Source organism: Ursus americanus, chromosome 3 (assembly GCF_024610735.1).
Source record: "Ursus americanus isolate L20-20 chromosome 3, mUrsAme1.1.p, whole genome shotgun sequence".
Classification (NCBI taxonomy): domain Eukaryota; kingdom Metazoa; phylum Chordata; class Mammalia; order Carnivora; family Ursidae; genus Ursus; species Ursus americanus.
Window position 1 is genome coordinate 5,379,003 of NC_142129.1, and position 119,172 is coordinate 5,498,174.

A 119,172-nucleotide genomic window follows, 5' to 3' on the forward strand; every position below is an offset into this window, starting at 1 on the left:
GGCCAGGTGCGGGGAGGGGCCTCCCTGAGGAGTGAAGGGGACCGCGGGGGGGTACAAAGGCCTGGCCCTCCTGACTTGTGCAGGGCCCCGGGGATTGAGAGGCTGAGGTGGGAAGCCGAGGCAAGGAAGCTGGAATGCTGGGTGGCAGGACACGAGGTCAGAGCAGGGCCGAGTGGTGAGGTCCCGATGTGCAGGGGCAGTGGGGCCGCTGGAGGCAGTGCCGTGACCCTGACTGCACCAGAGGTGAGCTCATGCTCTGTGCGGCGGGGGCTGAGCGTGGGAGCCCAGCTGGCAGGAAGGCCAAGGCCCTGCGCCAGTCCAGGGAGAGCCGGCGGCGCCCCAGGAGGCGGGGGGGGGGGGGGTGTGTGTGATGGAGGAGAATTGCACACAATCCTGCTGCTTTGCACAAAGACTTCAGCTCTTCCTCCGTGTCCCACCCTGGCCCCTCCTATCCTTCCACCCTGGCCCCTCCTATCCTTCCTCATTAACACTGTCATCTGGCGGCTGCACCGTCCTCCCTCCGGTCACCAGGCAGACACCCTTCATCTGGTCACGTGCTACCAAAGGCAGCAGGTGTGTTTCGGGCCCAGGAGAGTTTCTTGTCCTGGGGGACACTGTTGACCACTGTCTCTCTGAAACCCTAACCCTTGTTTGTGGCCCTCCACCCTCTCATGGTTTTTTTTTTCTGCTTTAAAAAGGGACCTGTTCTCCATCTGAAAAACAGCTCCTGAAAGATCTTGTCTTCCAGGAAAGCCCAGCTGTGCGGAGGCCCTCAGGCTCTCTGCTGTGCGAGCCGGGAGTAGCCCGGGTACCAGCGCCCTCACACCGGCCTGAGCTCAGCTTTTCACGCTCCGCAAGCCAGACCCACAGCTGCCAGCGAACACCAGGGAGAGAGAAGTGCAAGGTCACGGACGGGGGTCACGGACGGGGAGTGGACCCATGTGCCCGGGCATGGGAGTCCTGTGGCATGGAGAGTCCCGGCATCCCAGGAGCTCTGCAGAGCAGGCAGCTGGACTCCCTGTGGCCCGGAGTGACAGGCGCAGCCCGCGGTCACCGTGTAAGAGGAAAAGAGGCCCAGTTTCCTTCCAGCAACACGCGGCCACTACAGGAGACCAGGGATCCCGAGAGACACCTTTGCCAACAGCCAGCCGGGCTGCCAGCGCCTGCCGCCAGGTTTCCAGGAGCCACACCACGGCCTCCTGGTGACGCAGAAGGGCTGTTGGCCACATGCTGAGGAAGCTGGGTCACTTTTTCTATCCCGGGGTCCAGTCGGGGACCCCTCATCATGTTTCCTCGGTCCGAGGTGTGTGACAGTAACTCAGGTTTGCCTTGTTTGCGTGACCTTGACAGTTTTGGTTTCACAGCTCCATTCCTTGTACTAAAATTGTCCTTTGGAAGTTTTAGCGCACCGAGCCCATGTATGATAGCTGTTTTTAGTATCACTGTTTGCTAATTCTAGCATCTCTTTTATTTCTGGGCCCATATTACTGGTGGATCTTTACTCCTGGTGACAGGTGACATTTTCCTGCCTTTTCTGTGTCTGGTTAATTTTTCTTGGATTCCGGAATTTGTGCTTATGTGTTACTGGGGCTGGATTGTGTTGTGTTGGACTTTATTCTGCCAGCAGCGGAATCTGTTTCCTCCTTTCAAAGCTTGCTCTTTATACATTTCTAGGATGAGCCTAATTTATTTATCAAAAGATTTTATTTATTTAAGAGAGAGGGTGTGGGAGCACACCTGGGGGGAGGGGAAGAGGGAGAGAATCTCCAGCAGACCCCCTGCTGAGTGCAGAGCCTGACACGAGGCTCGATCTCACGGCCCTGAGATCACGACCTGAGCTGAAACCAAGAGGAGTCGGATGCTCCATCGACAGCCACCCAGGCACCCCAGATGAGCTGATTCAGCCCCAGCACTGCAGTATGGCCCTTTGGGGAACAGACTGGATGCCCTGGATGTTCCGTTCCTAAAGCATCCCCAGCCCCAGCCAATCTGCTTCCCTGGGATTTGCTCTTTCCCAGAACTTGTTCTCGGCAGGGCCTCGTGGCGTCGCTGCGCCTGTGGGCAGACAGGTGCGCAGCCAGACCCCGTACCTGGCGGAGACCCTGTGCAGATTTTTGGGCCCTTCCCGTGTCGCTTCCTCCTCTCCTACACTGTGTGTGCCACATGCCGCCGCTCTGGCTTCCCCGCACGCTGTCTCAGTTCGCTGCCACCGCCAGCCTCTTTCGGAGGCCGGCCTCCTCCCCTGCTCCTCCACGGTGGTCTAGAAACATTCTCTGGGGTGAGGGGGCAGCTGGGATGAGTCCAGGCTCACCGTGTAACTTTGGAGGCCGCCCTGTGGTCCCTCCCAGCCCGGGTTTAAAGAGTCGTGTGTGTGTGTGTTTCTGCTTTTCCAGACACTTAGCCCAGGAGGACAAGCCCAGATCCTGTTACTCCCTCTTGGACAGAAGAACTTTTCTCATTTCTTTTTGATTTAAAATTTTCCTTCCTGTCAAATTCTATTTGCTTATAAGGCATTATGTATCCTGTTTCTTCACCCCATGTTTCTTTTTATTCATTTCTCAACTTACTTTTAAAATTTTTAATGCCTGCTTGAGTCCTGTCTCACTTCTGAGTTGTCAAACTGCTTTAAGTCGTCATTTCCTGTTACTCCGTGTCCTCTGGCTTGTTTTGAGCAGCATGTGACAGTTTTCACCTCTTTGAGCGTCTCTCTGGCGTACTTTCCTTCTGTCTTCCACTTGTTGCCTCGGCTCCTTTTTCTTTCCCTTACTTGGTCGCAGGACGGGAGCCACAAGCACCAGGGCTGGAGGCCCTTCACCCTGTCGGGCAGAATCAGTGCCTGCAGCGGGGTGTGGTGGGCACTGGGCCCGTACAGCTGCCTGCAGCCGGACCAGCACAGCGATCGAACGTCAGGAAGTCTGCGTGTAAACGGAGAGAAGCAATAGTAGCTGCGAGAAAGGGCGTGAGTAAACGGGTTGTCATGAGGGAAACCCAGGGTTACATTGACACCTTGAAAGAGGCTCAGCAGCGAAACGGTCTCGTAGCTCCATCACAGCAGCTGCCTGAAAGGGTGACGTCCTGTGTTGCTGAGAGCACTCCTGCTTCTGGAGCCTGAGCAGATCGAATAGAAACCTGCAAACCTGAGTGGCCTCATCCTGTGAGACATTTTCACAGAATGCGAAGGACTAGATAGTTACAAGGGATGGGATTCTAGTCACGTGCCAGCATCTTTTGACTTCTGTGGTGTTTGGCTGTTAGGAATCTCTGAAGACGAGGGATAAACTCTGATGTTGCCATTTGTAATAAGCAATACAGATTTGGTCTTTATCCCCATTTCTGAGTTCCTGAAACCCTCGGAACTTCCAAATAAGGAGAGGGATCAAGGTGTCTGTTATGTTAATGAGGGACTTAGAGAAAGCGCCTGGGGGGGGGGGCTGGTTGCCAGGGGAGCAGGAGGGAGAGGGAGAGGCAGCTCCCCTGTGGAGCAGGGAGCCCGATATGGGACTCGATCCCAGCACCCTGGGGTCATGACCTGAGCCGAAGGCAGACACCTCACCGACCGAGCCCCCAGGCACCCCTAGAGTTGGAGCTTTCGGTCCCATCCCCATGACCTCCAGGGCGGGGAGGAAATTGGAGGTGGGACTGAATCATTCTCCAGTGGCCAGGTAAGGCAGCCTCCGTGAAGACCTACACGGACGGAAGTGCGCAGCTCCGAGCATGACCGGTGGGGAGGTGCTGGGAGCGCGGGGCCGGGCAGGGCACGGAAGCCCGGCCTTTCCCCATGCCTTGCCCACCGGCTCTTCCACCAGGATGTTCGTCTAGATCCTTTATCGTATCTTTTCAGAAAAAACCAAAACGTAAGTAAAGAAGTGTTTTACTGAGTTCTGGGAGGCATTCTAGCAAACAAATTGACGTGGGGGTGGGGTGTCATGGGCACTTCCAACCTACAGCTGGTAGGTCAGAAGCACAGGTGACCTGGACTAGCGACTGGCCTGCAAAGCGGGTGAGGGCGGTGTTGTGGGACTGAGCCCTTAACCAGTGGGTCTGAAACTACCTCTGGATAGTGTCCGACTTGCGTCTAATTGTAGGACATCCAGCAGGTGCCACAGAATTGCTTGCTGCCAGGAGAAACCTCCACTCGTTTGGTGACCGAACTGTCCAAAGTGCAGCAGGAAAGGAGGTCCACAGGACAGGAAGGGAAGAGCTGGGTTTTCGCTCAGGGAGGTAGACCACAAATGGGGTTTTCCTACTACAGCGTTTCCCCCCTTCCACTAACTCTGTATAGGATGTGACCATGATCCCCTTCCCGTCCTCCTCTGATGAGGATTTAGGTTTTCCCCGACCTTGTAGGAGGAGGTGTGGCTCAGAAGCTTCTCTTCAGAGCCCGGCTTCCAAGGCTGTGCTCCGGCCACACTGATTGCCTGGACCTGCTTCCCTCCTCCACATACCCAGGCTTCATTCCTCCTATCACCCCTACCCTGCTCAGTCTTTATTCCTTCCCAGCGGTTCCTCTGGAGTCTGGGGCCCTGACCTAAGTCCTGGCAGAAGCATCAAGCATCCGAAGGAGCTGCAAAGCCACTACCGAGCAGGGAGATCCTGCCCAGCTCCCTGCTGTTCGGACTCGGCCGCTGTGTTTCGGGTGAGAGCCCATTTCCGTTCTCACTCTAGGTCTGCTCTTTCCTCCTGCTGCCCCGCGGGCGCCAGTTAACAGGTCTTCGGCTGTTTCCCCTACCACGTTATTGTAGAGATCCTGAAGCTACCTTGTTACTTAATTACTGTGAAGCTGCCATCCTTGGGTTTGGTCTCCCTGGTACATGGGCTGTTACCACCTTCCCTGTCACTTCCCCAGGCTCCCCCGGGGTGCTCAGTATTTTAGCCATTTTCATGGGCGGAAGAGGTATCTGTGATTTATTCTGCATTTCCCTCATGACTGCAACACTGAACACCTTTTCATATGCTGAGCCATTTATACCTTTTTGGTGAATGGACTATTCAAGTATTTTGCCCCTTTTAAAAATCAGATTTTTTAAATTGAACTTTAAGCACTATTCATATACTCTGGGTATAGCTGTGTTGCTTACCTTTCCTTTTTTCAATGCTGTCTTGAGCAGAAGCTTTTAATTTTTATGAAGTCCATATCATTAACCCTTCATGACTAGTTCTTTTAATGAGTTAAGAAATATTTGCGTTACCCTAAAGTCGTGAAGATTATCTTCCTTTTCCTCTAAAAGCATTATGGTTTTAGTTTTTCTGTTTAGATCTATGACTCATCGTCAAGTAATTTTTGTGTATGGTGTAAAGTAGGGGTCAGATTTCATTTTTGTCCATAAGCATATGTAATTCTTCCAGCACCATCTCTTATATTTTTCTTTCCCTAATGAATTGTATGGCTACTTTACAGAAAATTGCCCATATTCATGTGGATCTCTCTCTTTTTTTTTTAAGATTTTATTTTAAAGGGGTTGAGGGAGAGAATCTCAAGCAGACTCTGTACTGGGTGCGGGGCCCAACATGGGCCCCATCCCACGACCCTGAGATTACGACCTGAGCTGAAACCAGGAGTCAGACACTCAGCCGATGGAGCCCCCAGATCCCCTCATGTAGATCTATTTTTGTCCCGTCAACTCATTATCCATAAGCCAACATCACAGCGAGTCGTGAATTAGTGCAAGGCCTCCAATCTTATTTTCAAATTTATTCCAGTCGCTCTTAGGTGCATTTCCTGTAAATTTAAAGTTAGATTGTGAACTTCTATGAAAAGCCTACTAGGACTGTAGGCATTTTGTGGATCACACTGTGGGAGAATTAACATCCTAATGATATTTGCTAGTCTGTGACTATAGTATAGTTCTCTATTTCGGTTTTCTTTCAGCGATGTTTTGTACTTTCCATTACACGAGTCTTCTACTTTCATGTTTTCTATGCTGTTGTAAATTGCGATACCATTATTTTCCATTCTAAACTGTTCGTTGTATAGAAGTACAATTCATTTTCATATTTACCTTTTATTTTGTGGTCCTGATAAACTCCCTTACTGTGTCTAGTAGTATTTTTGAAAACTCCCTATAATTTTCTAACCTTGATTATGGTCTGCAAATACACTTCTACTTTTCCAGTGACTATACCTTTTACTTAATTGCCTACTGCACTGGCTACGGCCTTCACCACAAATATTGAAAGGAAGTCACTTAAGTATAGGCATCCTTGCCTTGCTCCAAATCGTCTTTTTTTTTTTTTTTTTTTTTAAATATGAGACTACCTACAGTTTTTCCCTAGATGCCCTTTATCAGGCTGAGGACTTTTCCGGCCATTCCCAGTTTGCTGAGTTCTTTTTGTAGATGGATGTTGAATCCTGTCAAATATTTTTTTTCTGCATGATCATATGCCTTTTCCCCTGTATTAACAACATCATAAACTACACTGATTGTCTAATGTTAAAGGACCCTTGTATTCCTGGGATAAAACCCACTTGTTCATAATGTATCATCCTTTTTACCTATTGGATTTGATTTGCTAATATTTTATAAGGAAATTTTGCTTCTATATTTATGAAGGATATTGGTCTGAAGTCTTCTGGCGTACTGCTTTTAAATGAATAGTTAAAGCTTGCTCATAATATCAAAAATTGACACAAGTTTTCCAGAAGAAGTTGTGTATTATTGGTATAATTTTTCTGCACTGTTTGATTGAATTCATTCGTGAAACCATCTGTGCCTGGAGTTCTCTTTGTGGGAAGGTTTATAAACTACAAATTCAATGTATTTAATAGCTACAGGACTACTCAGGTTGTCTATTTCTTCAGAGAATTTGGATAATTTGTTTCTGGTAATCTGTCCATTTTACGTAGGCTATCAGATTTACTGGCATAAACTTGGTCATAATCGTCCCCTATCTGCAAAACCGATTAGGAAGTACTGCACACACAAACCCACCACCAACCTCCCACGTCAGAGCGGTGCCGTTGTTACAATTGATGAAACTATATTGTTATCATTATCACCCAAAGTCCAGAGTTTACATGAAGGTTCACTCTTGGTTTTGTGTATTCTCTGGGTTCTGCTAACATATAATAACTTGTATCCACCATTATAGTGTCATACATAATAGTTTTATTGTCCTAAAAATCCTCTGTGGTCTATTCTTCTCTCCCTCCCCGACCCATGGTAACCATCTTTTACTGTCTCCATAGTTTTGCCTTTTCCAGAATGTCAGAGTTGGAATCATGTAGTACGTAGCTTTTTCACATTAGCTTCTTTCATTGAGTAATATGCATTTAAGTTTCCTCCATGCCTTTTTACGGCTTGTTCTTTTCAGCACTAAAAAACATGGTTGCATGTACCACGGTTTACTACGCGCTCACCTACTGAAGGACGTCTTGACTGCTTCCCTGTTTTGGCAATTAGGACTAAAGCTGCTGTGAACATCCACGTGCAGGTTTTTGTATCAACGCTTAAGTTTCAGCTCTGCTGGGCAAGTATCAAGAAATCTGATCGCTGGATCCTATGGTAACGAATACGTTTGGTTTCATGAGAAGCTGCCAAACTGTCTTCAGAGGTGGCTGCACCATTCTGCATTCGCACCAGCAAGGAGTGATAGTTCCTTTTGCTTCCTAATCTTTTTTAACATCTGCAGACTCTCTAGTGAGGTTACCAGTCTCATTCCTGATGTGGTAATTCGTGTCTTTTTTTTGTTGGTGTTTGATTAGAGGTTTACCAGTTTTATTGATACTTTTATTTTTTAAATTTAAGCATAGTTGACACACAGTGTTATGTTAGTTACAGGTTATAACACAGTGACTCGGACAGGTCTATACAGCATGCTGTGCTCAGCACATGCGCAGCTCCGATCTGTCACCATAAAATGCAATTACAGTACCCCTGGCTATACTCCCTGTGCTGTACCTTTCATCCTTGTGACCCATTCATTCCGTAACTGAAAGCCTGTACCTCCCACACCCCTTCATCCATTTTGTCCCTCCAACCCCCTCCTCTCTAGCAACCACTAGTTCTGTGTTTTTAAATGGGTCTTTTTCTGCTTTGTTTTAGATTCCACATAAAAGTGAAAAACCACGTTATTTCTCTGATTTATTTAACTAAGCATAATACCCTCTAGGACCATCCATGTCACAAATGGAAAGATCTCATTCTTTCTTATGGCTAATATTCTATTGTATATACATACACATCTTCATCCATTCACCTGTTGATGGACACTTGGGCTGCTTCCGTATCTTGGTTATTGTAAATAATACCGCAGTAAACATAGGGGAGAACAGATCTTCTTGAATTGGTATTTTTGTCGTCTTTGGGTAAATACCCAGTAGTGGAATTACTAGATCACATGGTATTCTAATATTCTGAGACACCTCCATACGGTTTTCCATAGTGGCTGCACCGATCCACATTCCACCAACAGTGCACGAGGGATCCTTTTTCATTCCTACCAGCACTTAGTTCTTGTCTGATTCTTGCCATGGACAGGTGTGAGGTGGTGTTTCGATTTGTATGTCCCTCGTGATGACTTATGTTGAGCATCTTTTCATGTGTCAATCACCTGTATGTTTTCAGAAAAATGTCAGTTCAGGGCCTCTGCCCCCGCCCCCAACCTTTGGTAATCTCTACACCCAGTGTGGGGCTCAAACTCCTGATCCCGGGATCAAGAGTAGCATGCTCTTCCAGCGGAGCCAGCCAGGCGCCCCTCTCTGCCCATTTTTAATCAGATTATTTTGTGTGTGTTCAGTTGTATATATTTTCAGTTATTTTTGTTCTGTATTTGGGCATATTTTCGATATTAACTCCTTGTTGGATATATCATTTGCAAATATCTTCTACCATGCAGGTTTGTTTTGTTGGTTTCCTTTTGAAGAAGCTTTCTGATTTTGGTGTAGTCCTAATTGTTCATTTTACTTTGGCTTCCCTTTCCTCAGGAGACATCTGTAAAAATGTTGCTACAGTTGATGTCCAAGAGATAGCTGTGTGCTCTCTTCTACAAGTTTTATGGGCTTTAGGGCTCACATTTAGGTTTTTTTTTTTTTTTCCTTTTTTACATGCTCCTTTTTCTTTTTTTTAAATATTTTTTTATTATGTTAGTCACCATACAGTACAACCCTGGTTTCTGATGCAAGGTTCGATGATTCATTAGTTGCGTATAACACCCAGTGCACATGCAATACGTGCCCTCCTTACTACCCATCACCAGTCTATCCCATTCCCCCACCTCCCCCCTCTGAAGCCCTGTTTCTCATAGTCCATAGTCTCTCATGTTTCATTCCCCCTTCTGATTACCCCCCCTTTCTTTATCCCTTTCTTCCCCTACCGATCTTCCTAGTTCTTATGTTCCATAGATGAGAGAAATCACATGATAGTTGTCTTTCTCTGCTTGACTTATTTCACTTAGCATTATCTCCTCCAGTGCTGTCCATGTTGCAGCAAATGTTGAGAATTCGTTCTTTCTGATGGCTGAGTAATATTCCATTGTATATATGGACCACAGCTTCTTAATCCACTCATCTGTTGAAGGGCATCACATTTTAGGTCTTTTTTAGTTGATTTTTGTGTATGATGGAAGGAAGTGTTTCATTCTTTGGCATGTAGTTCTGGTTTTCCCAACAGGATTTATCTGAATAGACCATCTTCTCCCCCTTGTATATTCTTGTCTTTGTTGTAGATTAATTGGCCACATAAGCATGGGTTTATTTTTGGGCTCTTTTATTCTGTTCCATTGATCTATAAGTTTATTTTTGTGCCATAACCACACTGTTTTGATTACTACAGCTTTGTAATACATCTTGAAATCTGGGATTGTGATACCTTCAGTGTTGTTCTTTCTCAAAATTGCTTTAGCTTTTTGGGGTCTTTCTGGTTCCACATAAATTTTGGTATTCTAGTTCCATAAAAAGTGCTACTGGTATTTTGATAAGGATTGCATCGAATCTATAGATTGCTTTGGATAGTATGGATATTTTAACAATATTCTTCTAATCCCCGAGCATGGAGTATCTTTCCATTTGTTTTATTTCAGTGATGTTCTTAATCTAGCTTTAATTTTTTTCCATTATTTTTGTTATCTATTTCATTTGTGTTCTGACATTTAATATTTATCGTTTCTTTGCTCTTCTAACCTTTTCCTTTTTCTATTTTCTTTTTTTTTATAAAGATTTTATTTATTTATTTGACAGAGACAGCCAGCGAGAGAGGGAACACAAGCAGGGGGAGTGGGAGAGGAAGAAGCAGGCTCATAGTGGAGGAGCCTGATGTGGGGCTCGATCCCATAACGCCGGGATCACACCCTGAGCCGAAGGCAGACGCTTAACCGCTGTGCCACCCAGGCGCCCCAACTCTGCCACCCAGGCGCCCCTCTTTTTCTATTTTCTTAAGGTGGAAGTTTAAGTCCTTGATTTTAAGCTGTTATCCTTTTCTAATAAAGGTGCTTAGTGCTATAAAATTCCAATGACTGCATTAGCTGCATCCTTCAGTCTTTGGTAGGTTGTACTTTCAGTCAGTTCAAAATAGCTTTATAACTCCTTTGACCCACAGGATATTGGGAAGTGTGTTACTGGTAGATTTTCAAATTATTTGAAGATCTTCCAGGTATGATATTATTGACTTGTTGTTTTCTAATATAATTTGCACAAGTTGGATTTGTATAAATTTATTGAGACTTACTATCCCAGGACATGACCTATCTTGGTAGATGTTTCATGTGTAATTGAAAAGGTGGCATATTCTGTCTGGTCTTGTCAGGTAGAATGTTCCATAACTTAATCATGTCAAATTGGTAGTATTGTCAAGTCGTCTATATCCTGATTTTTTTTTTCTGTCTGCTTATTTCCTCAATTACTGAGAGGTATGTTGAAGTTTTACCACAGTTGTAGATTATGTCTTTCCTCGCAGTTCAGTCGGCTTCTGTGGCATGTACTTTGAAGTTCTGTTATTAGGTACTATTGTAATGTTGGGATTATTTCCTCTTAATTAATGGACTCCTGTTTCCTTCCCTAGGAAACAACCCTTTCCATCCCTAGTAATGCTCTTTGCTTTGAAATCTTGTGTAATAATACAGCTGCCTCAGATGTCTTTTAGTGTCCCACGTGCGTATTTTACCATATGTGCCTTCGTATTTAAAGTGAGTTTCTTGGGACACCTGGGGGGCTCAGTCAGTGAAGTGCCTGCCTTCAGTTCGGGTCACGATCCCAGGATTCTGGGATCGAGCCTCACATCAGGCTCCCTGCTCAGCGGGGAATCTATTTCTCCCTCTGTCCCCACCCGTGTCCCCCACTTGTGCACAGTCTCTCACTCAAATAAAATCTTTAAATGCCATCTTGCTGCTTTCTGTATGTACCATCTGGTCTTTGAAATTGAATGACAAAAGACAAAATGAGAAAGGACCCTATAAAACGGTGTCTCCTCTGAGATGCAATTTTGGTGGAAAAAACCGCCCATTATATTTGGACATCTACAGTATGCAAAGATGATTCCTAAATTTGTATTTATTTTTTTCATTATGGTAAATGTACTCTTTAATCCCCCTCACCTATTTCAGCCATCCCCCCACCCACCTCCTCTCTGATAACCACCTGTTTGTTCTCTGTATTAAGAGTCTGCTCCTTGGTTTGTCTTTTTTTTTTTTTTTTTGGCCTTTGCTCATTTGTTTTTAAATTCCACATGAGTGAGATCACGTGATATTTGTCTTTCTGACTTATTTCACTTAGCATTATATTCTCTAGCTCTATAAGTTGTTGCAGATGGCAGGATTTCATTCTTTTTTTATGGATGAATAATAATTCAGTGTGTGTACATACACACCTGTTCATCTCTTGGTGGACAGCTGGGCTGCTTCCATAGTATGGCAACTGTAAATAATGCAGTAAACATGGGGATAACACGTATCCTTTCAATGTAATGTTTGTGTATTCTCTGGTAACCAAGAAGTGGAATTACTGCATCATACGCTAATTCTATTTTTAATTTTCTGAGGAACCTCAATACTGTTTTCCACAGTGGCTGTACCAGTTTGCATTCCCACCAACAGTGCACGAGCACATCTTCACCAACATTTGTTGTTTCCTGTGTTTTTGGTATTAGCTATTCTGTCTCACCGCAGTTTTGATGAGTGATGCTGGGCATCTTTTCATGTGTCTGTGGGCCATCTGCATGTCTTCTTGAGTCTTCCGCCCATTTTTAATTGCATTGTTTTTTGGATGTTGTGTTCCTTATAGATTTTGGATACTAACCCTTTATCGGATATGTCATTTCCAAATATCTTCTCCCATTCAGTACTTTTTCTTTTAGTTTTACTATTTCGCTGTGCAGAAGCCTTTTATTTTGATGTACTCCCAATAATTTATTTTTAATTCCCTTGCCTCAGGAGACTGCATCTGCAAAAATGGTACTATGACCAATGTCAAGGAAATTACTGCCTGTGTTCTCTTCCGAGGATTTTTATGGTTTTAGGTCTCACATTTAGGTCTTTAATCGACTTTGACTTTATTTTTGTATATTGTGAAGAAAGTTGTCCAATTTCATTCTTTTACGTAGCTAACCAGTTTGCCCAACACCATTTGTTGAAGAGACTTTTTCCCCTTTGTTACATGTATTCCTTCTTTGTTGAAGATTAATTTACCATATAACTGGTTTATTTCTACATTTTCTATTCTGTTCCATTGATCTATGTGTCTGTTTTTATGCCAGAACCACACTGTTTTAGTTACTACCACTTTGTACTACAGCTCGGAATCTGGAATTGTGATACCTCCAGTTTTCTCTTTTTCATGACTGTTTTGGCTTTTTGGGGTCCTTTATAGTTCCATACAAATTTTAGGACTGTTTGTTCTAGTTTTGTGAAAAATGCTTTTGTTAGTTTGATAGGGATTGCATTAAATCTGTAGGTTGCTTTCGGTAGTGCAGACATTTTCACAATATTTGTTCTTCCAATCCACGAGCATGGGATATCCTTCCACTTCTTTGGTTAAGTTTATTACTAGGTGTTTTATTGTTTGGGGTGCAATTATAAATGGTATTTTCTTAATTTCACTTTCTGCTGCTTCATTATTAGTGTATAGGAATGCAACAGATTCTGTACATTGACTTCGTATCCTGGGACTTTACTGAATTCATTTATCAGTTCTAATGGTTTTTTGGTAATCTGCTGGGTGTCCTATATATAGTATCGTGTTATCTGGAAGTAGTTTTACTTCTTCCTCACCAATTGGGATGCCTTTTATTTCTTTGTTGTCCAACTGCTGCAGCTAGGACTTCCAGTACTAATGTCGAATAATAGTGAGAGTGGACATCCTTGTCTTGTTCCTGACCGTACGGGAAAAGCTCTGTTTTTTACCACTGAGTATGATGTTAGCTGTGGATTTTTCATATAAGGCCTTTATGAAGCTATGTTCCCTCTAGACCTACTCTGTTGAGGGTTTTTATCATGAATGGATGTTGTACTTTGTCAAATGCTGTTTTCTGCGTCTACTGAAAGGATCCTCTGATTTTTATCCTTTCTCTTACTGCTGTTGTTGTTTTGTGAATACTGAACCCCCTGCATCCCGGGAATAAATCATCCCACTTGATCATGGTGTATGATTTTTCAGTGTACTGTTGGGTTGGGTTTGCTAACATTTTGTTGAGGATTTTTTGCATCTACATTCATCAGAGATATTGGCTTATAGTTAGTTCTTTTTGTGGTGTCTGTCTGGTTTTGGTGTCATGGTGATACTGGCCTCACAGAATGAATTTGGTAGTTCTCCTTTCCCTTCTATTTTTTTTCTGAAATAAAAGAAGTTTGAGAATAGGTGTTAACTCGTCTTTCTTTAAATATTTGGTAGAATTTGCCTGTGAAGCTGTCTCATCTTGGACTTTCATTTTTTGGGAGTTTTTTTGATTACGGATTCAATTTCATGGAGGTTAATTTAAATACATGAAGGTAAATAACATGCTACTAAAGAAATGAATGGGTCAACCAAAAAATCACTGAAGAAATAAAATATTACATGGAAGCAAATGAACACGAAAACACAACAGTCCAAAATCCTTGGGATGCAGCAAAAGTGCTTCTAAGAGGGAAGTATAGCAATACAACCTAACCTTACACCGAAAGGAAGTAGAGAAGAACAAACAAAACCCAAACCCAGCAAAAGGAAGGAATAAAGGATATGGAAACAAAAACACAACAGAAAAGCGCAATGAAACCAGGAACTGGTTCTTTGAAAAGATCAACAAAATTGATAAATCTCTAGTCACACTCATTGGGGGGGGGGGGGGAGACCCAGATTAACAAAGTCACTAATGAAAGAGGAGAAATAACAACCAATACCACAGAAATACAAACAACTCTAACAGATTACAAAAGCCTATATGCCAACAAATTAGACATCTTAGAAGAAATGGATAAATTCCTAGAAACACATACTGAAGCAGGAGTAGAAAATTTGAACAGACCGATTACCTGCAATGAAACTGAATCGGTGATCTAATTTGTATCTCCTAGCTCTGTCTTCTGGGATCCTGACCTTGTACCAGATGCCTATTTAACAAGGCTACCTGGATGATTCATAGGCAGCTTTAGTGGAAACTATCCAAATTCACAGACTTTCAGCACCAAATTCACACAAACTACGGAATGGTGCTGTGACCTAGCTTACTGGCTCATCAGCTGAACCCAGGTATCCTGCTCACCACGTGATACAGCACAGATCAGAGACCCCAACACAGGAAGAGCAGACAAAAAGTCCCACGTAAATCATCAAAAGGACCCTTTATTTGAATGTCGATAGTACCATAATTCATCAAAATAATTTATAATAGTTAACTGCCTCTTAAATATATAATCTTATAACTGAGGCCTTCTGAAGTTAAAAGTAATATGGATTCAGTTTGTTTAAAATTATTTAGGACATAATAGAAGTAAAAAAAATTTGTTTCCTATGAAGTCCTTCTAAAAAAGAAAATCGTGACAAGTTCCTGATCAGACAAATGCCATTCTATTATTAAAGGTATTAAAAAGCATAAAGTTTGAACAGAAATGTCAATTTCCTGGGTTTGTCCTTCTGTGCAAACCTGACCCTCTGCAGAGTTAAAACTGTATTCTAGTTTCTCACCATAAGCAAGAAATTCCTTAGCAGCTCAGAAATGATGTTAATGTCTTGGTAAAACAGATGCCCTCACTTTCGGATGATCACTCTGTGCTCCAGTCTCTAGTGTACCTGCTGTCTCATCCTCTCAGAAATGGTTCTACTCAATCAGGAAATCAGTTCAGGGACTTTCTTGTACCAGCAACTTCCCAAGCCTCACACCTTACAGAGGCGGTGAACGCCGATGAATTACCCTGCCAGGCACAGCGTCCGCTTTAACCTTCCAGATGCCACTGCTGGGAGGAAGAGCCATCACAGATTGCCATCGCAACGTAGCCTTTGTGACTCAGCGGATCGACCACTCTCAGGCACTGTCCAGCTGACACCTGGTACAGCCGATTACTCTTCTGGAAAACAGGTACCAAGAGAAATATACCAGTTAATTGCTTTAACTTAAAAAACCTGCTGCCAGAATGTGGACGAGAGGCTACAGAAACCCAGAAGAGGCGCGGACTAGCTCAGATGTTTTACTTACTCAAGGGGTGCTGCCCGCCCCGAACCACCTGCTCCGAGGTAAACTAGGAGTGCGCCCGCCAGGCTCCACCCTTAGCTCCGCCTGCCTCCTCCCCGACAAGCTCCTCACCCCGAAGGTCCACTGCTGGGATCCTCCTGACCCATGGCACTTCATGAGTCGTGGTGGGTCTGACGAGCGCGTTTCTGACATGTCCAGGCAAAGGAGGTTATTTAAAACCAACTCATGCTCTTCATTGTAAATCCAAATCTAAGGAAGCAAATCAAAAATCAAAACTCCTTAGATTTTGAAATTCAGACTGCACCCCAGTCACGTGTCTGTGGAAGAAGAATGGGGTCCCGGTATGCGGTCTCACAAAGCAGGGAACGACCAGCGGACCTGAGTTACGTGCAGGCAGCATCAGCGCAGCTACCTGAGGATGGAATGAACGAACAGACACAGGAAAATGAAGTGTGATCCCAGGATGAAACCGAAACAGTGGTTAACCTTTGTGCACTGAATTTCACCTGACTGAATAACTGAGCACACCACTGTAGACATTTTCCAGTTCTAGGATTTCACCATCACACAGTGCTCGCCATCCCCAGAAGGCACAACACTGGAGGGGCCCCCCGGGTCTGCGGGCTGGCTTCCTGCGGACAGAAACACACGGGCTGCCCTCATCAGACGTCCTCATCTGCTGGGCAGTGCTGACGTGCAGGATCCTGGGGAAAGTTCTACTCTCCTCCCAGATCATGACAGCATTTGGGCTGAGATGATGATTTCATCTGAGGGCCAAGCAGCAGGGTTTTCTTTAGATGTGATCTTTCAGGCCAGTCTTCTCTACGGTCTCCCAGATTATTTTCAGGAACAAAGGCCTAAAACTGGCTGAACTGGACAAGTGCCAGGAATAACTTACTCTCCAAACTGCACCTTCACTAAATCCACAAGAAATGTACTTTCGTCTCTGAATTATTTTACTCACTAGTATTTCTACCTCCAGGCCCAAAATATGTGTGTGCTATCTCCATTAACGTGAAGAATTCTATAAATAGAACTTTCTGCAACGATGCTAATGTTTTACACCTGTGTTGTCCAACATGAGAGCCACGTGTGGCTAGAATGACTGAGGGAATGGTTCATTTATTTCATTGTAATTAAATTTAAAGAGCTCCATGTGGCTAATGGTTACAGTATTAGTACAAATCTACTTGATCCCAAACAAATGGGAGTGTAACTCCATCTCCTCAAATTTCTTCCATTTTCTGGAACAAATCTCAGTGAGCTCATCCCACTGTGACCGAAACCACCAAAGTGTTCACTACAGTGTCCACGATCCTGATACCTCTCAGACACAGCACAAAACTCCTTTTAAATCCTATTTTCCAGTGCGGACATCTTCCATCCTTTGCAAGCTCCCCTAGAAATAAATGGTCTTCTGTGAAATTTCAGAGGACACACGCGACCTATCCTCTTTAGTCTTGAGTGATGCCATCCCCGGCACTCAAGCAGGAATGAAAATCACCTCCTTGTGCGGTGTGTTCACTGCACAGGCTTGAGGCTGCACAACCAGGGGATTAGACTGCCGCTATCAGATACGAATCCATTTGAAATTACAGTCCCAAACTAAGTTTTTTGCTTATTTTTAGGTCTACTTTAACACCATTGAAAAGATTATGTGAATGAAATGAACTGATACTTTGTTGTGGTTTCTTCTGATGGACTACTAAGGCTCAGAGATTTTGATTTCAGAGAAAACTCTACGAAAGCTGTTAATTCTCTCCCGCAGAGCTAATGTGCTTGCCCAGGACGGCGCACTCCCCTTGCCGCTTCTGACATTCACTGAGCGTTCAGTGCGTGGTAACTGCAGAGTACAAATAATGCTTCTAACGAACAGCAGTATAAAAGGAGACAAGAACAGTTGTATCCCATGATCTCTAGAGTCATTCCCAATTTAAACCGTATCATGTAAGGAAAGTCAGATTAAAATCTTCAGGTCTTCCCTTCCCTTCTCCTCAGGAACCGCCAGCAAGTTCCCTTCCCCGAAGGACACTTTCCAAGGACTGGCTGAGCCCAGAGGCATGACTCACCTGACCTGGGTCACTGTAGTCACACGCCTTAAGCACCACCAGGCCTCCTTTCTGACTTGGACGGCCCTGGGCCACCAGACACTTGTTGGTCTGGAGGTGATAGAGCTGTAAAAGGAGAGATTGCTCTTGTCAGAAGACACCTTAGAATGCCAGGTAATGTGAAAATATTACTCCAAAGCTATGAATTTCAAAGGTCATAAAAATATCAGCATGTTTTTATTCCTAATTCTAGCTTCAGTACATAGGGTATCGTAACACACTTCAAGGTCATAGGCAATTTGAACAATACATGCAAGCAGTGTCAAGTAGAAATTCTACCTAAAGATACAGGTTTACTAATCTACTACCATAGGGGAGGAAGGAAATTAAAACCTCTCCGCCCTGAAGAACCTTAAAAGGAAATGGAGGAAATAAAAGGTACAAACCACAGAGTACATAACCGAATGAAATGTACGTGCGGAACTGGGATGAACACCGATTAGGAACTGCAAAGGTGAGATGCAGAAAAGCGAGAGAGAGTATCTAGTTTGGTAAAGGATTAGTGGGAGTGTTGAAAGAGCTGAGACGTGCGAGGCAAGAATAATGGAAAGGATTTCCACTAGATGGACAAACCATGGTATGCATTTTTACTTAACAAGAAAACACCTTGACTGTTTTTCATCTCGTAAAAAGAAGGGGAAAGCTCTACGGAGGAACAGCTGGCATCCTGAAAGATCCTAAGGAGCGCCGCCTTCTTAAAAGCAGAGAAAACTGGGCAACAATCAGAATATCTACACTTTCAAAAAGCAAATTCTAAGAAATGATTCAGAAAAAAGGTATGATTTTATGACTGGACCCCTAAAATTTAAACATGATACAGAATTGTGAAGAAATTCCTTCAGAAACAAAAGGGAACACCTAGAAAAACGTGGCTGGTCATGGGTTTTCCGGGCAGCCCAGATGACCGCGCGGCCCACCGGGTGTGAGCCGTAAGGCCATGCCACCGTCACTTGCTCTCTGGAGTCGGTTCCCAGGGCGTTGGCCCAACAGCAGAGAGCGGCCCCGTTTCTCCTTCTGTTTTCCTTTTGGGACTGGTCTCTGCCAAACTAGTTTTATACTCACTTATAGTGCCTTTAGTGGTCTGTTCACATTGATATCCACCCTCCTGGAAACTAGAATGTAACTTACAGAAGTCATGCGCTCTTTACTGCAGGCAGGTGAAGGATGTTATTAACAGTTATTAACAGTGAAGATACTAACATTTCTAAGGTCTTAATACTTGAGTGGAGGAAGGTCCCACCAAAACAATGGAAGCAAGCTAAAGTCTATCACTAAAATGATACTTTAAGTCTAAAATGTCATTAACTGTATCATACAACTTTTAATGAAACACTTTGATGACAGTACTTCCTTACCCTTCCACGCTGAAGGACTTTGGGGCGTTTTGGCCCTCGATTGATAAAAATGGGTTGCTGGGGTTTGGCGTTGGGCCCAGATATCTGCATCTCTGGGTAAATATTATCCAGATACCATTTAAATGATTTACAACCCAACTTCCTCCTCAATTCAACACGCTCACTGATATTTCCATAGCTTTTGGTCCTCAGATCGGGTCTTAAGGAAAAATACTGCTCCTGAATTTTAAAAAGAAAAATGAAAAATAAGAGAATAGCTTTTTTGTTTAAAATGATCATCAGCAAAAATATTTTTCATGCCAGTGTTTTCTTGATGTTGTCAAAAAATGTCAACATGAAGTTTTCACACAGGTCCATCATTCACAAGAAGGCATCTTAAACCCCCCCCCATATCACTGTCTCTCAAATAAATACATAAAATCTCTAAAAAGAAAAGAAGAAGAGGGGCGCCTGGGTGGGCTCAGCTGGCTAAGCGTCTGCCTTCAGCTCAGGTCAAGATCCCAGGGTCCTGGGATGGAGTCCCATGTCCGGCTCCCTGCTCAGTGGGGAGCCTGCTTCTTCCTCTCCCTTGGCCCCTTCTCGTGTGCTCTCTTTCCCTTTCTCTCTCTCGATCACTCTGTCTCTCAAATAAATAAATAAAATCTTTAAAGACATCTTAAATTCTAAGATACATCCCAATTTCGGAAATGGCAAAACACGTAAAATGTGATCTCAGAACTGATGACACATGCCACGTTTGAGGCTGGCAGTTCTCGGACTCCATCAGGACTCTGGAATCTCAAAGATTATTGAAGACTCCCAGAAGCTTCTGTTTATGTGAGTTGTATCCACTGATATTTACCATATGAAAAGTTAGAACATTTGTTAATTCGTTAAAAATATCTCATTACCTATCAGCATAAACATGCTTCAAACAACAAGAACGGTGACACTGCTTTATAGTTTCACAAATCTCTTCAATGTCTAGCTAAAAAGAAGTCAGCTGAATTCTCATTTCTGCATTCGACCTGTTACTATTATGTTGTTTGGTTAAATATATTTTTAAAAATATGAGTGTATGAAAATATATAGTTTAAAATGGACGGAACTTTTTTTGGAAGGAATATTTTAATAGCAGTTTCAGAGGATTATGGCTATTCTTTTTTGACATATTTTTTAAAGATTTTATTTTATTATTTATTTGACAAAGTGAGAGAACACAAGCACAGGAGGCAGCAGAGGGAAAGGGAGAAGATGATTCCCCGCTGAGCAGGGAGCCCAATGCAGGACTGGATCCCAGGACCCTGGGACCATGACCTGAGCTGAAGTCAGACACTTAACCACTGAGCCACCCAGGCACCCCTCTTTTTTTGATATTTTACCATAACTCTTATTTTTCATATTCCACACTGTAACTAACCTTTAAATCATATCACTGAGCTTTTTGTACCGATGCATTACAATCTTCTGCTCTATCCTGCTCTTTGAGTGGATCTCTACCCATCCAAGATTCGTGTACCATCATGCATTAGTCATTTGGAAAATACTGCTCCCTGGGTTGTGAAGTTCCAAATACTGACAGATGTCACTACATAATATAAAAAGTTATATTCATAAATATTCCAAATCTCATCACAAAAGCAGTTAAGTACTGGAAGCCATCAAGCTCAAGGAATGGATGCAAGTTTTCCACTTGCAACAAATGCTATCAGTTGAAGTGAGAGGCTCAGTTGGTTCATTTTTAAGAATGTCTGCCAAATATCCAAATATAAATAACCATGGTTTGTGAGCCATTCTTTTATATAAAAAGTGTTCCATGGAGAAAAGTGACCAGTTCAGCTCACAACTCAAACAACGGCACACGCTCTCCCCTGAAACGAGCACTGTATTTCGGTCTACAGTGAATGGTGCTTTCTGCGCACTTAGCGCGTCTCACAGCACTCGGAGCGCATCAAGATTTAACACAATTATTCCTACTACTCAGCTGCTTTCGCAGCATCAGTGCAGAGTCAACATGGTGAAAATGGCAGATACTGTGTTATCCGGACTACGAAAAGAGCTTTGCCCTGGCAAACCTCCTGAAAGAGTGGCAAGGATTGACGTGGGTCTATGAACCACTTTCTGAGAGCTGCTGGGAGACCGTGTGACTCAAAGCTGAGGAACACGGAGAACGAGCCCGGAGTCTACAAGAGGGAGAAGGGAGGAGACCTGCAGTGTGGCAGGAGCATGACCACAAGCCCCCACTCTGCTCCCCGAACAGTGATGTTCTCCCCACAGCACACGGCACACACCTCCACGCCCAGTACCGCACGGTGTGAAGTCGCTGCATCTCCCAAAACCTAACACAGAGCCTGGTATAGACACTCAAATGCTCGTTTAAAAAAATTAATTGTAGGCAAATATTCACACAGCATTTCCCGTAACTCATGAATGGATAAAATGTGTATTCACATAATGGAATATTATTTGGCAATAAAAAAGAATGAAGTAATGCTACATGGTACAATATGGATGAACCTGAAAGCATCATACTTACTGAGATGGTCACAAAAAGACCATGTGTTGTAGGATTCCATTTGTAGGAAATGTCCAGAATAGGCAAATCTAGAGAGTCAGGAGGTAGACTGGTAGTTGTCTAGGGCTGTGGGAGATTAGGGGGTGATGGCTGAAGGATATGGAGTTTCTTTTTGGGGTGATAAAATGCCTTGTGAATTATACCTCAATAAAGATGTTACAAAGGAAATATCAAATTTGGGCACAACAGAAGACAAAGGGGGAAGGAATACTACATGTGCAGAGTTGAACAGCGGAAGAAAGGAGCAAAGAGAAGGAGCCACATTCTGTGGGAGTCAGAGGAACAAAGACCCTGAAGAGAGAATTTCTTCTGATGTTGGCTGTATTTCCTTTTATAGAGTGGTCACCTGGAAATTAAAAGAAGGGTCACAACAAAAAATGAGAGGAAAAAGAAATGTAGAAAGGGATGGCCCTAAAGCATAGGTCCCACGGAAGCGTGCCAGAGTGAAAAGACAGGGAAACAGAGCCATCTGCAAAGGAGCAACAGCCCAGCAGACGTTCCCAACAGAATCACTTCATCTCACCTTATATTCATCCAGCCAAACGTGCGCAAGCCTCAAGGAGTTGTGGGTCATGGTGTCCTGGCCTTCGGGAGAACCGTATGGTCGCCTTTTTCGGAAAATGTGTCCGACTCTAGAGCAAGGGATGATGAAGAGTCTACCTCCACACATCCAAATCTGGTCAGGAGCAAAATAGGTATTAATAGTTGCCTCACACTGCTGTGAAGTCGAAGTATGCATTTTCATGAAATTAATCTTTGTTAATCAAGATTAATCCTCAGGACTTAGGGACAAAGAATGCTTACTGGCTGGTCCTCTAATCTCAGTTTACTGGTACTTTCTTGTAACATGTATATATACAAAAATGATGAAATATACTGAATAACTATAGATTAAGATTCAGAAGATCTTAGTTCTCGTCTAAATTTTGCCCTTGGCCATCTGGGTTACTCTATATGGTTATTTTAGTTTTTGTGGGATTCCATTACCTTATGTCCAAAATAAGACTGAACCAACGATATCTATTATTCTTTCAACTTTAAAATTCTAAAGATTATGTAGGAAAAACTACCTTTTAAAAACATTGTGGTCAATACATTGCAAAAATACCAAATGACACATGCACAACGTACTGTGGTATTGTGTGGATGGGGGTTCTGCTGTGGGGCCCAGGAGCTGGGAGGTGGGGAGTGAGGACATGTGCTAGCATGGAGAAGTCTGAGTTCTTTCCCTTGCCTCGTTCTGTCCTTTGCAAAGACTGTCTTCCACCCCCACAGTTCCCTGAGTCCCAGACCCCACCTACAGCACCATCTTTCCAACATTAGCAGCTGGAGAGAAGGACTGATTATGAAAGATTAATTCCTTCCTCAGGTTGGAGGGACTTGTACACACACACACACACACACACACACACACACACACAAAGGATTCTGCTAGCTACTTCTGAAAGTGAAATGGGGAGCTATTAATAATTTTCCTGGGAGAACAGGTGTGAACCAGGATGGTCTTAACAATCAGGGAAATCTAATCACCCTAAACATGTCTAGGATTAGCAAATAAGATTAATAAACTGACAACAAAACTCCAGATTAAATGCACATTTAGACATCTGAAATTATACCAAACTTTCCTTTTAAATTCTTATAAAATAAGGCTGCTTAAATACTTTCCACACTTTGAATGGATATTATCCACATCAAGGATTATGGTAAAGCAGTATTCATTAAGGGCAATTTATTAACAAAGATAATCAGAGAGAATTTATAGAAAATATGAGATTGTAGATGAATATTATAGTCTACTACACAAAGTTAATTAAACATGAAAAAATTACCCGAAATGATATTTCTAAGTTTTCTCCTCCCCAGATATCCATACCACTGTCGTACTGTCCAAGTTCATTGAAATAGTGTCTGTTCATGGCAAACAATCCTCCAGCCATTGTAGGTGACCTAGAAAAGGAAATAGTTACTGTACCAATTCTATAGGGCAATTATCTACCATCTTCGTTTTAAAAAAAATTCAGTGCACCTTTGGAATATCACTAATAAAAACCAGTATGAAACATTTTACTATTAACTAGCATGAAACATTTTACCTAACATCAGGGATGAGCTGGGCCACATAACGGAATTTTCTAGGTTGCCAATGATATACTACGTATCTGGCAAATGAAGGCTACTTTTCTAAGCATCAAAAGTACTTTTTAAATTATAACACTGTTATCAGAAATGTACCTGATATCAATTAATTCCTTTTGACAGTCTTACAGAACAGTGGAATAAAAACTGGACTCCAGAGCCTACCAAGGGGAGATCAGACAAACTTTGACTTAGACCAGTGGCTCTCAAACAGGATGATTCTGTCCCCAAGCAAACATTTCATTAATGTCCGGAAACATAATTAGCTGTCACAATGGGGTAAGGGGAGGGGGGGTTCCACTGGCAACTGATGGGCTGAAGCCAAGCACGCTACTACATACTCTAAAATGCACAAGAGAGCACCCACAACAGAGAAGTATCTGGCCCATAAGGTCAATGCTGCCAAGACTGAGACTTAAATGAGAGAATCTGAAGGAGACTGGTCCTCAAAGAGAGACAAGCTCAGCTTCCAGCTTCTCACTTCCTGAAACTGAGTTAAGGCGATGGTGGAGTCTAGCATCCCAAGCTCCCTGCCAGAAGTGAAGCAAAATTCCTGTGCAGGGAGAAAACACCATCTCAGGTAGGAATGTGTTTCCATAGTTTTTCAAGACAGTGTCTGCCACCAAACAAAAGTAAATAAGTAACCAAACAAATAAATAACCAGTCAATCAGGAAGATAAATCACATGAAAGAAAAACAAGAGAAACAATCTACAACAGAAACAGATGTGCAGGGGTTTCAGACAACACAGTTATTAGGCAGGGACTTTAAAATAACTGCTCAATATATGCAAGGATAAAAGACAAGATGCAAAATCTGGCAGACAGATAGATCTGATCAAAAAAGAAACCAAATTCATGCATATCTGAAAAACCCTTCTGACAAAGACAAGAAATTCAAGCAGCCGATGAGAGAGGCTGCCTTCAAAAATAAGACTGTTGCTGGCTTCTCCCCACAAACCGAGGAAACCAGCGGTTCTTTCATGATATCAAGAATCTACTTACCAACCTAGAAATGGGTATCAAGTAAAACTGTACTTCAAAGTAATGATATAAGAAAGATTTTTACAAAAAGCCAGAGAGAAGTAATCACCAGAAGGTCCAGCAAAAGGATATACATTTAAAATGTCTTCTTTAGTCAGAATGAAAATAATCCCAGATGGAAGTTTGTAGATTCAGAGAGAATAAAGAATAACATATAAAGGGGAAAATATGTGGGTAAACCTAGATGAATAATGGCCACATAAAAAATGTCTTGTAGGGTTAACACACACACACACACACACACACACACACACAGACACACACTTCAACAATATAATCCGAGGGGAGATAAACTGGAGAATGAACAGTCTCAGATCCCTGCATTGTTTGAAGTACCAAATTATGTTGCAAGAATGTACGCTGTATTCTCTGCGGTAATCACTACAACAGTTTTAAGAACACATAACATCTAATAATGGGGTGGCAGCTGGGAACAGAATAATAAAAAATTTAAACTCAAGACCAAAAGAAATCAAGAGAGGAAGGGGAAAAAAAGAACAGAGAACAGACAGAATACAAACAGTACCACTGTAATCATAAGCACAAAATACAAGTAATAATATAATCAACTAAATTAAAAGGAAGTTTTTCCCACTGGTTTAACAACAAATCATAATGCAGAAGTAACTACATGCTCCTTGCAGGGGACACAGAGACTGACAACAAAAGGAAAGTGACACAATGCAAATATTAAAACAAAGCTAGAATAGCCATATTAATGTCACTATAATGCAAAAGTTTTACTATTCTGAAAGTCCAGAAGAAATGGTTTCATTCATGAGATTTAATAATAATTCCAAATTTTCAGACATCTATGAAGATAGAAGACAGCCTCAAAATATATGAAGAAAATATATAAAGAACTACAAGGAGAAACATAATACACAATCGTAGTGGGAAACTTTTAATATACCATATTTAATAACTGATACAAGGTGGAAATTAAAAAACAAGTGTAACTACACTCGTCACGGTGCGCACTATGGAATGTGCAGAACTGCTGAACTGCTGTCGTGCACCTGAAACTAATGTAACACTACATGTCAACTATACTGCCATGAGTTTTTTTAAAGAATTAAAAGTATGGAATATATGAATAATAAACTTCACTGAACTGATTTAGAATCCCATTTTTAACAATCACAGAAAATACAAATTTTCCAGGCACACAAGGAACATTTACAAAAATTACTCATGTGCTTGGCTATAAAGCAAATCTCACCAATATTCAAAGAATTAAAATCATACAGACTATTTTTTGATCACAGTGTAAATTAAGCTAGGAATACATAATTATAAAATCCTCCTATGTCTGGGAAATAATGTACTGCTAAATAACCTATGGGTCAGAAAAGCCGCCACAGTGAAAATATTTTAAAATAAATGACAAGAAATAGTAGTTCGTGGGATGCAGCTAAAGCCATGATTAGAAGAAAGTTTACCACCTTAAATACATATATTACGAAAAGAAAAAGGATGAAAAATTAAAAAATCTAAACATGCAACTTAAGTTGGCAACCTTGATATCCTAAAAGTGAGAGAGCTCACAGAATAATGGGCAGGAAGGTGGGGGAAAGTGGCAGGGGGAGGAAGGGGCGCTAATGTCCTTGCCACACAAGGAGGAGGGTCAGGTGGTGCTGTCACAGCCCACGAGTGCAGCTTTCTCCAAGTACCACAGTGAACGAATACCACAACAGAAACACCCACACTACACCGCCAGGCCAGAGAGAAGACAACAGTGACATAAAGGAACAAAAACTTCACTTTTCCCACAGAAAGGACCTAAAGCCAGTTTGATATTGAAAAGAATATGTTCATCTAGAGGGAAAGAAGCAATAAACAGAAGACCCAAAGTAAAAATAGTGGTAAGAATTAGCCTCTGGGGAGGACTGAGAATAGGGAGCAAAGAGGGAGTCAGCCACTCCTCATCCAAAGTTCTGTCCTACTTTGTTACTGAATACATGTTTGTGATTAAAAGTCTTAAAAACTAAACGATGAAAACCAACGCCCATGAAGATGGTGAAACAGGCAAGAACTGGCAGGAGCACGAACAGGGACCCGGGGAGCGGCTGGGCCACCATCTTCACCTTCTCACAGAGAATACCGCGAACAGTGAAGAAGACAAAATGGAGGCACTGCTGTCTACTTCCAATCACAGGACATGCGACTGTAGGGACCAGAAACACAGACAGTCCCCGGATATAGCCCTGCTTTCCTGAGAGAGGGGAGGGTGGGTCGTGACCCACCCAGGTTCTGACATTGAACTTAGCAGGAACTGCAACAGATTCTCACACAAAGCCTGAGTGAGCAGAAGACGGCCCCACTCGGCCAGCAGACCGCATCAGACCCCAGGAACTGGCCGAGGTCTCCCCTCCAAGTCTGGGTCAGATGAAAGGAAGCTGGCAAGTCCCCGCAGGCCAGCTGCAGAGCCACCCGAGGTGCTGGGAAAACATCATCTCCTAAAGGTAGAGAGAGGCATGCCCTACAACAAGGCGGTTTCCCTCTTGTCAACTAGAGGCAGGAAGAACCGTGCTGGTGACAGCACCATGTGTGATGCTGAACACACACACCTGAACACCACCCAACCTCCCCGCCAACAGTAAGCTGGATAAATGAGCTATGATATATTATTAGAGCATGATCCTCTCTCACTGCTCTATAAAGTAGAGCCACACACTGTAACACAGATGAATTTTTTAAAGCAATGTTGAGTAAAAGCAACAAGACAAAATGAGTTCAATGGCTTCATTTTATATCAAGTCCAAGAACAGGCAAAACCGAACTATATTGTTTAGAGACGCACGCAGAGATGGTAAAACTACAGGAAGGCGAGGAAATGATCAGCAGGTCAGGGTAATGACAGCTCTAGCGGCAGGGGCCGTGACCAGGAACAGGTGTACGGAAGGCATCTGGGTGCTGTGTCTTGACCTTGGTGGTAGCTGCAAAGGTGTTCATATTATAACCATTTGTTAAATTGTGTGTGCGTGCGTAATACATATATATGCATGTGTACTTTTCACATATGCTATTTTGTCATAAGTAAAAAAAAAAAAAACTATAGATCCAAAAATGTTAAAAAGTAAAAACACACAAACCTCTCTGAAATCCACGAGAAATTTAAAACAAAAAATAAATAATATATAAGCAGATTTGTAATATTGAGAATATGAATGAGAACTGAAAACAATTTCTACACAGTGACTTGTAACTGTATGAGGAGGAATCCACCCTAAAAATCCTAATTCTAGAAAAGGCTTATATAGCTGTGTTCTTCACAGCACCACTCATACTAGCAAAGAACTGAAGGTAAATAAATGACAAAAGCAATAAACCACGATCATCAGCATAAAACACAGCACATGGGGTACTCCGACCATATCCTATGCAACAATTATCCCAAGATACTGCTCTTATTTGTCTGCCTTTCTAAGTGATCCATCCTTGAGGACATGAATAATTCCTAATTCACAAATCTTTTCTTAAGAGTTGGCACAGCATATAAAATTCAGTGAGCACTCAAGAATTTCTAATGGACAAATTAAGCCAACACTTCTGCTCCCTGCAAAGAAGGGATTCTCTTTAAAATATTTTTTCTTTTTTGAAGAAGTACTGATGGGAATTTTTCAAATCTAGAGGAGAAATCTCACTTTATTGGTGCAGTAGCTCCTTCTGGTCCTCCGAGCTCAGAAAGGGGAACAAGATCCCACTTGAAGTGTAGCCCCCAGTTGAAACCTCCCCGCACGACAGGGGACGAGCTGTAGGCGAGCGTGTCCGCGCTGATGATATCGATGACAGGGCACACCACGGTCCGCTGGTCCTGCTGGATGGCAGCCAGCAAGGGCTGCAGCCACATCACATTGACTTCACAGTGGCTGTCCAGGAACACCAGCACTTCTCCTGAGGAGGCAAGCACTCCATTGAGGTATGGCTGCCAGTTCCGTCAGACGATGCGCTCACATGGCATGAAATACAACCGCCGCCCTTCCAGCCCGGTAATTATTCCATTACTCTACTGCCAATCAGGAAGAGAGGACTTTTAGCCAGGAATTCTGCCTCAAGTGTACTGCTATGATTGAGAAACAAGTACAAATAAATTCAGATTCTCCTCAGTGAAAAGATTCAAAGCCTCACAGGAATAATTCTGTTCCAAATTGGACAGAAAGGTATGGAGTGCGGGGCAAAAACAGTGGCCATTTGTGTGTAGATATTTTTATTACACTTACTGCAATCAAAATATTTCTAAATTTAGGGACACCCAGGTAGCGCAGTTGGTTAGGCATCTGACTCTTGGTTTCGCCTCAGGTCATGATCTCAGGGTTGGGAATCACCTCGAGTTGGGCTCTGCATTCAGCATGGAGTCTGCTTGAGATTCTCTCTCCCTCTCCCTCCGCCCCTCCCCCTTCTCTAAAAAAAATTCTAAATTTAGGATACATTTCCCTGCCTTAATAAACAGAGGCTACAGAACATAATTGTTTTCACTGGTGACTCAGAAACATGACCATATTATCAATCATCACTACAACACAGCAGTTCTCTCCATGTACCCCTTTCGCCATGCAGGTGACACGGGCTCCCTTCTCTGAAGTCACCACTCAATGGCCACGTGCTCATTTCTTCTTCTTCCATTTTCCGCCTTTCCTTCCTAATTCCCCAACCTGGTTGGCTGTAGAGGCTCTCATGAGCCAATAGGATATCTTTCCTTCTAGCTAGTAAAATAAAAATCATAATGATTTTACCCTACATTTTTAACTTCTTTTGATAAATGTAAGATGTGCTGGTTTCTTTGATAGTTCCAAATTTCTTTGATAACTTTATGGTGATTCTTAGCAACTGAGAAACTTAGAATCTCATCATCAGGTAGCATTATTATTGTTCTAAAGGTTTATCCATGAAATGCGTCAATACAGATTTTACATGAATTCCTTAAAAGTACCTACTTTAATAAGAGGCATCCTACTTCAACTAATGATAGCAGGAATGCCTCGGGCAAGAAGAGTTCTCCACAGTGACAGGTAAGCTCAGTGCCTATACATGACCTTCAAGGGTGTAAACAGTGCACAGCTCACCAGATGTCCTTTAATACAGAAAGGCAAAACGCCAGCCTATACACTATTCAGTGTGAAGTGAAATCAATTTAATCAAGGTTCCTTTGAGGAGAAAATGTATTCATAGCTTTTCTTAATTCTAAAAATGTTACTTTTTTTGATTTAACTAAAGGAAGTAAGATTACACCTGGTTACGCTGAACCTGAGACTGACTTCCCCAAAACCGGCTTGCTTTTTTTAATTTTTAAAAATTTACTTACATTCAATTAGCCAACATATAGTACATCAGTCTCAGATGTAGTGTTCAATGATTCATCAGTTGCATATAACACCAGTGCTCATCACATCTTGTGCCTTCCCTAATGCCCATCACCCAGTTACCCCATCCTCCCACCTGCCTCCCCTTCCCCAACCCTCAATTGCTTCTGACAAACCTAAACTATATTTGAACAAAGACCAATAGATCATAAAGGAAAAAAACTAAATAACTATGGTTATCTGAAAAATATAAACTTTCAGTAATAATGTATCTTAACAGTACATTTTGAATAGCATCATCTTGCCATTCCCCACGATTTTCTCTTTATCTCAACTCAGCCAAGTCATTATGTACTTCTTTGACTAGAATTCTAAAGAAAAAATCAGAGGCCTTGAATTCATTCTACATATGACTGTAGACCGGATGCTTATGAATTACTTCAGTTCACTGTGGCTTTAAGAGAAAAGAGGGAAGACAGACTAAAAAATGAAGTCCTGGCTACCCTCAGCAAGTAGGACAGTGGGTGTACAGGAGGGTGGTAGAGAGAGCAGTGCCAGCCACCGTAAACCCTCGTGACTGCTTATCTTGATGCAAGGGGCAGACAGGGAAGATGGGAGATGTCACTACAAGCCCCCACACCCCAAGTTCTGTAATTCTCAAATTACCTTCATGATTGTTTTTTGCCATATCCATACACTACCTGCAATATTATATACCTAATATTTTAAAACTGATTCATTAAACTTAAATAAATTTATTTTGAAAGGGAAATTATATCAAGACCATAAATGAAAAATCAGGATCACTAACCTTACAGAGGTAACCATAAAAAGAAATACAATGGATTCAATGTCATGTAACTGAGGACTAACCAGATATATTTTCTGCAAAAGACTAAATTTGATACCTGTTTTTTTTTTTTTTTAAGATTTCATTTATTTATTTGAGAGACAGTGAGAAAGAGAAAGCATGAGGAGGGGTGAGGGGCAGGGGGAGAGGGAGAAGCAGGCTCCCTGCTTACACAGGACTCAATCCCAGGACCCTGGGATCATGACCTGAGCCAAAGGCAGACGCTTAACCGACTGAGCCACCCAGGCGCCACCTGTTCTTTCTTTTTCAAAGGGGAGATGAATATATGCTGGCAATGTTTTAAAGATATATTTGTAATGGAAATTTTGTCTCTGATGGAATCAGAAGGATTGAGAGAGAATTTTAAAGAAAGTACCTTTATAGTTTTATAAATCAATTTTTTTATTTTTTAAATATTTTATTTTTAAAGATTATATTTTTTAAGTAATCTCCACACCCAGCGTGGGGCTTGAACTTAACAACCCCAGAGATCAAGAGTCGCACACTCTACTGACTGAGCCAGCCAGGTGGCCCTATAAGTCAATTTTCAGTATTATGTCCATTTATCCAACAAAAAATCATGATGCATTATCACCAGAGGTATGTATTTGAACTTAAGAATTATTGGCATAATTCAAATCAAACAGTTTGAGTACACGTATTTTAAACTTTGTATTAAAAAATTAGTGGGGCGGGGCGCCTGGCTGGCTCAGTTGTTAAGCGTCTGCCTTCGGCCCAGGGCGTGATCCCAGGTTCTGGGATCGAGCCCCACATCAGGCTCCTCCGCTGCGAGCCTGCTTCTTCTTCTCCCACTCCTCCTGCTTGTGTTCCCCCTCTTGCTGGCTGTGTGTGTGTGTGTGTGTGTGTCTCTCTCTCTCTCTGTCAAATAAATAAATAAATAAATAAAAATTAGAGGGGCACCTGGGTGGCTCAATCTGTTGAGGGGCCATCTGACTCCTGTTTTCAGCTCAGGTCATGATCTCATGGTCATGGGACTAAACCCTGTCGTCAGGCTCTGTGCTCAGTACGGAGTTGGCTACAGATTCTCTCTCCCTTCTCCCTCTGCGCCTTCCCCCTGCACGCTCGCTCACTCTCTTTCAAATAAATAAACCTTTAAAAAAAATTTAAAAGTTAAAGTAAAAAAATTACAGAAGTTCAGTTACATTTTGTTTTACTCTTCTCCTTATATAAGTAAACAAGATACAGACCTACATGAGGAACAGTAATTCACAGTAAGGGCCACTACGAAAACAGACCAACTTGGACTCTAGAGCTCACCTCCTTGGAATCTGAGTTTTGGGACAACAAGGGTGGAGTTATAAAGAAACCCTTCCCGAACTGAACAAGCCTCATCTCTCCTGCTGACAATGCCCATTTAAGACATCACTTTTCACAGATCCCTGCACAATCAGGAAAGGCTCCAAGGACAAAGCCCTTGTCACTCAACTCCCACTGAGAAGAGCAGCAGGAAGTTATACCTGTAGCGTGGGCTGCTCCAATCATCCTTCCTCGAATCAATCCCTCACGCTTTGTGTTTCTTATGACTTTAATTTTTCCAGGGAGATATTTTTGGACATATTCCTCTAGTTCTCCTTTCAAATCATCTGAAAAAAAGAGTCCCATAATAAACCACAGAAGACATATACAAAGACTTTTTCATAGCTACTCTAAGATTGTATCTGGTACTTGCAACAACAAATTACCAAGTAAATATTATAGACTCTTCTGCTGCTTTATTTTTAAAAAATATTATAGCTTATCCTGTAATGAAGAAAAAATAAAGAAATTAAGGGTAAAAGCTGAAACACTAGCCAAGAATACTTACCTCACAGACTTATTCTGTATTTCTACAGCAACTGGCACAATGCTTTGCATAAAGAATGTTTGAAGTGAGTACCTTGAGTGAATGAATGTTCAGCTGACTGCATTAAATCAGATTTAAAACCCAAAAATGAGGTAGGTCTTTTGTTTCAAAGTAATTTACTGTTATGCCATTTCAGAATAGTTGTAACAACTTCTGTTGCTCCTACCAAGAATTATATAATAACAGCAGTAAATATGTCCTTTTAATTTAGTACCTTCCAAGGGCACTAAATATTTTTTATAAGTTCTAGCTCCTTTACCTTTAAATTTCATAACTTCAAAGATCATATAAGTAATTTTTTCCATTGTTAGATAAACCATTGTAAGTTATCATGAATTTTCACTTTAAAAAAAAATAGCTACAAACCGAAAAACAAAATACAGATTAAAAAAAAATTCAACACCATAAATTCTATTATTTAGTACTCAGCCAATCTTCTATTTGATCCAGACTCACAATCTTGGGTTTTTTTTTTATAATTATTCATTTTTGAAATTAAGTTTTGTTTTGTATTAACCCTTCTAAATTTTCTCTTGTGCTTTTTCAGTATGTGCAAAGGTTTAAGCACTTTGTTCCCACTGGGCTAAGTGTACATTTCCTTGCTTTATATATTCAACTGGTAGACCAATTCTGTTGTTGATAACAGGTGCTAATAAACTCTTGAGTAATGAAAAATCTGTAACTGGCATACAATTTATCATGCATACAGTTTATTAATGTACTGCTGCAGCTTGCTGCAATGAAAAGAGCAGAAGGCTTAGAGCTATGTGGATCAGGGGTCTAATTTCAGCTCCACCACTTAACAGCTACAGGACCTCGAGCAAATTACTTAATATTTCCTCCTCTATAAAATGAGGATACAACCTATCTCTCATTTAGCTGAGAGCCAAATGAGTAGCACATATAAAGAGCCTTCCATCCTGTGTGTACATGAAACCATTCTGAGGAAGTCTATGCTACACTGAAGAAAGGTATATAAAGTGCAAATTTCCAGTTATAATGTAAGTAAGTCACAGAGATGAAAAAGTACAGCAGAGGGAATATTGTCAATATACTGCAGTAACACTGTATGGTGACAGATGGGGACTATACTTATTGTAGTGAGCACTAAGTGATGCACAGAACTGCTGAATCAATATGTTGTACAATTAAAACAAATCTAACACTGTGTGTCGATTGTACTTCAATAATAAATTTTTTAAATGTATAATATATATACTGAATCATAAAACACTGGCATTCAGAGATCATCTAAGAGCTATCACAATGCAATCCACTTTTGTTTGGGGAGAGTCAGTGTAACAGACTCATTAGATAAATATAAGCCCGAGGCATTACACCAAGAAAAAAGCCAAGGTCGAAAGGTCACATACTGTAGGACTCCAGTGATGTAACCATTCTTAAAGGTACAAAATCACAGAGATTAAGGCTCTCAGGGACTGGAGATGGCGTGGGTCAGGGGGCGGATGTGAATATTAAATGGTAGCACGAGGGAGATTTTTGCGGTCACGGAGTCGTCTTTATCCTGATCACAGTGGTGATTACGGGAACGTACACACAGGACAAAATGACACAGAACTGTACACACACTGTACCGACGTCAGATTCCCGGTTTTGATGTTGCACTACAATCATGTCAGATACACCAATGGGGAAACTAGGTGAAGGCTAACAGGACCTCTTTGTAACCCACTGTTACTAATCTACAGTTATTTTGAAATAATTTTTTTTTTTAAAAGGTTAAGCCAAGGAAAAACCTCAAAGGCCAAACTTAAATAGCACAGTGTGTAAAAAGATCACAAAGCTAATGCTGTTTCCTCAAAATTATCCTCTCATCAACAAGCAGATACTTGTTGCTGACTCCACTGCAACTGCGTGGACCGGAGTCCTACACCCGCCAGACGTCTGAACTATCAGCTCATGCTGCTGATGGTAATCCTACCGCGACCAACAGCCTGGATCCCACAGTATCAGCTACAACATCCCTTACCGAAGTCACTGTCATCGTCCACAAGGATGATTTCATGAAGGAGCTGGGCTGGCGTGCGGTCTAGGACGCTGTGCACAGTACGGAGCAAGGCAGACAAGGCTTCATTGTAGAAACAGATAACAACACTAGCGACTGGCAGGTTCACAGGGTAAGACTTGTCTTTACATCTGTAAAGACACACGTAAGAAAACGTGACATCTTAAAAGGCTCAAATGTCTTAGGTCATTGTTCACTAAACATTAACTGCCTCCTGCTCAGCCTCTTTCCGACATTGTAACAAAAGTTTCTTAAAAAGCATTTAAGAATACACTGTGGTGTCATACTCAAGAGTTTTACAGTTTGTTAATAACTTCTCTCTCCAATACCTGCTACTCTGCTTATTTTTAGATTAACATTTAAAAAATGATTTTTTTTCTCTCTTTGGTACAGAGGTTACATAAAAATGTGTTATTTGTATGAAATCACCAGAAGTTTTTAATGCAGTATTCATAAGCTAATGTTTAGCTTCTTCACAATGAACATTCAAAAGGAAGTAACAGAAATATAAAACTTTATATTTGAAAATTTTATTTCTTGCCCAATAGAAAAAGATTTGACTAAACTAGGACATAACAAGATCATGGAAGAGCTTCTACTGAGCAACTATGTGATAAGGGTTAGGAGGCTTCAAGCAACAATAAAAAAATATAAATTTTATATGTATACATTATTATAAATTATATATAAATTATTAAATATTTTTATATTTTTAAAATATATTTTATATTTTATATTTTATAAAATTTATATTTTATAATACAATATATTTTATATTTATAAATATATATTATATAATATGTAATATGTAAGTATAATATATATTATATAATATATAAGTATAATATATATTTTATATTTATATTTTATATATTTTATAATATATTTTATATTTTATATTTTATATTTTATGTATGTTATATTTAATAATATAAATGTTATTTTATTATTATAAAATAATAAAAATCACTAACTTAAAGAATAAAATCCAGCATTTGGTGTTCTTTTGCATGGCATACAAAGTGTTCCAACATCTGGGCCCTGGCTAACTCCAGTCTCCTGGCGTTCCTCGACTATGGCTGTAGTGAATGGTTTCAGTGCCTTTCCAAGTAGAGTAATGCCTCCATCTGTTCCCCATGCATGGGAGGCCTTCCCTTATCACCCTGGTTTCGGGGTCCCCACGTGACCAGTTCCTACCACAGCCCTCATTCTTGTACTACTGCAATTACCCGTTCCCTTATCAATCTCCCCAGCTAGAGCCTAAACCCCGTGATCCTAGGGACTATGTCTCACTCTACTTATTTCCAAGACCTAATACGGTGTCTAGAAAGCAAAGGTGCTCAAAAAGTCTGTCGAATGACTGAGTGACCAATCATATGAATGAAAAGCCTTTGAAACAACAAAAATGATGAAGACAGAAAAGTGAAATGAGTAATATTCTTCCACTGATTTTTAATTCCTTTGCCACAAATAAACATTTAAAACAAATTTATGCTCAGAAGTTTACCTAGTTAAATGCAGTTAATACCGCTTGCCTTTTCCCTATGATTTTAAATTTCAAAAGAGACAGAGTAAGCTCTAGAACTTTGTTAGTGCAATCTCAAGCTTCCAGTGTCAGAGGAGTGGAATTCTGTCTTAAGTTTTCTAGTGTCCTGAATAATGAAGCCTAAACGCAACTTATTAACACCATCCTCATGACTTACTATAATGCCACTAAAAGCACTGTCATTAAAACACAGCAGCATGAACTAAGGAGAAACGTACGCAGCATTCCTTGTGTCCGGCACATCCCTGTGGTAGCCCAAGCGGTTACTGATAAGCATGTTGAAGGCATGTTTCTGATAGCCCAAGTCTCTCAATTCCTGATCACGTTCATTAAAAATCATACCTGCAAAAGATTGAAGTTACAGTCAGTATGTTGAATCTGGAAAGGATTGCTACAGTTACTGTTATATTATGATCCTAAGAAAATCTTGACTTTAACCTCTTACAATCAAATAGCCATGTTTCTCAAATCTAGCTTGTCTCCATTTTCAAAAAAGTAAATTGAAGTTAGAGTCAAATTTTTGTCAGTCTAGCTCAAAAAGCAGGTATACCTTCACCATAAATGATACCTGCTCACTAGGCATAATCTTAAGAATATTTTCAAGAGAAAAACTTACATATGACCAAGAAAAAAAAGGACTTTAATGATGATTTTTCCATAAAAGCCATAGATTATAGAACCCATATGGACAACAGGTCCCAATGACAGGCAAGTTTTTATAGGTGCCCTTCCCCTAAAAATGAGATTATTGATAAGCCTTCCTATAAAACGTCTCTGATTTCAGACTTTAATCAGCTTTATAGTCAGGAAAGCCAAGAAATTCCATCAGAGATCCCATCAAAATCACTACAATTTAACATTCTTGCTCTAACATTCAGAAACCTTACCTTGACATAGAAGGATAAGAAGGATAATGTCTCTTTTCGCTCTCTTTCCCATATCAAACCTTTAACCTCTGCTCATAGAATGACTCCCTTGTCCCAGCATTTCCCAAAGTCTGGTCACAGAAATCTAATTCCACAGGACATTAACAGATGTTAAAAAGAAAAAAAGGATTTCATGGTCAAACAATTAGGGAAACAATGGATTTTGAAAGTTGAATAGGTTTTGTTTTATTTGGAATGGAAGGACAATCCTGATCCTTTAATAATGTTGACTGTTTTACAGATACCCAGGTGTGAGGGGATGGCATACAGAACGCATTGCTTCCACAATTTATTTGACCACAGGTGACTAGAGTCCCCAGATCCACTTTGGGAAACACTACCTCTTAATATGCTTTTTCTATGAGCTTTTAAAGCTGGAGTACATCTTTTTTTTTTTTAGACGAATATTTTTATTACAATTCTAGAAACTTCATTTTAAAGCAGTATTTAGTGTCCTTGCATATTCTCTTCTTACTGGCTGTATAATAATGAAAACAGAATTCCCTGTTCTGCTTCTATTATACAGTGTTTTCCATGTATTAAGATACCCCTGAACAGTGACTCTCAACCACCTGAGGATTACTTTCAGTCCTTGTCAATAACCGACAGAATTGTGCTGACATTTTAACTGTTACTAGTTAACTTTTCATGGTTTTAGATTGTAATACAGACTTTTAAAAGGAAATTCTAATACAGTTAACATACAGTGTTGTATTAGTTTGTGTACAATATACCTTACTCAGTGCTCATCATCATAAATGTATTCTTAATCCCCTTCACCGATTTCACCCATCCCCACCCACCTCCTGTGACAACCACCAGTTTGTTCTCATTAAGAGTCTGTTTCTTGGTTTGTCTCTTTTCTGTTTCTTAAATTTCACACAAGTGAAATCATATGATATTTGTCTTTCTCTGACTTATTTCACTTATACCCTCTAGATCCATCCATGTTGTTGCAAATGGCAAGATTTTCTTTTTTAAGGCTGAGTAATATTCCATTGTGTGTATACACAGCAAATCATCTTTATCCATTTGTCTATCAATGAACACTTGGGTTGCTTCTATAATTCGGCTATTATAATAATGCTTCAATAAACATATGGGTAACATGTATCCTTTCAGTGTAGTGTTTTTGTATTCTTTGGGTATACACCAAGAAGTGGAATTACTGGATCATATGGTAATTCTACTTTTAATTTTTTGAGGAACTTCCATACTGTTTTCCACACTGGCTGAACCAGTGCATGAGGGTTCCTTTTTCTCCACATCCTCACCAACAATTGTTTCTTGTGTTTTTGATGTTAGGCTGACAGGTGTGAGGTGACAGCTCATTGTGGTTTTGATTTGCATTTGCCTGATGATGAGTGATGCTGAGCATCTATTCGTGAGTCTGTGGGCCATCTGGATGTCTTCTTTGGAGAAATGTCTGTTCATATCTTCTGTCCTTTTTAAAATTACATTATTTGGGTTTTTTGGTGTGGAGTACATCCTTTTTTAAATACAAAAGAATGATGGTCTATTAACATTTTATAAGAGGATGCAAACTCCATGAGAACAGAGACTTTGATCATGTTCAAAACCTAAAATAAAAACTGCCTGATACCCAGCACCTAGGACAGTGCCTTGCACAAACTAGATTCTCAATAAATACTCCTTGATTCAATAAATCAAAGGACTAGCTTATACTGGATACTGAAAGGATTATTTTCTAATCTATATCTCTTGATGAAAAATTATTCCATATTAAAAGATCACTTCGTGTCCACTGATAGGTGAATGGATAAAGTGTAGTACACACACAGAAATATTATTCAGCCATGAAAGAAGGGAAATCCTGCCATTGTGACAACATGGATGGACCCTGAGGGCATTATGCTATGTGAGATAGAGAAAGACAAATACTGTAACACTGTATGGTCTCACTTATATGTGGAATCTAAAAAAAGAACTCCTAGAGATAGAGAACAGACGTGGTTGCCAGAGGCGGGGTGGGGAGAGGTGCAGACTGGGTGAAGTCTGGTTACAAGGTACAGAAGTTCTGGGGATGTAAGGTACAGCATGGTGACAGTGGGTAGTAACACTGCATTGTATTATTTGAAAGTGGCTAAGAGTAATCTTAGAAGTTCTCATCACGAGAAAAAAACATTTTTAACTATGTGATGTGATCAATTTTAACTTATTGTAGTAATCATTTCACAATATATACTTATATGGAGTCATTATGTTATATACCTTAAACTAATACAATGTTATATATGTCAACTTTATCTCAATAAAACTGGGGGGAAAAATCACTTTAGCTTACTTTTGTCCTTCCCCTGCTCATATAAAATCACAGCCAATTTACTAGCATGCCAGAGGAGCTATGTTTTTTAACTTAAAATTTTTTTTCAGTTATGACCACAGCAACTTTACTACTACATTTGAAAGCAATATACGCAAGGTATCAAATAGCAAAATGATTCAGTTAAACTAGTACTGGGAAGCTCCTGCAAGCTTAGTATTAGTTCATTTATTTGTATCCACTTTAGAAAACGATAAGCTATGGAAGAACTCCCCACACCATCATAGGCATTCGCATGGTGTCTGGCTGTGTAAACTATGGATAAAAAGAACACGGTATTCAGCCACGCCTCAGAGGAGCTAGTTCAAGTTCTTTTATAATTGACTGCAGATTAAATTAGAAAATCTATTTTTAATTTTAAATGTATTGTTGATAATCCTTCTAAAATGTACAAGTTCTTCCCCCTGACTGTTTAATGATAATGTCCTATTCGACAATCACCATACTTTTAACTATCACTATATTGATTTATATTAATTCCTTCTAAATCACGTATTCTTTACAGAAGTTGAGTAGGTTTTTCATTTTTTCATTGTGGTAAAGGTACATAACATACAGTTTACCTTCAGTGACACTGAGCACATTTATAACGTGGCACAGCCAGCATATCCAGTTGCAGCTACTCACACCCCCCAAATGAAACTCCATACCCATTAAAACAACCCCGCTACCCCCTCCCCAGCCCCCTTAGTCACTAATCTGCTTCTAGTCTCCACGCATCTGCCTACTCCAGACACTGAAATGTCTAGAAATGAATGAAATCACACAGTATTTGACCTTTTGTCCTGCTTCTTTCACATATCATAACATTTTCAAGGTTCCTCCTTGTTACAGCATGTGCTGGAACTTCATTCCTTTCTTTGCCTGAATAAATCCCTGTATGGAAAGACATTTTGCTCATCCTTTCATCAACTGATGGACCTTTGGGTTCTCTCCACCTTGTTCACTGAGAATAGTGCTGCTATGAACACTTGTATACAAATTTTTGTTTGAACATCTGTCTGCAATTCTTTTGGGTATATACCCAGGAGTGGAATTGCTGGATCATCTGGTAACTCTAACTTACTGAGGAACCAGCAATGAATGAAGGTTCCAGTTTCTCTGTATCCTGGCCAACACCTGTTCTTTTCCTTTTTAAAAAATTGTAATCATCCTAGCAAGTGTAAAATGGTATCTCACCGTGGTTCTGATTTGCAATTCCGTAGTAACTATGCTGTACATCTTATGTGCTTGTTCGTCTCTGGAGAAATGTCTATCAGATTCTTCGCCCATTTTTAAATTGGGCTATTTGTCTTTTTATTGTTGAACTGTAGTTCTTTATATATTCTGGATAACAGACCCCTGTTAGAAACAGGATGTGCAAACATTTTCTCCCATTCTGTGGGTTGTCTTTTTTCACTTTCCTGTCTTCTTTGATGTACAGAAGTTTTTAATTTTAATGAAGTCCAATTTATTTTTGTTCTGTTACTTGTACTTTTGGTGTCATGTAAGAAATCACTACCAAACCCGAGGTCAAGAAGATTTATCTCTAGGATTTTTAAGGGTTTTATGGTTTTAGCTCTTATATTTAGGTCCTCAATTCATTTTGAGTTAATTTTTACATGTAAGGGTTCAACTTCACTCCTCTGTATGTGGATATCTGTTTGTCCCAACAGCATTTGTTGAAGAGACTATTTTTCCCCCATTAAATAGTCTTGCCATATTTTTGAAAAATTAAGTGGCCAGAAATGTCACAGGTTTGTTTCTACCCACCGATCTATATGTCTGTCCTTAGGCCAATATATCACACTCTTTTGATTACTGCAGCTTTGTAGAGAGTTTTGAAATTGGGAAGCGTGAGCCTTTCACCTCCGTACTTTTCCTAGATTGTTTTGGTTATGCAGAGCCCCTTGCAATTCCACATTAATTTTAGAATCAGCCCTTCCATCTTTTCAACAAAGGCCATTGGTATTTTGATAAGGTTTGCCCTGAATTTATGGATCGCTTTGGTTAGTACTAGTACCCTAACAGTATTTAGTATTCCAATCCATGAACCTAACATGTCTTTCCATTTACTTAGGTCTACTTTTCTTTCTTTCAGCAGTTTTGTAGTTTCCAGTGTACAAATCTCACACCTCCTTGGTTAAATTTATTAAGTATTTTATTCCATTTGATACTATTGTAAATGGAACTGTTCCCTTAGCTTTATTTTGAGACTGTTTGTTGCTAACGTACAGAAATACAATTGGTTTTTGTGTGTTGATCTTGTGCCCTGCAACTTAGCTGAATTCATTAGCTACAACAGGTTTTTTGTGTGTCTGTTATAAAGCATTTAGTTTTTCAGCGAGTTTGCACACTTAGAATATCTACAATTATCTCTTTACTTTCAAAGGCAAATACAAGGTCCATTAAAAACAGTAAGCCCAACGTTACTTCTTTATACAAGTTTTTTTACCAAAGTAAGATTAAATAAAGCTAGAAATCCTCCTATTAATGTTTTTAAAGCATCTAAATAGCAGTCTAAGATTATTATGAAAATTGAGGTATTAGTTTCCATTTCCTCATATAATTTTCAACTCCGTGTATTAGAAACTGATTTTATTTCTTTGAAACTATTAACATTTCCTTTATATTTTATGGATCTTTCAATCTCTAAAAATCTCTTACTTTTACTCCTAAATTACTTATAATTTGAGATTTCTAGGACAAGATTAAAGATATTTCTTTTTTAAGTTTTAAGGATAACCAAAATGGCTCATTTATCCCTTAAAATAACATTTGGTAAAACCAGGATTCTAAAATTACAGTACACAAAAAATATATAGATTCTTGCTTCCAAATTGAGAATGTAATTTTTTGAAGAAAAGTTTCCCTTTTATACTAAAAGTTTATGAACTCCTATATTTAATATACGCTAGCATCTTAACAATTCTTATAAGTAGAAATATTAGATATAATTTCAGCTTATCTCTAAACTTAATAGTGTATGTTCTGTTTTAATTAACTCTGCCTTTCAGAATATGTTATATATAGTCAAGTTAGCTTTGACCACTTCTTTCCCTTATTAAATAATGCTAACAATTAAAATCTTCCCCCATAAGTTTCATTTTCTTTCTTTCTTTTTTCTTTTCTTTTCTTTCCTTTTCCTTCCTTCTTTCCTTCCTTGCTTCCTTCCTTCCTTTCTCTCTCTCTTTCTTTTTCTATTCTGGACCTTATTACTTTCTCCCAAGTCCTCATAAAATATTGAAGTCAGAAATGGATAAACTAGAATATAACAACTCCCCACTGAATCTGCAAAATCCTAGAATCTCAGCTAGTTCATTAACAAAATAAACTGGAGGGGGAAAATGACCCACTTCTAATCCCCTGAGCAACACGTGATTTAAAGAATAAATGAACTTAAACTTCCAATGATTAAATACTCTGAAATGCTACCAGAAGTCCAATACACTTACCCAATTCAGAGGAGAATTTCATGTTGCCTTTTTCTGGATCTTCAACGTGATTACCTATCGTATCATCAACTCTGTTTACTTTGAACTGTGACTCTAACACTCGACTTGGCCCTCGAGTGAAACGGGGATAAAATTTTTTGGGAAATGGTCCATGGGGCCCAGACCCCTTGATGGGCACATTCTTAAGCGGCTGAGTCACTTCACTGAAGTTGAAATAAATAAAAAGCAAAACCGTCCAGGTCGCAGATGTGAAAAGGCATCCATAACAGAAATATCGAACTGTGACACTTCCCATTATAGACCTAGCATAGCTGAAGGGCCATCTTCAATCTCCTGAAAGAGAAGCACAGCTGTGTTAGACCCTTCGGGACACTTGTAAATCATCCACCAAGTTCACCGTCACTGTTTTCCACACAACCAAGCAGAACTTCTCAGCTATTTATTTAGGACCCCTAGGCATACCCTTAACAAAGACTCACATAAAATAAGATATATGGATAGTGCTGAATTTAAAAAAAAAAAAAAAGGATTCAACAATTAAAACCACAGGCCAATTTGTTAGTGCTTGGAAAACCGATGACAGCAAATGCCTTCTTCATTTGCCCGTGTTAATGGTTATTTTACCTTTGCTCTGGATTGCTTTCGGTGTGGTAATTTTTTTTCAGATTCTGGCTTTTCATGAAGAAAATACAAGTACCCCATGTATCATGACAGTCTATCTAAAGTCTGGATTTCCACTGTAAAATTAGAGGACTCTTTCAACCCAAGGATCTTAAATTAAAATCTGTTATTAAAAATAAGTAACCTGAAGAAAACAGTTCTACTTTCCAATCAAAGATTAAACCTGCCCTAATGCCTAATTCAACAGTTACAGTTTAAATTTATAACTGAGAGTAGAGATAAGGTTAAGGAATCTATAGCTTTGATAATAAGCTTCTTAGGGAACTCAGATGCACAGCCAGATGTGGGAACGAATGGTATAATGAAAAGACAAGATTAAGTTCTAATCCCATTCTATCACATAATGGCTATGCAACTTTAGACAAATTACCAAATTTTCTTAGCCTCACTTTCATCAACTGTATTCCAAGTTAATAATACTGTCTATCTTGCTGGATACTTAGAATTAAGTGAAATACTCAGAATTATATAAGCTATGTAAAGTATCAAGTACAATGATTAACACACAAAACACGGTGATTTGCACTGGATCAAGAGAACCCCCACAAACACTGTGGCTAGCTTTTGTTTCATTTGTTCACTGTATTCCCTCACTTAGCACAATGAATGGTACATAAAAGCTGTTGAACGGTATCTATAGAATGAAAGGATACAACACAAATTCAACGTTAATTTTCCTCCTTCTCATTAGGTCTAAATTTAATATATAATAGGAATATTATACGTGACCACCTGTTTCTTACAATGACTCACAAGTCCCTACCAAATCTGGAATTACCTCTCTGATCATATTTTCCGTTACTTCCCTCCTCATTCATTTCATTCTAGACATGGGTCTCTTTATGGGTCACCAAATGTGTCAATCATACTCCCACTGAGGGATTATGCATCAGTTCTTCCCTGTGCCTAGAATACTTTTCATCCCAGCTAACTTCACCTCTGTTGAATCTTTGCTCAAATAGCACCATCTCAGTAAGTTTCTACACTACTATATTACCATATTTAAAACTACAACTCAACCACCAAACACTAGCACTTCTGATCTTCCCTGCTCTGTGCAACTTCCACCTTCCTACATACTACATAATTACGTATTATTTCTTGTCCATCCCCCCTACTTGAATGTAAGCTTCATTAGAGCAAGAGCTTTTGTTCATTTCCTGTAGTATCCTGAGTTTACAACAATGCCTGGAATGTAGCAAACATTTAATAAATATTCATGGCAGTTAATGAATCAATTACTGTAATACAGTTATCAATACGTTCGAAAAATGTTGGGTATTTATAAGCGAATGTATTCCTGTCACACTGGAGCCAAGCAGTACCTTATTCTATACAAAAAGATCATGACTACCTTATTTCAATAATATGAAACTAAACAGAACAACAGTCATAGTAAATATTAGAAAAGGTACAAAAAACAATAGGCTCTCATTGACCAATACCACAAATTAAATAAAGGTCTTTTTGATAAAAACAGGAGACTACTTTCCATTTTGTCCACTGCATGCTCTTAGGTTCCCTCTTGGCTGCCAGGACCTATGGGCGAAATGAAAAAGTTTTCTCAAGACCTCACCCATAGGATCTGACCAACTCTGCCCAGATTTTTCCCGGAATACCCCTCCCAATCCTAACCACAAAAGCCCAAACATCAAGAGTCCTTGCTTCCTGAACTGTAAAATGATTTAACTCTCAACAATCTATCAGGCAGATATTATTTTCCTCAAGCTATATTATAATTCTTTAGAGAACATTTTTTACATAGTCAATCCTTATACTAAATTACGGAATCTATAAAAATGAGAGGAATTTATAAAATCAGATCATTTATTTTATATAATTAGCCATAATAGTCTTCAGAAACAAAGACACTATCAGTTTTTAGACAGGTCAAGAAATTATTAACAAATATGAATAAAGAACACAGCAATTAGATACCTGTTATTTAAAAAATAACAGGCTCTTAACTACTTAAGAAGTTAAAACATGCAAACAAAAACCAAATGATGATATTTTAATCTAATCTATGCTAACAAAGAACAATAAAGTTTTTCTGCTTTGTGCTGTTTGCTATTCCTTCTATAGGCAATTACCCATGGCTTCAGTATCCAAGGCTGAAAGCCTTTAAAAGGAGGGTCGAAGCAAACATTTAATTTAAGGTTAGTTAATACAAAACAACTAGTGAACAAATTCTTTCAATCATAAACTTCAGCAGTTGATAAAGCCAAAACTTCAGCAGTTAGATGTCAACGTAATACATTTTTCAAAAGTTAAATGAATAAAAGGCTAACCAGCTGTGTACAGGAATTTCCAGTGAGACCAGGCAGTCACGGTCTGGTAGCTGCTGAGGGACAGGTGCCTTGTAAGCAGAGGGTCAGGGTTTCACCAAGGGAGAAGCAGCAGTCTGGGGAGAAGTACATGCAATGTGCTGATTAGAATGACAGGCCACAGATGTAAGCCAGGCAAGGAGAAATGTGAGGATGTGGAAGAATGAGAGGCAGGATGAAAATCGGTGCGGGGCCAATGGACTTGAGGTGGCTCGAGTGGCTCACTGTGGCTGAGTAATTCCTGGAGTTACACTGGCAGAAAGAGTAACAAGGAAAGAATGAATGTGGCGGTTGGAAAATGAGATGCCAACACTCACATCTTGGAGGTACAGTTAATGATAGAGGAATCCTTTCCATATGCATAAACTGGAGCTATCCCAATAAACAATGTGCCTATTGTGTAAGCATTACTATACATACTATAAGCAACCCCCCCCCAAGAAGACAGGGGTCATGTCTGTCTTTTCAAACCCATTACGTTTACCAAGCACAGTGTCCGGCATTAAAAATTAACAAGTACTTGTTTGTGTAATTAAAAATGACGCAAAGTGTACTTTTGTTCCAGAAGAGGTTTCAGGACCTTGATTCTGTGCAATGTAAAAATCTTGGAGTACAATATGTGAGATGAGCACAGCCTGGGAATAAATGTCCTTTGTTAAAGGAGGAGGTGAAGGAGCAGAAGACTGCTAGCCAGTTTAAATAATTTCATTAGACACTGTCATTATTAAGCAAAATATTCAGTATGCCAGCAAAAGTCCCAATTCTTCCATTCTCAGTCTAAAATTTCTTAATGATAAATTTGCAATCACTGCATATTTTATAAATCAAGAGACAGCTTCATATAATTACATGCACATCAATTTGAAAACCTGGAATAACTTTTAAGGAAAATACAACTTACTCAAATTAACCCCAGTCCCAACAGACATGTAAACAGAAGAAATAACATCGTTAAGAGTTCCTCAAAGCAACAACAAAAGCAAACCACCACGCAGAGAGTGAGTTTTTCACAAGGGAATTCTACTAGTCCTTCAAAGATCTAATAATCCTAATGCTACTTAAGCCACTAAAGAGCACAAATAATAATAAATCTTCTGAATCTGTTTTATAAAATGAGTAGACACTGATCTCAAAATCTAACAAAAACTGAACCTCCCCAAAACACCCATCTTGTTTATGAACATCAATCTTATGAATTTAAAAAAATCTTAAGAATAAATACTAAGCACAAACTTAACAAGCAATGTCTTAAACATGTATGAGGAAAACCGTAAGACACTCCTGAAAGCCCCAAAAGAAGACTTAATCACATGGAAAGATGTACCTTACTCTTGAATAGAGAAACCCCAAATCATAAGTCAGCTCTCCTTAAGATAACTTATATGTTACATAATCATATCAAAAATACTAACAGATTTTTTTTTCTGGAGCTAAACAAGTTGATTATATAGTTCTTTTGGGAAAGAATGAACAAGCAGGGAATAGGCAGGCAAAACCTGAAAAACAAGTACAAGCAGGGCTGAGCCCTACTGGATAATAAACTCCAGGGTTTTTCTACCTAACCAGCACACCGAGACACATACACAGACTAAAAACCAATGAGGCAGGATGAGAAACTGAGAAACGGACCCAATTACATTTAGAAATTTAGTATAAATGATTATAGATAATATCACATGCCAGTGAAGAAATGAATGACTTTTTGCTAACTGGTTTTGGGACAACTGTTTAGCACCATACGTTGAAGGATACAGTAGGGTCCACTCCTCACACCATTCACCTAGACATATCTGATATGAATTTGATATTTAAATACAGATGAAAAAATAAACTATTGGGACCACATCAAAATAAAAAGCTTGTGCACAGTGAAGGAAACAGTCAACAAAACTAAAAAATGGGAAAGGCTATTTGCAAATGACATATCCAATAAAGGGTTAGAATCTAAAATATATAAAGAATTGATACAACTCAACACCCAAAAAAAACTAAATAATCCAATTAAAAAATGGGCAGAAGATATGAACAGACACTTCTCCAGAGACATCCAGGCCATCCAGAGACAACCAGGTGTTACATATAACACCCAGCACTCATCACTTCAAGAGCCCTCCATGATGCCCATCACCCAATTACTACATCCCCCTAACCCCTCCAGCAACCCTGTTTGTTTCCTATAGTTAAGAGTCTTATGGTTTGTCTCCCTCTCTGATTTCGTCTTGTTTTTCTCTCCCTTCCCCTATGTTCATCTGTTTTGTTTCTTAAATTCCACATGAGTGAAATCATATGGTATCTATCTTTCTCTGTCTTCTTTTGCTTAGCATAATACCCTCTAGTTCCATTCACATCACTGCAAATGGCAAGATTTCATTTTTTTGATGGCTGAGTAATATTCCACGGTCTGTATGTAACACTCTTCTTTATCCATTCACCTGCCTATGAACATCTGGGCTCTTTCCATATTTTGGCTATTGTGGACATTGCTGCTATAAACAGTGGGGTGCATGTGCCCCCTTTGAATCACTATGTTTGCATCCTTTGGATAAACACCTAGTAGCGCACTTGCTGGGTCATAGGATAGTTCTATTTTTAACTTTTTGAGGAACCACCATACTGTTTTGAGTGGCTCCATCAGTCTGCATTCCCACCAACAGCGTAAGAAGGTTCCCCTTTCTCCACATGCTCACCACCATCTGTTGTTTCCTGAGCTGTTAATTTTAGCCATTCTGACTGGTGTGAGATGGTTTCTCATTATGGTTCTGATTTGTATTTCCTTGAGGCCAAGTGACGCTGAACACTTTTTCAAGTTTCTGTTGGCCATCTGTATGTCCTCTTTGGAGAAATGTCTGTTCATGTTTTCTGCCCATTTCTTGACTACATTTTTTGCTTTTTTGGGCGTTCAGTTTGATAAGTTCTTTATAGATTTTGGATACTAGCCCTTTATCTGGTAAGACATTTGCAAATATATTCTCCCATTTCTAGGTTGCTTTTAGTTTTTTGACCATTTCTTTTGCTGTGCAGAAGCTTTTTATCTTGATGAAGTCCCAGTGGCTCATTCTTGCTTTTATATCCCTTGCCTTTGGAGACGTATCTAGCAAGAAGTTGCTGCAGCCAAGGTGGGAGAGGTTGCTGCCTGTGTTCTCCTCTAGGATTCTGATGGATTCCTGTCTCACATTTAAGTCTTTCACCCATTTTGAGTCTATTTTTGTATGTGGTGTAAGATAGTGGTCCAGTATCATTCTTCTGCATGTGGCTGTCCAATTTTCCCAACACCACTTGTTGAAGAGACTGTCTTTTTTCCACTGGATATTCTTTCCTGCTTTGTCAAAGATTAGTTGACCGTAGAGTTGAGGGTCCGTTTCTGAGTTCTCTAGTCTGTTCCATTGATCTATGTGTCTGTTTTTGTGTCAATACTGTCTTAATGATCACAGCTTCAAGTCTGGAATTGTGATGCCACCAGCTTTGGTTTTCTTTTTCAACATTCCTTTGGCTATTCGGGGTCTTTTCTGGTTCCATACAAATTTTAGGATTGTTTGTTCCAGCTCTGTGAAAAATGCTGATGGTATTTTGATAGGGATTCCATTGGATGTGTAGATTGCTTTGGGTAGCATATTTGTTCTTGTCCCAATATTTGTTCTTCCAGTCCATGAGCATGGAGTGTTTTTCCATTTCTTTATGTCTTCCTCAATTTCTTTCCTAAATGTTCTATAGTTTTCAGAGTATAGATCCTTTACCTCTTTGGCTAGGTTTATTCCTAGTTATCTTACGGTTTTTGGTGCAATTGTAAATGGGATCAATTCCTTGAAGAAACAGACTTTTTTATTAATATTTTTATTATATTATGTTAGTCACCATACAGTACACCCCTAGTTTTTGATGTAAAGTTCCATGATTCATTACTTGCGTGTAACACCTAGTGCACCTGCAATATGTGCCCTCCTTAATACCCATCACCAGCCTATCCCATTCCCCCACCCCCCTCCCCTCTGACGCCCTCAGTTTGTTTCCCAGAGTCCATAGTCTCTCATGGTTCATTCCCCCTTCTGTTTACTCCCCCCTTTCTTCTTCCCTTGAAGAAAGACTCTTAACAATAGAGAACACACTGATGGTTGCCAGAGGGGCGGTGGGTGGGGGATGGGTGAAATAGGTGATGGGTATTAGGAAGTGCACTTATGATGAGCAGTGAATAATGTACAGAATTGCTGAATTACTATACTGTACACTGAAAACTAATATAACACTATATGTTAACTATACTGGAATTAAAATAAAAAACTTTAAAAAATATGGAAGATGACACCATACAAGTAACAGAAGAAAACAAAAGTAAATTCCTCTATTATCTGGAAGTAGGCAAAACTTTTCTAGCTATAACTGAAAATCCAGAAACAATCCTGGAAAAGATAGATAAGCTAGGTTATACAAGAACAAAAAAAACTGAGGGTAGCAAAAGACACCAGAAGAAAAATAAAATGGCAAATGAGAAAAAAGAAAAAAATACGTGCACCTTTAAAAAAAAAAGGTATTATCTCAGTATTAGATATCTAGTGCTATATAACAAATTACCACAAAAACAGCACATATTTATTATCTCACAATTTTTTTTTAAGATTTTATTTATTTATTTGACAGAGAGCCAGCGAAAGAGGGAACACAAGCAGGGGGAGTGGCAGAAGAAAAAGCAGGCTCCCAGTGGAGCAGGGAGCCCGATGCAGGGCTTGATCCCAGGACCCTGGGACCACACCCTAAGCCGAAGACAGATGCTTAACGACTGAGCCACCCAGGCGCCCCTATCTCACAATTTCTAAACAGCAAGCATCGGAGCACAGCTTAACCGGATCCTCTACTCAGGGTCCGGCAAGTCTTCAAGTTAATTGTCAGCCAAACTCCATTCTCACCTGGAGGCTTGATTTCCGAAAAACTGCTCCCAAACTCATCAAGTTGTTGGTAGAATTCCTTTCCTTGTGGATCTATGACAAAGGGGCCTTGTCAGTTGGAGGCCACCCTCAGACCCAAGCAGTTACTGCCAGTTCCTTGCCAGGTGGGCATCACCACAGTCCCTAACTTCACCAAACTGACAATGAGGAGTCTCCTCCAGTCTGCTGAAGATGGAGTCTTTTTTCCTTTTTTTCCCCAAGATATCTATCTATCTATCTATCTATCTATCTATCTATCTATTTATTTATTTATTTAATGAGAACATGTGTGCATGCGCACACACAACCTTGGGAAGGCAAAGGAAGAGGGAGAGAAAGAACCTCAAGCAAACTGCACTAAGCACGAAGCCCAATGCAGGGCTCAATCCCACAACCTTGAGATCATGACCTGAGCTGAAATCGAGTCAGATGCTCAACCAACTGAGCCACCCAGGTGCCCCAAGACGGGGTCTTATATAATATAGTCATAAGAGTGACATCCCATATCTTTGCTATATAAACTAAGCTAATCAAGAAACTGACATTCTATCATCTTTGCCATATGCTGTTGGTTAAAAGCAAGGCCTAGGTCCCACTCTCACTCACGGAGAATTAATTACACAAAGTGAGGGCAGAAGATGGCAGGAAATCACTGCAGATCACCTTCAGTCTGGTCAGCCACAATGAAAAAGGACCAACACCCGTTCAGGCCATTCACAGAAACAGAAATACAATTGGTTCTTAACCCTGTGAAAAAAATGCTGAACCTTGCTATGACAAGGGAAAATAAACAAAATAAGCTGTCACCGAGATACAATTTCCCACCTGTCGGATTTATAAAAATCCAAAAGCTTGTCTACATAGTCTGACAGTAAGTCTCACATGTGGTATTGGGCAATCTGGCAACTTCTACTAAAATTACATACGCCTTTACCCTTTGACCTAGCAATATGACTCCTAGGAATCTATACCACAGAGGGAAAAAGTAGGAAACAATGTGTGCACAAGGCTATTCACTACAAGACTATTTGTAATAAGAAAGAGGATGGAATCAATCCAATTGCCTACTGATGAAGGACTGGTTGAACAAATGAAGAAACATCCATATAAATATGCAGCTGTAAAAAGCAAAGAGAAATGTCTCTACATATTACTATGGTTTTATCGCTACATATGTTGCCAGGTAAAAAAAAAGTAAGATGGAGAAGAGTGTATATAGAATGCTACATACAAATATATCTATATTCATACACATAACTGCTTATATTATAAAACAAAGGATGTTTAAGCAAAGGCAGGACAAAGCGTAATACTGAGTTGGTTTCTAGAATTCTCCCATAAACCATTAAAAAAAAAGTTGAAGCCAATTAGGAGAGGGAGGAAACAGAATGGAGGGGCAGGACTAAAAGGCCGACTTCATATTCATAGGTGGAAAGCAGCCCTGCACTGCTATGCAATTCAGGAAACTAGAAAGATACGCATACAAAATATGCAAGTAACAATTTAAGCACATGTATGCTTTTTAGTCCACTCAAAAACTGACTGATATTGCTACTGTTAGCATCTACTGTTGTTATATCAACAATGCTATCTGGAGAACTACATAGGACAAAGGTCCAAAATCTCATGAGATCTCACTCAATTTAAACTCCATCAGGGTGCCCGGGTGGCTCAGTTGGTTCAGTGTCCTACTCTTGGTTTCGGTCAGGTCATGATCTCAGAGTCATGAGATCAGCCCTGCATCAGGCTCTGTGTTTGCTGCAGGCTGCCTGAGATTCTCTTCTTCTCCCTGCCCCTCCTTCCTCTTGCGCGTGCATGCTCTCAAATCAAATCAAAACAAAATAAAAACAAAACTCCAGCATCATTATCAATTACAGTGAAGGGTATTTCTCAACAGCACAATTATCTGAGCTAAGAAAACCCATTTTGAGAGGCTATCTATAGTCATTATTACTTCTATTAAGAAAGTACACAGTACACACAGCTACTAAATTATGTTCCATAGTAGTTAAATTATGTAAAGTCCACTAAGACAATGCCTGTTACACAATGTCACTCTACAGATGATAATTTAAACCATTCCATTTATCTTCCAGTCATAGCCTATTAAATGTACTAAATAATACATTTTTCTTCTGAAAATCATTAAAAACAATCCTCAAGAAAAGGCTAACAATGGGAACACAGTAGAGTTCTATATGTTAGACACCATCAAGGTAGTGGAGACTAATATTTTAAGCTCTGCTATTATGCTAAAAAAAATCAGAAAATACAAATAAGCAAAAAGTTAAAAAACAAAAAACAACCACCTGAAAGCTCACCACTGCTAATGTTTTGCTATATATTCTACTATTTTTAATCTTTCATACTATCTAAAATGTTACACTGTTATTGGCAATTATGGAAAAATAAACAATAGAATCAGCTAAGTGGCATCATAGATAATTTTCTGTTGACTTTCCTTTATTTAAAACATTGTCTATAAAGAATACGTATTTCTTTAATAATCAAGGCAAAAAAATTTTTTTAAATATTTTATTTAATTATTTATCAGAGAGAGAGCAAGTACAAGCGGGGGGGAGTGGCAGGCAGAGGGAGAAGCAGGCTCCCCACTGACCCTGGGATCATCTGAGCCAAAGGCAGACGCTTAACCGACTGAGCCACCCAAGCATCCCAAGGTAAAAAATTTCTTAACCTTACTTAAAAATAGAAGAACAACTTTGGAAAGGATTAAATATTTTAAGGCTTTGAATGAAATATGGCCTTTCTTTTAACCTCAGAAGCAAAGGAGATTTTAGCACATTAAAAGAAAGGCTGTTTTAATTCCATTAATTTGTCAAAAACTTGAGAATAAAATTTGAATACTGAACAAGTATTCTAAAAGCACAATCTGAAAAACTTTTTCCTCCACAAATCACTGTCTGAATTCGTCTGCCCAATGTCCAACTTCTGGTACTACAGGAGAAATGAGACCATACCACCTAACTCACACACAGTACAGCTTTCATTTTTCTTCGACACAAAATTTTCATAATGTTTAATGAAGTTTAAAATGTCTCTTTTTTTAAAGATTTTATTTATTTGAGAGAGAGCGCCCACATGCATGAGCAGGGGGAGGGGCAGAAGCTGAGCACCTGACTTGGTGCAATCTCAGGACCCTGAGATCACGATGTAAGGCCAAAATCAGATGCTCAACCAAATGAACCATCCAGGGACCCCTAAAATGTCTATCACTGAATGATAAGGATTTACCCTTCCATAGTTTCTGGCTATTTTCTCGTTGGTCTATTCTACATTCCAAGTTGTCAAACAGCAAACATTTGTTAGCTTTTTCAATAAAAGAGACACATTCATATTTTAAGTGAGCTACAATCATGTGAGTACAAATGCTGATTTACAACAGTGCCCTTCCCACAGACCCCTGTGAAATTACCAGGTGATGACAACACAAAAAAAAATTTTTTTCTCATTCCTTACCTACCTGAAAGACTAGAAGAAAACACTGCCACCAACTTATTTCATAACTACAAGTAAGGAGATTACTGAATTAGTAAAGGTTCAGAGCAAATTCCAGACATCATATGCTTTCCCGGGAATAATCCTCTGACATCCCTCAAACATCTATGAATCTCCTCCCTATAACAAAATCAAAAGGAACATTAACAGATGCATGTAGTGTCTATATACTATACCTCAAATGCAGAGGAAAACCACATGGTAATGCTGATGGGAATTTAATGCTAATTTAATTAAATGCAAATTTAATTAAACACTGAAGAAAAGGAAACTGAAAGAACAGCTAACAGAACAAAGCACGTAAACTAATCTTGGGACACCTACTTGGTCAGTGAAAACGGACTGGCAGAGGCTGACCATTACGCTTTAATATCCTCCCTGATCTAAATGCTCAAGTAGAAAGTAGCAGCTCTCCCTGGTCAAGGCCTGGGGAAGACAAAAGGGAGAAAGTGACCACAGCCGCATGAGGGGCTTACACAACACACATATACTTCCAGGAATCATTACATTCAAGATCTTTCTAACTATATATTCTACTATACATAGTTATAGTTTATTACGATCTCTCATATTTTAATGAATTCATTTCTGACCCCATGTTTCTGATCAAGATCAACAGGCACAGTTAGGAAATGCCCTTACAGCAGCCTTTTCTCAGTCCCAACAGAAAGAGTTGATAGGATGTCAATGCAGCGGTCATAAAATCAAATGCAGTCAAAAACCAGGCAGACAAATGGGTGTATCCGCAGGGGAGGAAACTAGAGAGTGGCAAGGTGAGTCCCGCAACTAAAGAAATTCAAATTGAAAAACTACAAAAGTTCGATCAGCCTCCAGACTGCAACTCCTGTAGGGGTATATAGAACGAATACAGAGGAACCATTTACAGCCCCCGCAATTACGAAAACTGTTATTTCTTTTTCCCCTTCTGCCCATAAAAAGGAGAATTAAACCCAAAGTACGTCAGATGAAGAAGAAATAAGTGAACAGGAAAAAGGATGGTCACTAAAATAAGTGTTCTGAGATACCAAATAACTAAGGAACTAGAATGGCTTTAAACACACCCAATATAAACAAGCATCTGTATATCCACTATCCACATGGCCTTCTACAGCTGGCTTTGTCCCAGGAACAAGGGGGTATGAGCAGAGTTGACTCCCCTTAAACCAAGGCTGCTGAGTGTGTTCCTCTGCTAGCGTGTCAGGAGTCTTCCAGAGCAGACGGTGCTGACGAAGTGGCTTACCTACACGGGTCAAGTATGCAAATCAAAACTAACAAAAAAGAAAATACTAGTCCTGAGTGTAAAACAGAGAGAGAGAGAGAGAGAAAAACAGCCTTATCTTTTTCTCCTTGGTCTTAGAGAAATTAAGGAAGGGGAGGAACTGAGATTTGAACCCCAGTCATCTGATGTCAGACCTATGTCCTTTCAGCATTTTGTTGTGCCACCTGGCAAGGAAGAGGCCAGTGATTTCCTGCTTGCCATCCTTTTAAAAATAGAAGTCATCCAGTAACTTTTTTAAACATAAATTTATGCTTCCCACAAGATTAAAGAGATGGAAAACCCCTGCCCTTGGGGTTACCTAAAATGACCGTATGTCCGGGTGCTGTGATAAGTACTAGTTCCCCCTTGTTCTCCAAAAAAAGACCTCGCTGGCACCCCAAGCACACTTCTGTTCCTGAGGTGAGTATGCCCTTCACCTGTGAGAGGCTTGCTGACTAGCTGTCCAGGGGAGACAGGGTAGGAACCACCTGTGACCATGACCCAGGAGGGCTGGGGAGAGGCGCTGTCCCCTAAGTGCCCACTCTGCCTGAAATCTCTGCATTACAGAATAATTGAAGTCTGGAAAGCTTTTCTTGTCTTCCGTATTTTCTTATCTCAGTGGATTTCAATCCAAATAGCAGTCGTATCTTTTTTCTAATCAAAATATTTGGAACCCCAGCATAAATTATACAAACGTGATAAAAGACCATGTAATTCTTCATGTGAGAAAACATTTATCCTCAGCAGAATAACGAAAACTGCTAAAACTGGAAAGTGGGGGGAGGGAGGAGAGAGGGAGGCTGGAGAGCAGGCAGGCAGGCAGCTAGCAAACAGACTCACTCTAAGGAAATGAGCCCTAGACTACGACCTACAAGTGGAAAGCTTTTTTAAAAAACACCTTATCCTCCATTTAGGATCTGTTATTCCATGGATATCTTTGTCAGTTTTCGAAGTTCTCAGCCATCTTCTCTTCAAGTATTATCCTACTCCCTTCTCTCTCCTCTCCTTCTAGGATTCCAATCAAACATACATTGCACTCTGTCACTACATCCTATGTATTTCTTAGCTCTCTTCAGTGTTTTCCAGACTCTTCCTTTCTCATACTTCATTCAAGGAAGTTTCTTCTGATCTTTCACTTCACTACTTTTCTAATCTGCTATTAATCCAATGAATCCTCAATTTTGGTTACTGTATTTAGATCTAGTATTTAGCTGTGTCTTTTTCAAATCTGTTCTGTCCCTTTGCTCTGATTCCTTGCGCAGATGTTTAAGTTCAGCTTCTATCTCCATAAACATCCTAAACAGTGTTTTACAGTCTCACTGTCTAAAGTGGCTGCCTCTACCGCCTGTTGCCTGTGTGAGTTCTTGTTCAGGTTGTCTCCTGGTGCACCTGATTACACTGATCTGATTGTGTGGACACTATTTGAAAAATCATCTCAGAAACAACTTGAGACCTAAAATGTTATCTTCCTCTAGAGAGCATCTTCATTGGCTTCTGTTAGGTACCAGTCATCACCAGCAATCTGAGATAGGAGATATACTAAACTCCCTAGATGACACAGCAGAATTTCATTTCAGGCAAGCTCCTGTATACTCCCAGTCCACCTGTATTCCAGCCTACGGCCTTTCAAGATTCCAACATTACCCATGGTTGGCTCAGCAGGATTCTCACCCATGGCAAATCCTGGACTCCAACTTCTGTTCCCCTATCCTGTGAGTCTGTCAACACACTGCTCAGCCTTTCAAAATAGCAAATATCAGGGACAAGAGCAGTGCAAGCAAGGTGTTCACCTCTCTGGAATTCTATTATCTCCCAAACCTCAATCCAGTAATTCTTTACTATCTTGTGAATTCTCTGATGCTTTTCAGAACTGACTGATTTCAACTAGGTTCTCCAGTCTGCCATTACCAGAAGCGCAAGGCCAGGGTCATTTTCTAAACTACTGCTTTTGTATTTCAAAGCGAACCAGCCAGGTATCACCAAAAAGAGAACATCAGAAAATCATGTGACAGAATCGAGCATTTTCCAGAAACTCATTTCTGAATGCAATCTACCACCTCAAGATCAAGAGGTTTAGAAAGCTGACAAACCTGTTAATCGATTGAACAGATGGCCAATTTCTACCCCAGCTCATCGTGTTGGATCAAGCTAAGGGAAATCAGTATAGCAGACACTGTCACTTGCACATCCTCTCAAGGCTTACCATCCTGCACAGGTCTGACTTCCAGCTGCCAGCATCTACATCTCTGGCCCCTGGACCCATCTGCCCATGTGCAGTGCAGGCCCAAAAGTATTTGGGAATATGCACCTTCCTAGCGGCAGCCTTCAACAACAGACTGGTAAAAATACTCCAGCTCCCTTACATGCTTGCCCTGGATGCTAACTCTGACACCTGTATTCTACGCTGGCTTTCAGAGTTCCCCAGTATGAGTAAGCTTTAGGGGCCTACAGTGGAAAATGGCTTGAAATCTGTACCCTTTCTAGCTTTCTCTCCTATCTCTCTCACTTCTTCATTCTCTTACTGCTGTGTCCTGAGATTACCTCACAGATAAACAAGGTAAACTGAACTTTTTATCTCAGGATTCTGAAGAAACCCAAACTAATAAAATCAGGTTCCAAAAGAAAAGAAATAGGTTGACAAATTCTTATATGTACTAGTTTTTTATTTTTAAGCAGAAAATTTAATAAAGATAGGGGCTATATAGCTTTTGTTGCCTATAAAGTGCAAAATAAGGCATACAAAAAATTTTTCTGAAAAGTTGCAAGGTATTTTTATAGTTGCAAGAAAAGAACTTTGAAAGTGATAAGCTTTTCTAAGGAAAGCAAAAGCTATCGGACAGTATAGCTTGAAATCATTATTAATCAAGTGATATGAAATATCAAATTTAGCCTGCATGATCAAATCTAGATACAATACCACAGTCCTAGATCTGCATAGAGTTCACTGAAGATGGTAACAAGTCATAAACCCTAAGTCAAAAAAAAAAAAAAAAATAGGAGTAACTTCTGCTTCCAGCTCCAATATGAGAAGAGCTTATAAGCCATCACTCCCATCCTTACAACAAGAAAAAACTGGACAAACTGAAAATCAATGATACTTTTAGAACATCAGAGAACTGAGATTACAGGGCAAACTGCCACGCAAAACCTAGAGACACACAGCTGGTATCCTCTTACCTGGAGCAGAAGCTGCTAGAGCCACAAACTGGTGCTGCAGCCTGTGTGACATGGCAGGAGAGTGAGAAACTCTGGCAGTCGAGGTGGGGGGGCGGGGCTCCTACACTTCTGTGGGCTTTACCTTCAGGAACCATAACAGGTCCCCACCATGAAGGTGGAGATAAAGAAAGATCCTGTCTGACTCAGACTGGGAAGGGAAGAGTAATCACTGTGAAACACCCCAGGACCCTCTCCAAGGCAAAGGCATTTGCTCCTGGGGAAAAGACACTGCCAGAGCTTTCTCCTAGTTGGGAAAGGGCACTCCTCCCACTCCTCTACTCCAGCCCGTGCTGCCCTTCCAGGCAAACCTAAGACGAAAAGATAATCAGCAAAGGTCATGGCTTCCCAGGAAACAGACTGGGAATTCCGCAGCTACAGAAGGGAGTAGGTTGCAGCGGGGGGAAAAAGCTACACCATGGCAAACACCTGTGATGGTCATAACTGCAGAACTCTCACCCTCCCTCATACTTGACCACCACACGAACAGGCTCCATATATAATAAAGGCGGGTTACAGCTCAAAGACCTGCAAGACACAGACTCTCTTGGGAAGGGTACTCAGAAAATTCCAAAGTCAAGAGGGCAGATAAAAACAAGGGCACAGAAGAATGTGAGGACTCTGGCATCTGTAGCTACAGCAAAACATTAAAACACAGTCAAACCCGTAGCTAGATCACCATAAATCCACACACTAAAGCTCTATTTAGTTCCTGAAGTTCCTATTACCTGATACAACATGTCAGGTTTTCAACAACAACATTAAAAATACAAGGCATACCAAAAAGCAAGAGAAAATAGGGCCTGAAGAGACAAAACAATCACTGGAACCAGACTTAGATGACACAGATTTGGGGATCATCAAACAGAGAATTTAAAATATCTAGGGGTGCCTGGGTGGCTCAGTCGGACAAGCGTCTGACTCTTGATTTCAGCTCAGGTCATGATCTCAGGGGTGTGAGATCAAGCCCACACTAGGCTCCATGCTAGGCGTGGAGCCTGCTTAAGATTCTCTTTCTCCCTCTCCCTGTGCTCCGCCTGCCAACAAATGAATAAATAAATAAATATCTTTAATTAATAGGTTAAGAACACTAATCGAAAAAAAGACAACATGCAAGAACACATGAAAAATATAAATAGGGAGATGGAATTCTAAGAAAGAATCCAAAGACATGGCTAAAAAATCAAGAACACTGTTAACAGCAGTGAAGAACGCCTTCCATGGGCTCAACAGTGGCCTTTACACAGCTGAAGAAAAAAAACAGTGAGCCTGAATATAGGTCATTTCCCAAACTGAAATGCAAAGAGGAAAAAAAGGGAAAAACAGTACATCCAAAAACTGTGGGCAATTTCAGAAAGTATAACATTTAAGTATCAGAATATCAGAAGGAGAAGAAAGAAAAAGAAAGCAGAAGAAATATCTGAAATAACAATGGCCAAGAACTCTCCAAAATTAGTAAGAGAACCCAAAGCAGAATAAATATCCCCCCCTAAACTTTCACCTAGGTACACCATAATCAGAAAATCAAAAGACAAAAATCTTGAGAGAAGCCACAGGGAGGGAAAAACTTTACCTGCAGGGGAAGAAGGGTAAGAATTACAGTGGGATGTTCCTCAGAAATCATGCAAGCCAAGAGATGGGCTGAAACAGTTCAAGTACAAAAAAAAAAAAAAAATCCGCCCACCTTAGAATTCTATACCCACCGACATTATCCTTCAAAAGTTAAGAAGAAATACCTTCTTGAACAAAACCTAAGGAATTCATCACCAGTAGACCTGCCCTGCCAGAAATGTTAAAAGAAGTTCTTCAAGCAGAAGGAAAATGACATAGGTAAGAAACCTGGATCTACATAAAGAACATCAGAGAAGAAAAAAATGAGAATTATATTTTTCTTATTCTTAATTGATCTAAAAGAAATTGTTCAAAGTAACGTAAGTCACAATATACTGAATGATCATAGCATACTGGTAAGTGAATGAATGACAACAATGTCACAGGAATGGGAGGGAAAAATTGGGATGGTCTTTATTAATAAGGTACCTGTACAAGATGTTTAGCAATATACTGTCATGTGAAGGCAGATTCAAACTAATTAGTTTAAAATGTATACTGTAAACTGTAGGGCAACCACCAAAAATCTCTTTATAAGAAGTGTAACTGACACGCTATGTGGAGGTAAAATAATGGTTTCCCAGCACAGCCACATCCCAGGAATTAAGATTGCTGATCACCTGACCTTAAAATAAAGAGATTATTTTGGATTATCTGGGTGAACCCAGTGTAATCTCCGGATCCTTAAATGTGCAAAAGGGAAATCAGAATGATGCAATGTAAGAGGAGGAACTGGACCAGCTGTTGCTGGCTTTCAAAATGGAGGAAAAAGGCCATAAACCAACAACTGTGCATGGTGTGCTGAGAAGCGGGGCTGGTATACTGAATTAAGAATGAAGGGGCATAACCAACCACACAGGGGGCGGGGCAGCAGGTCACCTCCTTAGCACCTGAGCTCCCACTTTGGGGACGTGAAACCTCCAGCATCCTTTGGATTGGCAGTGCAATTTCAATATACCCACACGAAGGAAGCAGGGTCACAAGATTTATCACTTAAAGCTCCCAGAAGCAGGGGGATAGGGAATGCAATGACCTGGGGAAAGGGCAGTCCTACATCCCAGGTTACCAGGGAGCAGGAAATAAGAGAGCAGGGTAGCAAGCAGCTATTACTTATAAGGTAGTTGGGGCAGAGGTCACTAACTTTTCCCAGCTTCGCTTGAAGTGGTTATTTTAAAAGGTGCCCTGGGAAACACTCCCCCTGCTTGTGTTTCCTCTCTCGCTGGCTGTCTCTCTGTCAAATAAATAAATAAAATCTTAAAAAAAAAAAAAAAGTGCTCTGGGAAAGACAAAGCAGGAACTTATGGCAGGCATCCTAAACTCAAGTCCTTACCTGAATGTCCAGACTCTGGGTCTGAGTAGGATTATCCTAAATGTAAAATGCCTAGGCAGCAACTCAGAAACACAAAGTTTTCCCTAAAAGGTGCTTTTCTCAAAAGTTGTTTTTCTCATCACAATTGACCCCATGATGCTTAGGCATTAATCTTTAGCGAAAATCATAGGCATTAGCTGGACAGTGGAGATATTAAAAGCCACTGAAATGATTTTGGTCACCCAATGAGTGAAACATCTGAGCAAAGCAAGAACACCAATCAGCAATATCAACAAACAAAAGTTCAAAATCCTGTCCGTCACTGTTATCCCCAGTTGCTGGGGTCCAGCCAAGAAAATAAAAGCCCTTGGGTAAAGGTTAAATTGGTACTTGATTAAAACTCTTGGGTGAGATTATGGAATATCTGTACCTGTTTAGCCTTACTCATTTGTTGTACACCCAGGGCAGTGGTGACTAGCCTGGTCCAGCTGAGGGACAACGGCAGACCGACTCCTAATATCATGGGGATAAACACCACATGCACTTTGGACATGAGGGGGCAGGAAGAGAGGCAGACTGGAGGTCCTGTTCAGTAATTTTTTAGCGGTAGTCCCAGGGAGATTAAAGCACATTGGTATAAACAGACAGGACTGCCTGGGGGCTGGCATGTGTTAGGGGCTAAAGGAAGGAGAAGTACACAAATGCGTGACGGCTCCAAGGCACTGGACCCACAGCGGACACAACTGCTTGATCAGGGAAGCTGAAATAAGCTGGGGTTCTTCCTGGATGGCTAGGCCACGAGGCCCAAAACTGTGGGGCTTATGTTCCTTGGGAGGAGGTGTAGGTCATGTTCATCTATGTGGTGTTGTTCCCTGGGCAGATATGGAGGATTATAAAGGGCATGTGGGGGCTCTAGCCAGATGCCACATACTGCATTGCAAAGTGTCCTGCATGGGAGCAGCTGAACATCACAGAGTGGCCAGGTAAGCTGCAGGGACATGTGAGGTACCTTTTGTTGAGCAAATGGGACAGGGTCGATAAAGCACTGTCACAGGTGGAGGGAGACATCCCTGAGGGGTGGCTCTCCCAGGTAGGGGAATTGAGGGGCAGGGGATCTAACAGGGTTGCACAGATCTAGGATGCCCTGATTAAGGTTTGTTTGCACCACTGGGGGCATTTACTGGTATCACAAATTTTCAATAAATTCAAGGGGGGGGTCCCCAGCGGCACACCTTGCAAATGACTGAGTGGTGCTCTCCTCTGAGGCATAGGAGGTATCCACCCGTGAAGAGTAAAGATTGGGGACACACATGAAGCCTTGTTTTAAAGAAAATTTAGTTGTATATTCCCAACAATTTAATGTCTGGCCCTGAATCACCAGAGATGAATATGAACTGCATAAGCTTATCACCCAATGAGGGTTAAAATTAGGGCAATGTAATGGCCAGTTCCCAGAGGTCAGGATGTCGGTAGCCAATTGGGCAGGGCTTGGGGGGTCTTTAAACATTTGTGCCATTGGTCCCATTTAAGACAGAGGTCTTGAATCACCCAGCTAGTACCCACACCTGGTGATATTTTGGGCACTGTCCTCCCACTCTGGGGTGGAACTGCTATCTAATTATGAGAAAAACATCAGATAAATCCCAACTGACAAACATTTTGCAAAATACCTGACAAGTACTCTAAAAACTGTCAAGGTCATCAAAAACAGAGGAAGTCTGAGAAACTGTCAGAGCCAGGAAGAGCCCAAGGAGACAAGATGACTAAATGCAATGGTATCCTGGATGGGACCCTTAGTTTTTACCTAATGTCCTTAGAACAGGGAAAAAAGAAACAAACAAACAAAGGAAATCTGAATAAATTCTGGATGTCAGTTAATAATAATGTATTGGTTCATTAATTGTGATAAATGTACCATACTAATGCCAGTTGTTAATAACAGGAGAAACTTGGCATTGTATCTGTAAGAACTCTCAGTACTACTCTGCAATTTTCAGTAAATCTAAAACTATTCTAAAATAAAATTTATTTTAAAAACAGACTAGAGGAGTGCCTGGGTGGCTCAGCTGGTTAAGTGTCTGACTCTTGGTTTCAGCTCAGGTCATGATCTCAGGGTTGTGAGACTGAGCCCTGCGTAGGGCTCCGCACTCAGTGGGGAGGCAGCTTGAGATTCTCTCTCCCCCTCTCTCTGCCCTGCCCCCCTGCCCCTGCTCATGCCCATGCACACACACATTCTCTCTACAATAAATAAAATCTTTAAAAACAAAACAAGACTAGAAATCAGAATGAGCTTATTTTATACAGCTAAAATAATCTAACCCTATACCTGAGATTTGCTTCAAATTAACCAATAGGAGGTAAAACAGGTGGGTTATAGACGAAAAAAGACTGTATGAAGAACTTGAAGAAAATTTCTTTTAGAAGCTGATATTTAAGCTTGGTTTTAAAAAGTAAGACTTTAATGGCCAAATACTGAAATATTTCGAGGAGAAAGTTCAAGTCTTGGAAAACTGCAACATGTATTTGTTTTCAGTTTTCCAAACAGAATATCAAGTGGAATGACTGGCTATAATGAACAGATTGGCTGATTAAGACTAGTGGAAGGTAATTACTTCTGAGGACAGGATGGGGCTCTGACCCTCAGGATGAGAATTAACTAGTTCTGCATGCAAAAAAAAAAAAAAAAAAGGCTAACTAATGTCTTTAAGCAAATTTGTCTTAGGGAGAAAATTCTAGAAGCAGTGTATAAAATGATTTGGGACAGAGGGAAAAAAATCTAGCTTGAAATTCAAATCTAAGCCTCAGAGCAATGTTAAAAATAAACACCAAAATTTTAGTTCAAGTTCCATGGAAATAATAGAAGAGGGTTTAAGTAATGGATAGGCAGCAAGCCCTGAACCTCTAGGGACATGCACATATAAAAATCTGGTGGAAAGTGAAGTACAAATAAAGGACATGAGAAGGATCACAAAATCGAGACCCTCAAGAGGGTGTACTGACCAGCAACATGAGGTGTCACAAAGATTTAGAGGTCAAGTCAGCATGAGTTGAGGTGGGGCCAACAGATTTAGCCATCGCAAGGCATGCAGGTCTTAAGAAAGCAGTTTTAAAAATGTGAAGGATTTGTCGATTCCTCATAAAGTCAAATATACCATACGACCCAGCAATTCCACTCCTACTTATACACCCCAAGGAATCAAAAACAGATACATGTAACTTCATGTTCATAGCAGCACTATGCACAGTAGCCAAAAGGTGGAACGACCCAGCACCCGTGAAGAGATGAACCAATAAACAAATTGTGATACAGCCAAAAAATGGAAATATTATTCAGCTACAAAAAGGAATGAAGTCTAATAGATGCTCAACATGTATGAAATTTGAAAACAATACATGAAATAAGCCCGACACAAAAAGACAAACATTATATGATTTCACTTGCATGAGGTATCTAGAGCAGTCAAATTCAGAGAGACAGAAAGGGTCTGGGAGAAGGCGGTAATGGAAAGCTATTGCTTAATGGTTCCAGATTTTCTGCTTGGAGTGATTAAAATGTTTTGGAAATAGTGGGATGGTGACACAATACTGTGAAAGAACTTAATGCAGGTGAGTTGTGCCTTAAAAACGGTTAAAATGATAAATTTCATGTTGTGTGTATTTTGCAATTAAAAAAAAAGTTTAAAAAAAGCAAAAAACTAAAGAGAACCCAAATTGCACAGAACAAACAGCACAGAAATTGTCAAGAGAAGCTGTGAAAACTGTGGGTTATTCTTTCACCACCTTTAACTTCAAAAGCTCAACTAATACATTCTGAGAGTGGAGAGAGATTTTTTTTCTGTTTTTCTTAAGGCAGAGTAATTTCGACATACAAATTTCTGGATAAACGGGAAGAAGTGAGTGGAGTAAAACAAACACTTTAAAGTAGGGTCTAAACCTGTGATTTGGGGGAAGACAGTGCATAGTAATACTATGAAAAGCACAAAGTTATAATTTCATTTTATATTTGGAAAACCGACCAACCAAACAACTGCTTTCATAATACAAAAAGTACGCTGACCCAAGTCTTCTTTGATGGTAAAAATAAACTATTCTATCATGAGCATATTAATATTCTTCAAAGGATGAAGTCTTTCAGAACTGGAGGACAGGGACTTTGTATTTTTAGATTTATCCAAACGCCATGAAATTTAAGAAGGTGGGAAATTATACACGACAAATAACCCAATTTCTCCAACAAGTATATTGCAAACAAAAAGAAAAGAGAAACCAGAGGGACATCAACCGAATGCCATGTGTAAACACAAGTTGTTGAGCCTTCCCGGGAAACGCGAGCTGCCTGGATACTGTGCGGGCGGGGGAGGGACCGGGGTGAGGGGGACCGGGGGAGGGTGCATCATTCACTCCTCTCTAGCGTTCACGTTTGACACCTTCCGTTACCATTTCTGCCGCACCACTTCCTTTTCTTGGCAAACCCAGCTGCAGGGCTCCGGCCCTCGTTCCGGAAAACAGCAGCTGGAACCCCGGGCCCACGGCTCCGCGACCTCCGCAGCCCCCGCCCACAGGGGCGCGCCGGGCCCCGCGGGCGGTTCTTCCGTCAACACCCAGTCCCAGGTGGCCGTGCTCGCGCAGTCTGAAACTGCAGCCAGGCGCCGGGTGCAGCCGTCACCCCACTGTATCTCGGGGCCGCGCGCCGGAGCCGCTCGCTCGAGGCGCTGAGGGGACGACGGAGGCCGCGCGGGCTCAGACGCCGTCGCGCCAGGCCGTGCGCGCTACTCACCCCGACGCCGGCAGCGCAGGATCCCGGCCTTCTGGGACTCGGGCCGTGGCATGTTCCCTCCTGCCACAGCCCGGATCCGAGCCGCATTAGCCACAGCGGGCGGACCTGCCCGGGAACAAACACTTCACCCGGCGCGGTGGCGGCCGCGGGCGCGCCGCAGTCTCGGAGCGAGCGCGCGTGCCCTTGGGGACACGTGACGGAAGGCCCCACCCCCGCCCCCGCGCGCGGTTGACGTCACCGTTAGCGCCTGGGGTGGGCGCTTCGCTGCGCTGGCAGGGGTCGGAGTGCTCACGAGACTCCCGGTTTGGCAGTGGCCCTGAGGGTCTGTGACGGGTGGCTTGGGTTTTTTTCTCGTATAAAAAAAGGCCTCGTTAAGGACAAGCGGGCTTGTACATATTAGAAGATGTGCAGCTTCAGCTTTGCTGAAAGAAATGTGGGTTCCAGTGTGAAGGCTTTGCGGTGTACCTCTCAGAGACGCGTGGAAAAACCTCAGGCTGGTGGTCAGGTGCAGAAGTGAGGCATCCCGAGGAACAGCGGCTACAGTCGGCCGCGTGAGCGTCACCTGGGGGGTAGAACTGCTGAATCGGAGGCCCCTTGCCACACCTGGCTAGTCATCGAAATCTGCTTTCAAGATCTGCAGGCGATTCGCACACAAACTGAAATCCCTGTGCTAGGGAACAGTCAGTGCTGAGAGCTTCCAATAATCCACCTGCTCCCGACCCTTGATAGCATCCATATTTAAGCATCCATATTTAAATGTTTGCCATTCTGATGGGTCTGGAACGAAATTTTTTTCTAGCTGTTATTTTAAACGGGTTTATATGCTATTCCATCAAATTAATGTATAATGGTATAATTCTAGCAATTGAGGTTTGGTTTAGCTCCAGTTTTAGTGTTACGAAGAATGACACTAAAATTTTAGCTCTTTGCAGCCTAACGTTGTGGTTAAGCCCAGAGTCTTTGAGATTGAGCTGATTCTGCTACTATATGGGCTGTGTTAGTTTGTCCCCAGATAAAGTTACCAGATGAAATACAGGATGGTCTGAAATGTGAATTTCAGAGAAACAACAATTTTGTGGTATATTTTCCGTGGGATATGTGAAATATACTTTCAACAAAATACTGCTTATTCAAAGTTCAAATTTCAAAGACAGAGCTATCCTGTATTTTTGTTTGCTAAAACTGTCAATCCCAACCCCGGACAAATTCTAACTTTGGTTTTCTCATCTATGAAATGGCAATAACAATAGGCCCTATCTTATGTGTGGTTGAACGGAGATAATCAAGGCAGACAGAGTACTCACCACAGCCTATGAAACATAATGAGAGCTCAATTTCATGCGGGTGTGTCTTAGGCTACAATCAGAGAAGTATGCTTTAATTAGAGAACTCCCAGGCTTACTTTAAGGCTTGTCTGAACATTTGATCGTACCAAAACTGTTTTGAGAAAAGCTTTGAGTGGGTTAGCAGATAGTTCTCAACTAGCTCCAAAACAAATCAGATTGTTAACACATGAAACAGGAAATTACCACATATAGGCTACTATGGATTTCCTTTCAGTCACACCAATACTTAGATGTTTATTCTGATTTCTATTCTAGAGCCAATATTCAAAAGAAGTTGTTTAAGCAACATACTACATCATTTCTAAGACTTACCCATATTGTTATCTGGTACCTGAACCAACATTTAGATTAAAAAACAAAGACTTAAAGGGGTGCCTGGGTGGCTCAGTCTGTTGAGTGCCTGACTCTTGGATTCAGCTCAGGTCATGATCTCAGGGTCTAGATCAAGCCCTGTGTCGGGCTCCCCACTATGCAGGAAGTCTACTTGAGATTCTCTCCCTCTGCCCCTCTCCCCCCATGCCTGCACGCATGCCCACTCCCTCTAAGGAGGAAAAAAAAAACTAAGACCTAATATTAGGCTCATGGCTCTAAGAACATTTGTCTTTTTCTTTTGGCAAAGCTAATGTTTACAACATCCTCCTTTATGCCTACCAAAGAAAAAAATCATTCTCAAATTCCAAAACTAGAAAAAAGTTATTTCAAAATGATGCTTTATTTATACTAGAATTCTTTTTTCCTTCTGCTACAGATTTGTATTTTACACTAATTTTAATAGATTCATGGGTTTATTATAATCATTTTTTATTACTTTCTAGAAGCAGGTAAGGTATAAATATGGGGGGCGCCTGGGTGGCACAGCGGTTAAGCGTCTGCCTTCGGCTCAGGGCGTGATCCTAGCATTACTGGATCAAGCCCCACATCAGGCTCTTCGGGTATGAACCTGCTTCTTCCTCTCCCACTCCCCGTTTGTGTTCCCTCTCTCGCTGGCTGTCTCTATCTCTGTCGAATGAATAAATAAATAAAATCTTTTTTTAAAAAAGGTATAAATATGGGCCAAGAATAAAATCATAATGTGGTGCTTATTTTGTGTTGCCAGATTGACTTTTTAAAGGCTCAATCACGTTACCCTGGCCACCTGTAACATAGGAGCCCAGGTTTTCCCCATGTCGTTCTAACGATAGATTCTAGGGAGTATTTTGCTAAATACATAAATCTAACAATAGATTCTATAGAGTAATTTGCTAAATACATATGTATAAAGAGATTGTATAAACTGGTTCTTTTTTCTTTATATTATATGGATTATCTCGAAGAATACGATCTCCATGAAGGGAGGGATGTTTTCCTGTTCCCTTGTCTGCTGCATTCTAGCACCTAGAAGTATATCTGGTCCTGGAGGACCACTCAATTGTTGACTGAGTGAGCATAATAGATAAGTTGTCTCCTGCTGTAAAAACTAGTTTATATGATAGGTTTAGTGATCCTACCCCAAGTCTCCCCCATTCCTTTTATTCTTTTCAATATGTTCTTTCCATCATTTTCTCATTGTCTCTGTGAATTAAATCTTTGTCCCCCTTCTAGCCATCCTCACCAGGGTGAATACAACAGCCATCCCTCTAACCCAAAAGAAGCACTTTATTTAAAAAAAAAAAAAGATTTTATTTATTTGATAGAGAGGCAGTCAGCGAGAGAGGGAACACAAGCAGGGGGAGTGGGAGAGGAAGAAGCAGGCTCCCAGCAGAGGAGCCCAATGTGGGGCTGGGTCCCAGAACGCTGGGATCACGCCCTGAGCCGCAGGCAGACGCTTAACGACTGAGCCACCCAGGCGCCCCGAAAAGAAGTACTTTAGACATTTGGGAGTGTGTTCACACAGGTAGATAGGGAACTTAGCTACATCTTCCCCAGTCCCAGCTAAACAGTTCTTAGAAGACAGATTAACAACAGAGCACACAAACCAAGAAGTGTCAGGAGAGCTGTAGGCCAGAGCCGTAGGAGGGGAGAAATATGAACAAGGCAAAATCAGAAACAGGGAAGAGGGACTGTCTCCAAGTGACAAAAGGACTGACAGGTACCAACCAAGGCTCTCTGTGAATGTCTTTCTGAGAAGGCCACCAGGCCAGGTCACCTGCCTGGAGTGGAATGGAGTTGACAAAGGTGCCAAGAGTGGAGCATTCCCTGTGGTCTAACGGGACCAAGTGAGTTTGGCAAATAACGAAGAGAATACACTTTACCTCACTCAATTGTATGATAGTCTTAATTGTGTGACCGTGTATATTTCTAATGTTCAAGGTTTTGCCACCCCAGAAATTTAGTGGCATGTGTAACAAAGTGTTAAGAACTATTGTTAAAGGAAGACAAAAAGGCACTCTTGTTCTAGAGCACTCTGCTTGTATTTCTTACTGTGTGTCACATGATTTCATGATGTTCCAAACTTGCACTCTTCTCTGTGTTGAAGACCTGGGGGATGTTTAGCCCTTCATAAATGAAAATGATTTGTTTCCTTTTCATTGGCTTCCCTCAGATGTCTCTAGTTCTGGGAAGACGTTATCCAAATACCACTGAAATGATTTGCAACCCAGTCGTTTCCTCAATTCAACACGCTCACTAATGTTTCCGTAGGCAACAGATTTCAGACCAGGTTGTCGTAAAAAAAACTGCTCCTAAATGGAAATAGAGAGTCATTTCATTAAACCAAACAAGTTATATCTAACATAGTAGTATATATTTCCATCACCTGAACTAAAACACAAAAAAAAACAGAAGACCTTCCGATTCTATCCATAGAGTGAGGGAAGAGATACACGTGGTACCTGGGATTCACTTGCCCCACACGTATTCACAGACTGTGCTGTGACAAACCATGGCACAGGGGCTGTAGAGAGATCCAGGGAGAGAACCGGGGATCCGGGTGCTGCTTCTTAGGAGCCCAAGAATCACAGCCAGCTTTTGTGATATATCCCCTTTCTCCTGCTCTCTCAATACCCAAGGACAAAACCCTCACTCCCTGGTCCCAATCAACACTTCCATGGTTTCAGAAATGGGGGGTGGGTAGTGGCTAAGCGCAAATTGACTCTGGGGGAAGACAGCCTGGGTTCACATTCTTGCTCTGCTACTTATTATGTGACCTCTGCCCCTGCCCTCATGAGGTTGTTGTGAGGACTGAACACTCTAATATGTGCAGACCACTGGGGAAACAAAGGCTGGCGTGTGGTGTCATGTCAGTTCTGGCCATTATTATCACCACACCCAGTTTGTCTGTTAGACACTCTAATTTAAGATAGTATTAAGTATGAATGTCTAATGGATTCAATCTGCCCCACATTAAAAGAGAGATTCTAAATAGACTGAAGCTTCCTTTTAAAGAACCCTTGTATTTTCATCTGTGTTTCCCAGGGACCAGAATATAGTAATATTGTTGAACAAGAGAAGGAACTTGCTTCTCCAAGCTAGTGTATTATGGGCATGCCATGTTGGATTCTCCCTGGGACCCTGGACCGTTGTAGGTCTTTGCCATCATGTCTTGCCACTTGCAGGGGATGGGCCTGTGGGTGGAAGAGGGGTGTTGTCATTTGGGAGCAAAGGCAGAGAGGACCTTAGACAACATTTTGTGTGAAGCCCTCTCTTGTCTAATGTAACTTACTACATTTTCTGGTGTGCCGGGTCATACAATCCATTGATTTTATGCTGAACATTATATGCTTTTTAAGTTAGATGGACCTTTTTGCCACTATATCCTCTATGAAATTCAGTTAACTACTCAGTCCTAGCTGTGTTCAAGTCGGCTACTTAAGTCTGGGGCCAGAAAAAAATCAGCAAGTGTAAAAATAAGCTCAAGATCTCTCATAGATAAATGCAATATAAAATAATAATAATTTCTAACCTATAAGATTAGAATACAAAGTTTAATTAAAACCAGAGTTGGGGGGCGCCTGGGTAGCGCAGTCGTTAAGCGTCTGCCTTTGGCTCAGGGCGTGATCCCGGCGTTCTGGGATCGAGCCCCGCATCAGGCTCCTCCGCTGGGAGCCTGCTTCTTCCTCTCCCACTCCCCGTGCTTGTGTTCCCTCTCTCGCTGTCTCTCTCTCTCTCAAATAAATAAATTCTAGTTATATAAAAGGATATATATTTGTTTTTAATGTAACAAGAAACTATTAATTTTAGTGACTACTAAATTTAGTGATTTAGTGATTGCTAATTTAATGTTACTTTTGAGGGGTGGAACTATGGGCTGAGAAAGCCTGCTTTTCACTTAGTACTCTTTCAATATTGCATGACTTTTAAACGTGAGTATGTTTTACCTTTTAAAAAGTAATTTCTTTTAAAAATCAGGAAATGTACCGTATGGTGACTAACATAATATAATAAATATATTATTATAATGAAAAAAGATACAAAAAATCAGGAAATATAATAAGCATACAAAAAGTACATAAAATTAAATGTGCAACTTAATGAATTGCTGAAAATCAACCCCCGTCATACTGACTAGGTCAAGAAAGAGAACATTAATGCCATCCCCGAAGCCCCCTGCCCTTCCCGTCCTGAGCATAGCCTTTCCCTTGGTTTTAAATCCTATCTTGATTATGTATTCATGTCTTTGCTTTTCTTTTTAGCTTTGATTATCTAATTGTGCACACATAAATTACATGGCTTAATTTTACCCATTTTTAACTTAATAGGAAATGGAATAAATCAGTATATATTCTATTGTGTTTGGCTGCTTTTGTTCACCATTATGTCTTTAAGGTGTACTGTACTGTTGTATGTATATCTACAGTTGGTGAATTTTCATGGCTGTATAGAATTATAGCAATTAAACACGTCACATTTATCCATTCTACTCTTGATCAGCAGTTGGGTTGTATTTAGTGGTTGGCTAATACCAACAATGCTGTTTGTAAACATTCTTGTTTGTGTGTTCTTGTTGCACAAAAGCATGCCTTTCTGGGGTGCATACACAGAATGGAATTGCTTGATCACGGGATATTCATGATCTTTACTTGATTTTGCCGAACTGTCTTCCAAAGTGAGTGTGTAATAATGAATACTCCCACACGTGGTGTCTGAGAATTCCTGTGTTTGCCACCACTTGGTCCTATGAGACTTAAAACATTTTTGCCAATCTAAGTGGCTATGTAGAAATATCTCACTGAGGTTTTAATTCACATTGCCCTGATTACTAGAGAAAGAGTATTATTACTTTTATAATTTAAAATAATAAAGAAATATTGGATTAAGATCAGAACATAGAATATCATAGAGATTTTCTTATGTATTTCTCCCCATGTATCTGACATGAGGTCTTGTTGGGGTTATCGCCATATTTGTTCGTGCATGGATCCTGGAGGGACAACTTTCAAATGGGGTCACAGCTACGTGTTCTCTGTCTGTGCACCCTTTTAGGTCCTGGCTAGGGACTGAAGCCTTGGGGAGGTGCACAGATGAAGGGGCATGGCTTTGACAGAGAAATCTTTGATTGTTGGTTGAAGAGAGGTGGTGGAGGTCCTCGTGCAGTCTCCAGACCACAGCAGCTGCATCCCTTGAGAACTTAGTAGTAGAGGAAGAGAATGTAAAGAGTTGCCTATGGGGAAGGGAGCAGGGAGAGGTGTTTGCTTCAGAGGGGCAATCCTTAGGTGGAAAAATAGATCTGGGCCAAATAAAACAAAACAAAACAAAACAAACTTCCTGTGGTGGTTGATTTACTTCTGAGAAACTTGAGTTTCCCTAGAAATTAAAATAAAAAGTAATGCTCCAGTGTAGTAAGTCAGAATGAACTAATTGAGAATAGGGTCTAGGGAAGGTGGATGAGGGGCTGAAGGTGTACCGCTAATTTAAGGAAAATAGAGGAAAAAACCCCAAACTCGTTATCCGGAAAGGTAGTAGCAGGTTTCTTTAGAGCAAGTCCCATTCTGTACTCTTGCTCGTCTTTCCAAATCAGAGACACTTCCTTCACCTTGTATTCATCCAGCCAAACGTGCACCAGTCGGAGATTGTTATACATCACGGCTTTCGTAAGCCCAGGTTGATTTGGAAAGCGATGCTTACTGATGTGTCCCACTCGTGAGCAGGGGAGTATAAAGAGCTGGCCTCCACACATCCAGATCTAGACAAAACAGGACACATTAATGTATATTTGCCAGTACTAGGCAAGGGCCGATTTTTTAAAATAAACATAGGAATAGCTAACATTTCTTAGGTTGTTTATTTAATCCTCACAACAAACCTATAATGTAGGTACTGTGATTATCCCCACTTTACAGATAAAGAAACTAGTATATACGTTGGTTAAGAAACTTGCTTAGTTTGTTTCCCAGAGTCCGTAGTCTCTCATGGTTCATTCCCCCTTCTGTTTACCCCCCCTTTCTTTATCCCTTTCTTCTCCTACTGATCTTCCTACTTCTTATGTTCCATAAATGAGTCTGGGAAACAAACTGAGGGCTTCAGAGGGGAGGGGGGTGGGGGAATGGGATAGGCTGGTGATGGGTAGTAAGGGGGGCACGTATTGCATGGTGCACTGGGTGTTATACGCAAGTAATGAATCATGGAACTTTAAAAAAAATTAATTAATTAATTAATTTAATTAAATTAAGAAAAGAAAGAAACTTGCCCAGTGACAGAGAATGCAGGGTTTACACTCAGGAAGTTTGGCCTCAGAGCCAGCACTCTGAATACTAAGTGATTCTGTCTCCCTCATACGTGACCAATTCTTTTTTTGTTTTTATTTTTTGTTTTTAAAGATTTTATTTATTTGTTCGCGAGAGAGAAAGCACAAGCAGGCAGAGCAGCAGGCAGGAGAGGGAGAAGCAGGCTCCCTGCTGAGCAAGGAGCCCACAGCTGCTCGATCCCAGGACCCTGGAATCGTGACCGGAGCCGAAGGTAGACGCTTAACCAACTGAGCCACCCAGGTGCCCCTGGATCTCATTTTCATCCGAAATTGAGAACTACACAGTTGTTCACTTAAGCTACTGTTTGGGGGCGCTTTGTTATATATCAAAAGCTCTCTTTTTTTAAAGTGAGAACTTAAGGAAACTTGGAAGATCATTAATATCTGTTTAATAATTAGACCGGAGAAAGCACTGTTTATTATATGTTTGAAATGTTTCTTGATTAGAAAAGAAATCTGCCATACAGAATAGAAAACAAAAGTAATCCTAGTGATGAAAGAGGTACAAGAGTAAAAATTTCATCAAAAAACTTTCTCAAAAATCATGGGCCGCCTGGGTGGCGCAGTCAGTTGACCATGTCTGACTCTTGGTTTCAGAGCAGGTCATGATCTCAGGGTCCTGGGATTGAGCCTACATTGGACTCCACCCTGACTGTGGAGTCAGCTTGGAATTCTCTCTCTCCCTCTGATCCTCCCCCTACCTCTGGAATAAATAAATAAATCTTTTTAAAAAATCAAATTGAAGGAAGCGATAGCAATTTAGCCTAATCTTCATAGGGCTTATGTTTTGTTCTTTTACTGTTGATTCATTCTACAGAGAGACACGATCCATCTGGACATACATTTTGTCGGGCTCGCCGTCCATGCAGACGACGATCAGCTTGCTTCCGCAGATATTCTGCGGGAAGTTGTCCAGCCAGCTCCCAGTTTCTACTGCTAGTAGTAAGAGGAGGAGGAGTAATAGCACTAGTACCCCATTGAGAGTTAGGGTAACACAGTGGGTAAGAGCACAGACTCTGGGGCTTCTCAGTATGGTTTGAGTCCTCCATCAGCTGTATGAACTAAGGCAAGTTACTGCAGTTACTCAACCAATTTGTGCCTCAGTTTCCTCAATTATAAAGTGAGAATAACAGTACCCACCTCATGAGATTGTGAAGAGTATTAGATAATTTGATACTTATAAAATGCTTTGAGTTTGTGTTTGTAAATAAGCGTGTATCTCTGCTGTTGGGAAGTGTGGGAGGTTGCCAGAATGACCACAGATCCTCTTCATTCCTATATGCACGCTTCTGTGCAATGTAATGTTGTACCTCATTCCATCAAGAGGTAAAGCTTATTTCTCCATCTCTTAAATCTGGCCTTGGCCTCATGATTTGCTTTGGCCAATGGGACCTTAACAAATGTGGCACAAACAGATGCTTGAAAAGTGTTTGCTGCGTGGGACTTGCCTTCTCTTGCTACTCTTGGGAACCTTGTGACCATTTCACTGGAAATGAGCCAGAGCTAGCCAGACTGATGTAAGAGACAAATGGCAAGTCATCTCCACTACCCCAGCTATCACTGGGCAAATGCCCAGACATGCAAGTGATGTCATCCAAAACTCTCTAGCACCAGCTAAGCCTCCGGATGAACACAGATGTATAGGCAACGACAGGCAACAAAAATCAGCCAACCTGTCTATGACCAGAAAAGCCACTTTAGCAACACAGTGAATTATGGGACATAACAATTATTTGCTCTTTTAAGCCACTGTGTTTTGGGATAGTTTGTTATACAGCAAAAGCTAACTAACACATGAGGGGACATTTTTCTCTTAACTGCAGTTTTACTCATTAAGTAAAAAAGACCTCCATCCACTTGGTTGCTTATTCTAGAAACCTGGTGTGATAGATGGAAATACTGTTTGGCAAATATTAGCTCACTCCCCCATCCCTCACTTTGGGGCAAAGTTTATTCCTCTGACATCCTGACTTTGGGCTTGTCCCTCTGGTGCTCTGGCCAACAGAACAGGAGCAGACATGATGCATGCTGATGCTTTAAATATGCTGTGGTTTGGCTTGACTTTTGCATCCTTGCTCATCCAAATGAGAAGAATATGCTGAGTTGCTACTAGTTACCACTCGTATACTAGTACTGCAAATACTAGTAGGATAGTAATACTAGTAGAACGCGAGCAGAATTCGAATACTCTTAGAATGATGAACAGACCTGAATCAAAGTCAAAGACTAGAGCCGAGCCCAGACCATCTAAATTCAGAGGCAGAGTCACCCTGGCCAGCCCATGAACATATGAAAGAAACAACCTAATGCTTATTGGTCTAAGCCATTCAGTGTCGAGCTGCTTTTGTAACACACCATCATCATGGCATTAGCCGACTGATAATGGGTTGTCCGGGATGCCACTTTCTCTTAACATCCATCTTACCTGCTTGGTCTCTAAGTTCCACCCACTCTACTCGTAAGATATGCCTGGAATCTGTCCAGTCCTTCCACCTCCATTACCACCACTCTAGTTCCATCCGAGATCACTCTTTGTCCAGATCATCACAAGACGCTCCTGCTCTCCCTGCTTATCCTCCACTTTGTTCATCTCCATCACCGTCCTACTTAAAACCTACCTGCAGCATTCCACCGTACATATGATACAATCTAAATCCTTACAAGGTCCTGTGGAGTCCTGCCCTTGCCCCCTCTCGGCGTTGCCTTACCCTTCTCCCCTTGTATCATGGTCCAGCCTCACTGGCCCTTCTCCACTGACACATATGGGTTGGAAGGCTGCCTATTTTCTGAGTCTGCAGGCAGAAATCAGGGCATTACTAAGTATTTTCTTACTTCTGTAATCTGTATTTGTTTTTGTGAGGTGACGGAGGGGGACCTCATGTGACAAAACGAGGGTAGGATTTTCTCAGGCTGTTCCACTGTTATGTTCCCAGTTATGGGGCTGCCTTCCAGATTCAGGCAGTCCATCAGATTTATTTTCTAGTGGGATCCCATCTCCTCCAGTCTCAATAAACATCTCAGCAGAAAGTTAGGAGAGGCTGCCAGCCAGATACTATTTTAAATGAGAACTCGGGGATAGCTGTCGCATAGAAAAAAGGGAACCAACGCTGGCTGAGGGCATGTTAGGTGGCAGACACTGTCTTAAATGCTAATGCACATTGCCTCAGTGGTGGCACATGATTATTCTGATCATTTATACATGAGGCTTCTTAGACTCCAAGTGGTTCAACCATTTACAAGTATTTCCCAACCACTTTTTACGTGGTCAACATACCAGGTGCCGAGGGACCCAATTGTGAACAAGTCAGATGGTGTCCCTGCCCTGACGGGGCTCACACCCTGGTGAGTACACAGCTTGATGGGGGCCCAGCACAAAATAAAACTGGAGTCTCTGATTCAAAAATTATAACAAATTTCAGGAAGGTGGGGCGCCTGGGTGGCACAGCGGTTAAGCCTCTGCCTTCGGCTCAGGGCGCGATGCCGGAGTTCTGGGATCGAGCCCCACATCAGGCTCCTCTGCTATGAGCCTGCTTCTTCCTCTCCCACTCCCCCTGCTTGTGTTCCCTCTCTCGCTGGCTGTCTCTCTCTCCATCGAATAAATAAATAAAATCTTAAAAAAAAAAATTTCAGGAAGGCAACAGCAGAGTATTCCACTAAGTGTGGGGTCCTTCCAAGCGTGGCCCCACATGAGACCACACAGGTTGTATCCCCACAGAGCCTGCCCTGAACACACAGACAAGTGACAACTAGTGTACAGCAGAAAAAGGGTTGTAATGGGTAAAGCAAGCGCTGTAATGCATAAGCATACACAGGAGAAAGGACCCGAGTTGTGTTTGTGTGTGGGTGTGTGTGTGCACACATGTGCGTCGGCATGCAGGGGGAGTGAGGATAAGGTCAAGAAAGCTTTCCACAGGCACCTGGGTGGCTCAGTCAGTTAAGTGTCTGCCTTTGGCTCAGGTCATAATCCCAGGGCTCTGGGATCGAGTCCCATATCGGGCTCCCTGTTCAGCAGGGAGTTTGCTTCTCCCTCTACCCTTTCCCCCGGCTTGTGAGCTCTCTCTCACTCTCTCCTGCTCTCTCAAATAAAGAAATAAAATCTAAAAAAAAAAAAAAAGTCAAGAAAGCCTTCCTGAAAAATTACATCAAAGCTGTAACTATGGACTGCGGTAGTGGGAAAGAGCAAAGTGGACAGAGGTGAGTGATGACTTAGACCTAGATCTAACCATACATGGTGGGGGAAAGTAGGGCATGAAAGGAAGAGTGGAGACCAAGAATGTACTCTAGGGGGATGGGGGATGGATGGTTGCAGGTAGGGGGAGGGTAGCACGTCATCCACCCAAAGAGGAAAAGAACATGGGAGGCAGAATGGGTTCAAGAGGGTAGAAAGAGCTCCATTTTTGAAATGTTGGGTTTAGGATACTCATGGGATATTCATCCTATAGGAGAGTAACCTATAGGCAATTAGACATACAAGTTATGGCACAGAAGGACCTGGGAAGGAGCTAGAACGGTGTCATTGGCATGTAGTCATTGAAGTATGGTGTAGATAAGGTTACTAAGAGCGTGGACGGAGAAGAGAAAGAGTGCCTTGGAGCAACCCATGAGAGGTGGAAATTCTGAGCACACGGAAGTAACCCAGTGACGCCCTGGCAAGCTGTGGTCAGAGCGGGAGGCTGCCGAGGAGCATGCCCAATCCCCCCTTACGGAGACTCTAAGACTTTGCTCCGCCCTTTCTCCATCGCCAGCGCACGGTTTGCTTTCAAATCGCAGCATCCAATGAGGTTTGCCCACCTTGGGCTGAATCTAAGCTGGCGTCAGTATCTAAGAGGTCCCGTCCCACAGTGAGGCAGACGATCCTCAGAGTATATGGCAGGGTTCCAGGGCTGGAGCAGTGCACCTTGCCCACATCTGGGGCCACCAGGATGGAGCCCCAAGCCATCAGACTGTTGGAAACTGCTGGAGGCCAGCCTCCACTCCACCAGGAAACTGAAGTGTGGATCTGCAGCCTGGTTGGGAGAAGCATCCTGAGGCTGGGGGTGAAGCTGCAGCTTCATGGGCACCCAGCCCATCCCCACTTTCCAGAGTGACCGTAGCAGGGCAACTAAAACACAGTCAGAGCTTTGGAGGCTTCCAGAGAGAAATGGCTTAGAGACAATAGAATGGAGCTGGCGAGGTGTCCAGACCTGAAGTTGAGTAGCTAGTACAAAGCAGGAAATGATAGGTCTGGAGAATATACCCCCAGGTTCTGTGAATCAAGGCAAGTTACTCGACCACTCTGTGCCCCAGCTTCTCCACGATAAGTAGGAGATCATGCACCTAGCTCACAGGTTTATCAGGAAGAATAAGTAAGTTAGTATCTGTCAGGGTCCAGAGCAGTGCATGTCACATACGTAAGACCTTGTCAGATAAATGAAATACATCTTTATCCGTTACACCGTAACTTAAAAATGCCATTTCTGCAGGGAAGCCATCTAAGACACACCCCTCCCCCGACACAAGGCTAGATTCCCCTTTTATCTGATCTCGCAGTGCTCTGTATTTCTCCTTCATTGCATTTATCAAAAATAACTAACTAACCACTCTCTCCCCGTTAGCAGCACGGGGCTTCATGCCAGCAGGAGCCACGTTTGCACTGTGCGCCATGGTACTTAGCACTAGCCCAGCACTTTGCACATAACAGGCTCTCAGGATTGTTGAGTGAGTGAGTGAGTGAATGGATGGATGAAGGCTGTGCCTTCTTCTGAATGCCCAGCATCTGGCATAGCCCGACACAGCAGGTGCTCCTACCTGATGGCTACATTGGACCTGACTAGAACTCTTGAGACAGTCTTAACCTTAAGCAAACGTAGACTTGGGTACTGTCGCCACACAGGTGTTAGAGCCATGGGAGTTGATGCAGGTGTGCCCTGAAAAATATTAGCAAGGTTTGACACGACCCAGGCCGATCAGAACAGAGATGCGACAACACATCCTGTGCCCCTGCCCTGCCCAGCGCTGTCCCTTTAGTTGCTGGGTCATGGAAAGCCCATGGATCCGCGGGGTCAGTGGGCTGTCCATGGGCGATATTCTGTTGACTCAGAGTCGAAGTTCTTCCCCACCAGGTTAGGAAATATTGCACTATATTAACAACCAATGTGGCTTCACAGGTACAAAACAGCTGAGGTCAGCCCTGAGCCCTGAGGAGCACATGGGATAAGAAGGGACAGTTGACAAGAACCAGTCTCGGGAACACCCATGCTTCCGGGATGCACAGAAGAAACTCCTGCAGACACTGAGAACAGAACTGTGGAAGAGGACCAGGAGCGTTGTTCTAAACTACAAGAAAACGTCTGGAAAAAACTGGTCTATGGTGTCAAATGTTGCAGTCCTCCAGTATACAGAAGAACAAATGCCATCCATTAGCGACATCAATATTAAACTGGTGACAGTTCCCAGGATGATGTCCCAAGGTGCTGAGGCCACCAGGATGTGGATTTATTGGAATGAGGAGTGAGAAATTAAGACGTATGTACAGATGTCAATGATCTCTCCGGAAAGACACGGTTACTTATCTTGGTTACAGACTGCTGCTAGTGTCAGGAGAGTACCCTAGCTATTTACTAATTTACATGTTTATGAAAAGAGAGACCCACACATACTTAAAAAATATGAAGGGGCCATTAGGAATGGAGTAGTTGAAAATTAATACATTTGAATAAGTTAGCTGTTATTTGCTATCTGGAGGGAATACAGAGCCAGGAAAAGGAATATACTCCCTCTTCAAATATGCATGTATTGTTCACAAAATTGATGTTATTCTGAGACACAAGAATGTGCTTATTAAGATATTAGGTCCTGAGAAGGGGACCTAATATACCATATACCATATTCACAGAGAGCCATGTAATAAAACAAGGAAGCATCAACAAACAATGAAAAGTACCAAAGACATGAACATTATAAAATAATGCCTGGATCAGAAGGGAACACATGATGGGGGTGGGGAGAAGTAATGAAAATAAGAAGCTTACGACATACTGCCAAATAGGGCCTTAAGAGGAAAAATATATTGCTCCAGATATTTTTATATTCAAAATAAATTATCTGAAGCATTATAAAAGGAGTTTGTGCTTAAAGGAACTTTGAGTGAACAATGTAAAAGCCAAAAGAAGGAAGAGGGAGATAAAATCCAAAACAGAAAAAAAATATATCAGAAAAAGAAAACACAAAAAGCAAATATAGCAAACAATTTAATACACACTAAGATAATATGTGCAATTCAGAGTATGATCTCTGCAGATGATTGCAAAGTCTAAAGAACAGAGGGCAACAAAGAATAACTACACCTGTCACTTATGAGGCAGCTTCTAGAAAGGATCTGTCTTTACAGCGTTGTAAGAGGGATCTCCGGTTTTGTTTTTTTTTTCATTTTACCTGCAAGGAAGCTTAAAGCTCAGCCAAGATTTGAACTTAGTCATTGATTAAGCTGCTTTCTTTGCACTGGATTGTCTCTGCTGGAAAGAGACAAACGGGCAGAGAAAAGTGAGACAAAAATTAAGGATAATAATGGTGAACTCACAGCCCAGATTTGTATGCACAGCTCAAAGTGACCGTTATTTCTTTAAGTGTTATTTAAGTCACCTCTGCACCCAATGTGGGGCTCGAACTCACGACCCTGAGATCAAAAGTCGCAGGCTCTTTTGACAGAGCCAGCCAGGCACCCCAAAGTGAACATGATAAAAGCCTGTTAGAATTTAGTCAAAAACCAAAACTTACCTATGATAAACACACAATAAACATCTGAATGGCACTCTTATATTTTCTTCAGACTCTCTCTCCAGGAATAGCTACTTCGTACTTTGTTTCTCTACCCCAATTATTTCATTAAATGTTCACAAAATTGCAATTCAAGAAACAGAACAAATGAGCAAAGGAAAAAAGAGAGAAAGAGAGAGGGAGAAAGCAAGAAACAGACCCTTAACTCTAGGGAATACACTGATGTTTACCAGAGGGGAGAGGGTGGGGGAGGGGGAACCAGGTGATGGGGATTAAGGAGGGCACTTGTCCTGATGAGCGCAGCTGATGCATGGAATTGCTGAATTCCTATATTGTAGATCTGAAACAAATGTAACACTGTGTTAACTATCCTGGAATTTAAATAAACATTTAAAAAGACCACAAAAACACAAAAATCGTCACAAAATTCTGAGAATGGCATTTATATTTATTCCTATTTACCAGGTGAGGACATGGGGAATTAGAAAAATTAATGGTTGACCCACGATCCTACAGCAAGTTAGTGACAAAGCTGGGACCCATTCTGATGCCTAATGTCTAGTGATCTAATATCATGGGAATATTTAGAAGTCAAATCAACCTTTAGATGTGAGATGTAATTCACATTCTACAAGAAATTCACCCTCTCACAGTATACGATTCAGTGACTCTGGGGATTTTCACGAGGTTGTCCAACCAGCACCACTATCTCATTCTGGAACATTCTCACCACCCCCAAAAAGAGCCCTGGGACCCAACAGCACTCACTCTCCTTCTTCAAGCCCCTGACAACCACGAATCTATCTTCTGTTTCTATGGATTTGCTTAGTCTTCACATTTCCTAGGAGTGGACTCATTCATATCAATATGTGGGCCTTTTGTATCTGGCTTCTTTCACTCACCATAATGTTTTCAAGTTCCACCCATGTTGTAGCAGGTATCCCGGGGATTCAAGAGTTGAGAGACAACCCAGACAACCCCTACCGAGTCTTCTCAATTTGCAGATGGAGAAACTGAGGCCTGAGATAGTCTGTATAGTTGGTGGCACCCAAGTCCCCCACTGCCTAATCCTATTATTTTCACCACACCACAACCACCTAGACCATCAGTATAATAAAGAAGAACTTTCAAATGTCCACAATAGCCAAACTGTGGGAAAAGCCTAGATGTCCATCAACAGATGAATGGGTAAAGAAGAAGTGGTACACACACACACACGCACACACACACACACACAGGAATATCATGCAGCCATCAAAAATTGAAATCTTGCCATTTGCAATGACATGGATGGAACTAGAGGATATTATGCTAAGCGAAATAAGTCAATCAGAGAAAATTATCATATGATCTCACTCATATGTGGAATTTCAGAATCAAGGCAGAGGATCATAGGGGAAGAGAGGAAAAAATGAAACAAGATGAAACCAGAGAGGGAGACAAACTATAAGAGACTCTTAATCTCAGGAAACAAACTGAGGGCTGCTGGAGGGGAGGTGGGTGGGAGGGGTGGGATAGCTGGGTGATGGACATTGGGGAGGGTATGTGTTGTGGAGAGCGCTGTGTATTGTGTAAGACTGATGAATCACAGACCTGTACCCATGAAACAAATAAAACATTCTATGTTAATTTCAAAAAAACGACTTCAACAACAACAACAAAAATTGGCATCCAAATACATGCTTAAAACTCCCTATAGATGAATCAAACGAATGTGTTGGTTAAGAACCATATCTGCCAGTGAGAACGTATGAAGATTAAAAGATGTTCAATTATATTAAATTAGTCAGGTCTTAAACAGTTTGCATAACATGATCACATTTTTAGAAGCACAGCATGTATATAAACTCAGCAACTATCTAGAAATGAGATTTACAGGTATTTTCTGTTATGCCCTTTGCTTTTCTATATATTTAAAAATAAAAACCATATACTGCTTTTGTATTGAAAAAAAAATAAATGCTCTTCCCTCAAAAAAAGAATGAGTTTTCACAAATAAATAAAAGCATTACATTAATTCAATATACCATACATTAGAAATGACAAAACATATGATAATAAAAGCTGGTATTTTACTAACTATTGTCACATTTTGCGAGGAGTCCCATCATAGGTCATTTACTTCATGTGATGTGGGAATGGTACCAGATGCCCAGGCAGGAAAACTGGGCATAAGCACCACAGGGTGTCTCCTTACCTGAAGTCAGCTTTCGCTCTCTCTGTACAAAGGTAACTATTTAAAAGGCCAAGTCTGAATTACCCTTAGTGAAAGTTCCAAATTTTCTGCTCCCCAGAGTTCCATGTCCCTGTCGTACTTTCCAATCTCATTAAAATAATGCCTATTTATAGCAAAAATTCCTCCAGCCATTGCAGGTGACCTAAAAAGGACACATAAAATATTAAATCACAGATTCAGTTTTCTGGACTTTTTGCCAAAATTATATTGAATATTAGCAATAACGTAAAAAAAAAAACTAGAAAACAGCAATACTGATACCAAAATTGTTAACTTAATATATATTTATGTATGTAAAAGTAGTAAATTGAAACCATAACTACCTAAAAGTATGCAGTAACTTTTCTTTTTTAAGATTTACTTATTTATTTTAGAGAGAGAGCATGTGCGGGGTGGGGAGGGGCCGAAGGAGAGGGAGGAAGAAACTCAAGCAGACCCCACATGGAACTCGGAGCCCCACGTGGGGGTTGACCTCAAGACCCTGAGATCACGACTTAAGCAGAAACCAAGAGTCCCACACTTAAACAACTACGCTACCCAGGTGCCCCGTAGTAACTTTTACTCAGCTCTCACTGAATTGTATAATGATATCTTCTCAATGTTGTCTTTTTCTTGAGTGGGAACATTATCTTTAGAATGTGAGTTTCCCCTGGGGACAACCACTGAATTGGGTATTAGAGTTTACAAATCTCCTTTTCTAAGCACATTAAGTGAATTATAATATCTACTTTTGGGAAAACCATAATGTTCCAAAGCATCTTTTTTTTTGTCCACCAATAGCTGGGCCCGATAACACCAAAGTAAGTAGTGTGAAAATAATTACATGTTCATCTATTCATTCAGTTTTTTAAAAGTATGTATTAAACACCTATGATGTGTTAGAGATAAATTAGAGAATCGACAGGCCAAGGTCCCAGCTCCTGCGGGGGCAAGGGTGGAAACAGGGGCTCCCACTGTTGCAGTGGTCCCAGAGGAAGAGGATGGGATGGTGGTTAAGGGTCCAGCAATGAAGGTAATGAGATGTGGTCCAACTCCTCATGTATTTTGAAGATGGAATCAGCAGATCTGCTTATGAGTGGGATGTGGGTGTAGGAGGAAGAGAAGGGTGAAGGCTGACCCCAGCCTTTTGGCCTGGGTACCTGGAAGGTGGAGTTGCCATGCACTGAGATGGGGATGGTGGAGGCGGCGGGGGTAGGTTTTGGTGGAAAGATTCAACTGGGGACATGTCTGAGATGTCAAGTCAGCATTCAAGTGGAGATGCCAGTAGGCAGGTGGATGGAAGAGTCTGGCACGCTGCGAGCCACCGGGGCTGGAGACAGAACTTTGGGAGTCCTCAGCATAAGATGGACAAGAAGCACTTTGTGAGTGCAGGGAGGTGGAGAAGAGGATCAAGAACTGAGGTCGGAGAGAAGAGGAGGAATCGGCAAAAGAGATGGAAGGAGCAAAGAGGTAGGTGTGGTGGGTGGTAGGAGGAAGCCCTGGAGATTGTGCTGATTGGAGTTCAAGGGAGGATATACAGTATATACACAGGGTATACAGTGTGTAATGCATGGGGCATATAACATACTCTGAATCAACTGTTTATGTTATCAGTAAGGCTATGAGGGAGGGGAGCCTGCAGGCCAGACTGTCCTTTACAGTGTAGAGTCTAAGCCTGGGACAGAGAGGGCCTGGACCATGGGGACAGGCAGAGAGATGGACAGAGAGTCATCCCAAAGGCTGAGTCCCCTGGAGCTGGTTAATCGCTGGGTTAGAGTAGGCAGTGGAAGACTGCAGGTGTAGTCATGCTTCATGGCTACATAGTATCCCATTATGGTTCCAGCATAAAGACCTAATAATTTCCCAGTCATTCCTCCCTATTCTTAGATAGGAGTGTTCTCTCACTCTCTCTCTCTAATAAATAAATAAAATCTAAAAGAAAAAAAAGAGAGAGAGAAGAGAGAAACCATGAGGGGTAAAAACAGAAATCAAAGAACTGGAGATCCTGATGATGTCCAGGGGTAGTTGTGGGTGAAGCATAGCAGGAAAAAATCAGGAACATCTTAGGCTGTGGCCGAAGAGACAGATATCTGGTAATTGAGAAGATGAAAGGTCCAGGATATGTCTATAGGAATAATAATTGCTAACAGTGATAAACATCGATGTAGCACTTTTCACGGACAGATATTGTTCTGTAATTCTCATAACAACCCTGTGAAGTATCATTAACCTCCAGACTCCACATATAAGGAAATAAGGTGCAGAGAGGTTAAGTAACTTGCACAAGGTCACAGAGTTCTACTTAAATTAAAATAGAGACGAAGATCAAGAACTTGCCAGGCTACAGTGTTAGAAAATTTACTCTGTGTGATTTGTAAAACAAAGAGCTTAGTAGTAGAGGAAGAGGAGGAGCTGGGCGTCAGTTATCAGCAAATGCGGGGAGTGACCTGGAGGAAGTCTCTTCAGAAATAGCCTCATAGATACAGTTAAAAGTCACAACATCAAATTGTTCTCACTTAGAAATACATTTTCCGAGACTAATAATCTAGGAAAATTATATTCATCTCTATAATATTATAGATGAAAGCACTTAGATAAATTTATATACGAATTTAGCAAAGACGTCTACTTTTTCTGGGCTACCCACAGTGCTAGCATTTTGTTCACTGACCACATGCAATTTGCTCCTGAGAACCAAGTCCACATTCTAAAGACAGACACCTGAAACCAGAGGGACACTATCCATGGCAGTGTTCTTAACTGGGGTGAGATGCTCATTTCCAACCAAAGAAACTAAAAACCTACCAAATTCTATTATTATAGACTTTTAGAAACAAGATAAATAACACAATATTTCTCTTCATTAAACCCAAGAAATTGAAAGAATCATCTCTGAAATCTTATTTTTTGCCCCAGGTTCCAATACATATTCCTATAACCTGAAGAAATCTCCTACCGGATGGGTCTAGTAGGTCCTTCTGGTCCATCCGTCTCATAAGAGAGAACATTGTCCCATTTAAATTCTAGATTCCAGGTGAAAGTGCCCCTTACAACAGGAGAGGGCCTGTATTCTAGGGTCTTATGGTCAATGGGATCTATCAGAGGACACACCACCATTTTGGGGTCCTTGGCAATGGGAGCCAGCAAGGGCTGCAGCCACACATGATTCACCTCACAGTGGCTATCCAGGAACACCAGCACATCTCCTGGGGAGGCAAGAATAGGCTAGTGTTAGTGCAAATGGATAAGACAGCTGGCAACCCAAATCAAAGTTCAGTGCAAGGAGTATTTGTTGAGCATTTACCATGTGTTTGGCTTTTACAGTGCTTACAGATTCACCGGGGGTGGGTGGGGACTAGAAACACATACTTTATTTTGTACCATATCATGTACAATGATGTGCCATAGATGTTCAGAAGAAGCTGGTGAACTGTGGGTTAGACAGTGGTTTGGGGAAGATTCTAAAGAAGCAGGTGGAATTGAGTTGGGCTTTAATTTAAAAAATGGTATTATAGCTTGGCCTTGATTGATTGACTCAACTTAGCCAATGTGTAATGCAAGGATAACTTGTGTATTTTTTGGTGCTTGGGATGCAAAAATGCATAATTATTTTTGCTCTTGAGTTCAAGCTTTAATGAGCATCTGTTTAGAAAACATGGGGGAAAATTGGCATGGCCAAAATGAAGAATACATGCTGCTAAAGTACCTTAATAGGCTCAAATTGGGAGAGACCTCAAAATTCAGGTGCAGAGTTTGTATAAAATCATAGGAAGGTATAAGAAACATTCCAAGGCTGATCAGAAGACTTAATATTGTTAAAGTGGTAATAATCTCCAAATTGATCTAGAGATTTGGTATAATTCTTATCAAAATCACACCTGGTTCCTTTGGAGAAACTGATCCTAAAATTCATATGGAAACGCAAGGAATCCATATTAGCTAAAATGATCTTGAAAAAGAACAAAGTTGAAGGACTTCTGGATTTCAAAACTTACTACAAAGCTATAATAACAAACAATATGATGCTGGCATAGGGATAACATAGAGACCAAAGGGATAGAATTGAAAGTATAGAAATAAACCAAACGTCTGTGGTTAGTTGATTTTTGACAAGGGTGCCCAGCCAGTTCAATGGGGGATGGAACATTCTCTTCAATGAATGGTCCCAACACAGCTGGGTATCCACATGAAAAAAGAAGGGCTCCTGGGTGGCTCAGTTGGTTAAGCATCTGATTCTCGATTTCAGCTCAGGTCTTGATCTCAGGGTCATGAGTTCGAGCCCTGTGCTGGGTTCCACACTGGGTGTGGAGCCTACTTAAGGGGAAAAAAAAAAGAATGAAGTTGGATCCCCTCACGGCAAACACAAAAACTAACTCAAATGAATCACAGACCTAAAAAGGTCAAACCTAAAACTATAAAACTTGTAGAAGAAAACAGAGGCATCCATTTCTGACCTCAGGTTAGATGATTTCTTAGACATGACACCAAAAATACAAGTGACAAAAGAAAAAATAAATAAGACTTCATCAAAATTAAAAACTTTTGTGCTTAAACAAACACCATGAAGTTGAAAAAAATCCACAAAGTGGGAGAAATTATTTGAAAATCACACATCTGATAAAGGACTTGTATCTAGAATATATAAGAAACTCCTACAACTCAAAAAAGAAGAAGAAGAAGAAGGAGGAGGAGGAGGAGAAGGAGGAGGAGGAGGAAACTTAATTAAAAAATGGGCAAAGGAGGGGCACCTGGGTGGCTCAGTCAGTTAAATATCCAACTCTTGATCTTGGCTCAGGTCTTGCTCTCAGAGTTGTGAGTTTAAGCCCCATGTTGGGCTCCATGCTAGGCGTGGAGCCTACTTAAAAAAAAAAATGGGCACAGGATTTGAACAGACATTTCTCCAAAGAAGATAGACAAATGGCCGATAAGCATATGAAAAGGTGCTCAGCATCTTTCATCATTAGGAAAATGCTGGCCAAAATCACAGTGAGATAATACTTCATGTCCGCTAGGATGGCTATAATCAGAAAGGCAAACCATCACAAGTGTTGAGGAGATTGTGGAGGAATTTGAACCCTTGTCCATTGCTGATAGCAACGTAAAATGTTGCAGTCTCTTTCAAAAATGATGTGGTAGTTCCTCAAAATTACGCATACAGTTGCCACACAGCCCAACCATTCCACAGCTAGGTACACAAATACCCAAGAGAAAGACAACTTAGGTTTGTACAAAGTCTTGTACATGAATGCTCATAGCAACATTCTTCCTAAGAATAAAAGAGTCATAACTCAAATGCCATCGAAGGGTGAACGGATAAACAAAATGGGATATATCCACGTAATGGCAATAAAGGGAATGAAATACTGTCCATACTCCAACATGGACAAACCTTGAAAACATCACGCTAAATGAAAGGAGCCAGTCACAAGAGACCACATATTATATAATTCCATCAGATGAAATGCGTAGAATAGCTAAAAATCTATATGTATAGAAGGTAGATTAGTGGTTGTGGAGGGTTTGGTGGAGGGGAGGGGGAATGGGATTAGAAGCGATGGCAGGTGACTGCTAACGCATATGGAGTTTCTCTTTAGTGGGAAAAAAATGTTCTAAAACTAGGTTATGGTGATGGTTGCATAATCCTGTGAATATACTAAAAAACACTGCATATGTTAATGGGTGAATAGCATGTGAATGATATCTCAAAAAACCCCACTAACATCCTTAGGAAAGAAAGAGTATGTCCCCCACATCTTAACTAAAGTGCAATTATTCTTATGTGCAATTCTCATGGTATTTTAAATCATTAAAAGTGATAGAAACTTGATGCCTCAGCTCACTCACTGGTTTCTTATCTACCCATCCAAAATGGCATCTCCAGGCTCATGTCTATTCTACTGGTTTCCTGAATAAGCAGGACTCTTTGGAAGAGCCACTTTATTTTGTTCCTTTCAATCCACAGGGAGGACTGGTCCTTTCCCTGCCCTTAGTTACAAACCAGAGCAGGTCCAAGACTTCCCGGGTGACTCTTTCGTTAACTGAAAGTCTCATAGTTACTTGAAGTTGGAAACACTGTCTCAGTTCAGCAATGAGGATTTCCAGTCCCATGTTAGAACCCAAACTTCCCCGACTGCCTGCAGAACGGCTCATTGTCCCTTCCCCGCCCCGGACTAGGGGGACACATGAAAAGGTGCTCAACATCACTCATCATCAGGGAAATGCAAATCAAAACCACAATAAGATATTACTTCACACCTGTCAGAATGTGTATTATTAAGAGGACAAGAAGAAGTGTTGGCGAGGATGTGGAGAAAAGGGAATCCTTGTGTACTGCTTGTGAGGATGTAAATTGGTGCAGCCGCTATAGAAAATTGTATGGAGTTATCTCAAAACATTGTAAAATAGAAATACCATATAATCCAGCAACTGCACTTCTGGGTGTACGTCAGAAGGAAATGAAATCACCACCTTGAAGAGTTCTCTGTCCTCCCACGTTCACTGCACCATTATTTACAATAGCCAAGACATAGAAACAACCCTGAGTATCCATCCACGGATGAAGGGATAAAGAAGCTGTAGTATGTACACAATGGGACATTATTATCACATCAGCTCTAAAAAAGAAGGAAATCCTGCCATTTGTGACATGGATGGACCTTGAGGGCATTATCCTAGGTGAAGTCAGTCTGAGAAAGACAAATACTGTATGATCTCACTTATATGTGGAATCTAAAGAAGACCCTGAACTCTTCAATTCAGAGAACAGATTGGTGGTTGCCAGAGGGAGGGGGTGGGTGAGACGGGGGAAGGTGGCCAACAGGTACGAATTTCCTGTTATAAGATAAATAAGTCCTGGGGTGTAATGTACAACGTGGTGACGATAACTAACAATACTGTATGGTATATTTGAAAATTGCTAAGACTGAATCTTAAAAGTTCTCACATCACAAGAAGAAAAAGCTTAACTACGTGAGGTAGTGGAAGTTAACTAGATTTACTGTGGCGATCATTCCACAATATATACGTGTATCACACATCATTATGTTGTACACCTGACATGAATACAATGTTATATGTCAACTGTGGTTCAATTAAAAAAACACATCTTTTTAAAATTATAACTAGTGAGGTTGAACTTTTTTCAGGTGATCAGTCATTTCTAAATGAAATGTTTATATCCTTTGCCCATTCAGGTGTTGGAGCCCTGGGTTTGTTTTTGTTTTTTTTTTTTTCTTTTTTTAATGGCTTTGTAGACACATTTAACATACTGAGAATATTAATTTTTTTTCCTATGGAAGTTGTACTAATTCCCCTAGTCTACTGTTATTTAATTTTATCATTTTTTGTTCACAATAGGTTTACTATTTTGGTAGTCAGTGCTGTCCTTTCCCTCAGGTTTAAGCTTTGAAATTTCTTCTTTATTCATTGAACAGGTGAGTATTGATCTAGGTTTTCTTTTTGTAATTTTTAAATTCTTATAATAATTTAATGATTTTTTTAAAACTAAAACTAATGATAAAGCTGGAATTTATTTGGATTATGGTATGAGATGAAGATAAAATTCTTTCCCAAGTAACTTATCGTCTCCCAAATAACGGAACAACCACCACAACAGCAATAACAAAAAGCCCTTCTTCTCACACTGACTTGTGTCTTATTTACCGTAGGCAGGGTAGGTACCCTTAGCATTTAAAGATTCTAGTATTTCACCTTTTGACAACTGTAATGACCCAGAAAGACCACAAGTGTAGTATCTTTAAGTTGCAAAAGAATTTAAAATTATTCTATGTGCAATATCAAGCTTTTCCTAATTCTAATTTAAACTGTGAAGCCTATGGGCACAAGCTACCTGGCACCTCCTGGCACACGAACTGTACTGTTTTTACACTCATCCTGAAGCATTTTACGGGGGTTACTTACACACTGTGACGAGAACAATGCCGCATGGAATTCCTCTCGGCAGATTCCTACACTCACAAGGAGATTCCGTGGGAATCTCAAGTTTATTGCCAGGAAAGGGAGCATTTGTTCTGCATCTGTTGGCCTCGGTTATAGGAAGGATGATGCTCTTTCCTGTTCAAGGAGATAGCCTCTTGGACATTCATCTGAATCCCATAGAATCCCAGACTGCCATCTTCCCAGATTAAGCCAAACTCTCCCTGGGGCCTAGAGTGAGTGAGGGGCGTGAGGTCAAACTCACCTGATGAGGACCCTTCCCAGCCTTCCTCCCAGAGAGCGTGTGTGGGATGTACCAAGGACCCCTGGGCGCTCACTCCGCCTTCCCCGCAGAGACTTGCTCTGCAGCCTGCAATCAGGGGCACTTTCTCTCTGGGGGTGGGGCAAATGCCTTTGTGGCCTCGCGCAGGCTCTGCCTCCTTCCTTGCCTTTTCTTTTCTGCCTGTCTTTAGTTTCTACATTTTTTTTCCATTTAAACATAGCTCATTACATTTAGTTTAAGTAACATTAAAATATTCTTGATTTGGTTTCCGAAGCAATCATTTTTAAGGTGTTAAAATGTTTTCTTTTTTTTACTTGTGGGGGGGCAGAGGAACAGGGAGGGACAGAGGAAGGGACAGATGATGCAGGCTCCAGGCTTGCGCAGAGCCCGTTCCAGGGCTCAACCTCCCGACCCTGAGATTATGACCTGAGCTGATATCAAGAGTCTGACGCTGAACGGACTGAGCCACCCAGGCGCCCCTAAAATATTTTCATTTTTATTAACCTACGCATTATGCTACTGCTGTACTTTTTTTTTTAATGTTTAAGAATGTGGTGTGCAAAATATATTTTGGGGGGAATTTTCAGAGAATCTCTGAATTTGTGCATAAGTGAAATTGATCAACTTTGGTAAAATATCTAAGCGTGCCCACTTAATTCACACTATAAATCTGTTAAACACAGCCATTTGGCTTTTGTACAAAACAATTCAAGTGACTATACTATTTGGGGTGCCTGGGTGGCTCAGTTGGTTAAGTGTCTGCCTTCAGTTCATGTCATGATCCCAGGGTCCTGGGATAGAGCCCGGTGTTGGGCTCTCTGCTCAACGGGGAGTCTGCTTCTCCCTCTCCCTCTGCCCCTCTTCCTGCTGGTTCTCTCTCTTTCTCTCTCTCTAATAAATGAAAATTAAAACAAAATCTTTAAGTGACTGTGCTATTTGAATTTCTCAGTTTTGCTTGTTTGTTACATTGCCATAGCCTAGTAGTGTGATGAAGAGTCTACTGAGTGGAAATCCGATGTTGTGGGTCTGAGACCTGAGTTCTGGGACCTGGAACTAATCTCTGATCTTGAGTTCCAAAATCTCCAAAAGCCTTTCCACCATTAATATTCTACATTTTTACTATTCTTGCCCTGTATTTCTTCTAGTTTTACCTTATGTATCTTGTGATCACTCTGAACCATATAAATTCAGTATCTGTACTTTATTTGTAGTAATCACTGTACACTAAGCATTCTGTTCCACACTTCCTGCTAAAGCAGTAATGTCCCAAATGCCTCATTTAATCATTGCAACAGCCATGTCAGAGGCCCTCGTTCACACATCACGGGTTAGGAAGCCAAGGCTCAGAGAAGGGACGTGCCCACAATACTGCAGCTGGCAATGGGCACATGCCGAACTCGAAACCCAGGCTCTGGCTTGAAATCCAGTGTTCTTTGTATGGTCCTATGTTGTCTCCTTTGCTGTCTGTGGCCGACAGTCGGCCACCGCCCTCTGTATGGCTGTCTTTGGGGAGTTCTGCTCTAGGGTCCCTACCAAAAAGCCATGCGGCCCCTCTGTGTTCGCCTGCAAAACTTCCTAGTCAGCCTGAGTGGCTGCAAGTCCAGAGGCAACGGAACCGCCAGGAAATCAGATAATGACCACACTCCAATTCCACGTCAACACCTACAGAGAGAGGTCGCCTTACCATAAACTCAGTGGCTTAAAGCAACCTAAATGCACGATCTTACAGTTCTGCAGGTCAGATGTCCAACACAGGTCTTCCTGGGCTAAAATCAAGGTGTCGGTGGGGCTAAGTTCCTTTCTGGGGGCTCTAGGGGAGTATCTGTCTTTTCCAGCGTCTAGAAGCTGCCTGCATTCCCTGGTCTCTTGGTCCACCTTCAAGGCCAACCACAGCAGATGGGGCTGTCACACACATCTCTCTGACCTTCTGCCCACCCCCTGGAAGGTCTCCCAGTCGTAAGGGCTCATGCAGAGTGAGCACACCCAGATAGCCCAGGCTAATCTCCCATCTCAAGGCCCTTAATTTTACTATTTTCTTTTTTTTTTTTTTTTTGCTTTAAAGATTTTATTTATTTATTTGACAGAGAGAGAGAGAGAGAGAGAGAACAAGCACAAGCACGGGGAGTGGCAGAGGGAGAGGGAGAAGCAGGCTTCCCACCGAGCAGGGAACCTGATGTAGAGCTCGATCCCAGGACCCTGGGATCACAACCTGAGCCAAAGGTAGATGCTTAACCGACTGAGCCACTCAGGTGCCCCAATTTTAATATTTTCATATTTTTTATGTCATACTTTTATTTCACAACTTTAAGTTGTGAGAAACATGTATATAAAAAAAGAGATAAAAGGTAAACGTAGAGCTCAATGACGTATCAGAAAATAAACACAAATATAACTACCACTTAATCAAAACTTAGAATATGGTTATCATCCTAGGATTTTGTGTTCCCCAATTCCTACCACCTCCCATTCTACACTCTGATTTAACCAAAGGTTTATGGCAATAACTTCCTTGTTGATGTTTTTTTGTTTTTTTAGTTTTTCATCTAATTTTGCATCCATAAAAATATTGTAGCTTAGTCTTGCTGATTTTCCAACTTCATTCTTTGGCATCTAGCTTCTTTTGCTTCCTCAAAATGATATGTATTCATCCGTGCAGCTGGGTATAGTGTAGGCCATTCATTGTTATTAAAGTAGTCTACTGTTTGATTATCACTAGTCTGCCATCACCTAGTAAATCAGGACAGACTCATACTCCATAACCAAGCAATTCCACTTCTAGACATATGTTCTATGGAAATGCTGCACATGTCTGCCAAGAGACAGGGACTCAAGGATTTGTACGTTTGGTAAGAGCCCTAAACAGAAATAACCTAAATGTGATTTAGCAATAGAATGGAAGAATAATTCAACATAATCAAATAGCAGAATACTTCAAGGCCTTTAATTTTAGTCACATGTGCCATATAAGGCACATTAGCACGTTCTGGGGTTTAGGAAACCCCCTGGGGGAGGGCATTATTCTGTCTACCGTACTAGACAACGAAAGTCTCTCACTCTGTGTGAACGTCAAGCAACAGTGTGTGCTCTCAACGCCATGCTGGATTTTAACCTTCTGCTTTTAGGATATCAGTTGAAATCAACACCTCATCTCTGCCATCTTGGCTGCTTGCTGACCGTCCAAACCAATTCAGTGAAAGATCCTCTCTTGTGTTCTCACCCCCGAGGCTGCCCTGTATTCCCCCAAAACCTTTTCTTCCTCTGTGGACCAGCCTCTTACCCTTTCCAAAGGTCCCTCATGTAAAGTAAGTTTCTCTACACTAATTTCTTCCACAAAATTCTTACAGCCTTCTTGCCTTATGTAAACCCTGACCCCCCTAGAAGACGCTGCTTGCCCCCATCAATGGTACTGATAGGAAGCTCCTCCTTCTCCTCCCAGACGGCAAAAATCCTTGGGAGCAGGGCAACACTGGCATTCCCTACTTACCTGTGGCTGCCTCCAAACCATACCGACTCTGCTCCCATGCGGGGCCGGGGTGGGGGGATCTCCATCCCGTTAGACTCACACCACCTGATGATGGCTTGCTCCTTCTCATTTGCAAAATGCCCACCTTCGGATTCTCCCAATGGAGTGTTCTTCCCAATCTGGGTCATTTCCCTTCATTCCCGGGGGCACAACACAGAGTTCACAGCGCTCTGTCTTAGCTCCTGTGGTTCATGGACAACTTCCGTCATCCTGTGGGCAGCACCGCCAACCCAGACAAATGGTAAGTAGCAACAAATATCAGGAAGAAAAATCACTCAGAGTAAGGATGATGGAGAGAGACAGGGGTTTGCTATTTCACACAGGCCTCTCGGATAAAGTAGCATCTGAACAGAGAACTGAGCCAAGTGATGCGGAGGTCATGAAGCCACACAAAGAAAATTCCGGGGGGGGGGGGGGAGGGCATCACGTGCCAAGGCTCTGAGACAGGAGGATGCCTGGTGTGTCTGAGGGGCAGCAAGAAGGTCCGCGCAGCCAGGGTAGAGTGAGGGGAGACGAGTAAGTGACAAAGTCTGAGTGACAGCGGGGGACAGATCTGCAGGCCTCCACTGCAGACAGAGCCGCTTCCTGATAACGCAAATACTAACTCCTCCGGAAGGTAACGGTGCTACACAGGCACCGTTAACACCATGGGAAAACCCATCTCCATGTTCAGCGGGTAGAATTATGTAAAGCATATCTCAATAGAGTTGATAGAAATGAAGAAAAAAAGAATAAATGTGCATGCATAGCACATAGTAGGTGCTAGATAAATCCTTGATTGGAAGACTGAACACGTGATAAATTAGCGAGAGCTCACGAGCTGCCGCCCACGCCGCAGGACCCCACCGCTTGGAAGCGGGGAGCACGCCTGCGTCACAAGGTGGGCGCTGCCGGCAAACACCAACAGATGGGTACGTAGCAAGCGCTGAGGAAACGGCAAGGAGAAACGATGGGCGGATCTAGAATCACAGTTGCAGACTGTAACATAACTCTAGATACTGACGGAGCGAGCCACGTCAGAGGATGAGACACAGAATATTTGAAAAACAAAATAAGACATATATGGAACCTACAACCAAAAAGATAAAACGTATTCTTTTTAAAAACACATAGAATTTTTGAAAAATTGACCCAGCTTTAAGACACAAAGGAAGTCTCAACAGAACAACAGGCCACAAATTCCAACCACAATAGGAATTAAGCTAGTAATCAACAACTACTTATGTCTGAAAACTTTAAAATTCACTCCTTAAAAAACACCTGGATTAGGGGCGCCTGGGTGGCTCAGTCGTTAAGCGTCTGCCTTCAGCTCAGGGCGTGATCCCGGCGTTGTGGGATCGAGCCCCACATCGGGCTCCTCCGCTATGAGCCTGCTTCTTCCTCTCCCACTCCCCCTGCTTGTGTTCCCTCTCTCGCTGGCTGTCTCTCTCTCTGTCAAATAAATAAATAAAATCTTAAAAAAAAAAACACCTGGATTAAAGAGGAAACCACTTTGGACATAGATGCAGTGTGTGTGTGTGTGTGTGTGTGTGTGTGTGTATTTGTGGAGGGAGACAGGATGGCAAGGGAGAGAGAATGTGTGTGTAGAGTGGGTACTGTAAGATATTAGCATCTAGTGAATCTAGGGGAAGGTTTACGTAAGTGTTCTGTGGGTGTGAAAATTTTCGAAATAAAAAATGAATACGACTTTCTCCTTAAAAAACAAAACAAAGACACTAAAAGTCCTAACCCCCAGTACCTGAGAAGGTGACTGTATTTGGAAATAGGGTTGTTGCAGATGGAATTCATTAGGATGAGGTCCTGCTGGGGCAGGTGGACCCTTATCTAAGGAGACTTGGACACAGACGGACATGAGGAGGAGGCCATGAGACCAGAGAGACAGGGATGGGAGTGACGCCGCTCCTCTCAGCTCAGACTCCCTTCAAGGGAACCTGCTGTGTGAACTGGTCTGACAGCTTCCCAGGCTTTGGAATCTGCTGCAGTATTCTCACCAAGCCCCCCACCTCCCCGGCCTCCTAGGGGACTCACAACCAATAGACTAATCACACTGTGTGTGTGTTGGGGGTGCAAAGCCTGAGCTGGACTTCGCTCTTGGGTGATCTGTGCTCTGGAGCTCCCCATTGGCCCACCTGACCTTTGGAGACCCCCCCCCCCCCCAGGTGTCAGGCCAGAAGTTCCTGGTCCACACGCTCCCACTGTCTGTCATTCACGGAGCTGTTCCTGACACACTCTTTCATTTGTCTTCTTAGCCTCTGCTCCCCATCCTAGCTTCAGGGTTTCCCGTGGCCCCCCACTGTCCCCATAAAGTCTTGTTCTCCTGGCTGCATGTATAGTTCTATCTCAGTCTGTATCTGGGGGAACCATCCTGTACAGGGGCTGACATTCTGCAAAAAAATACCTTCCATTTGAAATAAGGAATCGACATTTTGAAGCAGAATGCGTACTTTCAGAGTCAAGACTCATCTGGCTGAAAGGCATTTCCACTCTTCTGTTTCTGCCAGTGGAGACTTGGAGGGGTCCCACGAGGACAATCTCTGCACGGGCAGGAAGGGCTCCGGGACACAGATACCGGGTCAAGTCCCAAACGAAAGGCTCATACCTGAAGCACGAGACGCCCCAATCAGCCTTGATCGGATCAGTCCCTCTCTCTTTTTGTTTCTTATTAATTTAATCTTTCCCCGAAAAATTTCCAGGCGATGGTCTAGTTTCTCTTTCAAATCATCTGGAAAAAAAACAAAAAACAAAACCCAAAACTTGACAATGTATAAACTAGACCTACAGAAAATAAAACAATTTATCACAATTTTGACTGATTCCTAAAAACCATGTTCTTCCACATAAGTTCTAACTTTAAAAACTTCACCCTACGTAAGGAAGAGAAACATGATTTAGCACTCAGATCAACTGCAAATATTCTTCTATGTTTCTAGTGAAATACCTCTATTTTGATAAATCACTGTTGAAATTTTAATCGAAAAAGCCTGAGTTGTGGCACTCAGGAGCAATCTGACTTTCTTGCTGACAGCTGTGCTGCTGACTCGGCAGCAACTTGGGCAAGGTGTCCGACCTCAGAGTCCCAGCTCCGGCCCCCGTGAGGAGGAAGACCCACCAATGCCTTGCAAGACGTTGGAGAGAGGGACGACACGCCACGCAGCCCCGGGCCTGGTACTCAATGGCCCCTCAGTATTTGGAGGGTGACATGATGATGGTCAAGGAGGCTGGGCTCGGGCTCCCCAGGGGTCTTAGGAATCAGCACCAAGAGGCTGAGGATCCATGGAAGCAGAGGCAGGCCGCACAACGGCACTTGCAGGGGTGGGGGGCGGGCTCACAGCCCAGAAGTCTACAAACACTGTCCCACACGCAGGACACCGAGGAACTCTGTGAGCCACACCTCAGGGGAAATAAGACACCTCTGGCAGCAGTGACTGCTGATGTCACGAGGAGGGCTTGGGTTCTTCAGGAGATGGTTGTGTTGCTGGCTTGTGCTCGAGAGGCCCCAACACTGTGAGAGGATGGATGGCGGCAGGTCAGCTCTGGACATGCCTCTTGCATAACTCAGTGGGCCCCCGGCCACTGCCGCCCAGGCCGAGGGAGTCCAGCGGCAGTGTCTACTGATATCAGCTGGGAAAGACAAGCTGAAGTTCGCATCGTTCTCCTAGGGCCCTGTGAGCCCCATCAGCCTATAGAACACCCCGTTTCCTGCGTGTGTTTGAGCTGCATGTGTCAAACGGTGGCCTCCTTGGCGGAGCAGGTGAAATCACAAACTAGGTCAACATGGATGGAAGAGGAGGGTCCGGCATCAGTGAGAACTGAAGAGAACCTATGGGCAGTCACCGGTGCGCCTCTGAACTCATGGCGTGGTTCTGAAAGGCTTGGGGAGGTCTCCCATGGCCATCCTGGAACTGTATGTCCATAGCAGGACCCTTGTCCTTCTAGATGAGCAGTTAGAATCCCACAGTCTAGCAGAAGATCCCCCTCTACCCCGTCCCCTGCCCAGCATGCGGCCAGATGTGCTGCCAGTACTACTGATAAGATTAGGAATCTGACCATCTCTACACATCCCCTCCTGTGCACAATAGTAGAAACAAACAGTAGCTCCCGGAGAAATAATGTCATAAACAGTAGTGCCTGGCCAATGTGTGAAATTCCTAAATGTAGCTGACATTAGCCTGAGCTATTTTCCACCCTCCATTTGACACACCTAGAGTCACTTCCCTACAGATGAATCTCCTGGGATGTCCTCTTTTCTACCCCTGCCTGTTCACCTTCCGTCTCTCCCCTTTTTCTTTCCCAGCCCCCAGTGGGTCAGACTCACAGTGGATTAGGTTAACTTTTAGACAGGAAACTTATCCAATACTGATATATTGCTTCCATGGGAACTGGACCCCACAGGGACCTGCAGACTCCAAGAAGCTTTTCCTTAATCTGGGTCCTCCTGGCGTGCCTCAGGTTTATAAATTGGTTGTAAAACAGACAACTCATTTCAAACGCCAAGTGCATGTCATCAGATTTTGTGCTAGTATCACAACTCTTTAAATCCAGGGAGCAGGGGGGAACACGCACTTGACCGCAGTTGGTGTGATCAGAATTCTTTCATAAGGGGCACCTGGGTGGTGCAATAAGTTGAGCTTTTTTTTTTTTTCAAGATTTTATTTATTTATTTGACAGACAGCGAGAGAGGGGGAGTGGGAGAGGGAGAAGCAGGCTTCCCGCTGAGCAGGGAGCCCGACGTGGGGCTGGATCCTAGGACTCTGGGATCATTACCTGAGCCGAAGGCAGACGCTTAATGACTGAGCCACCCAGGCGCCCCAGGTAGGTTGAGCTTCTGACTCTTGGTTTCGGCTCAGGCGTGATCTTAGTGTAGCGTCATGGGATCAGGCCCTATGTTGGGCTCTGCACTCGCTGCGGAGTCTGCTTGGGTTTTTCTCTTCCTCTCCCTCGCCTCTCCCCGCTTCTCTCTCAAATAAAGAAATCTTTTTAAAATTTTTTTAAAAAAAGAGTTCTTTCATGAGGAGGACTTGGGTCGTGTCACTCCCCTGCATTCCATCTCTCCAGAGAAAATTCCAACAGTGCCCTTCACAAGCCTGGTGGCCTTCTTATAGCTCTGGTTTTATGTCCACCCCTCCCCCAACGCTGAACTCATACATACACTACATAAAGTACAGAACTATTCCCAACTCACCATGTTACCTCTGGCCTCTGGGCCTTTAGTGCTATTGCCTCCGCCTAAAACACTTTCCCTCCTCTCCATCTGGATAACTCAGACCTCAGTTTAGATGTCGCTTCCTCCTGAACGTCATCTGTGATCTCTGAAGACCAGGTTCGTGCCCCCACCTTTAGTCACCTCGTGGAAGCGCTAAGCACCTGTGAGCCCAACACCACAGGACAGGGACCAGCGCTTACATCCCCACCAGTGTCCCAACAGTGCCTGCCTCAGCAACCACCAAATGTAAAACATGTAGCAAGTTCCGCCGGAGATCACACGGCCTTCGGAGCAGATGACACAGGTGGATGGTGCTCTGTCTTACCAAAGTCGCTCATGTCATCCACCAAAATAATTTCTTCGAGGATGTGGTGTGGAGTGAGGTTTATGACACTGGACATGGTCCGAAACAAGGCATTAAACTCCTCATTGTGGAAGCAAATAACCACACTGGCAGTAGGTAGGTCGGCTGGATAATGTTTCTGAAGACACCTGCAGGCATAAATAAAAGGAAAAGAAATGATTTGGGGTCTCGCTGAAGTACCTTTCTTTATTTGCATCTTTCCTTTTTATTCCCTTAATTGACCGTTATGATAATAAGGTGACGGTACAGTTGAAAATACCAAAATTACAATACAAAAACTTCTTTAACTTCTTGTGCTATTCTAATATTTTCTGAATTACTGCCTCCTTCTTAATGTCAGCAATAATCGCTCTTCCCTGGAAACCCTGTTTGGGCCATCTTAATTCTATGTTGAACATAGTATAAACATGAATTGTACCTATATTCTGGTTTCTATTATAAAAGTGTATTAATACACTTACACACTTTGAAAGGTTCAAATTAACTGCATTGTACTATCTTCAAAGAAAATCTTGTGCTTTAGTTTGTTGTGGCAAAGAAATGCAGTGGATATGGTGTAATTGGATTTCTTCCAAGTTTCTGACAAAAATGTGTTATTATTTTTGTGCACACAAGAGAAAAAACAGGAGCTGAATTCTAGTAATATTAGTTGTTAGCTATTAATTATTGTTTGAACTGCTACATTATTTGGTTGTATTTTGAAATATTCTGGTTGTAAATGACAGACGCACTGGAGCTAGCTGAAGCATAAGAAAGGGAAATATATTGGAAGGGGACCCAAATGTCCCACAGAACCTAGTGACAGGCATGCCGCTGGAGCCTTCAAGAATGACTGGAGCTCGAGGCTTGAAAGTCGCCTGGACGCTCGGTCCATTTCTGTTCTTGTCTTTACATCTGGGAATAATAGTAACTATAACAACATCAGCCTAGCTCCTAGGTTGGGAGGGTTCAATGAATTAAAATGTCAGATCTTCAGAACAGGGCCTGGCAGACAGTAAGTATCACATCAGGCTCATTATACAATTCTTATCCTCTGTCTGCAACCTGGCTCGTTTCCACTTCTTTACTTCACAGAGCGGGAAATGTGGCCAAGGTCAGCATATCTTGGTCCAACACCCAAGGACTAACTGGTAAGACTTCCTCTTTCTCAAAAAGTCACAGGTAAGGATTCATTGGCCCAGCCTGACTCAGGTGCCCATCGCTAGGCTAATGGACTGTGGACAGCGAGTGGGGTCAAAATCGAAAGTCACTATTCCCACTGCAACTTGAGGGAAGAGAAGTAGGGCAGGAAATGCCAGTAGAGGAGGAGCTGGGTAGGGGCAGGCCTACAGGTATCCCACACAGACCCTGAATATATTCATGGGCAGGTGTCACCGCAGAAGAGGGACTTGCCTAGTGAACGTTTTTACCCAAGACTGGATGAAGATGTACCTACCAGGTAGAAGCTGCCATCATGTTCTAGGGAGTGGGACCCGGGAGAGGGCTGAGTGGCCGGCAAGAGGGGGAGGCATGTCCTGCACACGGCTTCACAGAGACAGGCAGGAGAATGACCCACAGGCTTAAATTCTGGGAAGATTATGGAGTTCTCAAAGAGGATTAGATGAGAATAGAAGGGTAACGCAAGAATGAGGGACGTGACGGTCCGGGGTGAACTCGTGCTACTTAGGTCACATCTCCAGCATTATATTCAGCCCTGGGCAAATCATTTTAAGAGAACTGCAGATAAATGGAGTCCCTTCGGAGGAATGACACAATGATAGTGAAGGGGCCTGAGACTATGTCACACCAGGACTCTAGGCCCCTAGGTGTATGAGTTTCTCCAAAACTAATTGATAAATATTGCTGTGGTCTTTTCTGACCTAAACTTTTCTCACCTAAATAAGCAGTTTTTCAGGGTAAAAGAAGTTTGGACAAGGCCCGGGTTTGGTGGTCCTTGGTTAGCTGCTCTAGTCTTTGCTGATCATACAGATCAGGAAGAGTAGAGTATAAAGCAGGACTACTGTGGGTTGGATTGTGTCTCCCCCTAATTGGTGTGTTGAAGTCTGAACCCCCAGTACCTCAGGATGTGGCCTTATTTGGAAATGGGATATTTGCAGAAGCGACGAGGGAGATGTCATTAAGGTGGCCTAGTCCAGTAAGACTGGTGTCATCGTGAAAAGGGAAAATTAGAGCACAAAGACAGACACAGAATGTACTGAGTAGGGGGGAGGTTATTGGCTTACATACCTTGTGCACTAAGACAGGAGAAAAAGCCCCCTTTTGCATTTGTAAAAATATTTTCCAGGTTTTCTGTGATTAACATTTAAAAGAAATCTGCACACTTATGAATTACAAAAGGCTAAATAGTCGTTTTACAGTGCAGCTAAACAGCTTCTGTTTTCGTCAAGCGATTGAAAAGTAATTTCACCCCCAGTCACTTCACCAGTAATGGGACAAATGGACACCAGGTGCCTCCTGATGCGATGCTCTGAGGATGACACAAAATCACTTCTATGGCATTCCTGCCAAAAAGCATGATCTGGATTTGATTGCAAGGAAACATCGAACTCAAACTGAGGAACATTCTAGAAAATAACTGGTTAGATCTCTTAAAAAGTGTTATAGTCATGAAAGATAAAGACTTAGGAATGGTTTCAGATGGAAGAAAGCCAAGGGCTTGGGAACACCACATGCAGTCTGGGGTCTTGGGTTGGGTCCTCCAGAAAAAGGACGCCAGTGGGGCAACTGTAAACATTTGAATCATGCCTGTAGATTAGCTAATGGTATTGTATTAATGTTAATTCCCTGGTTTTGTTCATTGTTCTGGTTCTGAGGGTATGGAAGATGTTAACATTTGGGGAATCTAAGAAAACGCTATACAGGAATTCTTTGAGATATTTTGGCAACCATTTTGTAAGTCTGAAATTATTTCAAAATTGGTAAGTTAAAAGACAAAAAATTAAATCAGACGACCAAGCAACATAAAAATGTACTCTTCAAAGATCTGTATCAAATATTTCCATTGCTACTGAAAATAATCATGTGAACCTTAAGGCACAGCTGAAATGGAAATCCCATTTAATGGAATTTGTATGAGAGATTAGTATGAGAATGGTTGAAAATTTGCTTGGACTCCAAAAGTAGAAGTTATTCCTAGTAGTTAAAATTTATTTTAAACACAAGTATACCTTGTACCTAATTGAATTTCCTATTAAATAAGTTAATATTCTGAATACGAAAACTTTCAAGTTCACTTCTCTCTTTGGACAGTCTCTCTCTGAAGTTTCTGTTTTTCTTAACAATCACATAATGGGGAAAGGAAGCAAAGACAGCTACACTATTTTAGGAGATGAGATTTAGGGAGAAAAGTTGATGATGTGGCAAGAAATTCATAGCTTACAGGCATTCGAAAATATTGGCTTTCCTTTGTGGTAGTTCACTATACGGTTAAGAAAAAAGTTGTCCCCTGGGGTGCCTGGGTGGTGCTGTCGGTGAAGCTTTTGACTCTTCATTTTGGCTCAGGTCATGATTTCAGGGTCATGAGACAGAGCCCCATTATCGGGCTCCATGCTCAGCGGGGAGTCTGCTTAGGATTCTCTCTCCTGCTCCATCTGCCCCTCCCTCCCCTCTATAATAAATAAATACATCTTTTTAAAAAAATTGTCCTCTAAATTAAATTCATATCATGTTATATGGTTTGAATAAATTTAAATTCTTTTTCTTTTATCATGATCCAGACAGTGTCATCACGTGTAAACCCTACGTCTCTCGGGTGTGCCACATCTTAAGTGATATTTAGCTACCTAGATGCTTTATTGATTCATATATTTGTGGTTTGAAATGTTCGTGTTACACACAGGTTGCAACAACACACAGTAGGCCCCACTTTCTCCTGTTTCCTGGAGCCTGGATTTTGTTTCTGTGTTACTGGAAGATGCCTGTATTCTTTAAGTACTTCTCATTTAATTAAGAGAGAACATCAAAAATCTTGAGCTGGAAACCATCAGAACCATTAAGGCACACATGCTACAACATGAATGAATCTTGGGGACATTATGCTACATGGAATAAGGTAGGCAACTATTGCATGATTCCATTTTTACGAGGTACCTAGAGTAGTTAAAATTCACAGAGACAGAAAGTACAATGGTGGTTGTGGGGGGAATCAGAGGGAGGGAAGAATGGGGAGTTAGTATTTAATGAAAAAGTTCTGGAGATGGATGGTGATGATGGATATAAAACAATGTGAACGTACTCAATGCCACTGAATTGAACAGTTAAAAATAGTGAAAATGGTACATTTTACATTATGTCCAGTTTACCAGAAGTTAAAAAAAAAGGCACCAACACAAATGAAAACAATGAAAAAAAGCAGATCTTGAATAAAAAATAGGTAGCTGACTGAAGCATTTTGTATCAGAAATATCCTTTGGCCAACTGGTAATTTAATAAAAAGATCTGTGGGCAATGCAATTCTTGTAAATCCCTAGAACATGTTTGGTGCAACTAGGGAAGGTGTTCTCTACCCTATAAACTCCAGAATCATTTTGAAACAGCCTATTGAATTATCTGACTCGAAGTCCTAAAAACAGGAAAACTTCTAATATGGCAAAATTAAAACCTGGTTAGTAACTGTTTATTTAAAAAATTAATATGTAGTCATTTATAGACTTGTACACTGGAAAACTGTAAGACATTAGTGAAAGAAATTAGAGAAGACACAAATAAATGGAAAGATAGTCTGTACTCATGGATTGGAAGAACTAGACATTGTTAAGATGTCCACACTACCCAAAGCAATCTACAGAGTCAATGCAATCTATATCAAAATTTCGATGGCATTTTTCATAGAAATAAAACAAAGAATCCTAAAATTTGTATGAAAGCACAAAAGATGCTGCAGAGGCAAAGCAATTTTGAGAAAACAAGAACAAAGCTGGGGGCATCATACTCTCTGATTCAAACTCTATTACAAAGCTATGGTAATTGAAACAGTTTGGTATTGGCATAAAAACAGACACATAGATCAACAGAACAGAACGGAGAGTCCAAAAATAAAATCATGCATGTATGATTAATTAATTATGACAAAGGAACCAAGAACGTACAATGGGAAAAGGACAGTCTCTTCAATAAATGGTGATGGGAAAGGTGGACAGCTGCATGCAAAAGAATGAAACTGGACCACTATCTTACACCATACACAAAAATTAACTTGAAATAGATTAAAGACTTGACTGTAAGATCTGAAACCATAAAAATCATAGGAAAAAACAGAGGCACTAAGCTTCTTGACGTCAGTCTTGGTGAAGATTTTTTTGGATCTGGCACCAAAAGCAAAGGCACAAAAGTATAAATAAATAAGTGGGACTACATCAAGCTAAAAAGCCCTCCACGGAGCAAAGGAAATCATCAACAAAATGAAAAGGCATCCTACTGAATGAGAGAAAATTATATACCTGACAAGGGGTTAATATCTAAAATACAGAAAGAATTCATAAAATTCAATTGTTTTATGTTGTTACTGGAAGATGCCTGTATTCTTTAAGTATTTCTCATTTAATTAAGAGAGAACATCAAAAATCTTGAGCTGGAAACCATCAGAACCATTCAATTTAAAAACGGGCAGAAGATCTGAATAGTTATTTTCCCAAAGAAGGCAGACAGATGGCCAACACGTATATGAAAAGGGGCTCGACATCATTAACGATCAGGGAAATACAAATCAAACCACAATGAGATGTCATCTCATACCTGTTAGGATGACATTATCAAAAAGACAAGAAATAACAAGTGTTGAAGAAGATGTGAAAAAAAGTGAACACTTGTGCACTGTTGGTGGAAATGCAAACTGGTATAGCCACTGTAGAAAACAGTATGGAGGTTCCTCAAAAAATTAAAAACAGAGCTAAGATAAGATCCAACAATTTCACTTCCAGGTATTTATTCGAAGAAAATGAAAACACTAACTCAAAAAGATACATGCACCCCTATGTTTACTGCAGCATTATTTATAACAGCCAAAACATGGAAACAACCTAACTGTCCATCAGTGGATGAATGGATAAAGAATATGTGGTATTATATACGCAATGGAATACTTTTCAGCATAAAAAAGAATGACATCTTGCCATTTACAAGAACACGAACGGACCCTGAGGGCATTACACTAAAAGAAATAAGTCAGAGAAAGATAAATAACATATGATGTCACTTACATGTGGAATCAAAAACCAAACAACCAAACCTCCAAAACCCAACCTCATAAATACAGAGAACAGACTGGTGGTTGCCAGATGAAGGGGGTGGGTAAAACAAAGCTCCGTTATGAAATAAATAAGTCATGGGGATATAATGTCCACATGGTGACTATAGTTAATAATATTACACTACTTATTTGAAACTAGCAATGAGTAGATCTTAAAAGTTCTCATCACACACACACGAATATTTTTTGTAACTATGTATGGTAGCTAATGTTATTTAGACTTATTGTGGTGATTATTTGGCAATATATATAAATATCAAATCATTATGTTGCACAGCTGAAAATAATATAATCTTATATGTCAATTATAGCTCAATAAAAAAATGAGGATTAACATACATTTTATTCCTGGTATCTGGCACATCTCTCTCACTGCCCAAGCTTTTACTGAGAATGGCATTAAATCCATATTTTAAAAATCCAGCAATATATTCTGAGTTTGAATAGTTAGAATCCTTACCTGCAAGAAAGGGTAATTACAGTTACATAAGTATAGATTTACTACCATCACTTTGATAAAGGATAATAAGAATATCGCAAATTCACTTTTATAATGAGCCATTCATTTTCCTGGAACCTACACGACTTCGTATGATAAGGCTAAAATCAAAGCAGATTCCTTAGCAAAACAAGCTAGGCTTTGGTCATTCAGTCTCTTGAGGTAAGGAAGTGCTTGGCCTCCTTGGTCCCATCATGATTCACAATGCTGTGTGAACTAATTGTAACTGAGGGATTTAGGAAGGGTGGGAAGGGAGAGCTAAAACCCCTCTCCTGAAATGCCACTGCGGAGAATAAAACAACCAAACACACCAGTCCTAACAATAAATGAAGATGGAGTAAATTTCCTATTGAAAGATAAAAACTCTTAAATGTCAATGAAGAAACAAAATATAATCATGAAAGATAAACAGCATGAACTAAAATGGTTAAAAGTAAAAGAATGGTCTAAGAATACAGGAGTCAAAATATCATTTAAAAAAGTACAGAATTCATTGGAAGGAGGAACCAGGAAGTCACTTTATACTCACAGTAAGAATAAGTCACAATAAAGACTAAACAGGAATGAGCTTGCAGACATCAAATATTGCTGCAGTGAAATACTTACGTTAAGGTCATTAGAGATATCAATATCTATTGCCACAAATAACCAGTAATGGAATATTTTAAGAACAACTCTAAATCAGAAAAAGAAAGAACTTGATTAATGTAATTCGTTATATTTCCTTAGTGGATTTATATTTTGCTTTGTTTTTGAAGAATAAACTTTCTTTTCCAATGCCTATGAAGTGCTTTCCAAAACAGATATAGAAGGCTATATTGTATTTAAAAGGGATTCTCTTCAAGATGTAGTGACCCCGTTTCCACTAGGCTCTCTTTCTTGCACCTGAGAAATCTTGGACATGACACAACAGATAAGGATAGGAGGTTCTCTGAAAGGTCGAAACGAGCAGGCAGATTCCTGAGGCAGATCTCAGGAATGGAGGAAGGACATGGTGAGCTCCTGATTTCCTTTGCCTCCTGTAAATCCCAGACAGAGGTCTGTAGAAGCCTCCAGGTAGAACCACCAATAGGCACACACACAAAAACTCAAAGGTAAGCCTGTTCCCTCTAGCCACAGGGCCATGGAGTCCTAACCACAGAAAACCTTTGGCCGGACCTACTCTAGTCAAGTCAAGCAGCAGTGGGAGAACCACACCAACCCCTGTGGCTTCAGTGTGGTGGGCAGGGAGTGGACCTTCCATCACACCCAAGGGAGCAACAGGCAGTGATGTGGGTGGGCCTGAGCAGAACTACCCTTTTCATCCCCCTTCTTGGCAGAAGCAGGCCGAGCTCTGATTACCTGCGTGGATGGTGTGGACAGGTTGAGCAAGAGCTGGGTCCTCCATATGCTGGCCTGGGGGAAGCAGGTGGTGCTCTGATTCTCCCCAAGATAATACCATGTCAATGGCATGCTGAGCCTCCAAGTCCACATGGCAGCAACAAGACTCATCCAGGGGGTGTAAGGTGGGACTAGTCACACTCCACACACCCCCTGCCCCTCAGATCAGCAAGGCCGAATGGAGAGCTAACCTCTACCCCACCTGGTGGCAACCAGAGAGAAGCAGGTTATGCAAGGCTGGGTAGTGACACTACTTCCTCTCTCCTAACCCTGGTGTCCATGAGGCCCACTGGGGAGCCAACTCCAAGACAACAATTTCATGCAAGTCTGTGCCCCATGTTACCAAAGGGGGAGCTGAACTTCCCCTCACCCTCAGGGGGCAGTGCACCTGCTCCCTGGTTGCTGGGGTGGTGTCCACAGGCCCAGCAGGAAACAAAGAATACCCATCCATCGGACCCTTATACTGCATCTCAGCAGGGGATGGCCTGCTAATAAAGAAGCTTCATTAGGACCCAGAGTTTCATAATATTCAAAACACCCAGAATACAACAGAAGATCCTTTGTCATACCAAGAGCCAGAGACCTCAAACTGAATGAAAAGACCATCAAGAGACGCCAACACCAAGATGAACCAGAGGTCGAATGATCTGACTAGGACGTTAAAGCAGCCATCATGAACATGCTCAGAAACAAATGGAAAAGGGAAGATCTCAGCAAAGAAACAGGAGTTATATAAAAAAAAAAAAAAAAAGGAAAATATAGAACTAAAAAATACAACAGTCTCATAAAAAGTTCACTGGGCAGGCTTACTAGCAGAGTGATGGCTGATCAATGGAATCCACCTAATCCGAACAACACAGAAAACAAGAAAAAAACAGTCTCAGGAACTTGTGTACGGACAAGAAAAGAGCTGATCTTTGTATTATCAGAGCCCTGCAAGGAGAGGCGTCAGACCAGGACTGAAAAAGTACTCTCGGAAATAAGGCTGGAAACTCCCCAAATTCAGTGAAAGCTGGACATCTATAGACTCAGGAGGCTGAGCAAACCCCAAATAGGATAAACCAAAGAAATCCATGTCAGGACACATCATAATTCAACTTCTGAAAACTGAAGACAAAGGACAACCCTTGAAAGCAGCCAGAGAGAAAATAAAAACGCAGGACTCATAGAGGAACAATCTGAATGACTGCGGAGAAGGAAGGACAAACATGTCTGAATGCTGAAAGAAAGGAACTGTCAACAGCAAATTCTATATCCAGCGAAGATATCCTTTGGGAATTATGAGAAAGTAAAGACACTCCCAAGTGAAGAAAAACTAAGAATTTGTGGCTAGCAAACCCACCCTTGAAGAGCAGCAAAAGAAAGTTCTCTAAACAAGGAAATGATAACAGGAGGAGGCTTAGAACTTCCGAAAAGAAAAAAGAACATCAAAATGGATAAAAATAGGGATAAATATGATAGACTCATTAAGAAACTCTCATAGGTTTCTTAAATCATATTTGATTTTTTTCAAGATTTTATTTATTTATTTGTCAGAGAGACAGCACAAGCAGTGGGGAGGGACAGGCAGAGGGAGATAGAGAAGCAGGCTCCCCACGGAGCAGGGGGCCTGATGTGGGACTCGATCCCAGGACCCTGGGATCATGACCTGAGCCAAAGGGAGACGCCTAATTGACTGAGGCACCCAGGTGTCCCCATATTTGATTTTTGAAGCAACAATTACAACATCTAATGTGGTGCTCAATACTCAAGACAATCATATTTTTAAATTGAAGAGGCTAAGGAATGGTTTACACTTACTTGAAGTGGCAAAACACCAGTTCAAGGAGACTGTGGTAGGTTATAGATGTGTCGCGCAACACCTCCAGCAACCACTAATGAAACCATACAAAGCAATCTTTTAAAAAACACTTTAAATAAATCAAGATGGAATTTTGAAAATGTTCAAGTAACTCACAGAAAGATAAGAGAAACGGAAGATTGAGAAAAAGAAGAAACAAACAAAAAAAATAAATAAAATGGCTGAGAAACTCTGACATCAGTAATTGTCTTAAATGCAAATGACCTAAATATACCAGTTAAAGGCACAGATTAACAGAGCGCATTTAAAAACTGTTCCAACAATATGCTACCTACAAGAAACTTATTTCAGTGAAATATAGGTAGATTGATAATAAAAGGACAGAAAAGGATATACTTGCAAATATTAATCAAAAGAGCAGCTGGGGTGCCTGGCTAGCTCAGTCCATAGAGCATGTGACTCTATCTCAGGGTTCTGAGTTCAAGCTCCACGTCGGGCACGGAGCCTACTTAAAAAAAAAAAAAGTAGGAGTGGCTATTTTTTTTTTAAAGATTTTATTTATTTATTCGACAGAGATAGAGACAGCCAGCGAGAGAGGGAACACAAGCAGGGGAGTGGGAGAAGAAGAAGCAGGCCCATAGCGGAGGAGCCTGATGTGGGGCTCAATCCCACAACGCCGGGATCACGCCCTGAGCCGAAGGCAGACGCTTAACCGCTGTGCCATCCAGGTGCCCCAGGAGTGGCTATACTAATATTAGATAAAACAGATTTCAGAGCAGAGAAAATTACTAGAGACAGAGACATTACCTTATGATAAAAGGTTCAGTGTATCAGTGAGACGTAATGATTCCAAATAGAAACACGTCAAAAAACAGCCTCAAAATACATGAAGCAAAAACTGGGATAGAGTTAAAGTAGAACCTGACAAATCCACAATTTTAAATTGGATATCAGTAGTAGACAGTAGAAAATTATTTGAAAACTCTGAAATTAAACAACCTATTTCCAAATAATCCAAAGAGAAAGTCTCCAAGGGAATATAAAAATATAGAGAACTGAATGAACATGAAAATTCAACATATCAAAATATGTGCAATACAGCTGAAGCCATATTAGTAAGATGTATTAAGATGTCAATTCTCCGCAAATCGATCTCTAAAGCCAATCTAATTAAAATTACCAGCAGGCTTTTTTGAAGAAATTCACAAACTGTTTCTAAAACCTATCTGAACAAGCTAACGACCTAGAATAACCAAAACAATTCTGGGAAGATTGAGAATAGACTTCAGAAAGAGACCCAACAAAAACGGCCAATTGATTTTTGAAAGGTGCCAGGATGGAAAAAGGAACATTTTTCAAGAAATGGTGCTGGACAAAATGGATATCCACACAGGGAGAATGACCATTGACCCTTACCTCCCATCACAGAAATTCACTTGAAATGGACCATGGCCCTAATGTAAAATGTAAAGTAAAACCTAAAATCTAAAATTTTGAAAAGAAAACATAGAAAGGAATCTTTGTGAACTTGAGGTAGGCAAAGGTTACTTCAATAAAACATAAAAAACATGAACCATACAAGAAATTGGGATCAACTGAACAACAAAATTTAAAATTTTTCTTCTTGAATGACACCATAAAAAATGTACAGTATGGTGAGTATGATATTGTATACTGAAAGTTGCCAACACAGATCTCATCACAAGAAAAGAAGTTGTAACGGTGTGATGGATATTAACTAAACTCACTGTGGTGATCATCTTGCAATACATACATGTATCAAATCATTATGCTGTACTTCTAAAATTAATAAGGTGTTACATGTCAATTATGTCTCAATTTTAAAAAGAGAATAAAAAGACAAGGCACAGACGTGTACAAAATATTTGCAACTCACATATCAAAGGACTTGAATCCAAAATACATTTTAAAAAATCTTAAAAATCAGAAGACACACATCCCAATTTAAAAATGGACAAAGGACTTGAAGAGACACTTTACAAAAGAAGATATATGGGTGGCCATTAAGCACATGAAAAGGTGCTCAAAATCATTAGTTATCAGGGAAATGCAAATTAAGGTCACAATGGTACCATTACTTGCCCATTAGAATAGCTAAAATCTAAAAAGCTGACCTCGTTAAATGTTAGTGAAGATTTGGAGCAAAGAGATTCTCATACACTGCCGGAGGAGATATTAAATGGCACAGCGATCTTGAAAACACCATTGTCATTTTCTTTAAAGTTAAGCATAGACCTACCGTACACCCCATCTGTCCCAAACCTAAGAGAAACAAAATATGTCCATACAAAGACTTATAATCCACATTCACGGCACCATTGCAATTCATTCCGGAGTACCTACAAACACATTAAGAATATATAATATTGTATTTTGCTAGAGATCATATATAAAGGAAAGGAAGAAAGATATCCATCAACTCAGGTTAAGTACCACCTCTGAGGGTAAAGGGAGGAGAAGGAAGGGGGCGAAATCTTTAATGGTACCTATTAACATTTATTTCTGAAAAAACAGAACACTATCTGAAATAAATATAGCAAACTATATTAAAAATTGTTAAATTTAGGTGATACTTCCCTGTTTTACTACTTTCTGTATTTTTGTGAATTCTTTTATAAATTAAAAACCAAATTGCTCTAAGGAAAGACATTCTTTGCCTCTTCCAAATATTAAATTTATGGTATATTTTCCCCTTAAAATGGCCAATAAAAGAAAATCAACATACTTACGCAACTTTAAAAAGGTTTTGTATTCTGTAGTTTCATCCTCGTCAGGCGTTTCAAATCTTACACGCGGTCTTGGGATTTGCTTGGGGTCGTGGGTAATTTGCTGTTGCAATTTTTTTCCAAGGGACCAAATTAATGCAGGCCCCTGGCTTTTCTTCTCCAAGTTGCTTACGTGATTATGGTGAATATAAAAACACAACAGAGCTGTCCAGATCCCAGATATCAAGGATCCATAGAATAGACATTGAATCGTGACACCTCTCATTGTAAACCTAGCATTTTTGAAGGTCCATTTTTAAATTTCCTAAGTCAGAAGAATTTAAGAGAAACTATATTAGATATCTCAGTGATTTATAGATCATTTACTTGACTTAAATTCTATTTTCAGTGTTTTAAGAACAGGTTCATTTTGATATGTATTTATCGTACACCTGGATGAGATAAAGTATGTCTTATTTTCTACTAGCAAAAACTCTTAAAACGGATATTCAGAAGATCACTTAACATCAAAAAGCATAACATGCTTATAAAACACACACTCATTTAAAGTAACTGGCACACAATCCTGAGACTACAGCTAATGGAAATACAGCAAAAGCAGGTTTACTCCTGCCTTATACATGCTCAATCCATCTTGGAGTGTTAATTTAAATCTCTATTTTAAAGATCTGTTTCGACACCAATTCAAAAATATAAAAAAAACCACACAGTTCACATGCTGGGAGGGAAGTGGGCAATGATAACTGGTCCAGCACTGATGGGATGGTGAAATGGTACCACCATTTTGACAGTGATCTGGTTCAGGGGAATTTAGCAAATGGTGCCGAAGCATTTCTATCCCTAGGAATGTGCCCTGAAGAGACTCTCACATGTACCATGAGTTCTGTGCAAGAACGTTTACTGCAGTAATGTTTGTAGTAGAAACCACATGCAACTCAAGTTTCCTTCAATAGGAGAACTGATAAAGTGAACTACTTCCTCAACACAGGAAATAGATCAACTGCAGCTACATGTATCAATATTGTAAACACCACCATGTTGCACAAAAAAACAAGCAGGGTGTGATGCTACCTATATGCATATGGAAAACATGAAAAGCAACGCAACCGTTTACGTATACACCTGTATGCAGCAAATGTTGGGAAAACCATGCATGCAAATGGTCCACCAAATTTAGGATGTGATCACTCCCATGGAGGAAAGAGAGGGAAGAGCTCCTACTGTGTTCTTAACACTTTTTATTTAATCTCTTAAGTAAATGTGGCATGATTATAAGGTTTGATAAAGCTGGATGATGTGTCCACAAGAGTGTTCATATTTTTCTCTGCATTTCCCTTTTGCTGGAAATATTTCCTAATTTATCAAAAAAGAAGTCTTGAGAGGCCTCCTTTAGAGATGACAGATTGAAAATGTATGCGGGGACCCCTGGGTGGCTCAGTCATTAGGCGTCTGCCTTCAGCTCAGGTCATTATCCCAGGGTCCTGGGATCGAGCCCCACATCGGGCTCCCTGCTCAGCGGGAAGCCTGCTTCTTCCTCTCCCACTCCCCCTGCTTGTGTTCCCTCTCTCGCTGTGTCTCTCTCTGTCAAATAAATAAAATCTTTAAAAAGAAAAAAAAGAAAATGTGTGCCTGTGCCCTCTTCCTCTTGACTCAACTGTGAATAAAAACAAACCTAAAAACTCTACTGGGAAAAAAGCGTGAAAAGAGCGTTAGAGGGAAGCTCAGTGCACGTGAGATTTCAACATATGTTTGGAGGACTGGAAGCTACTGGCCCTGAGGTAACAACAGGGAAGCCAGGACCCCACGTGTGCAGCGAGAGGACTCTGAGGTGGAACCCCAGAGCAGCGGGGTGACTGGAGGTGCGGAGTGTCAGGCGCAGAGCCAGGAGGCTGCGGGAAGGCCATGAGTTTATACACACAGCAGTCAGCTTTCTTCACCCCTCTCTGTGCCTTAAAGTCAAGATGGAGCCTGGCAATTTCTTCTCTGGAGACATGGGACTGAGGGTGCTCTGAGGGAAGGTCGGGGCTGAAGTCAAAGGGGTCCCTTGGATGCAGAAGGTTTGATCATCCCCCCCTCACTTCCCCATCTCACACACAAGCTCCAGGCAGCCAGGTCACTAGGCCTGAGGTAGGAGACAGGAGAATTGTTCTATGGTGAGAAGATAGGTCCCCCACACTGAATTGGAGTGCCCAACAAAGCTGCCAACCCCGTGTGTCACTTGAAGATAGCGCATCTGTGACCGTGGTCAGAGATTCCCATCAGTGGGTTAGTGTCCCATTTTTCAGTTGGAACGGAATGCTGTTATACACTGAGTTGTGTCCTCCCTAAGATCATGTTGAAGTCCCGGCTCCCACTGTGACCGTATTTGGAGATAGGGTCTTTAAAGAGGTAACTGAGTTTAAACGAGGCCACATGGGTGGGCCATAATCCAAATGCACTGGTGTCCTTGTAAGAAGAGGAAGAGACACGTGGGGTGCACGCACAGAGGGAAGGTCGGTCATCTTTGAGCCAAGGAGAGAAGGCCTCAGAGGAAACCAGCCCTGCAGGCACCTTGATCTTGCACTTCCAGCCTCCAGAACGGAGGGAAATAAGTGTCTCTTGTTTAAGTACCCACCCCCTCCCAGCAACAGTCTGTGGCATTTTGTTATAACAGCCATAGAAAACTGATACAAACACCAAGGATTGACTTAGGCATTTGAAGAAAGCCTCCAGAAAGAGAGAAAATACACATAGAACAAGAAAAGGGAAACAAATAAATGAGAGCTTTCAAAAAATCAAAAAACTGATGTTGATTACGCACAGAGTCAAGAAGATACTACACTCATAAAACCAGGGAAGCAGGCTATGAAAAAAAAGAAACATTACAGAACAAAAAAAAGTTGCTGACATCTAAAACATGATTGGGAAAATTAGAAGATTGGAAAATAGTGTGAAAGGAATATTCTGGAAGGCATAACAAAATGACATAAGGGGAAAACATAAGAAAAAATGGAGAGATGTGGTATTTCATTCTAGGAGGTATAACACCTAACTAGTAAAAAGAGTTCCAAAAGATGATCAGAGAAAAATGGAGGACAGGAAATTATTAAATAAATAATATGAATATTTCCCCCAGAACTAAAGGGGCTTACAAAATGCCCAGTGCAATGAACATAAAAATATCCTAAAAGCTTCTAGGTGCAGAAGGAACAGTTGACACACAGGAGGAATTTCAGAAGGATATCAAACTTCTCAACAGCAACACTGGGTTCTTTTTTTTTTTTTTTTAAGATTTATTTATTTATTTTAGAGAGAGAGCATGAGCAGGAGGGAAAGTCTCAAACAGACTCTGTGCTGAGTGCAGAGCCCAATGCAGGGCTCGATCTCACAACCCTGAGATCACGACCTGAGCCAAAACTCAGAGTCAGAGGCTTAACCCACTGAGCCACCCAGGTGCCCCAACACTGGGTTCTTACAGACTATAGAGAAATGGCTTCACAGTTCTAAGTTAAATGGTATTTCAGTAACAGACTATAGAAATGATCCCTGAAGGCATACCCTTAAAAAGTTAAAAATTGAGCTACCCTATGACCCAGCCATTGCACTACTGGGTATTTACCCCAAAGATACAGACATAGTGAAGAGAAGGGCCATATGCACCCCAATGTTCATAGCAGCATTGTCCACAATAGCTAAATCGTGGAAGGAGCCGAGATGTCCTTCAACAGATGACTGGATTAAGAAGATGTGGTCCATATATACAATGGAATATTACTCAGCTATCAGAAAGAACGATTTCTCAACATTTGCTGCAACATGGACGGGACTGGAGGAGATAATGCTAAGCGAAATAAGTCAAGCAGAGAAAGACCATTATCATATGGTTTCACTCATTTATGGAACATAAGAAGTAGGAAGATCGGTAGGAGAAGAAAGGGAAGAAGAAAGGGGGGGTAAACAGAAGGCGGAATGAGCCATGAGAGACTATGGACTCTGGGAAAGAAACTGAGGGCTTCAGGGGTGGGGGAATGAGATAGGCCGGTGATAGGTATTAAGGAGGGCATGTATTGCATGGGCACTGGGTGCTATACACAAGTAATGAATCATGTAACTTTACATCAAAAACTAGGGATGTACTGTATGGTGACTAACATAATAAAAAATATTATTATTTTAAAAAATAAATGGTATTTCACCTAGAATTCTTTACCTAGTCAAATTTTACTCAAGCTTGAGAGAGGAATAAAGGTATTTTCAGATCTGTAAAGGACTCAGAAAGAATTATGTTCCATGTATTCTTTTTTGGGAGACTACATGTGGATTGGAAATGCCAACAAAACAAAGAGTAAACAAAGAAGACATGGCCCAGGGTGGCAGATCCAACCCAGGAGAGAGGCAGAGATGGCCCCGGAGGGCAGCTGCCCACATTAGAACAGAGCTCTGGCACTCCACCCCCCCCCCAAAATGAGATGGGTCAAAAGAATATTAGATTTGATAGATGATATGCGGTGGGGAAATTCAAGTAGATGACCTTTCTGGTG

The 119,172-nt window shown here is 41.3% G+C and overlaps 2 protein-coding genes, 1 long non-coding RNA gene and 1 other non-coding gene across 14 annotated transcripts; 1 reads left to right on the plus strand and 3 right to left on the minus strand.

The window, feature by feature from the left end:
- The first annotated feature begins 371 nt into the window (after positions 1 to 371).
- Positions 372 to 34,803, plus strand: LOC148110323 (uncharacterized). Its single transcript, XR_015723770.1, has 3 exons — positions 372 to 4,636; positions 32,799 to 32,901; positions 34,656 to 34,803. It is a non-coding gene; the product is annotated as an uncharacterized LOC148110323 (long non-coding RNA).
- GALNT11 (polypeptide N-acetylgalactosaminyltransferase 11) lies at positions 11,605 to 66,867 on the minus strand. Of its 11 annotated transcripts, none has more exons than XM_087860677.1 (14): positions 66,694 to 66,866; positions 46,058 to 46,170; positions 45,257 to 45,305; positions 43,086 to 43,416; positions 36,600 to 36,723; positions 34,800 to 34,966; positions 32,424 to 32,549; positions 28,440 to 28,689; positions 23,443 to 23,560; positions 22,134 to 22,286; positions 19,057 to 19,275; positions 17,663 to 17,767; positions 15,705 to 15,842; positions 11,605 to 15,468 (listed from the first exon to the last, which is right to left on the minus strand). In XM_087860677.1, exons 4-14 carry the CDS (start codon positions 43,378 to 43,380, stop codon positions 15,337 to 15,339), a joined length of 1,827 nt encoding a protein of 608 aa, XP_087716803.1. In that variant the 5' UTR covers positions 43,381 to 43,416; positions 45,257 to 45,305; positions 46,058 to 46,170; positions 66,694 to 66,866; the 3' UTR covers positions 11,605 to 15,336. The 11 variants fall into 11 exon arrangements, with proteins under 11 accessions (XP_087716803.1, XP_087716805.1, XP_087716807.1 ...); XM_087860679.1 differs by lacking the exon at positions 66,694 to 66,866 and adding an exon at positions 66,354 to 66,595 and having other exon boundaries at positions 43,086 to 43,418; positions 45,255 to 45,305; XM_087860681.1 differs by lacking the exon at positions 46,058 to 46,170 and having other exon boundaries at positions 43,086 to 43,418; positions 45,255 to 45,305.
- On the minus strand, positions 39,822 to 39,940 carry LOC123789688 (small nucleolar RNA SNORA15). The gene has a single exon (XR_006778861.1). It is a non-coding gene; the product is annotated as a small nucleolar RNA SNORA15 (small nucleolar RNA).
- A 3,578-nt stretch (positions 66,868 to 70,445) lies between the features above and the next one.
- Positions 70,446 to 114,950, minus strand: GALNTL5 (polypeptide N-acetylgalactosaminyltransferase like 5). Its single transcript, XM_087860613.1, is given in 9 exon segments — positions 70,446 to 70,556; positions 70,559 to 70,699; positions 73,990 to 74,139; positions 84,716 to 84,833; positions 87,627 to 87,876; positions 99,011 to 99,133; positions 101,940 to 102,106; positions 108,565 to 108,685; positions 114,656 to 114,950. Coding segments are annotated over 9 exon segments (1,443 nt in total). The 5' UTR covers positions 114,918 to 114,950.
- Between the last annotated feature and the right edge of the window lie 4,222 nt (positions 114,951 to 119,172).

Bases quoted from the DNA above. Each gene is read 5' to 3' on its own strand.
- GALNT11 (XM_045792273.2), bottom strand. From the start codon at position 43,380: ATGGGAAGTGTCACAGTTCGATATTTCTGTTATGGATGCCTTTTCACA. The intron at 22,287-23,442 runs GTAATTTTTTCA...GCTCCTGACCAG, and splicing joins ACTTAGAAATATCATTTCGG to ATTTGGATGTGTGGAGGTAG. The intron at 17,768-19,056 runs GTAAGGAAGTAC...CTCCTTTTACAG, and splicing joins AAGTCCTTCAGCGTGGAAGG to CTCTATCACCTCCAGACCAA.